The sequence below is a fragment of the Neopsephotus bourkii genome, unplaced genomic scaffold (assembly GCF_033783945.1).
Source record: "Neopsephotus bourkii isolate Nb327-2 ecotype Australia unplaced genomic scaffold, CSIRO-AGI_Nbou_v1 NB_479, whole genome shotgun sequence".
Taxonomy (NCBI): Eukaryota; Metazoa; Chordata; class Aves; order Psittaciformes; family Psittacidae; genus Neopsephotus; species Neopsephotus bourkii.
The window spans coordinates 1,158,303-1,302,481 of record NW_026900980.1 but is presented as its reverse complement, the minus strand read 5'-3'; the positions used below and the strand labels follow the sequence as shown (position 1 = coordinate 1,302,481).

The 144,179-nt window shown below is 39.5% G+C and overlaps 3 protein-coding genes and 1 non-coding gene across 11 annotated transcripts; 2 read left to right on the top strand and 2 right to left on the bottom strand.

Annotated features, from left to right (window-relative positions):
• Window positions 1-30,441: 30,441 nt before the first annotated feature.
• COL1A2 (collagen type I alpha 2 chain) lies at window positions 30,442-69,050 on the top strand. The gene is made up of 52 exons (XM_061350076.1): window positions 30,442-30,651; window positions 32,804-32,814; window positions 33,456-33,473; window positions 34,136-34,171; window positions 35,766-35,849; window positions 37,204-37,260; window positions 39,306-39,350; window positions 39,454-39,507; window positions 39,811-39,864; window positions 40,257-40,310; window positions 40,819-40,872; window positions 41,156-41,209; window positions 42,872-42,916; window positions 43,064-43,117; window positions 43,224-43,268; window positions 45,695-45,748; window positions 47,271-47,369; window positions 47,455-47,499; window positions 47,608-47,706; window positions 48,235-48,288; window positions 48,387-48,494; window positions 49,339-49,392; window positions 49,497-49,595; window positions 50,449-50,502; window positions 50,879-50,977; window positions 51,744-51,797; window positions 52,459-52,512; window positions 52,639-52,692; window positions 52,787-52,840; window positions 53,653-53,697; window positions 54,764-54,862; window positions 55,553-55,660; window positions 56,981-57,034; window positions 57,377-57,430; window positions 57,996-58,049; window positions 58,158-58,211; window positions 58,304-58,411; window positions 59,378-59,431; window positions 59,526-59,579; window positions 59,724-59,885; window positions 61,198-61,305; window positions 61,722-61,829; window positions 63,485-63,538; window positions 63,641-63,748; window positions 63,944-63,997; window positions 64,336-64,443; window positions 65,069-65,122; window positions 65,257-65,364; window positions 65,815-66,061; window positions 66,487-66,677; window positions 67,790-68,032; window positions 68,626-69,050. Exons 1-52 carry the CDS (start codon window positions 30,582-30,584, stop codon window positions 68,770-68,772), a joined length of 4,092 nt encoding a protein of 1,363 aa, XP_061206060.1. The 5' UTR covers window positions 30,442-30,581; the 3' UTR covers window positions 68,773-69,050.
• A 4,981-nt stretch (window positions 69,051-74,031) lies between these two features.
• TRNAN-GUU (transfer RNA asparagine (anticodon GUU)) lies at window positions 74,032-74,105 on the bottom strand. Its single transcript has one exon. It is a non-coding gene; the product is annotated as a tRNA-Asn (tRNA).
• An 8,715-nt stretch (window positions 74,106-82,820) lies between these two features.
• CASD1 (CAS1 domain containing 1) lies at window positions 82,821-120,164 on the top strand. Of its 2 annotated transcripts, XR_009724968.1 has the most exons (19): window positions 82,821-83,124; window positions 91,269-91,365; window positions 92,047-92,167; window positions 93,650-93,694; window positions 95,597-95,659; window positions 96,620-96,664; window positions 97,577-97,700; window positions 99,197-99,411; window positions 100,399-100,824; window positions 101,243-101,332; window positions 101,926-102,045; window positions 103,001-103,157; window positions 104,652-104,731; window positions 105,606-105,707; window positions 107,097-107,237; window positions 107,821-107,898; window positions 108,856-108,948; window positions 109,992-110,532; window positions 120,154-120,164. XR_009724968.1 is itself a non-coding variant. In XM_061350067.1 (18 exons), the coding sequence occupies exons 1-18, from the start codon at window positions 82,992-82,994 to the stop codon at window positions 110,256-110,258; spliced, it is 2,397 nt and encodes a 798-aa protein (XP_061206051.1). In that variant the 5' UTR covers window positions 82,821-82,991; the 3' UTR covers window positions 110,259-110,861. The 2 variants fall into 2 exon arrangements, 1 of the variants encoding a protein (XP_061206051.1); XM_061350067.1 differs by lacking the exon at window positions 120,154-120,164 and having other exon boundaries at window positions 109,992-110,861.
• Window positions 115,320-143,086, bottom strand: SGCE (sarcoglycan epsilon). Of its 7 annotated transcripts, XM_061350068.1 has the most exons (13): window positions 142,923-143,086; window positions 135,818-135,922; window positions 131,656-131,778; window positions 129,073-129,230; window positions 126,193-126,265; window positions 125,327-125,525; window positions 124,509-124,671; window positions 121,880-122,091; window positions 121,102-121,128; window positions 120,204-120,392; window positions 118,549-118,592; window positions 117,680-117,714; window positions 115,320-116,013 (listed from the first exon to the last, which is right to left on the bottom strand). In XM_061350068.1, exons 1-13 carry the CDS (start codon window positions 143,035-143,037, stop codon window positions 115,963-115,965), a joined length of 1,494 nt encoding a protein of 497 aa, XP_061206052.1. In that variant the 5' UTR covers window positions 143,038-143,086; the 3' UTR covers window positions 115,320-115,962. The 7 variants fall into 7 exon arrangements, with proteins under 7 accessions (XP_061206052.1, XP_061206054.1, XP_061206053.1 ...); XM_061350070.1 differs by lacking the exon at window positions 117,680-117,714 and having other exon boundaries at window positions 142,923-143,085; XM_061350069.1 differs by lacking the exon at window positions 121,102-121,128 and having other exon boundaries at window positions 142,923-143,085.
• Window positions 143,087-144,179: the final 1,093 nt, after the last annotated feature.

Genomic DNA, 144,179 nt, shown 5'->3' with positions numbered 1-144,179 from the left:
CCCTTGTTTTCTGGGTTGGTTTTGTGTGTGTGTGTGTGTGTGTGTGTGTGTGTGTGTGTGTGCTGTGTGGCTCTTAATTTGGAATTGTTGACTTTCTTCTTGTCCTGACCCTCACCAGGGATATACAGCATGCATACCGTATAATTGGGAAGCGGTTCAGGAAGCTGCCACGTCTGTAGGGCTGCAGCATACAAAAGGAGGCGGAGGTAACAAGAATACCTTCTCCTTGACAAACTTGGAAATTCTGGTGCCACATCAGCAGGAGCATAGCCCAGCACGGCACTTTCCAGTCACTGCAGGAGTGAAATGCACCACAGAAGTCACTTAAGGCACAAAGTTCTTCCCAAATGCCTGCTAATTTCTGCCCTTCTGCCCCTCGCATCTCAGCTAGACTTGATAGGTGATATTACACACTTCAAACTTCTCTATTTACCTCATTGTTCGAAACAAATTATGTAATTCCATTTAGGAAACTAGGAATTCTTTATTTCCATATCCAAAAGCCTTGCAATCTGCTTCTCTGTGAATTGGGGAAGAAATGAGGCACAGAGAGACTGAGGGTATATCAACACCATGTAGAACAACTCCGCATACAAATACCTGAGCTGAGTCAGAAGTCAAAGCCTAACAGACACACAGCAACCAGTGTTGCTCCTGCCCTAATGTGAAGCTTTAGGTTCCCATGGCTTCTGGTACTAGAACTAATTCAGGCACATCTGGATGATGTTGCAATTCTCATGTAGACATAAATGTCATTCTTAGCTGACTTTGGTAGCACTATGCTCCCATTCTGAGCACCCACCATATGAAAACTCAAGGTTTTTTTGTCTAGAGGTTTGGAGGGGGACTTTGAGCCACCCATATGAGATACCTTGCCTGGGTTTGGGCCCATTCGGTAGTTTTTCAGTGGAATAAACCCCTAAATGCCTGCATTTATAAACACTGAATTGTATTTCCAGTTCTATGAACTAAGAAAAGTTGTTGCAGGAACTGCACTGGCAAGGCCAAACAGTGACTATCTGTACGGATGCTCTCCTGTAGCAAACCCAGCACAAACATGGGCACTCAATTTGCTTGCTCATCTCTGAAAAGTAGCAAAGTATTAATTAGATAAAACCTTTTATTCATGTGCCTTCTTACATGTATTTAACTTACAGCTGGAACAAAATTGGTGCAGTGCTCTAATGTGGTGTAACTGTACTGTGAGAAACACCTCTGGTTTAGGTTACTTGATACATAGCTAAAGCCATACCGTATTTTCTACTAATACAGCTTGTGTTTGGCACATAGTTTGGTCAAATGTTAACCATTAGGATTGCTATTAGGGCAGCTGTGTGCCTGCCTTAAAAGCCTTTCTGGAAGAGTTTAGTTAAGGTTTTTTCAGTTGTTCCTTCGTTGGAGCCCAGCATGCCTGTTTTGAGCTCCCACATAGCACTTTGCTTCAGGTGTTCTCAGAAAATAACACAGTGGGTGTTCATGGCTCTGTCTATTTCAGACACGATGAGTCTGAGGACAGAAGAACCCACTGAAGTGCCTGCTGTAAAAAATATTCCTTGCTTTATCAGAGCTGGCATCATTTGCTTGATAATTAAGAACGATGAAGATCCGTACTTGTTCTGAGATGTCAAAACATGCAGAAAAGAACAGGGATATACCGAGAGTTGAAAGTGATCATAAAAAGCGTATGTTGGGAGCAATAAGGAAAGATTAATACCAGAATCCAGAGAAAATGAAATAAATAAGTGAGGTTTTTCCAAAAACCATGTTTTATGTAGACAGGAGTAAGTTGATATGGACATTTTAAAGTCGGGCATTAACATATCCAAGTACTATTTTTCAGATAGTTTGGAAAAGTTCAAAGAAATCCTGCAGACAACCACACAGATGAGTCTTAGATCACCTAGAAAGTAAATGCAATTATGGACTTTCCTCAGCTAGTTACTGATGTTCAGTCATCTCTTTTGCCTGACCTCAGTGCCTTATTGAACAATTTGAACATGCCTGGTTCCTGGTGTGGGGAACAGAGGCAGTATCTCATTTTCCAGGATGGAGGGAACTGAATAATTTACACATTATTTACTATATAAATTATGTGATTGTGTGAAATCTGAAATTAAATGTGTGCACAAGTCCCTCTGATGTTTAACCCCTCTGTACAGACATCCCTGTGTATGTGATGAACACTGATATGAACTTCACACCTGTACTCCTAACGTCTATATTACAGTAAAAATCAAAGTGGCATGAAGTGGCTGAAATGTCATGGAAGGACAGCAGCTGGTTGCCATCCAACTCTATTACATTAATACCCCCCTCTGAAAGAGAAATTCAGGATTTAGATGCCATGCTGGAGGAAGTATTTATTTTTCTGCAACAACATCTGTCTCTTTAATGAACTCCACAGGTTGCTATGTTGGTGGTTTCTAGTCTCTTATGTGGTTAGAGCTCTGTGTAGATAGCTTAAAAAGCCCATCATGTCAATGACTGGTTCATTCAGCCTGAAGTATTTTCGTTGGACTCGGTGATACTGTGGGATCTGTATGACCCCACTAAAGCCTCTCCTGAAGTAGGTGCTTAAAAGCACCTACAGTTCAGACCGGAAAAAGGGATGGTATGTTTGTGTACATAAAGTTTAGCACATGTAAACCACCATCTGACCAGTCTTTCTGAAACAGTTTAACCAAATGATAACATTTTTGTCCTTAATAAGGAAATAAAACATACTATGAATAAAATATTATACACCTAAATTAGAAGATCATTTTAAGGCTACAGAGTCAAGAACCCAAATACAAAAAAAAAAAAAAAAGGAAAAAAAAAAAAGAAGAAAGAATTAAAACTGGGGGGGGGGGGGAAATGTTCAGATTCAAGCTGGTTAAAAGTATATATTATTTTTTTCTCATCAGAAATTTATTTGGATAATTGACACATTTCTTAGGCAGATTGTTTTAGACTAGCTGTAATTTCCTATAGGTAACTGAAATTTTGATTCATTACTGCAATATCTCTTCAGACCATTTTCAGTGTTCCCCTCATAATAGCCCATTGTTAGCAATGCATTTGTTCACACTTCCTGCTTTTCACTAGAGGTTTAAAAACATTGGGATACAAAAAACTCATCGCTTTTTACTGCTTTCCAGCTTCTTACCTACACAGCAAGGAAGATAAAGGCCATTAATAATTGCACTGAGATAGGTGAGATCAAAGAACCAGGTTTTTGCTCCGTTTCTGGGTCAATTTTGGCCAGCCAAATTGGTGAAAAAGGTCAGAGAGGCAGCCACTGGGAGATGTCATGCTGAAAGTAATGCTGTGAATTAGAAGTTATGGAGCTGGTTCAAGCCTATGCCAGATTCTGGCCTCCTAAGGGCAGCCTTAATTTGCAGGTCAGGTGACTGAAGGAAATAAAAGGAAAAAAAGTAAAGGAAAGACAAAAATGAGAATTAAAACCAAGCAACTTCATGAGCAGCAAAAGAAATGAAACCTGGTTTTCTCTGCCTCTGCTAAATTACCTGGTGTCCAGTAGCATGACTGTGGTATCAAGTGCTGCTTTTCCAGAGGAGAGTGAAGCAGCTCTAACTCAGGTCCCTCTCTTCCACTCAGCGTCCCATTGCATGAAATGTGTAAAAGTGTGACATTTCCAAGGCCTCTAACCCTCTCTCATATGTAGTTAAAAATGGTCAGAAAATTGAAGTATTATTAGGATGGGAGCAGAAAGACACTACAATTGCTTAAGCCTTGTTAGTTTGAGAAATTGGATCAAAGAATTAGTGTTGAAGACGCAGTCTGTCCTACATCCACCTGGTAGGTACACTGCTATGGCAGCATACAGAGAATTTTTTACATAAGCAGAAAAGCCTTTGCTCTCCCTTCTGCTGATGCTCAGGGAATTTACTCTCCAGCACTGTACCCTGTTAGCAGAGAGGGTCCAAGCTGGAAGAGGCTGGGTTCAGCTATATTTAGGGTAAACAACTGGCTTCACTAGGGCCCAGAATTTCAGTCCAGAAGCTTTACCATGGGCATGTAATAGAGTCCATGGAGTCCTCAGACTCCATAATCAAATAAGGATCAAAATGCCATGTTATCACTGAAGTCATCTTTCAAAGAAAGTTAAAGTGTATCATGAGTTTCACAGAAATTGTTCATAGCCTGAAGAGACTTGTGAGGAATGGTGGAATGAACTCTGCTACCTTGAGTCCTGAATGACAGCACTGGGTAATTCTATTACAGATGTTTAAATTCTTTTACTCATAGCATGCCACAAAATCTAGGGTTTGACTTTCACCTGTAGTGCTTAACTTTATATCAGTTGAGGAACCAGCTGCTATTAGCAAGGAGAAAACACAGCTGATGGATTTATTTAAGTTGGTCCTGTAAAGGCATACCATGGAAAGCATTGATCCACCTGTACTTGACAAGGACACACTTTGATAACTTTCCCTGTTAGTTGTTTCTTTCCACTTCCATACAAAATAATTCCCAATTTCCAATTTCAGCAGAACTTCTACTCACCCAATATTCTAACTTATCTGCATATTTTGAACCTTCTGCACAATTTGTATGTAGATTACCTGCCTCAAATATTACATCAATTAGATGTAAAGGTATATGTTCCACTAAGCATAAGGATTACTAATGCATTAAAATAGCTTCTCATGTTCTGAAGAACATATCTGGCAGCATGGCACACAACAGAAACGCAGTGATAATCTGTGCCTGTAATGAATACAAAAGTAATGGAAATTAGTATGATGCAGGTTATACAAAATCCTGAAAGCTGAGTGTAGGGATGCTGTCTTGGAGTGTTCCTGTGTCTTTGAGGCCAAATTATCCTCCCGCTTCACTGGAGCAGTGTTGTACCCAGACTTTTGAATACTCACTGCTGAATCAGATAGACTAGACACAAGCCATGTCCCAGTACAGGGTGAAAACTTATCTATCTATTCATCCATTTTATTTTATCTGCTCCAAAATATCCATACCACAAACTTCTTTTAGATATTTTTTTAATAATAATCAAAGAAAGTTGGAAATCAGATTTCAAATTATGCGAAAACCTATTTTTTTTAGCTTAATTAAGTTGAAGACTAAACTAATGGCTTAACAGTACAACAGGTTTCATAATTACAGCTGGTTCATATAACTGCACAGTTGCAGTCTACACACAGAAATATTTTACTCAATCACAGTGTAAATTTTTATCAGAGGTCTTTGTGACAGAAGTCCTAAATAGGACTGTGTTCAATAAATTACGACAGTACTGCAGATATACATGCCTAAATCACTAGGGACTTTGGCTAACTGGGGGACACATGTTCACATGAAATGCACAGAAGAGGAACATGGTCATGGGTCCTACTTAATACAGTGAGTATCACCTGGCTGAATAAGGGGTTGGCAGCAACCATGATCCTACAGGAAGCCTCCAGCAGCAGGTAGTTTGACTCCAGCCAACTCCTTCGAAGACCCATTTTTTCCTATAAGAAGCCTATGACCATTCCAGGACTTGAAAAACCAACCCCTTAGAGCTATGAATCACTTACTTCTTCAGTTCTGAGAGGTCAGCTACGGAATACATACTTAATAGGGAGGAGAAAATGTTGTATCTCTGTTCTGACAGAGGTTTAGAATCTCTCTCGAGATGCATCGTACCCTAAATAACGACAGTTGGGTTGGTAATGTGTGATACAGTCCTAATATAATTTATGCTGCTTTTTGGATAAAGGCTTTTACAGTGGGTTTATCACTTGGTGACTTCAGTAAATGAGTTTTAAAACAAAACCCACAAAATCTCATGTGAGATCCATAGGGTTTAATTTCTCTGCCATGTGCCAAACCTGTTCTGCATTCTGTGTGCATGAGAAGGTGACAGCATTTTCTAAAGAAAGGGCTGGAGTCAGGTGTAAAAGCCTTCTAGGCCCAAAGTACCACTTCAATGCATATCCATCTTTTGGAACCGTGCAGCTGAGAAAAGCCTTGGACAGCTTCAGCTTCTATACTTGCCCGCTGAGTTACATCTGCCATAGAGCTGTCTACTATGGAATCCAGTACATGGCAACCTCTTCATGCAAAGAAAGACACATAGGCAGATTTCAGCAAAAATTCACAGTGGGCCAGCCCTGAAAGCTCTTATTCTCTCTGAATAAGAGCCGCCAATCTAGACCTGCCTTTTAGAGTGTAAAATCTGCTTCAGTCCATGTTAATTCAGACCTTTCCATCCAGGGTCAAGAGCACTGTTGTCCTCTCAGCACCTCCTCCTCTGGGCACAGCCCTAATGTGCCGAGGGGGGAAGCCCCTTCACTGCTGGTGCCTGGGTTATTACTGGAGCTGGAGCTGGGACTCAGTGATTTTCGTGTTTGATAAAAATACCAGCCCCAGACTGGAGACAAAGTAGGCTCAGAACTCTTGGAGGGAGGCAGAGTGGTCGCACTTGCTCTGCTTTCCTGCAGACACAGTTTGTCTAAGGAGGCCTGAACTTGGCTACTGCTGATATCATAGTTCAACCTTAAGCTGCCAGGCTAAAACGTTTTTGTATGGTCTTTTTCCCTATAGGGCAAACTAGTAATAACAACAATAAAAGCAGCTTACATATTTTTCTTTCACTCTATCTAAGGTAGAGAAGTTAATAGTAGCATGAGGACTTGCAAATGAGAATGAAATCTTTTTGTTTAAATAAAAAAAACCACTAAGCTAGACTAAGGCAGACTGCAACATGCACATTCTTTCCATAGTGTTTTGTTTATACATTGAGGCATCTCTCAGGCTGTAGCATTCAGTTGGCTACAATTTCTAGGTTAATGAGAAAGGCCTTGACCAAACTCCATCTCTAACATGTGACTGCTGCTCTTACAGCTACAAAAAGTAGGTGAGGAGGGTTCCATGTTTGTATTTATTTTTCACAGCTGGGAGCTATACAATGCCATGAATTCATAATGTGAAGCTGCTTGTGATTGGGTAGCCAGGTGTACTGTGAAGCATCGTGAATTTTTATTTCAGTATGCATGAGATTTGCCTGGAGTGACTCCTCACCAGTGAATGGGATTCTTCATTCCAGAGTCTTTAGTTCTGCTCTGAAGGTGGAGTGCTTTAGAGGTTGTGAAGGGCTCAGCTGATACAGCTGTACTTAGCTGTAAGCATTGAACTGCATTACCTGAGGACTTGTCAGTTCAATTCTAGTAGCTCATGCTTAACAACTTTTCATGCACGTTTCCTCTTGTCATCCAGGCACAATGAAGTCTTCAATGATCAGCTGCAAGTTGGTAAGCAAATTTAAGTCACCCGAAAACCATCTTCTTTAACTTATTTTTCATGTCCAACAACTGATGACCAGGGAGAATGTGTGCTAAGAAAACGAATTGTTACCTTTCTCACTGTCAAAAAAAAAAAAAAAAAAATCTTGCATTTCTGACTTTTTCCAATGATTTCAAAATAGTCTCATAATCAGAAGGATGTTAAGTAGATTTAACGATGTTCTTCTGAAGTACTGGACTTCGTTAGGACTTTCTGTACTTCTCACTGAAGTAGGATACTGAAGTTAACTGCTCAAAACACAGGGATAAATGTAACAGGATGACACAGGTTCCATAATGAGCAGGAATACAGTGCATTTTAACTAATGAGAATACAGTTAGTCAGTGCTGAATTTCACCAGAACACAAACGATGGTTTCTTTCCAGTGCAGGGTACCACAGGAGCCTTGTGTGTGTGTGTGTGTGCTTGTTTCTAGATCCCATCTGAGATGCAATATGTCAGCAAATTAATTTTTCTTTCCCTAAATAAGTTCTGACCACTTTTTCTGCTTACAGAATCCTCCTCTCTCCCTTAGCCAATTAAAGTACAATATTTTGAGATAACATAACATGACAAGTCTCCTGGGTTCAAGCCCGAAATCTCTCACAAATCTGTCACTCTGGCTTTTCCTATTCTTTTTCTCACACATTCAAATAAAAATTAGAAATCTTTTAAAGTTTGTTTAATAACACTTTCCAGAATGGTAGAAGTGGCTGACTGCAAAACAGCAGGCAGAGTCAAGTGCTGGTAACAGGGTCACTCACATGCACAGAATGGGGTCTGGGTTCCTTATGGGGTGTCCACTTATAAGCAGCAGGAGACAGGCCAGAGGCAAGGCTACACTGTGGGTCCAAATCCATGCAAGACACAAGTTACTGATGGCCCCAAGCTGATCTGAAATGGGGCTCCTGGACCCATGGGTCAGGGTGGAAGCCCCAGGGTGAGGTTAGTCCCAGTAAGGCTTATTAGTGGCCTCAGAGTCATGACAAACACCTTTCTTATGGGTGGCATCTTCTGAATTGGGGAGAATAGCATAGATAATGCTACTATTCAGTACCATTCCTATTTAATACTCACGTTCTAGAGATCTCCAGATGCATAACAGTGTAGAGTGCTTCTCCTCACTTCATCTGCAAAGTTCCATTACCTGAAAGAGTTTTCATCATTTTGATGAATTAGACATTCCTACTATTGAAGTGCAGTAGGGAAGAATACCCAGTCTCTCTCATTAGCTACTGCTTTGAGCAGGGGAATGCAGAAATATCTCAGCCTTCCTACAACACTCACTTTACATGCTATCTCTACAGGACAGTACATTCTTTAACTGATTTTTCTGAAACTCAGAGGCATTCCCCTTTTCTTTTGCAATTAACATGGAGAGATGAATGCTTTTTTCTCATACAAAACCAAACTGTCAATGACACTGTTACACTCCCACAAGCACAGGGAGCCAACACAGCTTCTTCACATTCCTGTGATCCACAGAGATGCGACATACGTGGCAAGATGGGCCCTTTGCTGGTATCCTGCCCAGGAAGTGACTTTTAACTTAAAGGATCAGTTGGTAACTTCAGAGGCTGGAAATCTCAGTTGCAAGCTTTGTCCACGGACATCCAATCAGAACTCTTCTGTAATAATGAGGAGAAATGGAATGAGTATGCCTCTCAAGATTTTAGAATGAAAGCTGCAGAAGCCACTGTGGACTGTGAGGACTTAGTCAGCTGGAAATGTATCCATGGAAATTCTTGCAGCGGGAAAACTGGACTCTCTTTCTCCAACTTCATTTCAGACTGCATAAACATCACAGGGAAAAAAAAATAGACCTCTGAATCTTCCTAAACATTCTTCTCACTCCTGCAATTCACAGGGTAAATGATGCAACTGTGACACCTTCTTATTAAAGATAGATTCTTTCTTTTGAAAAAACACAGCAAATATGATAGTACATTCATAAACAAGCTGCACACACAATCAGGTCTCAGAGTTAAGTCAAGAAAATAGACAGTGACCTAGTCTTGATTTTTAAGTGAACAACAGGAGTGAACCTTTCATAAAAAAGAATTAAATCACATCCAAAAGTAGCCACCATTTTAGCTTTGGAGTAGCCTATTTTTTGCACAACCAATGAATCCCCAGCAATCTGTTTATTCCTATTGTGTTTTTTGTTTGATGTTAAGACAAAGTTCCTGGGGTGGGAGGTTGGAAAAGAAAACACAGTCTCTTGCTACAAACTGTTAAAGGACTTTAGCTTTGCTTTGCTTTGCTCTGCTCACTCTAAGTATTTTGCTTGGTTTGGCGCATTACTCTGTTTTCTCTGGAAGCCTCATTTCTCTCCTGCTCTGCTATCCAAAACCACAGTGCACTGAGAAAGAATTTTTACTATGGCGCGTCCCTGCTTCAAGGAACGCTCATTTTATGCACTCCTTTATACCTGCACCCTACGTTTTTAGGACTGAATTTACACAAACAAAAAACATATACCCCACCATGGGTTTATTTTCTGAAAAGCAAAGGGCAGAAGTTTCAGCCAGTTAAGGGGGGACGATCCAGCTGGCGACTCTAATGGAAATGATTACCACAGAAACATTTGCAATCACTTAAGCCTGGGCTCCCATGATGCTCAGCAGAAAAGGCTGAAAACAATTCAAACTAAATGTAGTGTGATCTACACAGGGAGGGCAGAACTGAAAGATAATTTGCAGCAAACAAAGCAGAAACCCTTGTCACCATTCAGAGTCCATTACCTGCAAGATTTTAAAGTTATTTCAGCAACCCTGTTGCAAATACATGGAAAACTAACACGTATGGAGCCTGTACATATTCTACAGCTCGGCTACAGTCACCCACATCTGTTTCTGGTTTAAGTTATACCTTGCTCTGGCATGGATTCAAAGAGCAGCAGTGAAGTGAGTCTGGGTCTGGGACCTGACTGGGGTAAATGAATGCAGTTCCACTGACAGAACTGCAGCTAAGTCAGCTAGTGCTGTGGCACTGCATTTCTAGAGACATGTATTTCTAGTTTTCTTCCTTTTCACTGTAACTGATCAACTCTTCTGCATAGAAAAATAAGCTTATACCTTAGCCATAGGCTTCAGTCCTATAATTGTATGTGAACTTCTTTGTAATGCCAAAAAAGAGACCTTAGACATGGTTATATTCAGAAAACAGTTCATGTTGCTAACAGATTGCATTTAAGAGCATTATTCACATATTTATAAAAGCTGAGGACACTATGTGATGTGTTTATGTGTGTGCTTGCATATGCATATGTCAGTGCGGTATGCATTTATGCATGTGAGAAAAGCATTTCATATAAAAATTAACAAGCGGCAAACTCCCTAGTAAACAATTTACTGTACCAGAACAAACTACACTTTCCCATGTAAGTAGGTAAACTCTCATGGTACAGCATCTATACAAAGAAAATAGAGAAAATCATCCCTTAGGTTGCTTCAGAATTTTATCTCACAGGAATTAAGTGAGTTTGTAGATTTTTATCGCCATTCCTTGGGTTTTAGTGGTGCACTGCCTCCATTTGACATAATTTTATTCAGTTAAACTAAACATTTTTTATATTAAAACTTCTTTTTGAGGGACCTTGGATTTCATATGAAAAGGATTTTTCAAACTAAGAATTCGTGGGAAGAAGGCCAGCACAAGTATACAGCCTAAATATACAGCCTAACTTCTGCATATTTGTATGTTTTATATAGTCTGAAATATGGAAAATATAGCATTCTATGTAACTTCCATGAAGTAATTTCTACTAGAAAAATGTTCTCTAATTTTCAAAGTTTCTCAGTGCTTCACAGCAATTGCATTGAATTTATTTTCACACTATGGTTATAGACAAAGACCTGCTGCTGTTCACAATTAATCCTTGAGGAACTGAGGCATAGGGAAATGAAACGTGAGATCTACCAAAACTCTTAAAAGTCAAACTAAGCACTGATATCCTAGAGATCCAGAATAAAGAAAAACATGCCAAGGTGAATAAGCACAAGAGCATCCTCATGTTGCCAGGTTTTCTCCAAATAAAACTAATTTAGGAGCCAGAGGTGCAGCTACTGGACCTCCTACACACTCAGCTGAAGTAAGAGACTCAGTACTCACATGCTTGAAGGGTTTCATTAACATGCATATTTGTGCCTAAATGCCAGATAGGCACCAATTTAAAAGGTTACATTAAGATCACCTTGTCTCCACCACTTAAGTAATACTAGCTCCGTTCAAGCTACATAAGTCACAGTCTTCACTTAAAAATGCAGTACAGAACTCCAGCTGTGATCTGGGATCATCAGTCAATTCCTGGCTTCTGGTATCTGCTTCAGCAATCAATCATATATTTTGCATGCAAGAATGACAAAATTATACTAGAGATGACCAAAGTGCCATCATATAGAGAGCAGCTTTGGCCTGGAAATCCCAGTTTCACACAGGCTTCTAATTAAAGCAGAATGCAATATGCTTACTTTTAGAAGAGGGGCAAGATTTATGCCGTATTCCTATGCCTAGTGTTTCCTACCAGTTGTCTGTAGCAACATCTATACTAGTAGATAAAATGAGCAAGGTCTGTTGTCTGGGCCTGTGGATAAGAGGCACAACAGAGCTCATACCTATATGGCTAAGCTCTCTGCACCTAAACGAAACCCTTTATTTTATTTGGGACAGTATGGGGTAAAGTGAAAAGCAGAAATAAAAAAAAAATAAATAAAAAAAAGGAATTGTTCCATTGTTTCTGCTGTTCTGATGGAATTCTGCCAGCTTTTGCAGCTAATTTAGATAAATGTGTGAAAGGAGCATTTTCTTAACCCAAACGGGGTGGGATTTATCTGAGCAAATGAAGACCAAATGTAGCTGAGTTTACCATTCCCACAGTGACTCCCCCCTACCATGTTCCCTTTACAGTCAGGAACAAAGAAAGATGAATACTTTCATACTTTTCATCTCACCCAAAACTAAGACTCTAAAGTACATCAGGTGAGTTATATCCTTAGATCACCTATTTTCTCCATCTAAATGCAGCTTTTAGGACTACTTCTAATGTAAATATCTATATGGTAGATTTCCAAAGCTGGGCAGTGTGAAGCTCTGACTTTGTGCTTGCCTTATATCCTCAGCAGGATGGATACCTGCAAATATACAAAGCACAGTCCTATCTAGTAGAGCATATATTCTATGATGATGCAATTCACGTAGATACCTAATTGCATAAGGAGTTCAGGAAAGTTTTGAAACAGAAGTTGACCTATACTGCAGAGTAACAACAGAGTTCTATTTAATCAGCATAGTCTAAAGGCCCCAGGAATAAGAAGGAATGGCTAGGGTCAGTCTGCACATTCATCAGCAGCTCCCATGTCAGAAAAGGACAAGTAAACTACTCAATTCCAAGGAGACAGTCGTAGGAGATGAAGTCCAGGATGTGATTTCAGCCAATGAATTTCACTACCACATGGGAGAGGAAAAAAAATAATCAGGCTTTTTTCTAGCCTTTCTCCTGTGAGCCAGAGCAGGAAACCCCCACTTGTCATGTTGTGAGCTGTGAATCTTCCTCAGAACGCAGCTCCCCCCAGGCCCTAAGGGAACTTCACTTCCCAGGTCAAACACCCACAGAGCTGGCTACGTGCCTTCTAGGTACTGCATACACAGCTTCATAGTGCTTACGGTCTATTCTGGGGATGGGCAGTGGCTGCTTTGTGCTTAATTCAAAGCAACAGTCTCCTGCCTACTCAATGGGAACTGTGTGGCTACTGCAAATATTTCATGTTCAGACTACAAGGGGGCAGGGCAGAAGAAGGCTTTTCTCCTTTTTTTCTTAGACCTCATAATTTTCAGCATAGATTCTTAGAGCTGAACTGCCTGTGGAGCCCAAAAGAAGAAACGTAATGATGAAGGAATCTTCCTGCAGCAACAGCAGCGCTGCCACATGGCTAACTAGCTGAAACAAACACTATTGCTCTCCAGCTCTCTCCTTAAGCAAACGTGGCTCAGCAGTAAGTTCTGCAAATCAGGGCTCCGGTTCACAGATGGAGGAATTTCAAGTAAATTTTGCTCCAATCCTTTTAGGATTGGTAGGCTTTCTTATGAAAGTATTTCCTCATGTTCTTTTCTCCCCCATCTTTGTATTTCCAAGCCCCTTTTCTAATGGGCTATCTGCCAAAGCACTCCAAGATCATGCTGGCAGGAATCAGAACAATCTTTTCAAGGCTTATTTCTCTTCAGCATCCATACCACTAGGTGCATGGGCCACAGACAAACGTTTCTGACCATGCTCTTTTTTTAGAAGTTGACGCACTCTTAGGAAGTTTTTCAACCTGTTTTGTGGTAATTCCAATCAAACTGTATTTACTCCAGACTAATAAGGAGCGAAAAGGAAACAGTATTATCTGATATGCATTTAAAAGAGGACACCCATTCAAGCAGTTTTCCAAAGCGTTTTCCAACTACTTACATCTCATCAATAAACCCTCAGCTGTATTACAAGCCAGTCTTTGTGAAATAAAGCTATGTCCAGCCTTATCAAAGTGCTGAACCAGTTCTTCTGGAGAATTAAGCATTTCTGATATTTTACTATATAAAATACATGCTGGGTTTTTTCACATGTACAAGATGATTGAGGTGGTCATCTGGGCTATATCCAACTGGCACATAGAGGTTAGACCTTTCCAGTAACAGCAAAGCATGGAAGTTAAAAGGGTTAAAGTCTAGGAGTGACTCTACCCCAAATTCACTGCCAAGGAGTTTCAGTCAGACTGATGGCTGTCAGAAAACATAAACCAAAGCACTTCACAATTTCATAATTTAATCCTAATTTTAAAGACACTTTGTATACTTCTTTAGTTGCAGGTACTGGAATCAGACAATTAAACATCCAAGAAGTGCAGTGCACATAATGCAATTATGCTGAACAAGTTGCCACTGAAGGCTGAAATGACAGCTTCACTGGCCATCGTGTTTAAGTAAGAGATGCCACAGCCACATAGAGACTACGGTTGAACCAGTCCTTCCCAGCTGCCTTTCATATCTATCTCAGGGCAATAGATATATTTAGTTCTTTCATGTGTCTGGCTAAAAAACTATGAGTCATGTGGATTTTGTGAAAGATAAATGGTCATTATGCTGACCAAAGGGTGTGCCCTTCACTGAGCTTTTAACTTTGGGGTCTGTGCTTATATGCTGCAAGCTAACTGCCTGTGAAATGCTGTACAGTACTAATGAGCATTAGAGGAGGAAGAAAATGGAAAGGCTTTATTGTCAAAAGTGGGTTCTAACAAATCAGGTAACTTATCTCTGTCTTACTTTAAGCCCCCTACTTTTCAGATAAGCCCAAGCATACTGCTGACCAGGTCTGCTCAGGCTTTCTCTAACACACATTCTCTTCTTCTGAAGGGCTGTATGAATGAAAAGAGTGGTTTACATACAATTAGTTGCAGTCAGTGATTACTTATTTTGCATAGCACCAAGAGGTTAATAGTAGCTTTTCTCCCTCTCCTCTCTTAGTACACTTCAGCATAAGAATACTTAGCATGAACTTGCTCTGCCTGCATCCTGAAATCACAGAATTGGAGGCAGTTTTAGAAAGAGGAAGGAGGAGGGGAAAGGCTGTAGCTATAAAGAGCATTTTGAGGGCTGGAGAGATACTGTACTTCCCAACAGCTGCACTGCATCAAGGCAAACCACGGAATAGTTTTGCAGCAGCTCCCTAGAGCATAATGGAAACAAAAGCCAGACAAGGCTGTTTTGGGTAAGCTTTTTTAATGGTGGGGGATAGGAGGAAGAAGGGGACAGAAAGCCAAAAAAAGAAACTCAAAACTGTGCCAATATACCACTGTGTATACACTGCTGTAAATATGTAAGTAGCTGGCAGGAGTACATATCATCAGATGCTACCTATTTGCTGTGATTTACATGCTGAGTTTTCAGCGCAGAATTCATGGAGTAGTACAGTATTAACCTACTAATATGTACAGCATCAAATGTAAAGGAATATCTAAAGATGTAGCTAATTCTGATTCTCAAACTAGTAACACTGAAGAAATTTCGTATAACTTACTAGTTACACCAGACTCAAACTACTGCAAATGAAGGAAGCTTTTCTGTTCCTTTCTAGAAAACTGATATCAGTTATTCTGTCTTTATTCTCCTCCTGTTACTGTCCACAAAAATGTAGACTTTTTTGCTGTAGTAAGCAAAAGATGCACTGATTGTGGCACTGCCTGTAGCTATTCAGATACTTAACTTTTAATGAGAGGGTTAAGAAAAATAACTCCTCCCCGGACCCAAGAAACTTCAGCTGAAATCATAAGAATGTCTGAGCTGAAGTCCCGTCTTCCTCCCTGCCCCCATTCTTCAGACTGCACTTTACTTAAATAAACTATTTGGGCTGGAAAACATTCCTTAGGTCTATTCTGACTCATGATGTCTCTGCCTCTTTAGAATCCTTAAAACACCAGGCAACTTGTCAAAAGTTTCACTCTACCTAATCTGCTGGGGCAAAAAGGCAGCTCCTCGGTTCCTTAAGCACAGGGAGCTCAGTTCAAAGTCACCACTTTGGGTGATGGCTGTTGTATGACACATGAGGGGGGAACATGGGCTCTTTCCTAGATTTCCTTATTACACTCTCAGAGGGACATGGAATGATGCAGTACTGGCTGTGAAGGACCCCTTCTTTTGCATTCCTGATTTTTCTTTTTTTTTCCTTTTTTTTTTTTTTTAAACAGATTTTGGGAACAATCCATCAAAAAGTAGCCTTCAACCATAAAAAAAAGGGCTGACCACGCCATATAAACATCAACAGAAAACTTACAGTGTAACAGGGAGAGTTTTCTGGTTATTGATACCAAAGCAAAACCCTAAATTCATTAAAATTAACATGTTTTTACTTACCAAACATTTCCATGAAGTACAGATTCAGATGCTCCGTCTTATAAGGAGCACAACAAACTTCCACAATTACAGTATTTTAGAAGTAAACAGGTATAGTCAAATTAGTGCTTCAATATATGTTTACATATCAACTCTTTGTGTTATTGTCTATATGCACACACTCAGTTCATGGAAACTTGCAGTAATCTGCAAGCTAATACAATTTACCTTATCCCTTAAGGAAACAGAGATAAAGTAATCCCATTTTCTCGTTTGTCATAGATTTCTTCATCGTGCTCAGAGACACTGATCACAGCTCAGCTGGTGTCAGGTCATTTGCTAAACCATCTGTATACAGCAGTTCACATCTTTGTGCTTACAGTGTGTACAAAGACTTGTGAAGACTGACAGGGCTCTGTGTTACTTTTGCCAATTAGTGCAACTACAGAGTATTATATTCCAAGAAATTGTGTATGCTTCATCTGTCATCAAAGGGCACAAAACACAGTAAAACTATTCTAATACCTCATACCAGTGAAACACAAGATCCTATAGACAACAAAGTAAAGAATCTTCTGTATGGGCTGGAGCAAGTCAGCCCACTTCACCTCCAGGACCTGCAGCTCTATTATTAGTTGTTTAGACCTAGCTGCGTTAAGTAACTCTTAGAGAACAACCCAGAAATGAATGGTAAAATGATGCCCATTTCACTACAATGTTTGCACCCACTCCCTGCAAAGCCAGCCCTGTCTTCTGGCATAGCTCCTCTCATGCCCACTGCAGTCTTTCCCACACAGCACACTGCTCCTGCTTTTCTCAAAGCTCCCAGCCCATCAGGGCAGAGGCAGATGTTTGATATCAGATGAACAGCAGCCATTTCTTAAACCTCCTCTCCTTCTGCTTCTTTTCCTGAGTGCCACCTGGGTAAGACTAGCTGCTCTCCCCACTGTGCAGACCCCAGCTTATTATACATTCAGGCACAATGCAGAAAACATACCTAGGTCAGCTAATTATGGGACAAGTCCTAGAACATTTGTTTATTGTGGGGCAAGCCCAGGAACTATGGACACTTCTAAAGTTCTGCTTTCTTTGAAAGGAACTATGGACACTTCTAAAGTGCAGCTTTCTTTGAAAGGTGGTAATGTGAGTAGGACAGAACCTTCAGAACAGGTTATATCACATATACATAGAGGCATACTTGGAAGACAGAAAGATGACCTTAAGCCATCTCCCGACCTTGGCTGCAACCACTCTTGGTCCCTCTCTGCATCTTTTTCGTATGCTTTGTCTTCTATCCCTGTGTTGAAATGCAAGATGTGTTTACATTCTGCCTACCCAAGAGACTTCTGCAAATCCCTGACCAGCATGATCATATAGCGAAATAGTTGTTAGCTGGCTCTCTGTAAACACACATATTGTTTAAATTACAGCTTGAAGACAAGGGCTTCCTGTTTGCTCTGGTTCTTTTACACCCTTACTTGATGGACAAAGTTTCTGCAAGCAATATATAATCTGTTTCTGGCAAACTCATTAAGAAGTGTATATGTAAGAGAATGGCTAAAGCACAACCAGCTTGCTGTGGTTCAAAGCTAGTGTCTCAGGCCCTCAGAACCATAATCATCCACAAATTTTCTTCCAAAATTTCTTTAGAACAGACTAACATAGAGTTGGTCACCAAGACAGCATCCTCCAAGTGGCATTTTAATGGCCAGACAGCCTCTGCAGTCGCCTTCCTAGTGTGAAAAAGACTGACAAGCTGAATTATATCCACTATTGAATTCATGTAGCGAGAATGTCATTTCCCAACCTTACTTATCATTAAAACACTGTAAAAAACAAGGCCTGACATTTTCCTTGGTGGAAGTATAAATATTCAAGGATCACATCCCACAGTGGTAAGCAGTCTAATAGAATTGTACAGATAATGACTGAAAGATAGCTCTTGAAGTATTAATTACTTGGAGATGTGTAATGCCCAGGTGTAGCTAGAGCTGAGTGAATAGATACAACACAAAAAAAGATTCAAACTAGCATTAGAACTCAGCCACAGGGCCTCTTTGTGCCAAAACACTAACATTTCTGTGTCAGTTGAAATTAAGGCAGGGCTGACTAAAAGAGTATTTAGCACCATCATTGAACTTTGTATCTTCAAAGACCTGTGCCAGCATGAAACTATTAGCACACATCACACATCTGTAAGTAATGTAAATGAAGGTTCTTATGCAGGGGGAGAAACAAGGACTCAGGGGGTAAATTGTCAGAAGTTAATTAGTAAATCAGTGGCTTCAGGTGATGATAAATGCTTGACTGCTGGTTCTGTGGCAAACACCATCATGCTGCCTTTTTATATAACTTGTATACAAATGTTCCATTTGTTGCAGAAAATAAAGAAATTATCTGGAATCTTAACGGCCTCTTGAAATTATGAGATTCTGAGTTCTGTTAAATTGGCAAATAGGGGCTCTAACCAACCTGTTTGAGTCTGATGACTATATTAATGACCCTAAAACTGAATATTGGTGCATGCAACATGTTTAGCTTGAATGAAATGTGATTTAACTTTTAAGCCTGATCATGGGAGATAAAACAGCCAAATTGGTTAAAAAAACAGAGAATAAAACTATGAAACTTATACTTCAGGGAGTGAATATGAAGGCAGTCTTCACTTTTCTCAGTCTGATTTTGGCAAGGATATAGAGAATGAGGCCAAAGTTCTCCCATTTTCAGTGGTCTGAGCTTTGCACCAGTGAAATTCTCTCGTGTGCTGTGACAGTTTCCCCCAGGTGTAAATGCAATCATTATTTAGTTCTGGACCTCTAATAAGTGAGCCCTGCTCCTGCTCTGACCTTACTTTAGAAGCAATTGTTACTTTGGTGGAATAAGAACTGAGAGCCTGAAATCCATGTAAAAAATAGGATGGTTTTATTTTTAACAAACAACTTTGTAAATGTCAAATGCAGTTCTGTATACAAGCAAATAACCTAGAAGCTAGAAGTTTAGGTTTGCTTTGTTGGGTTTTTTACTCAAAGAAAACAGAACTGTGGAAATAATATTGGTAGAAAGAGGATTGTAGGTGTCAGAAAAGAGGTCAATTGTGAGGAAACGAAGATATTAGGGGTAAGGACTATTATGTAAAAATACTTTTCAGTCATCAGTCTAGAGAAGCAAATTAAGACTAGGATGTAGTTGATGGTTGTTTATTCTCACATGTTCCTGTTTTTACCACAGATACTTGCTACCTCCTTTTACTGTCCTGATAGTTTTCATAGGCAGGCTAATGCTTGTCTGGCATCTTCACTGCCCATCCTGGGAAAGAGGGTTTCCCACTTCACTGTCTTTGAGATATTCCCATCAATAAGCCCAGGAACAAAGGCTGGCAATTACAAGACAGAATTGCACCCACTGAATATGGGATATCCCTTGAAAAGTGCTCTTCTTTCTGGCAACCTTTTAATGGTAAGAAGTTTGCTTTGAAGCTTGCAACACAAAACTCATCAGAAACTGGAATGTTTGAGGTCAAAGTATACTTTTGACCTGTTCTTGAGCTACTATTCTTGATAAAAAACTTACTCGGAAGAAAGAGATCACACTTAGACTTTCAGAACTGAAGTGTTAACAGTGTAGGAATGAATTTACAAAAGGTTGTCTTCTTGACCAAATGAAGCCCTAGAATCTTAATACTTCCCAGGCATTACCCAAGTACTTTAGGTTAGAAAGAAAAAAACTATTGCTTAAATTATAATGTCCACTCTTCCATGTTAGCTACTGAGCAAGGTTTCCTGGTAAAAGCCTAAAGCATTGCCCTCAAATCTCTTTTCTCTTCATTGCCTTAGCTGTTGGAAAAAGTCAATACAATGCATGAAGGCTGCAGAGACAGAGGCTCACAAGGGAAAAAGACTCTAGCTTACATTTTTTAGCCCTGATTCCCTTGAATGCACTAGCAGATCAGATACCTGATACAGGATGGATTTATTACCCATTTATTACATAAAATCATTCTATAATTCAGCATATCTCCAATGGTAGATGAGAAATATTTTTGTTCCATCCCTGGCAGTGTTCAAGGCCAGGTTGGACGAGGCCTTGGGTGACATGGTTTAGTGTGAGGTGTCCCTGCCCATGGCAGGGGGGTTGGAACTTGATGATCTTAAGGTCCTTTCCAACCCTAACTATTCTATGACTCTGTGATCAGCAAATGCAAATCAAACACCTTCTAGGATGAAATGATAATATTTCTTTTAACTAAAAAAGTTGAGGTTATTTCTAATTGTGAGTCTTCTCTTCCTGTTGAACTCTTTCTTCCGTATTTCCTCAAATGGGGATGAAAGGAAACTTTACACTATTCTTTAGGTTACCAAGTTTCTTTAAGCCAAATTTGTGAATCATGAGAATTTTTCATGAGCCAAGTTAACCCATGAGCAAATTAACTTGTGCTCATCAGGCAGAGTAGTTCAGTTTCCACACACTTTCTCTGATGACTTGAAATAGAAGCAAGCCCACTGCTTCCCTATTGCTGTTTAAGAAAATCCTAAGATACTATGAGTTGTATGACAAAATTCACTGTTCAAACACAGTCTTTGCAGTTGATACTGCATAAACATGAAGAATGTAATTCCTTTTATTCCAAACTCATATTTGTGCATAAAAAGGGGACAGCAAGCTTGTGTGCTCCCCTTCAGTAGAGCTTTTTCCTGCAATAGGGGCAGCAGTTTCAGCAACTTGGAAAGAGCTGAGAAAAATGAGAGTCTGGAAACAAAGCAATAAAAGTTCAGCTGGGCAACTCTGGTCAGAAATCATCTGGAATGTGGCAACACTGAGTTGCTGGGTAAGTTATGGATTTGGAAGCAGCTCTGGAAAGAAAAAAGGAGAACCCCTGTACAAGCTAAGATACACATTCTCTGCTGCATTTTGCTTTTCCCTTTGTTACCACGCAGACTCCTGGGAAGTATCTGTAGCGTAAGGTTGGAGTCTGCATGTAAACAAGCAAATCTTGTCCTGAGACAATAATGCAGAGTATATGGTAAGGCTTGAATTTTGAACCATGCATCTACCTAAGCCATAAGCACTAAATTCTTAGAGTTCTGAATATTAGAACTTGTGATGTGCCTGTATATGCACAAAGATTTCAAAGGTCTTGGGAGCTTTGACACAGCTGATGCTGAGAGTGAAGAACTAGAGTCTGAATACCAGTGGGAGCACAAAGTGTCTCAAAGCACAAACACTGAAAATTAAGAGATAAAAGCATGAGTATTTATTACAGAAAATAATGAACTAGGGCTTATGTAGCACTTTCATATTCTCTATTTGAATGCAAATAGCTTCAAGCAATAATTCCTATGAGAATTTAAACTGAGATGAAAAAACCAATTCTGGAGGAGACACAGACTGTATCACCAGAAGCACTTTCTCTGAGACCCATAAGTATACCTGTAAAGTACATTAGTTTTCCGTTTAATGTTTTGGCAGCAGATTAAGGCGTAATCTAAACTACACACTTTTCCCAAGAAAGATCAAGAAGACAAGAGTAAACTTTTTGAATCTACTGATACCAGTTATAGAAAGCAAATGGATACAACTGACCTATCTGTTTAAAGAACCTAGCTTCCACCCAGTATTGTGGCTTTTTCTTTCACAAGTACTTTGGATTCTGAGAGTTGCCCTATCAGGTCAGGGCACAGTACATCTAATGCAGGGCTTTGTCTCTGACTGTGACCATAGAAGGCATTTTAAAAAATAAGAGGTGAATTTTATTAATATATTCTGACTGCCAGTAGCTTCTTACGGTGCAGCACCTACAAGCCTCAACTCTCACCTGCCGATTTGCCCTGGGCAGGGTTTCAAAGAGTCCACTTATTTATTGCTCAATGCTTCAAATCCATCTTTAAAATTTGATATGTGAAAGCATCACCCTGTGAAAAAGTGGAGTACAGTATCACAACAAGGGTGCTTATCCTCTCACAGGACTGTACAGGAATATACCAAGTCAAAGGATCAGTGACCATTTTCAAAGACTGGAAAACTCTGTAGGAGTGAGAATGGAGAGCTACCACTCTGTATCCATTAGCAGCATCTACTAACAAGGAAAATTAATACTGAGAAGTTACTTTGTGCTGAAGAGTGCCAACAACATTCAGCAAAACATATTTTGCTCTGAAGGCATGGAAGACCTCAGCAGGGGACACTTGCATTTTCTCTGTTTGCCTGCCCATTGCAGCCCCTCATAACTCCTAACCTTGCAGCCCACTTCAGTGGAACTGGTGGAAGAACCCACATAGATTCTAAGATTCTTCCAGTTTCATTAAATTGGCAGGCAGGTAGAGGGGAAAAGACTCAAATCAGCAACTCTGAGGGGAAAGGCTGCACTGGGAGTCAGAGCCTGTCCTGTTTAGCTTACCAGGAGATGAATCAGTACAGATATGCTGACCTGCTTGGGACTAGCCCTACCATGGACTGTTTTTTTCCCAGCGAATATTTGCACAGGAGGGAGCTGATCCTAGTGAGAGGGAGCAGATAATACAGGGTATGAGAGGAGGAGCTGAGTGTTTTAGGATGATGTCACACCTACCTGTAAGGTCTATTGGTTTCACTACTCATGGAAACACCTGGGGTTTTTTACAAAACTACATGCTATTGCAATGAATAATGACCTATTAAACTGTTTTAAATGCTTTTAAGTCAGCTTTTAAAATGCTTGTAGGGAGAAACCACATCATACTGCAAACCATTCATTTATTCTACCTGTGATAAATGGGAACACTGTGGTCTACAAGTAACTCAGGGACACAGCAAGATACTGCACTCAGCTAAGCCTCACATGAGTGAGTGCATCTGTGGAGATTTCACATTTGCCTCTGTGTGACATGAGCATATGCTGTGAGTCCTTGTACTCAGATGTGCTAAGATTTTTTCCTAGTCTTCAGCAGGAAATCTTGTTTGTCTTTTTGGTGAATGGGGAGTAGAAAGTTGTCGGAAGGACATCCGAAAGTAATCAGCACGCAGATGATTTCCTCTGCATCCTCCCTCCAGAATGAAGGGTTATAACTAAACATGAAGCAGAACAGACGGCCATCCATAGCTGCTGTAGATGAAAGCATTTCAGGCCTGTACAGAAGGGTTTTTGAATCTGCAGGATGACAAGGAGTAAAAAGTTTCAAAGCCATGGAAAAGCCTGAACTGACAAGGCAATGTTGTTTCTGAGTCTTACATCTGCATGCTGCCTCATTTTTCAAAGTAGGATTTAAATGCATTTGAAAACTACACCCACTGCCTGTGGGAATTTAGCTGCTTCAGAAGCTAACTTTAGTGATGTGCACTGTCTGAAACAAGCCTTCACTTGCACTCCTGCTTTCTTTTGACTGTGTATGCATTGAAGGACCAGGTTGAAGGTGCTTCCTTCATTGAGAGAGATTTATTTCCATTAAATCATCAATTATGTACTCTTTGTTGTAGGTGGAAATTATTGCTTGATATGGAAAACTACCATTCGTTATTATGCTCTTGAAACTCACAACCCTAAGGTAAAAGAGGACTGATTATTTTCCCACCTGCTGTAAATAGGTCCATTGTGAGTTCCTCTGGTGGGTTTTTATTATTCTAACTGTGCAGCAAACTTTTTCAGTACTTAATTTCAAGGCAAGGTACCAGTGATTTGGCAGTCTCCTCTAATATCTCCTGTGTGATTTTAATTGCTATAATAATCGTATCAAGTAATAACTAAAGCTCTATATGGTACCTTCCACAACCTTCTGTGCAAATACATTTGCACACAAAACAAATACAACCCATGGTCACGTTTGCTTATTTTCAGTAATCCCATTAATCCCTACCTCTTACATTTTCCTGGGTTTATTTGATTCATGTACTTCTGAGTCCTTAACCTTACCACTCCCAAGCCTGTTGAGAATGTGAAGGAATGGATTTATACAGACCTGCTACACGTGATGTTCACTGCATTTTCATTTTTTTTTCTTTTCTCATAAGAAGAATTCTGAACATCCCCAGAAGCTGAGTCTCTGTTGCTGTCACTTCACAGTGCTGTGCCATAAAGATGCAATGGAACCTTTTCAATACTATTAGTGGATCTTCATTTCAGCAATATGCTGATAAACAGTGGTACACATTTGGTATACCAGACTTCACTGCCGCATCCGAGAATTACCAGCTTATTTAAAGCCTACACACATCCACTAATTTTTGTGTTTGTAAAGAGAAAGTCTTCTCACCAGCATTATTTTAATTTGCTTTTAGTAGAATTTACTGAGATTGATGATCATTTTTAAAGGACACCTGCCTTAGTTTTATCTTGCCTTTTGTTTTGTTGAGAGTCTTGTATGCCTTAAGTCAAAATTTTAAGGTTGGCAAAAGAATGGGACAAAAAAAAAACTAACTAGAGGTTAAAAATTCTGTGATATTACTGAAATACTTATGAGATATACAATTATTGTGAATATTGGCCTGGCTCTGCTACTACTGAACTTGATGTGAGTTTCTGTTCTACTGAGTGAAAACAAATCAGAGCCAGTGCAGAGTGTTACTTACAACAGCCATGCAGACTTAACAGCTTTACCAAAGGGAACAGAAGTGAAGTGCAATTGCTCTTAAAAAAATAGTTTTAAAATAAGCTTTCGGATGTAAAGTGAGGTAGCATCTTAATAATTACATTATTTCACTGGGTGATTTTCAGTGTCACAGAGAATCAGATTGAGTTGATAATGATCTGAAAAGTAGCCTATGTGTCCTGAATTTACTTAAGCTTGATAAGCTGGTTGGGCTCCAGTAACAACCACCTGAACCTTCTAAATATGTGAACTAAACCTCTGTTTTGACCTCCTCAATTCCTAAATATGTAACCTTTAAGGAGCAAAAAAAGAAAAAAAAAAAAGGGGGTGGTGGTGGAGATGAAAAACAGTACTTTGAATATGTAAACACCACCCAGAAAGCTAACTGCCACTGCAGAAGGTTACCACTTTTGAGAAGGACAACTAGACACCCCAGTTTCAATGAAGCAGCTTGAGCCATCCTCTTTTTTGTCTTTACTTATGTATAATTGAGAAAAAAATTCTGTTAAATTTGCCTGCTGTTTCCTTCAACAACAATTCCCTGTGGGCTGCTGAGCCTATCAGTGGCTCTTTTTTGAGAATCCATGACCATTACACCTGTTGAGAATAATGAACGATGATTTATTTCAAGTGTAGAGAGCCACTGGGGAACAGAAACTAAAGGAAGCAGCTGCCATGGTTGTTCACATAGAACCTGTTTGTTTCTCTTTAAAAGTCAATTTGCTGGACTACTTCTTAGAAGCCACTTTAATTGATTCTGAAAAAAAAGTCTTAAAATACAAAAGAAGTATTAAAAGCCAATGGTTATGAGCTATTTGCAGAAAGAAAATATTCCTGCTTCCATACCATTTACTGGCACTCTAGAGACTCCCTCTGATGATCCATGGACCAGCCAAGTCATGACTCTTTACATACCTGTACCATTCTCTTGGATCTCTGTATACCTTTAGTCCTACATGGGAACAGTGTCCTGACCACAGGAGCTTAGCATAAATGGCCCTTCAACCCCGTGTGCAGAGCAGTGGTAGAAGTTCCTTGCAGTGACTTGTCCATCTTTCCTCAAGGTTTTCCTATAAGAGCATTGCACAGCAACCACAGAAGCCAGCAAATATGAAACACTGAATTGTGGTGAGGAGCATACACTGTCCTGTTTCTGTATTTTCTCCACTGACAAGGTACTTGTCTCCTTGTTACTCAGAGCAAGATACTGTCTATAACCAAGCAAAGATAAGAAGTGCAGAATCATAAGCAGTTTTATCAAAGGTAGCTCAAATGAAGCTGATATGTCTACAAAACAGTCACCTACTATAATCTATCCAAGTGCTAGTGCTTTATTGAATTATGCTGTATAGACCCTCATATATCCATATATTCTACAAAAGAAAGACCAAAGCCAGACTGTGTCTCTTAGCCATCTCCAGTACTCAAAGGAGTCCCACTAGGAAATTATTTCCCTCATGCAGTTTTGCTGCTCATCCTTTACTGCTATACGGCTAGGCATGCATTCATTATCTGAACAAACGTGTGAAGCTTTGTGTTGGAATAGGTGTAGAGAAATCAATGACTATTTGCTCCAACCACAAATACTGTGGCTTTCCCATTCCTACCAGCCTGAGAAGAACTAGGATCTGAGCACACACCATACTCAGTTATCCACCATGGGGCATGAGATTTACAGACAGCCTAAAAAGATGCAGATCTTTCTCCAGACTCTGGCATTGCTCTGTGTTTTCTTGCAATATGGTACTGGCCAGACAGTATTAAATTGTTTGGATGGATAATGAATGGCTCAATGGCTGGTGGGTAAGCTTTGAAGGAGTAGGCAGGGCAAATGCTTCCCAGTGTTATGTATTATAAAACCTGTCTGCATTCAAACAAATTGTTCAAAATAACGAGAAGTAAATCTGCTTCAACATCACCTGGAAGCTCATCTCTTTCAAAGCTTGCCCTAACAGCAAATTTTCTAGAGGTTATTTTTTATCATCATCGGTTTAAGTTTAAATTGTGCCACAGGCATTATTGGCTTCAGTGTGAAATAGTTCCTTTAAATAGATATGATCCAAAGGGAAAATGAGTTCTTAGATGTTTCCTTGTTAAAGCTGTCTGATCAAATCACTTCTGGCATACTAATGGCTCCAAAAGCTGTCAAGTTACTTCTGTTAAATTAGGAGTCCCTGTACTAGTAAAGATATTTGCCTAATAGCAACCATTTGCACTGATTGTTTTTTTGAGGAAAGAAAAAAGTCTGAGGTCACCCCATAGAACCAAATTCACCAAGCGTTCCCTTGTTTTGGAAATACTTTTACTTTTTTCCCCAGTTTCTAAGATTACTTCTGTATGCTTAGGTAGATCATATGAGCAATGTAGCTTACCTTCACAACAGAAGCTGTGACAGTATCTGTATGATACAGATACTTTGCAGGAAAATCAACTTAATAGGCCTTTGTCACTTAACCTAAAATCATTTAGTGTTGCTTGAACTAGTGCTGGTGCTAGAGGGAAAAGAGATTCCTCTTTCTCCTTCCTCATCTTTCCTTAAACTATGAAGACCAAGGATGAATGTTAGTGAAGAAAATGGCCAGGGGCTCCATAGGTCCCAAAGGTCTAAGACTGTTTGTTAAAGCCGATGGTCCTAGAGAACTTCAGTTATGCTTCTTTCAAGATGGTTTGTTGAAAAAAGACCCATAGACATGGGAGAAGACCCAGGACAATGAATTATTATTCTGTAACTCTTTCTTTTTTTTTCTGCCATAGGCACCAATCCTGTATCTCTTGAAGCCTAGGAGCTGTAGTTTTGTGTCATCTCAATACTTTTTGTGTGTTGCTCAGCTTCTGGCTATGTGTTTCTCTCAGCCCCTTGCTTTATGGTACATGTGATAAATGAAAATCCTCATCTTTTGGGAGAGAGGGCATCCTTCTCTGGGGGATTTCCTTATCTTTCCTATCTGAAAATTTATGGGGAGGGTGGAGGGGAATGGTGATTGAGTTTGGTTTGGTCAGGATACACGTGTCCACATTCTTGCACCATCAAAGTACTCTGTTAGTAGAAAACGACCATCTTTTCTTGAAAATGTGCATAAAAGTAGGCAAGCAATGGTTTTCTGACATTGTATGTATTCAATTAGAGAAGACTAAAAAGAGTCTAGTTACTATTATTACCAATCAATAAATGTTCTGCTGAGGCAGCAGAGTCAAAATTCATTTGACAAAACGAGGAAAAACTCTGGCTATAGAGTCAAATGATTAATTTCAAGGGAAGAGGTGTAAAAAAACCCCAAAACAACCCACACTACTCACTGGAAGTGGAGCTGTCAGGAAACACTCGAACTTCAGTGCTTTGGATCTAAGTTTAATTATTATTTCAACTTGTTTGAAGGTTACTGAGCTATTTTAGGTTTATGGTGGTATAAATTTTAAAGCAGTTAACTTTGCTGTCCAGATTAATTTTAAATCCCCCTTTATTTAAATTGATACCATTCACATGAAAGAGAATCTGAGAGAGTACTTTTGTACTGTTTATGCTGTATACTTCTATTACCATGTTTCAATGTGTCATCATCCACTGCAGTCCTGTTTTTTGGTCAGACATTTCGTTGGACCACCTTTCCATAGAATCATGGAACACTTTGGTTTGGAACAGACCTTAAAGCTCATCCAGTTCCAAACCCCTGCCCCAGGCAGGGACACCTTCCACTAGATCAGGTAGCTCAAAGCCCCATCCAAACTGGTCTTTTCATAATGCTGGGGGTTATCTTATCCAAAGTGCAGATTTAGTTCCACATGCAGTTTAATTCCGTGTGTTGTCATGCACATTACCCATTTCATGTGCACTCTTGACAGTGAAGGAAGATCCCGTACAGCGAGGTGGCTTCAGGCAGGCTGTTCAGGCTAGTAGGCTGGCTCTCCCCGCCACGCGTGAAAGCGTGGCACAGGGCTGCTGCATTCAGCAGTGCCTGATGCTGGCAGTGCTCTTGGGACACCACCTCCGTGGGGTCTCCCCTCAGATGGACACCCCTGTCCCACCTTTTCCATTCTTCCTGTGCACGTACCCCCCGGGGGCAGCTTATAAGTGAGGGCTGGACACACCCTCCGCACCTCCCCAAAGACAGGCTGCGGCAGAGAGGACCCCCTTCACCCAGGGGTGGGCAGCGATCGGCTGTACCCTGGCCCCACTGCCGGGAGCCCTCCCGCTGCCTCCGCCGCGGCTCCCCCGCCGGCGCAGCGGAGGCTCGCAGGGGCTCGCTGCTGTGTCCGCGCAGGACCCACCTGCCCGGCGACCCACACCCTGCTGCTGAGGGAGGGAAGGGGGGCGAGCCCCGCTTTCCGCGGAGCCCTCCTCGCCGCTTCCGCCCCGGGGAGGGGAGCCCGCTTTGAGGCGGGGCTCCCATTTGTCTTCTTTACCTCTGCCCGGGACTCCCTTCAGCGAGCACAGGGGGCCCGGGAGGGGGCCTCCCGCCTGGCCGGGAGGAGCCCCTGGGCGGGGATGCGGGTTGGCCGCGGCCGCCGCTTGGCCCGGACTGCGGGACCACGTCAGCTCCGCTCAGCCGCCGCGGGCCAGAAGCCGGCGGGGCTGAGATGGGCGACCCCAAGTGACTGCAGCCCCCGACCCCCGTCCCTGCAACAGAGGCGCCCGAGGGCTAAGGATGGGGCCCCGCAGCACACCGCAAGGGGCGGCCAGGCAGGGGCACGGTGTGGGCAGCTGCTTGCATCGTCCCTCGGCCTCCCTGACTGTCGTGGGGCGGCCGGCGCCTGGCCCACACCCCCTGCCCCCGCCCGAGACGGGGAAGCCGGTTGCCAGACAGACGTGGCAAGCAACCCCTCCAGCTTTCCCCTTGGCGGGGTGCGCGGGTGGCAGGAGGGACAGGGAGTTGCCATGAGGGCCCTTCCTCCTCCCTGCGCCGGAGAGGGGCTCTGCTGAAAGGGCCGGCAGCAACTGGGACAGCCGGCTGAAGGGACTCCCCGGGCTGCCCCTCACATGTTCACGCTACCCCAGCGGCCGCGAAGTAGGGGGGGAAACACTCGCTGCTCCGGCCGGAAAGACCTCCCTGGGGAGAGAGAACCTCCGGGCTGCGAGCAGCCGATGAGGGGGCTCTGGTGCTCCCCACGGGCTGCTGTCCCCACCGGGAAATGCGAGGGGCCGGGGTGACGGGCTGCACGTCCCCCGTGCTGGAGGCGCCTCGGCACCTCTGGGGACGGCGAGGGTGTCTTTTTGCCTTCGGTTCAGGGGAGAGCCTGAGCAGAGGACCCAGCTCCCTCCCGGCTCCCCAGGGCGCTTCGCCGCCGCCATCGCGGTTGGGTCCGCAGGCCCTGGACAGCTCCTGCTTTGAAAGCCGTCGGAGCGGCCTCCCGGCCGCTGCCAACCGGCTGCCCGGCGAGGCTCGGGGCTGCGCAGCCCTGAAAACCCCGGCGAGGGGCGGGGGAACGCTGGAAAAAAAAAAATCCCTTAAATAAAAAAACGGGACGAGGAGTCAGATTTTCCTCCCGAAAGCCTCAAAGTGTCCACGTCCTCAAAGCATGGAACCAATTTACGGTCGCCGCCTCTCTCCCCCCCCACCATCCTCCCCTCCGCCCCATCCCCTCCGCTGCCAAGGCTGCCGCGCCGGGCCGGAGACACGGGGCACGTGACGGCCTGGGAGCCGCGCAGGCCCCTCGCTCCCATTGGCTGCGCGGGCGCCGGTGACTCGCGGGCCCGGGACCCTCCTGCGGTATAAATAGGGCGGAGCGGGTCTTGATTAATTTAGCATCCCGGGCAGCAGGTTTCCGCTAGGGTTGGAGTTACTCAAGACTGTATGCCTGCGCCCCATAGGTAATAGCTAACCACCGACCCGGGGGCTCTGCACCACAAGGAGTCTGCATGTCTTGCAACTAGACATGCTCAGCTTTGTGGATACGCGGATTGTGTTGCTGCTTGCAGTAACTTCATACCTAGCAACAGGCCAACGTAAGTGCTTTCAGCTTGCTCGTGGCATGGGGGGTGTCAGGGGATGGCTGTCCCTGACAGGGGGGTCAGGAGGGGCTGACCCTCTGCGCTCTGTCCAGACCTCTTTCTCCACGGATGGTAGCCTGCGGGGAGCTGCTGCTTCCCAAGCTGTAAAGACCAGCTCTTACAACTGCCACCACCTCTGTCCCGGATCAGAATCCAGCTGTTTTCCCCTCAGAAATAGAAAACGGTGGCAAACGGCCAACGAGGACCCCCCTCCTCACCCAAACCCAAAAAAGACAGATGGGCTTGTATCCAAAGCAGAATCCTAGCCCTAATCCAAGCGCAGCTGCTTAAGGGCTAAGAGGAGAGTGTGCGGCGAGCGGAAGAACCCAGGCTGCATCCAGACTACGCTTTTGTGAGACTTGAGGCACGGCTCCGGAAGCGGGGAACCGGGTGGAGAGGGAAAGCAGTGCCTTGCCGTTCCCCTCCGAGGGGAGGCCGGGAGGCTCTGTGCGGGACCCGCGCCCACCGCTGCCGCCGCGGCCCCGCCGCTGTCCGCTGGTCACAGCGGCGCCGCCTGGCGGCCTAACGGGATCCGTGCTTGCGCGCTCTCCGGCTCGGCCGGGGAAAGCCGTCGGGGGCTCCCCTGGTGGCTCAGAAACATTGAGCACGGCCTCCCGGGGGTATCTGGAGAGGGAAAGACTGTACGAGGCAGGAGGAGGGAGGCAGGGATGGAATAGTGCAGGGAAGAGGATTTAGTCCCCGTTCGTCCATGAGGGGGAATCGCAGCTCTCCACACACGTAACGCGGAGGGGGAGAACCGCGCCCCGCCCGCTTGACTGGTGAACCGAAGCGTGCCCCGTCTTCCCTGCCGGCAGCATCCCGTGCAGACCCCTCGCCGCTGTTCCTCCGCGAGACTAGCTTTGACCTGGGGTTTAGCTGCGTTACTGGGCGGGGGAGGGAGGGCGCAGCCGCCCGCTGCCCTCTCCTGGGGGCTCCTGGGAAGATGCCCCCCGTGCCCCGCCGGCCGTGTTGGGGCCGTTCTGAAGGGGCGGGGGAATGAGGCCTGTCCCGGCACCCCGGGGACATCCATCCCCCCCCGGGCAACGGGCAGCGGCAGCAGCGGCTGAGGAGACGGAGCTGTTCGCGTGGGCATTCCCCCCGCACCCACAAACCCCGGTTTTCCCGAAATAAGACCTTGTAGTCATCAGTGTCACTATCACCTGGGGGCAGTAGTGGTTTTAAAGTGGAGCTGGTAGAGGCGATCGGTGTTCTGCCGCGGTATTTTAGTGCTTTGTGGTGTTCAGCACTTCAGGTGTTGTTACCTGTCTGCTGGACTGCATGAAATCATCTGAATTTAATGTGATCATACATCGCCAAAGTGACACTTTGTGGAAAAACACCCCAAAACCTGTTAGCTGCGAGTCGAATTGCTGGCATTAAGTGTGGTGTGAGATATTCGTAGCATGGTAAGTTTCAGCCCAAAGCTAGAATTTTAGTTTAAATTTAATTCAAGCAACGGATTGCTTGAAACTTTGAAAACAGATTTTTGAAAATTAGAACCTCCAACTGATTAACAAGAGCATACTTAATAGTAAATAGCATGCAGAATGAAAGTTATTTCCTATTTGGTGTTTAATGGCTTCAAAGAGCTCTGTTACACATGCTGACGTTTTACAGGAAATTGTGGAAATAGGTGTGTTTGGATAGGACCATGCCCCATAAAAAGTGAGATGGGGCCATTTACATTCAAATTTAAGATTACTTCTACAATTTAATGTCTTCACGTGTCAGCCTGTCTGGGTTCATTCACTGGTTGCATGCAGACACATGTGAAAATATGTATGTGCATTTTTTTTCCATGGAGATACATTCAAGCATATTTAGAGCAGGCTTATAGAAGGTATCTGGCTTTTTACTATTTCATACATATTACTTGTTCTAATTTCATTAACAAGACAGTTTTGAGTTTGACAATCTCACTTGCGAGTCTTTGCAGTTTAAGATAATCACCTTAAAAATGAGAAATTACATTAAGAATATGTTCCTTGCATTAAGAAATGTAAATTTGCCATTTGACTTAAAAGCACTGAAATGTAGAACTTGCAAAAATAACTGAGTCCATGCTCTAATTATACCTTTTTCTTTTTTCTTTCCCTTCTTTTTCCAGATGTGAGTGAGGTCAGTATAACTATTTTTTTTTTTCTCTCATATGTGCACTCATCTTCAACTAACAGCCTAGACTTCTCTTTCGTGGCAGTGTTATTCATTAAGGGTAATGCCCAAGATGGTCATGGAAAGATACCAATTAAATCCTGAAGGGACTGCCTGGAAAGGTACCCACCCCAATTTCTCAAGTGGGATGGCCTTTTTAAGAGACTGCCTTCATAGGTGTAAAGACCATGAGGAGAAAGTAGCAGACCAGTGGTGTTTGGACATTATACCTGGCGGTTTGGATTGGAGATGGCTCTACTTTAAAGCCAGTCTTACAGTCTAAATTTCATTGCACAGAAGGATTATGGAAGAACTCAGGTGTGACTTTTTTTTTTAATGCCAGTTTTGTAGGCTGTAATACATATAAAATTGTCAGTCTTCAACAAAATGTTCTAACATAGTTACATGGATCTTTGCTAGATAATAAACTCCTAGCTAAATTGCTCCTAAATTATTATAAGAAGTAATTTAAAACCATAGGGTGTACTGAAATATACTGTACAGAGAAAAAATATGTAAGAAGATGAGTGCAAGTTTATATTTTATTTTAGTTTAAAATATTGAGAGAAACTGTATCCTTTTTAAAATCATCTTCGTTATTTTTCCAGGGAACTGCAGGGCGGAAGGTAAGCGTATTTATTTTTCTTGCTTGGGAATGGAGATGATATGGGATATTCTTAGGCAGATTAGTATTTGGTTGAATATAGGATAAAAGGAAAACTGACTACATTCATTATTTTCAGTGTTAGCTGTAGCAGAAGAACTGAAATGAGTATGAAGTAAAAAGGAGGGAACAGTAGGTGCAGCATCTTAATACCAGAGTAAATTCAAATATTGGATTTAAGCTGCTTTACCCAAGAGCAGAACTAAGCCTACCAAGAACTAAACTGTGTCAAAGTGACATTCTTGTTCAACCAGAGTTCCTTTGGAAAGATTTACATTAATGGAACACAAGCAATATCCATACAGGTCTAAAAATCTAAGTAAATTCTATTTTATATCTGAAATTTGCTGTTAAATGAGAGCAAATTACTCATTAGAGACTAAAACCAACTTTGCAAGTACTTCCGTGGACTGTGCAGTGATACTTTTAACTGATGTAGTAATGACAGTGATTTACATATTTCCAGTATCTTACTGTGGAAAAAGAATATACTGCCTGTGGAAAGTAGCAATTGGACCTGTATGTGCAGTCTGCTTTCCTTTTTCTGTGTACACTAATTATTTTCCCTGTGTTGTCCTGGAAAATTTCTGCAGTAACTCATTAAGTTTTATTTTCTTCTGGCAGGGCCCTAGAGGAGACAAAGGGCCACAGGGAGAAAGGGTAAGGAATTAGATTGACGTTCATTTGTTTGTGATCTTTGAACAGCCGTTGTTGGAAGACCAGAAGGGAAAAACTAAGTTTAGGCATTGATGTGAGAGTAAATTAATATACCCATAGAAGCTTTCCTGTACAATTTCATTACAAAGAAAGTTACCTATGTACCAAATTCTGTCCTGGCAATACGTCACCAAACGGTTGTGGTCATTGTGGCTGAGCAGATGTGGTTGAATTCAGACAGCAGCCTAGAACTCCAAGTAGGGGTTTGAAAAACTTTTTTTCACTGCCCACAGTGGAAATAGTGCATGAAAATGCAGAAAGGAAAGATGCAGCCTTTGAACAGTATGGTATGTGGATAAGCTCTCTACATCAAACCTGAATAGACAAAGCTAGCTTCAAGGATCATTCATTTTCTGTGCTTCCAAAGATGGCTTGAAAAAAGCTCTTGGCAGTTAGGTGTTTGTCATCTACCTTCTATTAGTCAAAGCAGACACTGGACTGTTAAAGGCTACTGTAAAGTAATCATAAATAAGGACAGTTGAATAATTTAATTGTAATGTTCATTCATTTTGCTGATGGCTGCTTTTCTGATTTGCTTCTGCATTATTGCTGCTTTTTTTTAAGTGGTATTCTGAAATTCACATCCTTATCTGGGCAGTGTATCATTATCATGTGTCCTTTTTGTATCTTGAAAATGAAAATGCCATAGTAGTGACAGGTAGCTCTTAAAGATTTGTTAGGTCATAATATGCTGACAAACATAATGGGAACTATTAGGAAGAGTGTATCTGTGTGGTCAACTGGGTATTTGCTTTAGTCTACCGCTACCTAAATTTATTTCATGAAATGAGATACATGCTTTGTCCTGAAGGCAGCAAGGCTGATCTTGCTCCTTTAGAAATCCGTAACTGGATCCAAAATACAGACCAAATAAAATACTTTGCCTCCATTGTCATGATGGCAAAACTTGAATATCTTTGTGCATCAAGGATGAAAGAATATACAGGAAAATGTTGCTGAATGCATATAATTTCAGGTTGTTGTAAAAGAAATTCCAGCAGTGGTAGCAGAGTGATAGCATCAAAAATACATAGAAGAGCACTGCTTTATTGTCATTGAATTTGCAATTGTAGCAGCAAATATTATATACTGATTAGAAAATGGTGCTCGACTTACTTTGGATCTATGTTAGTTCATACCAGTAGGGCTGACTTCTGCCAGTCCTTTCGGTCACATTTTAGGCTCTTGCTAGCAGAATCTGACAGGCTGTTTGGGTCCACGTGGGTTACTTGGGGTTTATGGGTCCAAGATTTGATTGCTTAAAGTGAAATTTCCCAATTTGGAGATTACGCTTTGGTAGCATAGATTCAGTATTGCCCCCATAAATCCCAAAGATGAAACTACAATTAATATCTGATTTGAGATGTGACAAGACAATGTAAATTCAGGCTATGCTCATTTTCTCATTGTTGAAAGTGCATATGTAGTACTGCTATATTATGTGCTGTAGGTGCCTGGCTGTTAATGAATTTCTCACTTCAGATATTTCTTTAGCTACTTCTAATATTCATTTTATAATCCTTTTTTTTGACTCTAGGGTCCACCAGGTCCCCCAGGCAGAGATGGTGAAGATGGTCTACCAGGTCCTCCAGGCCCCCCTGGTCCTCCAGGTCTTGGCGGAGTAAGGCATCCACACTTTCTATTACTGAAACCAATAATCTGTGCTTTGTGATTAAGACTAAGTGTACATCTGCTGGAAAACACTGACATTGCATTGGAGGAAAGTAGAGGAAACATTCTCTCGTGATCGGCAAAAAATTGATGGTCCCAGTTCCAGTGAAACTCTCCTTGGGATGTATATTTGCCGTGGCAAATTTGGATTCTGTATTCATCAAGGACTTATGCACAGGAGCAAATCAACCATGTTAATTATCATTAAATTTATACAGCCATAATGTGTATGGATTAGAAATCAAGTAAGTGAAACCTGTGCTGTTAAGCAGATAGAGAAAAGAAACAACACTTTGCGAGTTCAAGAGACAGTAACTGTATTGGAACAGGCTGAGGACTACCCTTAAGCTGAAAGTTCATACTTGAAAGTCCTTCAGGTTACTAGTGTATTTTCCTTTAGAATTTTTCATTTCTATCTGTATTCATGCTTCAAAACCTAAGTGGACTGTGTTGCATACACCCTTTTTGCAGAAGTGTCTATCATATATTCTCTGTAGAATGCTGGCTTTAACTCTTTGCTTGCCAGTAGCTCACACAGGGAGCGTGAAGACATAGTGTCTTATTGTTCAAGCTTAGTAAATCCTCCTGCATGGAAGAAAACTTTCTTGCCTTCAATATGTATAACAATATTTTTTTTCTATTAGCAAACCCCAAACTACTTTCACTGATTTCTAGTTTTAATATGCTAATAAAACAAGAAAAGAATTTTTGACTGTTTTGTATAGAACTTTTTTCCATTTTAGTGGAGAGAGAAAATGTACTAGATGCATATTTGCCTACAAAACTTATATGGATAGAAGATGAAAAATCCAGTGCAGAGTTTGTGAGGCTGCGTGCTTCTCAGATCTTTTTGAAGGTGGAAGCCCCACCTCATCGGGTAGCCCATCAGGGCTGGTACAAGGATTTTACTTAAGCAATGCAGTGAAAAAATATACACAACTTTCCTCATTGGAAATTAGGTAGAATGATTTGAGAGTTTCAAGAAAGTTTTCAGTTTTAAATGAGTACTGAGTTTACATTCTTAATTTTCAGTTCACACTATTGCAATGCCTCTCTGTCAGTAGTGCATAGATATTTGAGGCCACTGCATGGAAGGGCCTTCCTAGTAAAATCAATTTTTTTCTGGACACTTGAAAGTGAGTAGAAATGTATTTATGATAGGACCATGCTTGCTGAGTTTTACATATGCTACTTCAACGTATTATATAGCAAGTCTGATGGTAGTTACATGTAGCATGATAATTATCAACATTTTTAAAGTAAAAGTTGTAGTATGTTAATTTCAAACTTTTTATCACCTACAGAACTTCGCTGCTCAATATGATCCATCTAAAGCAGCTGATTTTGGCCCTGGACCTATGGTAGGTATATGATTTAGCACTTGATAACTTGCATAGGTAACACATTTGATATTTTCCTTTGAGTCTAATCCAGCTGTAATAATGCAAAGCATAGTGTTAAAATTAGTGTTTTGATCATATATTGAGCCAAACTACATTGATTCTTTGATGTAGGACAATGTAAAGTGTTTGAAATATAGCCCTAGGATTTGAAATGTGGTCTTGGGACTGCATATTTAATTTGAATATAGCACTTATGGGCCTTGTGCTTTAATTCTGTCTGTTGACCACACTTTCATGAATAAGTGAATCTTATAATCTGATGTCAGATAACATGTACATTGATACAGTATTACTTTACCCATAATGAGACAGATTGTGTTTTATGAATGAGATAAATTACAAAGCTGCTGTCTAAAGCAGACATCAGTCTAGAAAATAACTCAGTAGCTCAGCTCCAGTTGATGACCATTTTTCTCACATGGCTGTTAAACCCCCTTGATATCTTTGGATTGGACAGGCTCGATAGGAAATTGGCCACCACATTCATTTCTCCAAAACTGAATGTTAGTACTTGCTACAAAGCTATTTCTCAGGAGAGATCTGTATCTGTTACTGCATGCTATGTTCACATGGACATTTAAGAAGTCTATTGCCTCTCTACATGGATTTCTAACCCTTCCTGATGTTAGCAGATATTTTCAGTGTGCATAGACGGCAGAATATGGGTTAAATTCACCACACTTGCCAACATCACAGTCAATGCATCTGATGGGGGAGCAGCAAGATAAAGGCTGCTCAGGTTTATTCTGGGGCAAGTGCTTGTTTCCCTTCTCAAAAATATTGTAGTATTAAATGAATTTTTGAGAATATTTTGGCATCCACTTAGATACTAAATATAGGAAAATAGGAGTATCTTTAATCAAGTTCTGCCCTCAGTGTCTGACAATATGAAAATGTAGATGAAGATTTATTTGTGACAATTTGTCACAATTTCTAAGTTTCAATTTTTGAATCAGTTAGGGTTCACCTGGTAGGAACAGCAATAGAATCTACCTACCGTGAGGAATTTTTAAATTTCGTAAAGAAAATGTGAGAGATTGGGAATTTAGAAAAGGAGGAGAAAACCATTACGGAATATAATTTGTGAAGAGATTCACAGGGCTTATGCAGCACATGTGATTCAGACTGTTCAGAATTAGTTATCTTTCCTAGAATTACTGCATATTTTTACAGCAATTTCTGTTGTCACATCTCATAAAACGTTCATTTGGACAATAGGAGCCTAAATTAAATTTCACTAAAAGTTGCTTGCTTAGTAAAGCTTAAGACAACTATTAAGAAAGTGCAGTAATCCATGGAAATTTCCTTTTTAAGAGAGATTTTTGATCCTTTTTTCAAGATGTATGTAAATTCTGAATTCAGTCAAGAAGAGTATGTTAGTGACTGATTTTTGTAGGTGAAATGAAGAGAATTTAATAGAAAATAGAAGATAATGAAATATTTAAGTAGAAGTGGATCATTATTTGAAATAGACACAATATGTCCAAGAGTTGTTTGATTTCTTTCCAAAGTTGTGTGTGAACCTGCCAATTCATGGTAATACTGCCATTTATATATCTTTATTTTTCCCTTTTACGTCTCTAAAATTTTAATGATCTTTTTCTCTAACATCGTGTCTTGAAAATTATGATAAAATTGACAGGCCTCAAAATATAGTCTTTTTTAATCTGTTGTTATGACCCTCATCTTTAAACTCTGCATTTAGCTTACGGGAAGGGAGAAGGCACATAGAATAATGAACCAGTGCGCTTACTGACAAGCTAGAATAGATCACAGGGTTCCCAGCCATAATGGTATGTTCCTAATCACCTCTGTGCTAATTCATCCATTAGAAGATCTATTTGTACTTGGACTGCCTGTACAAATTCATGCAGAGCTCTTAACTTCCTCTAACTTGGTTTGGATGTTGCACACTGAAAACTGTAAAGCTTACCAATATTATAGATGAGTTTATATAATGGTGATTTAAAAAAACAATATGTTTTGTAATTTTTCTCCCCTAGGGTTTAATGGGACCTAGAGGCCCACCTGGAGCATCTGGACCCCCTGTAAGTACATTTTCAGCTCTCCTACAGATTGATAAACATTGACAGATCTGGAAAATCACAAATACCTTGTTCAAACACTAACAAAATCTCCCTTCTTCTGTAGGGTCCTCCTGGTTTTCAAGGTGTTCCTGGTGAGCCTGGTGAACCTGGTCAAACAGTAAGTACAGGTTTCACATACAGACACTGTTGGAATCAGAAATAGGACAACAAAGTAGGCTTCCAATGCTCAGGCCCCTTTCTCCTATCCATATGCACGTCCTTGAATGTTTCAATTGGATATTCCTGACTGGTCCTGTTACAGAAGCAGAGCTGAACACTCAGATTCAGACTCCTTCAGACTAGAATCATAAAGTGCAAAGTCAATTATGCTCTACCTGTGCCCCAGCTCAAGTCAGAAACCAGTGAAAAAACTTATCTGAGAAACTGATGCTTGAAGTAATCCTCAGTCTATTTTTAACAGGGTCCCCAGGGTCCTCGTGGTCCCCCTGGTCCTCCAGGAAAGGCTGGTGAAGATGTAAGTGGTTACTGAATGTTTCTCATTTCTTTTGGGGGTGTGATTCAACTCTACTACTAAGTCATTGTTAATCAAAACATTCAGTTGGCCATAATTTTTTACATTGTTCTCTAATACTGAATAGAATAAATAACTCCTTGAAATAATTATTTTACAATACAAGAGATGCTGTATGTTGGAGATGTACAGAAAAATGGATAACTTTAAAACTTCTTCAAATAAACTGTTTAACTTCCTGAGTACAGGGAGAAGGAAGCATGAAAGCTAACAAGCTGTCTGTAATTATTGAAAATGTGAGAAACTTAGACAATGTCTTTTCTTTTTAAGAGTGGTTTATGTTATTATTTTATTAAATAAGCTTTCCTTAGTGCATTTTTACTGCCTTTTTATAGGGCCACCCTGGCAAACCTGGAAGACCTGGTGAGAGAGGTGTTGCTGGCCCTCAGGTATGTAGCAGTCTGCTGTAGACAATGCAAAACAGTTCCATCAGTGAAACCTAACAGCATTCCTGAATTGCACCATTAACTATCTAGTAATATTTCTTATATAGATTAATCAAAATTCAGTTTGTACCTTTGGGGATATAATACAGTTATGTATTTGTTTTGTGTTCCCCCTCCCCAAGCAAAGCTAGTGTAATTAGGAACAGAATTGACATAGTGATGAGTTACATAGGCACAGATGAGGAAGCATCTTGGTATAGAAAGCTAAAACAGCTGTGCTATCACATGTTAATACATGAAATTTCTGAGAGTCAGAACTGGAAAATCAAGTTGATTACTGTTAGTCTTGGAACAAGTCTGGTCCTGGGAATTAGGGAATGGACTGTGTTCCTCACTTGAAGTATCACAGCCCAGATCTACCAATTAATTTTATTGAGACGTAGTCTTTTTCTTTCTTTTTAACTGCATTATATAATATGAGAAACAATCATTCATGCATGCGTGTTTTTAGGGTGCTCGTGGTTTCCCTGGAACTCCTGGTCTGCCCGGCTTTAAGGGAATTAGGGTGAGTATGTGCATAATTTCCCTGATTAGTTATGATTGACAGCACTTAAGTATGCTGAAAACCCCTGGAAATACCCTCAAAGTTAAGAGTGTGTGAACCTCTTTGAAGTTTTTACTATCTCCTGAAATGAAAGACTGATTTGTTTTGGTTTTTTTAAAATCTTAAGATTATATTAGAAAATAATCTTGTATGGAAAGAAGGCTTCGCCTTACAAGACTAGGAGTTTATGTGTAGCCATTTGTGGGAAAATATATATTAATATCTATTTTTCTACTTAATATAGGGACACAATGGTCTGGATGGTCAAAAGGGACAACCTGGTACTCCTGGCAACAAGGTAAAGATGACATCTGAAAATGTAGGATGCGTTTGTAGCTTTTCCTAGCAAAAGACATGAAGTCCCCTCCAATCAGTCTTCCATGTTGTCATTAAATATTGCCCAGCTTCAATAAACTAAATGTCAGTGGGTGTGCCTGTAGCAAATATGGGCACCTTAACATGAGAAATCATTCCTGGGGCCTTATTCTTGAGTCCTTATTAAAGTTTGTACTTCCTGTTGAGTAAGAGCATCAGAACTGAGCTCCTAATGGTTGACTACCCAGCAGCGCTTAAGATTGATTTTGCAGTCTCTTTTTATGGATTGTGTTTTGCATTTTGGTGGTGTTTTAAGGCACACTAAAATGAAAATATCTTAAGTTTTCTACAAAATTCTGCCATGTGAGGGACCTTCTCCAGTCTGCTAAAAATTTGGATAGATGCAGTGCTCTTCTGAGTTAAAGCTATTTGATCTTTACAGTCTTTTTCCCATTTTATCTTCTTTGGATTAGTGCACATTTGAAGTCTATCCTTAAAAAAAAATGTTTCTAATTATGGTCCAGAAACATCTCTATCACACTCTTCCTCTCTTGGTTTCTTCTATTCTGCCTCAGTGACTAATGGCAGTTTTCTTAAACACTACCACAATACTGGGTTGTAGGAAATTTTAATGCTGCTGACTTATTCACAGGAGGTTTATATTCAAGAGCTTTTCATATAACAATGAGAAGCTCAAATACTAATCCTCCCTCTTGCTTGTTTCTAAAAGCTTCACACTACTTGCTTATAGCGTTATTAATTGTAACATAGCATTCTGCAATATCACTGCAAGTTGTTAACCTTCAGAAAAAGTTTGGTCAAGAGACAGCAAATGCTCAGCCTGCCAGTGTTGGAGACTAAGGGCAGATAAAGCAATTAAGTAAAGAACCATTATTAGTAAGAGCACTAATCAGACTGCAAAACACAAGCATAATCAATGGTCACTTATGATGTAACTATGCTGAAAGCAGTGATGAAGGCAAACACGTGTTCTGTTTGCAGCATTTAAGACTACATGTATTCAGACATGTTCAGGATTCAAGGGCCTTAAGACTAATCTTGTCACTATAGACCAGCCTAGATCAACTGCAGCCTTGTTCAGAGCACTTAGTACTAAAGGGACAGGAGTTGTGTTTTAATGGCTGTCAGTCATACTTCAGTATTCTTAGTCCTATGTTAAAAATACCTGAGGCAGATCCTAATTTCCAGCCATTTAATAGGAACTTTGTCACCTTAACCTAAGGCAAAGTAAAGCACTATTCTGCTTCTGCTCTAGTTAAAAAAAAGCTGCTGATTGGTCCGAATTGGTAGTTGACTATCCAGGCCCTATCTCTTAAGTGCGTGCTACAGAGTAAATATCAGAATAAAGAAAGGGGGTGAACGAAGCTAAGATGGGTAGGTGAAGTGACTTGCTCTGGCCCTCCTCTTCTAAGAAGATTCCAGCTGGTCACATTCCAGTATGTGCAGGGACAGTCACAGTCTCTGCATCCTCCAGATTTGATATGCAGTTATTTTATACTGTGGTTCAGGTGCTACAGAAAACAAAGATAGTATCCAGCAGTTGAATATGTCTCTAGATGGTGCTGTGTTGTCTGTCCTAATCATCCTTTAAGAAATTCAAGCCTGCCAACTTTCTTTTTGATAGGGAGAACCTGGTGCCCCTGGTGAAAATGGTACCCCAGGACAACCTGTAAGTATTTACTGCTGCTGCAGAAAATGATAATCTAGCTAGCTAGATACTCTAATGTGAATATTTACGACAGAATTGCCTGGCTGCAGATCTGTATATCTTTGTTCAGTGAATGGATTAAATGAGTCAATTTAATTTGTCTTTTAGGGTGCTCGTGGTCTCCCTGGAGAGAGAGGAAGAATAGGAGCCCCTGGACCAGCTGTAAGTAGCTTCCCATCTGCCTGTCATCATGACCAGCCACTTGCTGTGGCATTCTCTTATCTTTGAATCTCTCTTCAAACTCTTTTATCATGTTCTCTCCTCACAGGGTGCTCGTGGAAGTGATGGCAGCGCTGGCCCCACTGGACCTGCTGTAAGTTTCATTCTTGATCTTTGACAGTCTGGTTCCATTAGGCCTCATGTCTCTTTCTGTTGATAAGAGTATTTCTCAGGCTTCTGAGAAGTTGACCATGTGGACATTCTTAACACAGTTCTTTGTTGCTTCATCCAAAAAGAACTGATAAAACATAAACCTTTTGCAGACAATATCCTGAGGGCAGATTTATAAAAAATGCATCTGTATCAAAGAAACCAAATATTCTGTCATTTGCACTGGTGAGTTCATAAGGGAACAGTGATCAGAATTCTGATTTCCAACAGTCTAACAGAACAGTTCTCATCCCAAAACTAAAGAGACTTTATGCCTTTTAGCAGATATATACCATGCACATGTTGCAGATGACTATAATGATATACACCCTTAAACTATTATATGCAGTCCAGGACTCAGCTTTGCACCTGCAGCATTGTCCTGTCTGACTAACAGGAGCTAACCTGCTTCATTCACCACCTGATACCTGAATTAGGTGAGCTAGGGTGGAAGGCCAGTAAGAGCCAACTGTCCTGATCTGAGTGGTAAACAGTAACTATACGAATAAGTGCTAACCCAATGCAGATTTGTCCCTTTAATAGGAATTACTGTCACCATAGCATACCACTGACTTCAGTAAATCTCATTTTTTTAGTGAAATAAATGTGTGTACAAGGGTATATTTTTGAAGCTTAAAAAAAAAAAAAGTCAGGAATAGTCCAGAATAGTTTTTCCTTCCTGATTTCAAAATTTAAATGAGTGATAAAGCTGTACTTGGTTTTGTTAACTTTGCTAACTCCTTGTCATTTGAAACATCTGTTACACTTTACTGTAGTAGAATGTTAGCATAGGTACTAATTTCACTTCATTTCTCCCATATGGGATAGTTCAAAAATACGTGGTTGGGCATTTAAATTGCAGGCAAACAGAGACCTTATAGCTGAGAGCTGATGTTACAGTTTGTAGTAGAACCAAAGCCTTTTAGCTATCTTGAAGGCAGTTGAGTTACTATAGGAAAATTATTCAGGAACTGCTGATTGCGGAGGTGTTGCTGGGAATGGGCAGGAGCAGGGAGTTGCATTGGGTCCCAGTGCCTATGCCAGGCTAAAGTTATTTTACACATACTTAGGTTATGATGCTGTAAACATTCTGCATAGCACTTACTATTGCTCTTTTTTTAAAAAACAAATAATGTTTTATTCTCCTTGCCACTGGGAATTTAAAACATAAAAAGGGTCACTGCAGTGGAAATTCTAGTAGTATATATTTACATACATATCTTAAAAGGCATTCAATCTTTTTTTTCTCTGTTTATGCAAAACCAGTGAGAATTCCAGGTACTCAGTTCATAAGAGTAGATTATAGAATGTTGGAAGCCAATTCCTCTTTGCTGTAGCAGCTGACCCATTAAATACTCTTGGATTTGCAAAGCAGTTTTATAATAATATTTATAATTGAAGTTAGCTTACAAAGAAGTAGATATCAATCCCCAATGGCTGTGAATGAGTTGAATAATTCATTAATAATTGAGTAAAAACCATCTCTTTGTATGCATTAAAAAATAATAAAGGCTATGAATCCACCAGTGTATCTTCTCTTGTGATGTCTGGGTTCTGTACATTAGGAAGCTTGTCCCATCATAATTACATATCTCACAGCAATAGCTAGATATAGCAGGATCAGTAGAAGTCCTTGTTCAAGCTGACATGCCCTTCATTCCCTTTGACATTAAACAAAACTGAACTTCACACAATATAACGAACTGGCATTGGAGTTGCATGTGTTCGCTGCCTCAAAATGTATGATCTAGGCATGAATCAAGATTTCTAATCCATTTGTGTGTTAGAATCGGTTCGTGCCCTAAGTTGCTGTTAAGCCTAATCCAGTTCCTAGTACTGACCTAAATACAAGTTATGCAAAGCACTGGCTTGTAAAGTGGTGCGGAGATCTTACCAACCCTCTGCCCACGGGTGAAGGACAACGTTTGTCATCAGTCCAGGGCTCTTGTGTGTGGCCAGTAGTCCAGAAGGACTACAGTCTGAAAGCTTACACAGTTACTCCTGCACAGTAAATGTGCTGGAAACAGCCACCTAAGATTTATATTTGGAGGATGCAGGTCTCCCCTTCATTCATTGTGGGACTGTGCAGCAAGACACCTTGTCTGCCTCTGCCCTTTCTCTGTTTATTCTTATTCAGGTGTTTGGCCTCAAGGCAAAGTTTTACAAATTGTTGTTTAAGTCACACTTTTTTAAAACTGCTATTAACTGTTTGTAGTGAACCACATTTGTCAGTTTGGAGTTGCAAAAGGCAACTGATATCCTGTGAGGGTAATGTGTGAAAATGTATTTTTTTAATGCTTACTTCAGCAAGCAAGATGTTTCTGTCATCACTGAATACCTTTACCTAACTGCTTCCCTTTAATTTCCTAGGGTCCTATTGGTGCTGCTGGTCCTCCAGGCTTCCCAGGTGCTCCTGGTGCTAAGGTATGAACATCTGATTCTACTGGTACATTTGGTAGTGAAGATGAAATATAGTGACTAGTAATGCCAGGTAGCAAAAAACACACCCTCTCTGTAAGGGGAGTGCTTCCTTATTAGTTGCAGATCAGGATGAGGATGAATCCCTGCAGTATTTGGAGAAGACCTGCTATGAACTCTAATTTACAATACAGCAGTTATTTCACAGATGAAAATTATCTTTAGGCAGGCTCAGGAAGACACATAACCTCTTCTTTTTTCTTACTGCTTCCTATGTGGTGCAGTTGTACACACCTTCGAAGGGTGATATGGATCATAATAAAGAAGCAAAGTAGCAGCTTACATCACTTCAGAGAAGCTGCAGCTGAGTATCAGGCTCCTTCCAACCCAGGTTCTTGAAATTGCAAGTGAAGAAATTGCATTGAAACTTTTCATGTTTAGGCAGCCCTGTATTTGCTCTTACAGAATGTGACTTAGATAATTCAGTTTATTGCCCGGATCTTAGCATTTTTACCTGGGTAAGAGTCTCATTATTTTGAATTTTTCTTTGTCCGGGGAAGGACAGAGGATTTGGGGCAAGAGTATTCCATATACTGCATTTACAAATTTCACTGACCATTTTCCAAGAAGCTCAGAGCTGGATGCATGTAGAGATAGTGTGATACAGTTTTTCAGCCTCATACAGGTACATGAATTCCATGTCACAGCAGATGAAACTCTCGCCTTGATCCACCTGTAGAAGAAAACAGAACGTTGTTTGCTAGGTCTCTTAATATTAACTGCAGGGAAGATGAGAAATTGAGATCCCATTCTGGTTATTCTTGTCAAAAGGCAAGACTTTTGGAAAGCATGATGTCTTCTCTGATGCAGATGTGAGTGTTGTTACAGCATGTAATTTCAAGAGAAGGCTGCCTACATGTCTAGGGTGAATTCTGACTACATAAGAATAGCAGAAGAGAAGTTCTTATAATATTCAGGGGTTTTATAGTAGACATAGTGAATACAAGCTTCTGAGAGTAAAATCAAGAGCCTTTTCCTGTAATTTATTCCACTGTGAACACCATCCTATAGCTGTCTGATCAGGCACCATATTTTGCATTAGTGGAATGCATCTAAGGTGCAAGATCAGTTAGGTCTCCTACACTGAGGCATCTCAGGCCAATGCTGGAGGCACATGGCTGCAGATAAGACCAGAATCTTAATTCTGATGTTCTAGATCAACCTTCTTTGTAAACCTTCCAATAGTGAAGCTTTTCAGATACGGTGAGCATCTGTTGTTCCTGTGTTAGCCATCAGCCTTGAAGGAGCCTAGCTAGACATCCCAGCTTCGGTGATGGAGCCTAGCTAGACATCCCAGCTTTCAATAAAGCTCTTAGCCTCTTGATTTCCTGGCCTCTGAAGCGGGAATATATATAAATATACATGATTATCTTCTTAACCTCAGGATAATACAGGATTGCTCCACTATTGCCCTAACACTGCTAATATTGTGTGCACTGACAGAGGGCTCTGTCCTTCTTGCAAACAGGGTGAAATCGGACCTGCTGGTCATGTTGGTCCTAGTGGTCCTGCTGGCCCAAGAGGAGAGATTGGACTTCCTGGCTCTAGTGGTCCTGTTGGCCCTCCAGTGAGTAACTTGCCAGACTTCATCTATTGGCAAGTGGGTGCACTTGAGACTCTGAAATAACCATTACTGTTATCTTTCTTAATAGGGGAACCCGGGTGCTAATGGTCTTCCAGGGGCTAAAGGTGCAGCTGTAAGTACAGCCATACTCACACCTGTTTGCTCTAAAAAAACCCAATTCAATTAATGCAACAGAAAAGATAATGGGCTCATAATAACTTTTTTCCCCTCTGCTGGACAGGGTCTTCCTGGTGTTGCTGGAGCTCCTGGTCTGCCTGGTCCCCGTGGTATTCCTGGTCCTCCTGGTCCCGCTGGTCCTAGTGGTGCTAGAGGACTTGTGGTAAGTTACTTTGTGTATTATATGCCTTCATTTGAAAATTGGTCACAGTGTCCTCTATTGTAAAAGATTTCCTCTGGATATATTTTTCTCTTAAATGCAGGCAATTTTCTTGCTCCACTATAATTAAACTTTGCAGTTCATTTCTGTGCCTCGCTGCTTGCTTCAAATGCTGAGACTTAAGAGGTTCACTTTGCATTCACTTCGACTGCAAGGTCGTTGAGCTGTGTCCGTGTTGGTAGTATCAAGACAGATGTGGCAGCAGTCTCACAAACAGGCTCTCGATGGGTATCCTCAGTATAGGGACCAACCCTGAATGTGTAAATTACTGTCATTTCTAAGCATCTTTTAACATGCCTTTTTTCATGCCTGTTAAGCCAAAAGCAGTTTATGTTCACTGGCCATGTATGACAGTAGAGGAAGACATGGCATTAGGTGATTAAGAAGTGGTTGGATTCATGAAAAGCTGTTGAGGTAGAAATTTTTGAAATAGTGCTTAATTCTATGATCTCTTTTTGTTTTGGACTCTAGGGTGAACCAGGCCCTGCTGGTCCCAAGGGAGAAAGTGGTAACAAGGGTGAGCCTGTAAGTATGGCAACATGTGAAGTGTTTTTCAGTGAAAAAGCCTGATAATATCCGTAACAAAGCATCCTATTTTTTTTTTTTCTCTTTGCCTGAAATAGGGTGCTGCTGGACCTGCTGGCCCTCCTGGTCCTAGTGGTGAGGAAGGCAAGAGAGGCAGCAATGGTGAACCTGGCTCTGCTGGTCCCCCGGGCCCTGCTGGTCTAAGAGTAGGTTTTCTTTTTCTGTTCCAGAAGTAGAAGCAAAAAGGAAATAAAGCTACAATCACAAAGGCAAATTATAAGTAATTAAATTTACATTAGTGCTATTAAGCAGAGATCGTTTGCAGTTTTGAGCATTTTGATTAGTTGGGACCAAACCTACTTTTGCTTTGTATTAATGGTGTTTACTATCTTATCCTTGAAGTAATTAGAGGTTGCTTTGATTTATCCACTGTATAATAGTGAATTATCTTTGATTACTCTTAAAGCTTTGTGATGGGTTTAACGGCTTAAAATAGAAAATTGCCTCACACATAATGTGAGGCAAAACATTTCAATTCGAGTGTGCTGGTAACCTTTTCAGTCGGTGGGGAAACCACTCCATGAACTTCAGGAGGTGTCTGGTTTCATACATGGAAAGAATTCACAGGAAAATAATAGGGAAAATGGCAGTGTTTCCACCAGATATTTCTTTTTGGTAGAGATAAAGATTCAGTGTTGCACCTTCGGTAGGTTTTACAGAGTCAGAGAGAAGCCAGTAACTCTCTACAGAGAAGTGAACATGAGACTGTGTGGGCCAGGTTGTGGGATCCTAGCTGCTCGCTAGGGCCATTATTAGATTACAGTGAACAGTGAAAATACTCTGATACAAGCAGATTAGAACTTGCAGAAATCTAAAGGAAGTGTATTTTTTCACAATATACGTTTACACTGAGGTGTGTGTGCTTAGGCCTGCACTTAGCTCAAATTCAGTGGACCTGCTTGGAAGGCTGAAATTTAGTAAGCACTATACACTCCACAAGAACAGATCTATTTCGTTCCCTTTCTAGATGTGTTTTGTGTTCCCTTGCAGGGTGTGCCTGGATCTCGTGGTCTCCCTGGAGCTGATGGCAGAGCTGGTGTTATGGTAAGATTTTTGTCTGGGCACTATTTCTAAATCATCTTCTTTTATACACAGATGTGTGATGCTTTTTGCTACCCCTGCCTAATTTCATGTATTTATTTTGGTAGGGACCTGCTGGTAACCGTGGTGCTACTGGTCCTGTTGGTGCTAAGGGTCCTAATGGTGATGCTGGCCGTCCTGGTGAGCCTGGTCTTATGGGTCCAAGAGTAAGTTTGAACTATGTGATGTAAGTTTGAACTGTGCAAAAATAAAATTACTTACAATTTAGGGGCAAAATTATTCAGAAATCCAACTGCAAAAATTCAGTCTGTGCTAACAACAGGGCACTTCCACCACTCTATTGAAAAAGCATCCATGAGGAAATGATTAAGAGGCATCAAAATGTTTCTTGAAATAAGATTTTTGTGTGTGGTGGCGTTTGATTGCCTTGTCTTGGAGCAGTGGTCCCTTGTACTGGATACTGCATTGACATCTGAGAGGGGTTCCACTTATGATTATTTACAAGGTATGATCATTGAGATCGCAGCTGAAGCATGTGTGTCCTCTTTAACTAATTACAAGAAAAGCAAACCCTACTAAAATGATGTGAGATGGCTGTTCTCAATTATTTCAATTTTGCTAATTATTTCACTGAAAACAACCATCCAATTTTAGTGGTGCTGACTGCAATCAGATTATGTCCATGCCATTGTCCTTTATGCTCTTTAATCTACTCTTTCTGTTCTACCCCACTTCATGAAGTGGAAGTTTTCAATGCACATGTGAACTATTAGGCATCTACAAACATTTAAGCACATTCTCTGCTAAAGTACAGCCTAAATTACTTTATCGGAGTGAAAAAGGCATTTACCTACACTGGTTTTCAACTGGCATGGGAGAGCATACTACCAAATTAAACTTGTTTAGATGTAAACTTGATGAGGCGTACAGCCCTGTTTCCACAGCATATGTTGATAACTTGGTGTCTGCGTGCGTATGAAGAAATGCAGAAAAAAAAATTTGGTTAATTGTTGAGTGAGTTGCTTTCCTTCTGAAAACATGAAACCTTTTCTTTCTCAGGGTCTCCCAGGTCAGCCTGGAAGCCCAGGCCCTGCTGGCAAGGAAGGTCCTGTTGTAAGTACTTTGGTTTTCATTCTGTTTCCCCATTGCATGTAAAACATCGACATAAAGTGAGATTTTAAAAAGCAGAGATCTCAGCAATGAGCTCTAACACAACCCTTTGTAAAACCAGCAAGGTTTTACCACCATATTACTCACAACATCAGTGAGAAACTTTCCATTCAATTCTGTGGTCTCAGATCAAGCCTATGTCCTGGAAGAAGAAATACACAGTTCTACAAAAAAGGACAAAAATGGAGAAATGCATGAGGATGCAATGTATAAATTGTTTAAAAGTTAAATGGCATTTGCTTCCTGTCAGTGCACATTTCTCCTTAGTCTGAACTCTAATTAGAATACCCCAGCCATTTAATAGTATTTCTTTTCCTAGGGTTTCCCTGGAGCAGATGGTAGGGTTGGACCAATTGGTCCAGCTGGTAATAGAGGTGAGCCTGGCAACATTGGATTCCCTGGACCAAAAGGCCCCACTGTAAGTACAATACAAAAACTTTCTATTACTATTTCTATTACTTTCAATTACTATTTCCAGACTAATCTGTAGGTCCCCCACTGTAACAATCAAACACATCCCCCTGTGTCCTCCTGTACTGCTTACTGGATGGCATCCAAGAGTTCTGTTTTACATTATTTTCCAGTTTTCTAAAATATTATTAACAATGAAACAACAAATGACAATCAATTTAATTAATTTAGGAATATTTGGACATTGAAATTATTAGAATAATATATATATGTATTTTCTGCATGTTTGTTTTATCATTTCTGTATAAACACTTCAGTAAAAATTCTGTAAAACTTGGCCACCAAGCTTAAGTTTCAGTTCCAGAGCATTGTTATGTGTGGAGCACAATCCAAAGCTCACTTAATTTAGAAGAAGAGCTACCTGTGCAGTGGGGCTCTTGACATGTCACACAGAAGACACATATAACAATAATAATCTAATGGATTTGTGTTGTTGCTATACGTATACACATATATAGACACATACATATAGTGTACTACACGGTGTACTGTGCAGAGTGTCATCAGTTATGATCTCAAAAAATAAAGGAATGGAGTTTTGAAAACTGAGCTGTTCCAAAAGGCAGATGGAACTTGCAGGTGTTTTAATTAGGGTTAAAGAAATATTACAATAAATGCCCTGTCAAGGAGTGGATCAGTGTCTCTTTAGTAGCTTAAACTGAATCTAACATGAAGTCTTGGTTAACTTTTGTATCTCTTGCTTTCAACTTCAGGGTGAACCTGGCAAACCTGGTGAAAAAGGCAATGTTGGTCTTGCTGGCCCACGGGTATGTGGATATGTTTCCTCTATCAACCTCCAGAGTTAAAAAAGTAGATTTTCAAAACCTCTGTAATAATATAGCATTGTCTTCTGTGAGCATGAATAGAGAATGAAATAGAAAAGCACTTGGGAATGCATTTGTCTAGCTTCCTGTGAGTTGGAACAATTACATAAGGGATAAATGAAAACTACCCTTCTTAGGTATTAATTGGGTAATAAATTATGGGGTATTAGCTTCCTATGAAGAGGAAAAAATAGCGCTCCCTGTCCAGATTCTTAAGGACAGTGTATAGTTTCTAAGTCACCCTTCAGTTTCCAACTGAAATTTCCTACTTCTTACTCACAGTTCAAAGTTAACCATTTTTTCCATTTACGGGATCAAATAATTGGTCTGTTGTAGGAATAACACTATCAGCAAGGTTCCCAAAATCTGTAATTCCAAAAGAAGTTCCCTTAAGGATGAACATGCTGCAATAACTAAAAGAATCACCAGAATTTAAAATTAAAGCATCCTGAGTACCCTTCGACAGTGAAGCTCTTACAATTAAATGGTTATGCTCAAAATATAAAGCCAAAAACCTTTTATTTCAGCACAGAATCACTTTAGGGAGATGTTATTCATAACAAATCAAAGCTTTGATAACATCTTTCTACTTGAACACATTTAGGGTGCTCCTGGTCCAGAGGGAAATAACGGTGCTCAAGGTCCTCCTGGAGTCACTGTAAGTAACAGCTTCTGCACAGATCCAGTCTGTGAGTTACTTTTCATTAATTAGACTTACAATTTTTGAATCTGTTTTCCTGTGTTTTTCCTTCCAAGTTAATACCTTGGTTTTCATTCCATCCAGGGCAACCAAGGTGGAAAGGGTGAACAAGGTCCTGCTGGCCCTCCTGGCTTCCAGGTAAGTAACTATGTGCTCTGCTCAATCTTATCTATGGTTTACCAAGCATCTTAAGAGCTTCTGCTTTATTTTATTCTTGTTTCTTTACACTTAGGGTCTGCCAGGTCCCTCAGGTCCAGCGGGTGAAGCTGGTAAACCAGGCGAAAGGGTGAGTGACAGATACAGTGTTCCACAAGTAGGGGCAGGCATTGCATAAGCATTATGTTTACAATTGCATATGTGCCTGTTGTATCCATTTGCCAAAGCTAAGCAATCCATGTTGCATGCAAAATTTAATACTCCCTTTTGTTAAAGCTAGCCAGAAATGATTAAGGTCCATTGGAATTTGCAACATACTTTTTTCAAAGTTCTGGTATGAAACTGAGCAAAGCCGGTCCTTTGCTTTTCAGGTCTAAAACATGCCTCCTTCTCTGAAAGGGAAGGTAGTACATGAAAAATGTTTTACTTCAAATTTCTTTTGAAATCCTCAAGGTTCAATTTAACTGTGTCACTCCAGTCATATGCTTTTGCACCTCAGTTGATTTCAGTGAATTGACAATGGTGTACAACTGAGGTAGTTCTGTGGCAAGTTAGGCTCAAGGTTCTGCTCAGAGTGTGTGATGTAATCTGCAAATTGTGAATCCTATGTGTCATAACCACCTTTAACCTTTATAGTTAGATCTCTCTATGTCCCTGTAGAAGAGTTTACATTGCATGAACCTGAAAAATGAGCTTGAAATTTAATAGCTAACTCTTTCTTCAGATGATAAATTATTATCTCATGTGTGCTTTGGAATATTGTGCAGCTATATGAAAGGTTTTTATTTCTGTATCTAAATGACTGGGTTTAGTCAGAAGATTTTTCAATATGCTACTGCAATTTGAGAAGTATTTCTGTTTACTGCTAGGAAACAAAGCACAATTTAAGCTGATAAGTTTGCTTTAGAAATAAGTTTTATCAGTATGTCTGCTCTCTTATAGGGTCTTCATGGTGAATTTGGTGTCCCTGGTCCTGCTGGCCCAAGAGTGAGTAACTCATTTAAAATCTAGTACAGACTTTCTTAATGTGTTCTATGATAATAGTAGCTATGTACTTTCCCATGTTTCTGAAGATAAACAAATATGCCAACCCTTCTTCCTGATAAGAGCTTCCACCTTTGTGATAATCTGCATATTTCATGATCATTTCTCCCTTTTCTGCCTCTCTCATTAACAGAATGTATGTAAAAATAATTGAAAGATCTATTAATTGGGGAGCATCACTACATTTTAAATTAGCCTTCTGCATCATTGGTGCTTTCTAGCAGTGTGCTATCCCTTTTTGAGTTAGTTCTTTGACTACATTTTAGATTCTCAAACAAATTCCCAGATTCTTCATCATAACTAAAAATATGCATTATGCCTTAGCAGATTATTCACTGTTGTCCAGCTTTATCACACTGGGATAATCTGGTATGTCTTTAGTTAAGGAAGAAAATTAACTCTATCCTAGCCCAAACAAGGACAGCTAAACTGATATTTCTGTCTTTGATAGATCCATTGTGCTTTTAAGCCCATTTCTGGCTACTTCCTGTGTCTACAGATGGCCTCTGTTTCAGAATTTGTCCTTATACCTGTTATAATATACAGGTCACATTAGCAGGCTTTAGCTGTCACCTTTATTCTCCAATATCCATCAGGCATTTGCCACTGTAAAAATAATTATTTGCCAATTACTATGGCTCTAATTTCACTAAAATCTGTTATCTGCCTTCTAACTGGTATCAGAAGCTCCATTTGACAATAGAATGCAAGACAGTGTTACTAGAATGAGCACAGCAGCCAAAATCCATGTTCAGGAAGTACTTGTACTTTAATTGTCAGGTGTTATCATCCTGCAAGACTTTAATTCTTCACTTTGCTATGTTTGTGTCAAAAGCTAGAGCCAGTTCTCATAACCAGTTCAGTTATTATCTGCACAATTCTAATACAGTTCTTAATGGTTTGTTCAAATAAAAATGCATTCCATTGTTATTGCTACTAGTCAATGCTTTTAAACCTCTAAGCCTCAGAACAGTTCAAGGCAGAACTCAAATTAGACTGTCTCCTGCAGGGTGAACGTGGTCCTCCTGGTGAAAGTGGTGCTGTTGGTCCTGCGGGTCCCATTGGAAGCCGTGGTCCAGCTGGCCCACCAGGCCCTGATGGTAACAAGGTATGCCTTTTCCAGCTGCCATTGCCTTATTATTGAATTCCTAAGAGCATAAATGATTACTGGTAATCAGTAGCTACCTATATACCATAGCTCCTGGGTTGTTTCTTCAAGTGGTAAAGCCCCATCCCAGCTAATCCACACTAGTACTAAAGGTTCTTATGCTTAACACTGTAGATGGTAGAAGGGGAATTCCAATTTGGACTCAGTTTGAATACAGCTTGTCAGCTGGGTGTACTATTCTGTTTTGAGATAGGGTCCGAGATTTTGGCAAAAATTCGTGCTGACTTCTGTGTGTATCCACCTCTACTTATACACAGGAAGTTCTTGTGTCTTGTAAGCAATATTTCCCAAATAATATTAGCTCAATAATGAGCAGTCATCTAACAAAATAACATTGGCTGATGCTAGGTGAATTAGTCTTAGTTTTCAAGATTTTCATGGGTAGTCCTACAGAAGTTTGGTTTGGATTATGGGACACCCTAAAACCTCAGGAGCCCACAGAATCAGAGAGAGTGTTCACGCATAGCATCTTCATCAGCTGAGAAAATAAGTACAATAGCTTAAGACAAAATACTGCTTCTCTCACTGTTTACAGGCAAGCAGAATGATGAGCAAAGTAGTAATCACAGAATTTTGTTCCAAATTATGTGGATGATTTGACTGATTTACATAATATGCTGTTGCTGCTAGGGTGAGCCTGGCAATGTTGGTGCTGCTGGTGGTCCTGGTCCTGCTGGCCCTGGTGGAATCCCTGGAGAGAGAGGTGTTGCTGGTGTTCCAGGAGGCAAGGGTGAAAAGGTAAAGTGGACAACCTGATTTGTTACTGCAGGCACAGGTTTGGGAGATGCTTGAATTTCATTAACTTAAAAACCCTGCAGGTTACCCCAATGCAACTTTTATTTACTGTGAAATTGTATTACTTAGTACTCGGTAAGTAGAGGGTTTGTTGGTCTAACAGACTGACAGTCTTTTCTAAGATTGTATTTTGATCTTTGCTCAGCATTTGGAGTTGGTTTAAGTGGCAGCTAGTTCTTTACAGGACTGGTTAACAATGAGCTTATCTTTATCAAAGAAATGCTAAAGCTGTCTTTGAGTGCAGGCTTTATAGTAGGCATGGGCCTGCTGATCACGAAGGACTGAGTCTCTGATCAGATCTGTGACTGCACTAGGTGCAGTGACTATGATACAAGTAAACAAGTATAAAACATGAATATGAAACAAGTAAATGCAAGTTACAAAATTTTGATTATTATATCAGTTTTCTATCATTTTAGTCAATGTAAACCCTTATATAAAGCTGTGAAGTCTGTTTGCAAGTCCTGTTGCCACCTCTGCTTAATCCATTATCTATAAAATTGATTTTTGTCTTGGTATGTACATCTCACCCCATATTCTCTTCTGCTCATTGTTTAAACTGAGATTTCTAGAACTGCTTTATTTGTGTTGACTGAAAAAATCCATGGCATATATGGAGTTGTAAGGAAATTAAGATGAAAATTGCTTGCAACTTTTTATAAAACACTATTTTACTGACATGCAGATAAATGCAGAAGAGTAAGATGTGTTAAAAAAAGAGATAGAACAGAGTGCTGGTCTGATTTCTTGACACTAGTCATAGCCTGGATATAATTTTATGTGACCACTTGTATGACATCATTTTTAACAGTGGTTTTCCTGCTTCAAATAGAAAGTGTAACATGAATACTCAGAAGGATTTCTGCTTATGGTTATTTCTTGACCGAAAGAAAAGGGATTTTAAGAGGGAATTTACATTCATAATTTGGAACATGCATCATCTTGGTTTCGAGTGTTTCTTTTTATTACATTCAAAATGCTTGCCACCTGGGGGAAACTAAGTAGGTTTCCCATGAAGGAAGCAGGCTTATAATTCTGGAAAGCAGGTCAGGCCGCTTTGTTTGCAAGTTCTCATTTTGCAAGTCAGTATATGCTCAGCAATAAGAATGAAACAGTGAAATCCATTCTCAAAAAAAACCCTAGCATGATAAGCATCTCATGTTATATGCAAGTGATACATGGGTACTCAACAAAACAGTTCAAGACTTCTTTCAGGCAAACTTTTGTGTTTTTTACTATAAGGCTGTCCTCTGTGTACTCTAGGGTCCCCCAGGTCTGAGAGGTGATACCGGTGCAACTGGAAGAGATGGTGCCCGTGTAAGTATCTTGGTTCTGCTTGAGTTTACCTTGCTACACCTCCAAACTTAAGTGACTGAAAGGGACGTTCAGGACTTCAATTTCCCATTGTATTGCATTTCTCTTTATATCTGCTCACTTTTGATACAATGCAATATGATTTTGTTTCTCCTTGTCCAGGGATGTTTGAATGTGGGGAAAGAGGGAGAAAAGTGATTACTTTTCATTAACACAGAGAAACGACAGTTGTTCACTGTGACATTGTCGTCAGCCCAGACAGCTAATTCTAAAGGCAGTCAGCAAAGCAACACAAAATTATAATTACATGTTGTTAGACATGGTGTCCTGTCTCTTGATCTATAGGGTCTCCCTGGCGCTATTGGTGCTCCTGGACCTGCTGGTGGTGCTGGTGAACGGGTAAGTCTACTCTTCAAATGAAAAAGTATCTTGTCTTTATGCAGTCTATCCACACATGTATATTTAAGATGAGAAGTTCCAGAAAAGTAATTCCATCTTTTTAGCATGCAGGCATTCTACAAGCTTTTCAGATTTTGGATGCAAGAATTATTGGGACTGTAGAATTATTCAGTGAAGTTTGCCACCTGAAAAGACAGGGTTATCTGAAAGGGCAGGGAAGGGGGGCACATCTATGTGGGAGTAGGTCATATGGGGAGAAGATGCTGATTTAGGTTTTGTCTGAATCCCTCCCAATTGAGGCTAATTTGCACAGTCCTTAAACTGCGAGAAGTAGTTTTGATACGGTTACGTACAACCACACATTAGCTCAGAATGATTCTTCATTCTGTCCAAGTATCATTAGAAATTATTAATACAGGGTGGGTCAAATCAGAAGCATCTTCAGTAACATCCTCTCCATTAGGAGAAACTTGCTATATGTGTCTGTACCACAAGACCACTACTGTCCTGACTGCAGTGAGGACTTCTTCCACAGTGTCATAATATTTTCTTCCATCTCTTTTAGGGTGAAGGAGGTCCTGCTGGTCCAGCTGGTCCTGCTGGTGCCCGTGGTATCCCTGTAAGTCACAGTTCCTACAGCTATTCCTGTGTCAAAGACATGGTGTTCAGAAAAATGCCTTTTTAAAGCCCTTTCCAACCAGTCCTCTCATCATTGTCCTCTCTTTAGGGTGAACGTGGTGAGCCTGGTCCCGTAGGACCTAATGGATTTGCTGGACCTCCTGTGAGTATTGTTTGCACTTTACTCTTACTGATGCCAGGCCATTCCTCTATTTCCTCTGCAACTTCTCATTCTGTGTGTTATTCTGCCCATAGGGTGCAGCTGGTCAGCCTGGTGCTAAAGGCGAGCGTGGGCCTAAAGGACCTAAGGGTGAAACCGGACCAACAGGTGCTATTGGCCCAATTGGTGCCTCTGGACCACCAGTAAGTGAACTGTGTCTTTATGAAATGCATAGTTCTTAACTGTGCTATGCAAGCAATATGCTAGCCTGAAGGCCTTGAATTTTGAAAAGGTAATTAAAAGAAACAAAAACTGGTCTGTGAGGAAAGTCAACATGCTGACTTTTACACATTGTATAAACTTTGTCAGTCTATTTGTGTGGGCCCAGATCATGAGTCAGGAACTGAAATGAAGAGAAAAATAGTTATTTTCAACTTGCCCTGAAGATCAGCAAAATCCGTCTGTCTTGGACCATTCAGGGGATGGTTGTGGGTGAATTTTGAGCTGAGGATGTTGATACCTTCCTCTCAAAGACATGACATGCTGTCACAGTCTGATTTTCAGACCCAGTCATCCTCAAATATATGTGCAGATTTTTCTGTGCACCCACTTGCACACAGGCTCTTCATGTGCTAACACCTTTGTAGAACAAAGCTTCTACTTCATATGCATGCAGCTTGTTACTGGGGAGCTAGTTGAAATGATGCAGAAAGTCAGGCACTGGTATTTCAAATAGTTCAAATTGTTTCAGGATAACATGGCTTGGGGTTCTTATTGTATGATTCCCATAGAGGGTAAAAGCCCTTGCACTACATGGCTGTATTAGTCCTGCAGTGCAGAGGACTTGCTGCTCTTTGCCTTCCTATGTCTTTTGCATTTTGACTTTCAGACTTATTTAGATATATGTAACATCTGCAAGGCAAATTCACTTGAATCATAAATGCCTTATGCAGCTTTTGTCAGACATTAGAATACTGATACAAAATGTCAGTGAGAATTTACTACAGTAATATCAGGACAGGAATTGTGGTTTTGGTCCCCGTCCTCCTGTTAAAGTAAAATGCAAAATTACCTTTAACTTTCATGAGAGTGAGTCTGAGCCCTTATTCTAAATAGGTGACATTAACACTAGGCCTGGTTCATCTGTCTTTCCAATCCTTCATACATAGGGTCCCGCTGGAGCTGCTGGTCCTGCTGGCCCTCGTGGTGATGCTGGTCCTCCTGTAAGTATTCAGGCTTTTGTCACGGATTATTGTTGCTTTTCATGAGGTCATTGTTTCCTTTAAACCAAATCTTCCTTTTAACTGTTATTTTTAGGGTATGACTGGTTTCCCTGGTGCTGCTGGAAGAGTTGGTCCTCCTGGCCCTGCTGTAAGTAACTGATAAAGATGTTCTAACAGGAGATAAGTCACAAGTTGCATGGTTAGGGATAATATGATAATAAACATAAAAAAATTGTTCTCCCCAGTTAATGGGTCTATATTGTAGTGATATCATATCCATGCTCAATCCTAGGGCATCACTGGTCCTCCTGGTCCTCCTGGCCCAGCTGGCAAAGATGGTGCTAGAGGTCTACGTGGTGATGTTGGTCCAGTCGGCCGTACTGGTGAACAAGGTATTGCTGGCCCGCCTGGTTTTGCTGGTGAGAAAGGTCCATCTGGAGAGGCTGGTGCTGCTGTAAGTTGCTGAGTATCACACCTTGTTAAAAATGTGTCTCCTCTTATAAGTGTTATGGTTTCTAAGGTGCTTCTGGTATTCATGAGTTCTCTTTTATCCACAAATGTAGCAAAGCTTTTAAATAGAAGCTCCACTTGATGCTCAAAAAATTGTTTATAGACATGTTTGACAAACATGCCATAAAAAATGAACCTGATCTATGGGTCAGGTTTTAATCTGTTGCATCTTTCCCAGCAAGTAGCCCAAATGAAAGCATCAAGGCTAACTACAGAAGAAATTACTACTTAGACTGTGAAAGGGAAGCAGAATCTCCAGCTCTGAATTTAGCAAAACAAAAAACATGTGAACATTCATTTAGAGCAGTCTCAAGTCATTCCTTCATCAGAAGCTTTAATTTGTGGAAATCACAAAGTTAAAGTTGTCTGGCCCCAGTTTTCTGGCTTATAATCATGCAAATAATTAATTAGTTTGCACATCCAGAAGTGCTGGCATTTGAAAAGTCAGACACATTCCTGTTTTACGGAAGTATGGACTTGTGTGAATTACCACTCTATTAATTCCAAATAAAAAAAAATAGAAAGTTCCTGTGGGATCTGCAGAAGTTACAGCTAAGAATGAACTCTTCAGTGTCATTGTCATACACAGATGTTAAAATACTGTAGGTGACAACTGAAAATTTGCCCTTGAATATCCAGCATAAAGTAATTCACTTTCTATTTTTTGACACTCTAATTCAGTTTGAATTATGAAAACTTACAGTCAATAGGTCTGAAAGTTAGGATAATAATTTAGGGCAATCTGTTAGGCTGCTTACTCGACCTGATTACATTTGGCACTCAAATTGCAAGGAAAAGAAAAAAGTCACTTAAACTTTACTTTTCAAATTGTCATTAGGGAGCTCTAAGGGTTGTTTGGAGATGTCAGATACCAGCTAGATATCTTATAAGGCTGCCTCATGATCAGTCTCAGATAATCAGTCTCTATGAGATTCCCTCACATAGTCATCTTCTCTTGCTGAATATTCCAATTTTCATGCATTGCCCCTTGTTACTGAATGGGAAAGGAAAACCCATGTGTACAGTTTTGTTCAGAAACAGTGTTTCCACTGGAAATAGTTGTGAGGGAGGAAGAACCACCATTACCTTGTTACAGACCTTTAGCCTTGGAGTTTAAAGTCTTATGGCTTGGTATCAACTTCTTCCATGCAGGAACTATCACTGACACATATTGAGAGTCTTGGAAATAAGAAATATGCAGAGTAATAAAAATTTTTTTTTCTATTAACATAAATAATATTCTTTTCATGTCATAGGGTCCTCCTGGTACCCCAGGTCCTCAGGGTATTCTTGGTGCTCCTGGTATCCTTGGTCTGCCAGGCTCTCGAGGAGAACGTGGTCTTCCAGGCATCGCTGGAGCAGCAGTGAGTATACGACTAGTTAACTGCTTTAAACAGATATGTGTGAAGATAAAAGTTGAGGTGTCCTCTTATGGGACGCCAGAGAAAAGGAAATGTAGATTCTGCTGTTTCCATTGCTGCTGCAGACAGAGGATATGTACTTAATAAGGCAGTGGAAGAAATTATTGCTTGCTGAAGACAGACAAGATTTGTGTCAGCAGATAAGCATATGTTTGAATGGCATCAGAGGTTTCTGAAAGAAAAGGTAGAAAATTGAGAAAGAAGATAATATTTGGTGTAGTTAGGTGTCTTGTATCCTGGTTCTTTTTCACTTCAGAATTGATTGCAGATAAATGTTTCTCTTAGAGGCCAAAAGTTCTGTAAGACTGATTTGTGCTGTGTTACACTGTCACATTTTTTTTCCACTGTTTTTGTATTAGGGTGAACCTGGTCCCCTGGGTGTTTCTGGTCCTCCTGGAGCTCGTGGTCCCTCTGGTCCTGTGGGTTCTCCTGGTCCAAATGGCGCTCCTGGTGAAGCTGGTCGTGATGTAAGCAATGTCTTATTTCCTTTTCAGGATTGCTTTTGTTTTATTCTGAGCCAAAGACAAATACACACTAAAAATGGATGCAACTGAAGGTTGTTCTGCTAGCAAACCTGTACCTTGTGGTGTCTTCAAGGAAAGTTATAGCAGGATTATTACAGAGATGGGTTCCCCTCCTTGTCCTCAGCTACCAGAAAAATTCTTCAAGGAACAAATTGTGTCTGAAATACTTCCTGGAGTCACTATCAGAATCTTTTGAATTTTTGCTTAATTGCCAATAAGGATGGAGTGGGGGAAAGATTAACTCATTGTTGGAGCTGGAGGAAAAAAAAGTACATCCTAGAGGGTGAGGTTTAGGCTATAGAGAATAATAATTCAGGAAAGCTTGTTTCTAGCAAATTTTCTTAAACATCATGTTAGATGCAACATACATGTCTTTCAGGTAAATATAAAAAATGTCACATTTACTCGAGGGATCTAGTGAATTGTGGTATTGAAAACAAAATGGTTTTTAATTTAAGGCCCACTCAAAGGGCAGATAAAGATTACACAAAATGTTTCAATTTGGTTACTGAATTTGTGCAACACTTACCACTGTTTTGGAGAGCTAACAAAACAGATGCTGTTTAACATTGTGGATGAGCTACACAGTGTTTCCCAATGTGCATTCCCTCACCACAGGATGTAAAGTATGTCTTCAGGCTAAAAACATGCCTCTGTGGCAGGCAGTGCTGAACTGCAGAGATCCTTGCAGGTTAAGACACAGTGGAAGACCTGTGTTCTGCTGAAGGGGGAATGTGGGAACACTGGAGCGAAACAAATTGCTCCATCTAATGCCCTGCCTCATGGCTGACTACTTGGAGGACATGGCCCTCCCTGCTCTTAGCTGTTCATAGAGCAGGAAATAAATTTATCTATCCGATTGAACCATACAAGTAGTTCACCTTGAATAAGGGCATCCAAATAGTGGTTATACATGACTTGACACACTGTCTTGTCTCCTGTTAGGATAACTGTATCAGGCTTTCTCTGAGCCTTATCAAGGAAGCCTATTTGATAACCTGAAGCACTCCTGATGGAGGACTCCTGCAAGTCCTGGGACTTACAGGATTTCAAAGATCAGAAATAGTAATTAAAAAGAAACAAACTTTCTGTTCTGTGGGAATTTTCTGGAGGAAGACGTTTGATAGTGTACACAGTGAAATGGTTGAAGTGAAATTAACATTCACAAAGGATGCCATTTAAGTTTGTGAAGTACCACAACAAAGTAGTTTGGCTGTGACTACTGTTTAAATCCTTTTCTCACCAGTGGCATTTTTCACCTAAAAAGTATGTCTCAGTTTTACAAGAGTGCAAGCTAGATGAAGATCATTATTGTCCTGACCTTTTCTTTTAGAGAAATATAGCAAAAGACAGTAATTTTCTTCTGTACTAAACTTGTAAAACCTGAGATACTTGAATACATCATATTTTTCTAAGAACATTAATATTATTTAAGGGATTTGAGACTGGTATCTATAAGGGGGAGCTGGCTATCTTCAAGATTTATGCTATCCCACCTCAATATCATCTTACTCTCACTGGGACAGTTAGACTGACACACAGTTCTCTGTGAGATGAAGGTTGATTGACTTCAGTATTTTTTCATGGTATTTTAATAGGGCAACCCTGGAAGCGATGGTCCTCCAGGCCGTGATGGTGCTCCTGGTTTCAAGGTAACTTGGTCTTTTCTTTATTTGATAATCACGGAAGAAATATTCCAATGTGTCAATCAGTAGTAACACCCTGTCTCTCCTTTTCCATTCCTTTGTTCCCAGGGTGAGCGTGGTGCTGCTGGTAACCCTGGTCCCAGTGGCGCTGTGGGTGCTCCTGGTCCTCATGGCCAAGTTGGTCCTTCTGGAAAGCCTGGCAACCGTGGTGAACCTGTAAGTTGATGTGACCTTGTTTGGTTTTTTGATTGACCCAGGACTAACCGTTGTCTATCATATATATTATACACTATACATCAAACCTCTGCAATATGTGGGTAATTACTTTGCTTTCTGCAGAGATGTGTTTAGCATGGAACCTTTATTAGGTATAGTATAGAGCAGTGACATAATTCTCTATTTCTGTTTCAGGGTCCTGCTGGCGCTGTCGGTCCTGCTGGTGCTTTTGGTCCAAGAGGTCTTGCTGTAAGTCTGATTTCTAAATCCATTACCACACTGATGCAAGAAAACATGCTTTATTAATATGGACTCACAACTATGCTCAAGATATGGGCCCAAAAAGTAGTGCTTAAAGGAGCTGTAAATATTTACAGACCTAGAATCTCAATCAGCATTCATTTATGGGACTTTTCCCAAAGCTTTTGGGATTGACACTCTTCCTGGGTGTGTTAACAGGCTGTACATATATGTATGAGGGGAAGCCCTAGGCATAACATTGAACGCTCATCCTTAATCCTTGCTTTGACAGTAATATGTGCTTGAAGCCTCTGTTTTATTCCTCTGACACCTATATTTTTTCCTAGGGCCCACAAGGTCCACGTGGTGAGAAAGGTGAACCTGGTGATAAGGGGCATAGAGGTCTGCCTGGCTTGAAGGGACACAATGGATTGCAGGGTCTTCCTGGTCTTGCTGTAAGTAAATGCTTTTAAAGATTTTTAATATAAAGAGAAAAAAAAAAGTAAATATGCACAACCCAGCAGTTTGATACCGCTTACTCCACTCAGCATCATGTTTCGAAGGCCGTAAGATTCCCTTTAAACCCTCTTTCATATGAAATTTTGATATTGCCATTGATAGTCTGATTTACCATCCATTAGTTGCCCTGAAGATCAACTACATTTGGCTAGCACAGAATTCAAAAAGCCCTGCCTTTCTTTTAATATTATTTCTTATTTTGCCAGAAATTGTAAAGCCTGTGCATCACAGAGAAGTAATTTGTAGATTTTCTTCCCCTTAAATTCTGGTATCTCCTTTAGGAATTCTGACTTCTGTTTTAAAGCTTTCTCTGAAAATCTGAAGAAACAGTACAAGGAGTTGTATACGTTATCACCTTAAATACCTCTTTATGTTCTCTCTCCTCCCCTCCCCAAACAGGCCTTTTATACCTCAACTCCACTATAATGCCATTAGCCCTAGATTCCCATTCTCTGACCACAAATACACATGCAAACTACAGCTCCTTCTTGAATCATGCAAAAACAAATGTGTGCCACTGCATTTTTTTTTTAATGACTATGCTTGTGTCTTTCCCAATAGGGCCAACATGGTGATCAAGGTCCTCCTGGTAACAATGGCCCAGCTGGCCCAAGGGTAGGTGAATTTAAGAGCATATTCAAATAACTCTCCCATTCCTTTTGTGCAGCTCTATATGTGCACTGCCATTTTTATGAAGCTCTATTTGTAGGGTTTTCTACTGCCATTAAACTGTTCAAGTTTCCTTTCAGGGTCCACCTGGTCCTTCTGGTCCTCCTGGTAAAGATGGTCGCAATGGTCTCCCTGGACCTATTGGCCCTGCTGGTGCACGTGGCTCTCATGGTAGCCAAGGTCCTGCTGTAAGTATAATGTATTTTTTATTGATTTAACACATTTATGTCACAGTTACAAGAAAATCACTTCAAAAGCTTAGCAGTTTAGGATAAGATGTGGGTTTATTTATTTAAAAACAAAATTATTACTAAAAATTAAAAAAACCCAAACAATCAAACCACCAAGTTCCAAATGTCTTGTTTTTTAGCATCAAACTTTTCCTTAATAGGCCTAAACCTTGTATGTTTGTTATGGCCAGAGAGCAAATACACAAATAAGATGTCGTAGTCCTACACTGTGCATCTTTCACTGCTTGAGCCCACTGTAGTCACCACGGGGCAAGTCCATATGTGCTCGGATTAGACCCTAATGGTCCTAGGAGTTAAGTAGGACTATTCAGGTGTGGAAGCATTTAATTGAGAGAAACATATGTCTGATAGAATGCTTCTTGGCTTTTGCTTTTAAAAAAAATTTAGGGTCCTCCTGGTCCTCCTGGTCCCCCTGGTCCTCCTGGTCCCAATGGTGGTGGATATGAGGTTGGCTTTGATGCAGAATACTACCGGGCTGATCAGCCTGCTCTCAGACCCAAGGATTATGAAGTTGATGCCACTCTGAAAACATTGAACAATCAAATTGAGACCCTGCTGACCCCAGAAGGCTCCAGAAAGAACCCAGCTCGCACCTGCCGTGACCTAAGGCTCAGCCACCCAGAATGGAGCAGCGGTATGTTCTTGCCAGATGTTTGTCCATTCTGGCTCAGGGAGTCCTTCCAGCTGACCAGCTCTCTTTGGTGAATGATATCCTTGGCCACCCAGTGAAAATACAAAATGACCCACAAAGAAGGTTTTCTTTGCCTCCACTGAAAATAGACACAAGGACATTCTGAAAAGCTCTTTATAGCTATTGTTGCATGATTATTGCAATATTTTTTCAAAATAATACAAAAATATTTAACCTGAGCTTTCAAATCCAGTTTCTTAGACATTAACAATCTGAAATATGCATTTATCCCAGTTATCACCTTAATATTGTATCTAGTTGTGATATTTGTGACCTCTCTGGATTACTATAGCAAACAAGTGAATATCAACTGAATGCAAACACTAAGCTGAGCAAACTATTGTTTGCATTTCTTTCCTCCATGGCAGGCTTCTACTGGATTGATCCTAACCAAGGCTGCTCTGCGGATGCCATTAGAGCATACTGTGACTTTGCCACTGGCGAGACTTGTATCCATGCCAACCCTGACAATATTCCTGCCAAGAACTGGTACATCAACAAGAATCCCAAGGACAAGAGACATGTATGGTTTGGTGAAACTATCAATGGTGGCAGCCAAGTAAGTGATGGATGGGAGGATGGTTGTTTCCTACAGTGCTGTCTGAAGAATTCCCAGTTCACTGACTCTCAGAAAGCAAACATATAAATTAAACTTTTAATATATAAACATATAAATATATAAACCTATAAATTAAACTTTTTTTATCCCAAGGGCGCAGAGTTCCAGTTCCGGTTTGGGTCACAGTTTGTTAAAAAGATTTCTCAGTATCTATTTTTTCCTTGTTGCCTGCAAATGATCAATTTGGCATGACTAATGGCTATTGCTATGGGAATCCTGGACTTGGAATATGGTACATTAGTATAAAGACAGCACAGAAACTGTCTGAAGAAGTAAGAAAAACCATTTTGCTTATTCTTTTAGTTGAGATTTTTTTTTATATATGACACTGTTCCTGAAAAGATAATTACATTACACATCACAGATCCTGAGTGTATGCCACCGTATCATACAGAATTGCCAGTGTAATTAAAAACAAGAAATACATTTACTTGCACATTAGATAAATTAGACACACCAGCCAATCGCAACTGAATAACTTCTTTAAAGCTAAAGAGATCTAATAACAGAATTCTTAAATTAAATTGAGTTGATCTTCTGATGAAATCAGTGTCCAAGATCTTTTGCAGAAGAACATAAGATTGATCTCACTGGCTCAAAAAATCTAGGGTCCTGTTTCTTACAGTGGCTAAAAGTAGATGCTGTACAAGAATACAAGAATGAAGCAAACTTTTGTAATACCCATAGACACTATTCTATTTGACTAGAAACAGAAATTCAGTTTTTTCTTGAGACAGGCATTGTCTGTACATCTATGGAAACGGTATTTTGTCTTCCTCGAACTTGTCTGATCTTATCTTTGAATGCACACAAACTGTTAACATCCTATCTTGGAACAGAGTTCTACAGTAATGTCCACTCATGTCTGGCTTTCAGCCTGTTCCTGCTAGTTTTACTTGATGCACTTTAGCTCTTGGAGTGGCAACAGACAAGCAATTGCAGACTTACATGATTATTTTTTGATGTTCCTAGAGCAGTTATCAAATACTTCCATTACAGACATCCACCGTTCCACAGCAGTACCACTGACTGGGTTCCTTTCTGTTTTTCAGTTTGAATATAATGATGAAGGAGTGACCTCAAAGGACATGGCCACACAACTTGCCTTCATGCGTCTGCTGGCCAACCATGCCTCCCAGAACATCACCTACCACTGCAAGAACAGCATTGCTTATATGGATGAGGAAACTGGCAACCTTAAAAAGGCTGTCATACTGCAGGGATCCAATGATGTTGAACTACGAGCTGAAGGCAACAGCAGATTCACTTTCAGTGTTCTTGAGGATGGCTGCTCTGTAAGTAACGTAGAAACCATGGGCACTATGATTGCCCACGCTTAAGCACATAGCTGGGGACAGAGTTGGGCTTTGATTTATTTGAATTAGAGCATCAGTCAGACCAGCAAAATCTTTACCCAGTGAAGATAAATAGCTCAAAAAACAGCTATGCCAGATAGTTAAAAAGTGGGAAGGACTGGGGTACAAACAACTCCTGCCTTGTGCTGTGCAGTGTGGCAAAAGAGAAAAGGCTTTTCAGAGAGACTAGACCCAAATTCTGTGTAAGCTGAAGATTGATAAGAAAATAGTGCACAAGCTGAAGGAGGGGCAGGATCTTTAAGTCTTGAAAAATTCAGGCAGGTTTTTCTGGGGATTTAACACTAACGGATAATATGGTAGTTCATGTAGACCATCACAAATCTGACTTCAGAAGATTAAAGTAAACATTTTCTCTGTAGCAGTGCTCTAAATACTTGGATATGGGTATCTAATTTGCAAAAAAATGGCAGCAAAACTAGTATGAAGTTCTTTTAGAAATTATCCATTCAGGTGAAGCAATTCTCAGTACTATGAACAATACAGTAACAATTGCAATGAATTTTCTCTTGCAGAGAAAGAACAACCAATGGGGCAAAACAATCATTGAATACAGAACAAATAAGCCATCCCGCTTGCCCATCCTTGACATTGCACCTTTGGATATTGGCGGCGCTGACCAAGAATTCGGTTTGGACATTGGCCCAGTCTGTTTCAAATGAATGAACTAAAATTAACTTAAAGCCTCTTCCAAATTATTCTCTTGTCATTTCTTTTTATAATGAAAGCTGACTCCTTCCATTTCTTCTGTTCATCTACTTGCTTAAACTCTGGGCGAAAGAGAAGGAGAAGAATTGATTGGAGCATTGTGCAATGAAATTTAATACAGCCCCAAAAGGACTTGGAAGTCTTTCAAGATTTAACACCTTGCTGTGGGAAATGTCAACCTTTGTAAATTAAAAAAAAAACCAAAATAAAAAAATCATGAAAGTTTGCACCACTTGTGGCCTTTGAATATCTTCCATGGAGGAAGTTTAAAACCATGACTTCCAAAGGTTTAAACTACCTCATATACTAAATCAAGTGTGATCTATATCTTTTGTAGGTACTTCTCCGTATGATCTGAGGTACTTTCAGTTCCACTCAAAATAGAGTGGTGCTAATTGTGTTATTACAGACTATCTTTCCAATACTTGAACTTTGATGGTGCTAGTAGCATTTGAAGTATCACTTCTCTGGTTTTTTTGAAGTCTGTCGCAAAGCTCAGAATGTCCTGTCTCACCCACAGCTTAAGCATGTGGATAATTTTTCCTCAACTTTGTCCTCTTCCTCCAAAATCAGGTGTTCCCATTTTTGAATCTCATTTCCATCTCTTACAATGGGTTAAAAAAAAATCATCATTTCTCAAGAAAAGAAAGAAAATGTATTTTGTATATGTGAGATGTTTAAATAAATTGTGGAAAAAAAAAAAAAAAGGAAAGAAATAAAGCATGTCCGGTGTTCCAAAAGAAACTATTTAATGAGTTAAGTTACTTGCTTAGATGCAGATATTTATTTATACCCAGAATTTACAATACATTTGAATTACTGCAGCTATCTTAGCCCACGGCTGTAAAACATTTGCTTAGAGTATTCAAAGACTGCCTACAACTGTCTTAAGGGTGTGATTGTCTATTTGACTCTTTGTTCCAAAACCACCTTTTGACAAGTCCATGAGGAACGTCCATGAGGAACTGAATAACTCCATGCCTCATAGCATGAGAAGTTCAGGAGCAGAAATAATCCCTTCCTTTTTTTCAAAATGCTAAGCAGGATTAATGGCTGAAAGAAGGATCATCTCACTTAAGCGTAGAAAGAAAATTAAGCTTCTTTGAAGACAAGAAGCTGCTGGTTGTTGACAGAGCTGTGCTAGCTGTGCTGTAATGAGCAGAACTGTGCCTGTGTGCTCTGGAAATGATGTGCAGAGGTATATGCAAGGTATCTCTAAATCTAGTTGCCTTGTCAGGAAGATCAGGATTTGTTAGGCCATTGCAGTTCCATCAGTTCTGTGTGAGACACAGAACTATCCGCTGTTGCTAACCTTAATAATTTATGACCACAGAAACACCATGAGAAGGAAAGACTGTTCTTAATCTGAGGCCTTTTAAGAGACTGGTGTAACACAGTGCATTTCTGAAAACCCTGAATGAACTGCAGTTCCAACAGCCATGTTTCTGGAATCAATGAAGGTGCTTGGAGAACACATGGAGGACCATGAAGACAACAGCAAAAGCAGGTAAGGGAAGAAGTGAGGCAGGCTTAGTCAGCAGGATCCCCCAAAGGGAAGCATGAGGAAAATATCCAGGAGTTCCCTGTAACCTGAAGAAAGCACCACTCCAAAGGTTACATCAAAGGTTAGCAGCTGAGACTCTAAAGGCAGCTCCAAATGGTGCATGAAGGTATAAGCACTAAAAGCTGTTTCCAAAGACAGGCTCATGCTTGCAATGAACTGTATAAAGAAAAAAAGGGCAAACATAAAACCATGGCCCTGCATGCAGCTGCTCTGTGCCCACAACTGTGTGCTGAATTAGTAAAAGGGAAATTGCCATGATAAAATAAAACCCATTTTTTCTTGAGTAGAATATACTGCAGGTAAATACCTGCATTTAGTCAGTGGACCATGGTGATTCTTAAAGCGTTAATATTTTTATCATTGTCTTAGTATTTCAAAATATAATTTTTGATGTTGTTCTAAAAAGAAAATAATATGTTAAGATGTTAAAAGTTTATTTTCTTATATAGATTATTTACAAGCCAGGAAGTTCTTACATGACTGAAAATATAAAACTACATCCCTCAGACTGTGTTATCAACTATGACATATGAAGGTTATTGCTAGGACTGGGAGGAGGACTATTGCTGCTTGGGAATGAAAAAATAAAACACAGTTAAAGTAACACGTGAAGTTTAGAAAGGAAACTACAAAGGGCAAATGCTCTCTCTTTTGTCATCTTCTGATTTCTCCTTTGCTCTCTGTGATCTGTTCCACAGCATGTCCTGCCAGGCAGAGAATGCTTGCTTTCTACCAGGCCATTGGTAACTTCCAAATTCTTCTCTGTTTCATGCCTTCACCACAGAAGTGGACTCATTTGGAAACAAAGTCACAAAAAATATATAGCACCTACCTCACAACTTCTAAACTTATTAGCACTAAGAAGATACTGAGTGTGGTTTGCAGGCTTGAAGCACATCAGAACTTACTGCACAATCGAGTATTTTGCTTATGTTATGTACAATATTGAAGAAACTGTCTTTTCTCTCCAAGATTGTAGCTGAAAATAACTGAGATGAATAGCAGACAGGGCAAAGAGCCTTCATATCATCTAATTTCAGGAATATAAAATGTTGAATAAACTTCTGGTAAAGTGAGCTTAATTATCCTCGGGAGTAGTCTGCCCCCTTAAAAGGATTATCTCTGGAGAATTTAATTATGATCAGGTATTTATTAGCAGTAATGCAACCAGTTTATATTAACATAAATTAGTTTAAACAACAGGGTTAAAAATAGATTAAAGTTTGCATTCAGAACAAGAAGAAATCTGGAAGGCATTTCAAACATTGAGATAATAGCAAGTTCAGATAAAGCAATATGTGGTGCATAAACTAAGATCTTCCACAGAAATGACTGTGTGTCTGTATTCTTAGGCTAGAAGAAATTTGTCCTTTCCTGGAAGATGGGTGACTGACTACAGGCATTACATGAGCAAAATTCCAAACGTGATTCCATGTTTGAGTGCACTCTCCAACTAATCATCAAACGATGGTTCTCATTAAGCCAAATATAAGTATCAAAACAAATGCAACATTTGAATGCCATTTTAAACACAAGCATTTTAAATACATGTCATTAATTCCAGTACTTACCAACACCGTCTTAAAAACACGTTTTATTTTCTCTTACTGCTTTCAAGCTACTGAAACTGGTTGGTTGGGTGAAATGAAACAAGTTTTCTAGAACGCAAATCCTCAAGGCCCTTAGGGGACCAGCAAAAGCAGCTCTCCACGCGCATAGTGCACCACCTATTGACTTAACCGCTCATTACCGGCTCCTGCAGAGAGTTTTTCTTGTTTTGGTTGTTTTTTTCCCGAATTCACTGTCATGGTTACTAGCCAAATCTTCTGACCTGCTGACCAAGGATCAGTATTACAGCTCATCCTGAAAACATACTAGTTTAGCAGAAGAGCACCCTTCCAAACCAGGAAAGCTCCTGGCAACAAACTGCAGTCTCACTCAGAGTAGAAAAGACAATAATGATTTAGGCTTTGAGGTGTCAGGTTCTATGAATCAGAAATAGCAGATGCAAATTCATCTGATTAAGAGCTTGTAAATATTTTTTAACATACAGTCCTTAACCCACCTGCCAGGCCGCTGCAACCACCTCTGTGCAAAGATACCACTGTTAGATGGACTTTTGTCACTTTAGGTATGCAGTACTATTTAGTACTTTTTACTATCTGAATCTCTGAAGCTCATTATAGCATTATCTTGCCCGGAGAAGCTGTGGCCGCTTCATCCCTAGCAGTGTTCAAGGCTAGGTTGGACAGGGCTTTGAGAAACCTGGGCCCATGGCGGGGGAATGTAACCAGATGATGTTTAAGGTGCCTTCCAACCCAAATCGTTCTTTGATTCTGTGATACTAAAAATAACAAATTTAAATTGATTATCTGATGTGATCTACTGTGTTGAAAAACGGCCGGGATTTCTCTTCCCTTTTCAAGTTGCTTTGCACTCTTCTGCCACCTTGAGGGCGTAGAGCCGTCTTCTGAAAAACAGGAGGCGTTTTTAAGGCTTATTTGCAGAATGGAAGCGCTCTGTCAAATCCAACAGACAAGAGTAAAGCTCTCTTCTGGTTGTATTAGGTCCATTTTTTCCCTTAGATCAAGGCCATATATATATATATATTATATGTATATATATTTTGTTCTTGTCTTACCTCTTTATCAGCTAATTCTCTGCTTCCTGCTTCAATGTCGACAGTATGCTAGGGTTTTTGCTTTCAGCTTTGAAAACAGCATTTTGGTTGCCTCTATCCTAGTATTTATATCCTTATGCTCCAGCACTATAGAAAGGAAGACATTTCAAAAAGATTAAATTCTTAGACACACACCATGAAAACTGGCAGATGGGCAGTGGATAGAGAGTTATATCTGTTTTCCCTGTGAGACTGTGGGCTTAAAGTATGACAGAGAAGGGCTGACTTATAAACTGATAACAAGAGACAACTGCTGAAGGATATGGGCTTCAGTGGTTTCACTGCACATAGTTTTGTTCTGGTTTTAAGCTCTAGAGAAAGTCATATTCTTTTAGTTAAGCCTTTCAGTGCAAGTGGTTTTAAAGCATAAGCAGAACATCACATCAAAGAATTAGATCCATATGCCTGTCATTAGAAGCAATTATTCAAGTGTGCCATACACAGGAAATTTAAAGCTAGAAACAAACAATAACAGCTGTCCTGCAGATTCCAACTCACCAGGCTCATAACACAACATTTCTGCAAATGGCACAACTACTCAGCTGTTAATTCCTAAATTACAAATCTTTGCTAAGCCTGAGGTGCACAGTAGCCCATGCTGGCATTTTGCATATCTATGTTTACATTCCAACATCATAGAATGTTCATGTTCTCATTAGAGCTCACAGAAACACAACAGAGCACCATATAGACAAAAATAAAGGTCAGAACAGTGTGAACCCTAAGAACACTCTGTGATAGTCTTCTTAAATTGAACTATCTCTATGCAATTTCATCTTTAAATAATGATGCATGGAAATATTTCAGTCTGTTAACCCACTGCTGATACTTCAGCAAAGATGTTTCAGTGAGCCTGAGGCTAACAGAAAATTTGTTTTCCAAGGTTCCATAGAATCATTTGGGTTGGAAGTGACTTTAAAGACCATCTAGTTCCAACCCCCCTGCCATGCACAGAGGAAAGGGAACAATCGTCTCCAGGTGGGCTCGAACCACCAGCCTTTTGGTTAACAGCCAAACGCGCTAACCGATTGCGCCACAGAGACTCCCTACTCCCAACTAGTTTGTAATAAAAACAATTTTCCTCCCTAAGATAAAATTACCTTCCTAAAGACATCATTTCTGAGTACCTGAGATACTCTGCACTAAATCCTACCTTATCTTTCAAGCTGAAAAAAACATAAAATGCAATGTTTCTTTGTAGTTGGTCATGTCATATGAGATCTAAATAATTCAGTGCTCAAATGCAAGAAATACTCAACAGCACCCTGTAAATTCCAGTAAGAAATTACAATAGAAAATAAATAATGTTGTCATTATTGGAGAAATGGTGGCAGGTTTTCCCTATTTAGTATGGAGAAAAAAAAGCCCTTTTCCAAAGGCTTGATCTCTCACTATCGAAATCAACAGATACGGATATTTTCTGAAATCAACAGATAGGGATATTTTCCTTGCTCAGTCAAGCATGCCCAGTTCCACCTAATTTCAAACTCATTTAAACAAAGTTGGGAAATAAGCATAACTCAAAAGGGACAGAGTTATATTAAGTTCAGTGAGAAATGACCTTCTGGGGATATCTTTATAAAACCTGTCTTATTCCATTTCTAATATAGCTGTGGTTTCACTCCTGAAACAGTATTATACAATGAGGTATATAAATATCATTTGCCTGAAAAAATCAGAGTTGACATTTACTAATTTCCAAAAATCATATTTTTGCACAGGCACCCCTAACAGTCACCTACAATTTTTCATGCACAAATAAAGTTTCCCATGTTTTGACTCTTCCATTTTAGCTTTTGTCTCATAAATTATTCACACTTTCCCATTTTTATATTTGCTTTTAAGTTTTAAATTCCATAGCTTGTTCATAGCTGGTCCCACAGTGAAATATGTGCTTCTTTTACAATCACCCAGTTTCCCTGCCTGAAATACTGCTGGATAAGCAACAGCAGCTGAGAAAATGAAGGGAAGGCTGCTGAATTGAGGACAGCTTAAAAATTGCTCTGCAAAGCTGGGGTATTCTCAGTGGCCAGATGAAGGAATTGCAGTGCATCCTCCCCCCAGCAGCATTAAACAGCCTAGTCAAGTATTTGCCAATTCACATAGGTATATTTAATATTTCATTTTCTATTTTGGAGAGGTTCTGAAGCACTAAAATGCACAAAAACATGGTGTCAATCACACATAAGTGTAAAAATGCCAGTCAGCTTTGGGGTCTGAAACAGAGTGGAACATTCTTCCAGTTTCTCATAGGCAGTAGATGTTATTTCATTCATCATTCATACTTACATTGTGCTTATTTTTTATTTAGCCAAATGTCCATCGTGACATTGACGTTTGCGTCTGTCTGGTCTAAAGGACTAACCCATCCCACTGTTCCAGTCATTACTGCAGGGAATAATGGCTGCTTCACTTCTCACCTTCCTTTCTAACAGAAAAGCTATGCCTTCTTGTTCTAATTTTTTACCTACCTTCAACTCTCAAAACGTCACTCCTTCCTTATACTGCTTTTATTCTTGTGAACAGTGTTTTGCAAGGAAATACAACTTTCCTCATTATCTGAGACTCTTTGTGATGTTCTTTTGATCACACTGAGGGTTCTGCCTCTTTTCCTTTACTTTTTTCTTTGCTGTGTTTCCCTCTATGTTTATTGCTGACCCCATTACAGACTTCAGGCTTTGAAAACTGAACAGCATCAACACGCACCAAGTCATGAACAAAGCTGAAAGAGTAGGTGCTATGCAAGCACAGAACGAAAAGATTCCTCCTAGAGTTGAAACAAGAGTGAAGCCTGCCCAAGCAGGGCTAGCAGGCAAGTAGGTTTGTGAAAAGACTTTTAAAAGCTTTTAATAGGAGTTCTATTATCTTATAAATCATGTTTTTAAAACTATATATTTGGGCATAAACTGTTTCCAGATGGTATCACAGGAAAAAGCATGCTTGTTTCAGTAGCACAAAGTATAAAAATTAGACTAAAGACTGGACCTAGTTGGCCTATAGACAGGATGAAAATTTGGTTATATTTTCATGTTACATTTGTAGTAATGGAGCTTTATATTAGTGATTTGATATTAACCCCTAGAAATGATGTGCACTCAGGCATTGCTCCTCTGGAATGAATCCCATGCTTGTTTGGGTGGTTGCACTGCAAGATGCACTGAATCCTTCCTGAGCAGTTGGATCATCTACCTGTGGGGTTTTTTTAACATTTCTTTAGCTAATGTTCTCTAACATTTTTAAATATAGAAAGAATCAGTACTAAGTTGTTTTTTTTTGTTCTATTACATCTATGAAAACTATTCTGCCTATGTCTTTCATTCAATCTTCTATTACACTGTTTTAGTTCATTTGCTATATTCCCTAACCTCCCATATGAAGATCGGCTGAGAAAGTTGGGGCTGTTCAGCCTGAAGAAGAGAAGGCTGCATGGAGACCTCATAGCAGCCTTCCAGTATCTGAAGGGGGCCTCTAAGGATGCTGGGAAGGGACTTTTCACTAAGGACTGTAGTGATAGGTCAAGGGGTAATGGGTTAAAACTTAAACAGGGGAAGTTTAGATTGGCTATAAGGAGGAAATTCTTTACCGTAAGGGTGGTGAGGCACTGGAATGGGTTGCCAAAGGAAGTTGTGAATGCTCCATCCCTGGCAGTGTTCAAGGCCAGGTTGGACAAGGCCTTGGGTGGTATGGTTTAGTGTGAGGTGTCCCTGCCCATGCAGGGGGGTTGGAACTTGATGATCTTAAGGTCCTTTCCAACCCTAACTATTCTATGATTCTATGATTCTATGATTCTAATTAGTGTTTTCTGTAAAGTTCTTCCTGTAATTTCCTTGCTTCTTAGCTTCAGGTCAGGGTAATTAATAAATTAAAATAGGGTTATGAATAAATGAAAAGAAACTCTTACACAGGTACCTGGCTTTTTTATCAGAGTACACCTACCTAACATCATCAGTGGAAAAAGGTGACCATTGATGCAGGATATGTTTTAGCTACGCACTAAACATAAGTTGCCTGAGATGTTGATGTAGAACTTTCCGAACTCAGGTCTAAGTATTTTTTAATGGACCAGTATCAGACTGGATTTTCATCAGGATGAAATACGTATTAGAGAAGACTTCTAATGATCTTAAGGCCCTTTCCAACCATAACTATTCTATGATTCTATGACACAGCTTGGACAGTGGTTGTGTAGGCTTTCAAAGACTGTCCCATAAAGTATTCTGAATTTTAAAGAGAGACATGGGAGCATAATGGGGAACCAGGAAGAGGAACAATGTGAAAACAAATGTTGATAAAATAAGAGTAACTCAGTTTAACAATGAGCTAACAGTGACTGCCATTTTCTCTCAACCAAGACTAAAAGAAAGAGAGGTGGGAAATAGAAAGAAACATAGTACCTGCAAACTAAGAAACTCACCTAAATGGAGCATTCTTAACCCTTTACATTGACGAATAGGAAACTTTGAGGATAAGAATCTAAGCAAAGCCAATAGATTTTCATCAATGAACTGTGCAGAGACCCAGTCTGGACTGAAGACTGCATTAACTGCACCATGTTGACTATACCCCATGATGCAGAAAGATGCAACCTAACCTTTCCACTGTCCTTAATGGAAGAGGACAGATGACTTAAACATTTGCAATCTGGCTATTTCCCTTCCCTGTCTCTGGTCCTTCAATCCACCTCTATTTTAGATCCACAGAAACCTGAAATGGAAACACTATTAAGACTCATGTTATAGAATTACAGATGTATTTATCTACTACTGATAAAGCTAAATATAGCCTTTGTAGTTGTGATTTCAAAACTACTTCACTTAATATGAGCTTGATTTTAGTACAGACTATTGAGGAACCATTTTTATAACTGTTACAAAATCAGAAATCTACAAAATCAGTAATTTGTGTCAGAATTCCTAAGATCTTACAGGTTTGGTGGTATTTTAGTTTCATTACTTGACTGAGATGGTACTCAGGGTATGTTGTTTGATTGAATAGGTCCACTGAGAATAAATCTTCTTACTCTCTGTACAACCTCTTCATTAATGCAATCAAGTATTTGCAATAGGCAGCTACCATGCATGCACACATCACATGGAAACTTCATGCTTATGGGTTGATTGTCCCTATAAAGCTGAAAACTCAGCAATTAAAAAGCCTGATGCCAACATTTGGCAAGTACACAAAAAGCTGCTGAAGCAAAAGCTGCAGTATTGAGAATATTACCCTTCTCAGGAATCTGCTGGAGACACAGCTTTATTTCTGGAATTAGAATATGACCAGAGCAATCTGACAATGCTGCACAAATTAAATTAGGATGTGATATGGTTTGGGATATGGCTGTTGCTACTGATTAACTGTTTAACACTTAACCTCTAAGGTAAAGTAGGGGATATTCCAGTTAGTATATAATAAGCACTATGTTCCTTATAAACATATGAACATTTTCCTTACTGAATTTACAGATTAGAAGTAAGCCATCATTTTAACTCCAGCTCTTTTCTAAAAAAAAAAGGAGTATTTGCCTACATTCCTTGCTAGATATACTTTTACAAAAATAATTCCACTCATACAGATATAAAAATTCTAAAGGGAAAACATTACATGAGAATGCCTTAGTATTCCTTTGACTGAGACTGTTTAGATATAATTTCTCTGACTTTATACTGTAGTAGTCACTTTATCTGTTCCTACATCTTCAGTCCTTGAGATTGCTGTGCGCCTTTGACCGAAGACATTAAATCTAACTAAATCTAAGCTACACGTGACTGTAATGCTGAAAGCAGGAAAACCAAGAGAAGGGGGTCTACTGTGAACTAAGCTGATCAGCAATCTCATACGTGTAAGCCAGGTTTGATCCACAGCACAAAGCTCACCTTCTGTTTACACTGAGCCTGACAAGCAAAGTGAAGAAGCAGCAGAGGAAGAATTATCTCACCTAAATTAGACCTGTGTAAGTAGCATCTGTTCAGTTTAAAGTTAATATCTAAATTCAACAGAGTCACCATTTTTGATGGTAAGTCATCCACCTTAATTCTAACTCAATGAGTACATTACTGGCACCTTACTTGCACCAGTTCTACAGAGGCAGATCAATGACAAGTTTAAAATGGATTGGTTCCCTCTAAGTGGTGGAATTATGTGAGATGAATCCCACCTTTCCTGACTGCTTTATTACATTGACACATAGGGGAAGTAGTGCAGCCAAAACCCACCATAATCTTTCTAGCTTCTGTCATTACAGACCATAACATAACACCACACTCTTATGAAAATAGTGAATTCAGTTAAACCAAGGCTATGTCTGTAGAAAATAGAAACATGAAATGCCTCCTGATGCTTTTCATTCTTAATATTCACAGACGTTAATATTCATGGATGTTATCCCATGTATGCAGTAGTATTATATCTCCTCTGCCTCCCAAAGGAACTGCTTCTCTTTTTGCTGGATCTTCTCTCTGCGGCTGCTGTAGGTATTCTCTTCCCACTGACAGCCTTCGGTGCTTCCAGCAGTGCAAGGGAAAAGCCAGTGTGAAGCTTTCGCATTTGCAAAACAAAAGCTGAGGTTTGACAGATCAGTAGAGCTGGCAGACTTCTGGTTTACTTCCAGCACTCTTGAGTTTATCAGCAGACAGGAAAATAGGTTAGGCACATAATTTACAGAGCTACTTCTAGCTAACAGTAATTCATGTCTGTAGTTGGTTCCATAGGGTACTTTGCAATCCCTAATTAGCCTTTTATATCAGCTCTGTTATATATAGTGGCTTTGGTGTGAGTTAGTTATATCATGCCAAATTCAATTAGCCTGTGAAAAACAAGGAAGTACCTGTAAGAAGCAAGACTGCATGCATGCAAAATAATCCCTAACTCATGCACTTCAGCCAAAAGCTTCTGACTGAACTGAGAGAGATCTCTCTTGCTGAACACCTGATCAATGTCTCCAAAGGAGCGATGAAGCAAAAGCAGATGCGTTACATCCACGTAAATATTTAATATACACTGATGGATTTTTCTTATTAAGATATTCAACCTGCAACAAGATCAGTATGCTTTTGAACAGTCCTACAATAACAGACGTGTGATCCACACATCATTTTCAAGCATCACTGAAGGCAAATGTTAGTGCTTCATGACAAATGAGGATTCCCCAGGGACTTCCAGCGGTAAGCAGCAGATTTAAAAGAGCCTTCTGAAGGCTGTGAGATGGAGTGAGTATTTCTGGATGTTGTCATTTTCTGAAATATCTGTAATATGGTTGTTTTAGTAACTTCTTAATTTCTGCTGTTCTTTCACTGGAAGAAGCTGATTCAAATGATGACCCCTGAAATTATCCAGAGAGACCTTGCACTAGAGAGCTGAATTCTTTTTTAGAGGAAAAGTTATATTTCTCTGTTCAAACATTGAACCTAACTGAGAAGCTGAGTCAACACTCTCGGAGCTCCAGCTGAACTCCATCCTTTCTGCATCTACACAGCTTACAGTAACAGCATTAATTAGGGTAAGTTTTAAAGTGCTAGACTCATAAATTCACCTTGTGAACTTGCAACACAGCCTGCAATCTTAACACAGTTATATTGCAGAATGAGCCAGGATGAAGTAAATATGTTTTGGTCAGATGAAAAGTCTTATTCATGTATACATGTTATAAAACCAAATAAAGAAGAGTGTCTGTGGTTTCCAACGACTGCAGGAAATTCACATTTCATAAGACTGTTCAGAATCATGAATGAGCAACAGTGCAAAAAAGCTATAAAATATATTGCCATTAATACTTTCAGTTAGAGAAGCTGTTAATATTTAAGTTGCATCAGAAGGACTGTGACGAGCAGGTCGAAGGAGGTGATCCTGCACCTCTACTCTGCTCTCGTGAGACCTCACTTGGAGTATTGTGTGCAGTTCTGGTGTCCTCAACAGAAAAAGGACATGGAACTGTTGGAACAAGTCCAGAGGAGGGCCACGAGGATGATCAGGGGACTGGGGCACCTCTCATATGAAGATAGCTGCTGAGAAAGTTGGGGCTGTTCAGCCTGGAGAAGAGAAGGCTGCATGGAGACCTCATAGCAGCCTTCCAGTATCTGAAGGGGGCCTCTAGGGATGCTGGGGAGGGACACTTCATTAGGGACTGTTGTGACAGGACAAGGGGTAATGGGTTAAAACTTAAACAGGGGAAGTTTAGATTGGATATAAGGAGGAAGTTCTTTACCGTAAGGGTGGTGAGGCACTGGAATGGGTTGCCGAAGGAAGTAGTGAATGCTCCATCCCTGGCAGTGTTCAAGACAAGGTTGGAAGGAGCCTTGGGTGACATGGTTTAGTGTGAGGTGTCCCTGCCCATGGCAGGGGGGTTGGAACTAGATGATCTTATGGTCCTTTCCAACCCTAACTATTCTATGATTCTACGATTCTAAGTTGCTTCTTAAAGTGTAAAAACTTGCAGCTGTCACTTGAACACATGTGAAATGAGGACAAAGCAAGCTAAGCACTAACAGGAATATTTTATCAAATAATAAAGTTTGTTCACAGTAAGAAGGCTTTGAAAATTCCTGTCTTTTTGAATGATGTGTGACCAAAAAATAAGACATGAATGGGAATTTTTCATTTTGGGGTAAAAGAATCCATACTAGGACCAGGGGGAGGGGAAGGGGGTGGTGTTCTGTTGGTTTTGTTGTTTTGGTTTGATGGAAGGGGGGGGGGGGGATTTGGAAAAAAAACGACCCAGTAACTACAAATCTGTGCACTTGGGAGTTTACCTGGTACCTTTTTTCCTTCTCTCCCTGAAAGAATAAACCTGAACACTTTAAAATTGCAGAGTGTTTTATTATTTAGAAACATTGCTGAGAAAGTGAATTAATTAAAAGACTAAATTGAATAGAAAAAAATACAGATTGTATGTCGGATGATAGTAAAAACACTGGTTGGGTGGAAATGGGATATACATGGAATATTTAGTAACCGCACACAATAGAAGAACCCAGATTTTGTGCATACATTACATTGCTTGCATACCTTAAGTTCTTATGGGCTTCAGATACTTGAAAATAAAACTTTGCTTGTAGTGTTTAAACTTCGTTTTCTTTCAAAAGTTTCACTTTTTCCCCCCGTGTTTATATTTTCATGTATTATTCAGTGAATAATCCAATTCAGTGATTTGCAGAACATTCAGAACAGTTTTTTCTGGACGACAGGGAAATTAAAGGATGGTGAAATAAAAACCAGAGAGGACTGCTCGCTGCTTGTTTCCTATGTTTATGCAAATACACACTGAACACCTTTTTTGAGTTTTATGTCTGTGTATATACGGTTTATATACGGTCACCTTACTTTATGGCAGTGTGGTTACTGCGGCCACCTGCCCTGTTCCGGGCCCGCCGGGTCAGATGGGCAGCTTCTCACCATGACCACCACGAGGAGCAGGTTTTAGAAAGCAGATTTGCTGCTCTGCACTTTTCCCCAGTTACGACTCGAGTCCTGTGGAGAAACAGGATTTCCCTTCGGTAAGATTTCAGTATCGCTTGGAGAAAAGCCAGCACTGCCCAGTGCCAGCATTCATGTACCGGGTCAGGAACAACCCCTCACCCCGATACTCCTTATGGAGCCCAGTCCAATGGCCCCTTGGCGAGAAGACAAGTGCGGAGGGGCCGGCAAGATGCCCGCATCACCTCCGCCCCTCAACCGCTGGCCCGGGGCGCTCCGCCGCGGGGCGGGAAGCTGAGCGCTAGGGCCGCCCGCTGGAGGGCGAGGGGAAGAAGCGGCACCAGGAGGGGGGCGGCGGCTCCGCCCCGGCAGCGGGGCGTCCGGCTGCAGTCAGCCGCTCCGGTGGGGACGGTGGCAGCCGGCAGTAGCGGTGGGGTCTGCCTTTGCCGCCAGCGGGGACCCAGTGCTGCCCCGCAGCGCCCGCCCGTTCCATCGCACACTGTTGTCATGGAGGAACCAAGATGGCGGCGCTGGCCTGCACCGGGGGCAAGCGGGAGATCAACTACTATTTCAGCGTGAGGAGCGCCAAGGTGCTGGCGCTGGGCGCCGTCCTGCTCCTCACCGCCTGCCACGCTGCCTCGCGCCGCTACCGAGGTGAGGGGGCGGCCGCGGGCGCTCCGCGGGGGGCCGCGGCTGGCGGGCAGCGGGAGGCGGAGCCCCGGTGGAGCCCGGGGACTGCGGCCGTGCAGGCAGGACGGCGGTCCCTCGCCCGCCCGGGGTGACCTCAGCGGAGCCGAGGGGCGGTGGGGCGGACGCTCGTACCCCTGCCCCTGCGGGCTCCTGCGGGGGGTGCAGCTTGGTGCGGCTGCTGCGGGAGGCGAGCCTGGGAACGGTGGCGGCGGGGAACCGACGGCAGGAGGGGAGCGGTGCCCCCACCGCGGGGCCCAGCCTGCGGAGCTTCCCGCCGGCCGGGCTAGGCTCCGCGCCTCGGGCGTGCGTGACTGGCGGGGTCGGTGGTGGCGGGGAGCTCTGGCTGTGAGCGTAGCCCTATACCTGGGGCCTTGCCGGCGGCCAGGGGGTGACTTCTTCCCTGTCACTTGTTTCCCTACAGGATCGTTAACGGCCTTGACATGGCAATCAATGATTAAAATTGGTGTAAGGCTCGGTATATCTTATTTTGCTGTTTGAACCGTTCATAACGAAATCCAGACTCTTTGGTATATGAAGCAAAATAGAGTTGCTTGGTTTCACGTGTTACTAGTGGTTGCGGGCAAGCCAGTAACCACGATCTGGTGACCGCAGCTGGAGAACGTGACAGGGCTGCATATGGGTGCATGTCAGTAACAGGCGTGCTGGGAGCTTTGCTATGGCTCTGCATTCGGGTTGTTTTGTCCCTGAAGCTGTGAACCTTGCTATGATCTGTAAATGCAGTGGAACTGCTTAAAGGAAATACTTTCTTGCTTTGTTCTGATTCACGCTAAGAAATGCGGTATGTCTTTTTGGGTAAATCAGAAAGTTGGTCCAAAGACAGATCACTGGAGATGTGTTTACTGTAGGACAACTGGTGTTCTAACACTTGCTGCCAGAGTTCACAGAAAACAAGGCTGCAGAGATTTATTGTGGAAATGGGAAAGGGGGTAGGGATCTTATGGATACAGTTCTCTTCATTCACCCCTGGCTGGCATGTCAGTAAGTGATAAAGCGACTGGTGCTGTTGCAAGATATGGAAGCATTTACTGAATTCTAGAGGAGCTCAAGCATGAAGTAACTGAATTTGCCTGTTGTGCTGTATTCCTCAAGGTACAAACAGTGGCAAAACTAGATGGAAGAAGGGTGGCAAATGTGATTCTTTTTAAAGAGGGATTGCAACACTGGTGTAAGAAAGTAGCGACTGCCACATCAAGCAGATTACAAGGAAGCCATAATATGCGTAAATGCTATATATTATGGGAGATTTAATAAGAGGGGTGAGTCACAAATTGCAAAACTGAGAATCTGCAGGCCTTTATGCAAGATGATATGGTATATATGGATTTTCACAAAGCTTTCAACAAGTTCCTTTGCCTAAGGCTTTTAGTTTCTATAAGCTATTACAGAGTAACAGTGAGGCTTTCCTGTAACCCTTTAAAGGATAGGACATAGAGTGGGAGTGAACATAGTTACCGTCTTCGGCTACTTTGAATAACATTCAAAAGACAAATGGTTTAGAAAAGGAGGGTGGGGCATTTATAGCAGGCAAAAGTTTTCAGGAAACAAGCAGAGGTGCTTGAGAGATCATTCTACAACCCTTCAGTGACCTCAAACATCTGAAATTCAGTAAATGTCAGTGTATTTTTTTGGCAATTACACAAAAAAAAAAAAAACCAGAAGATTTCAAATATTATGAATTATTGGGGGAAGGTAAATTTATGATGATTGTGTCATAACACAGAAAGTATCAACTGAAAATTAAATTAGCATGCAATACGTTTAAAATGATCAGAAGAAACCACTGTTTACCCCCTCTCCCCCCACTCCTCATGCAAGGCATTTTGAAACATGTTGCCAAGATTCTATACCAAAAATACCATGAAAAGGGTTATTCTGATTTGCAGAGTGTGGATGAGGTGGGGATGTAAATGTGCTGCACTTGTGGCTCAAAGATGCCAGGCTATGAAAGCCCGGCCATTCTAGGGAATGAATTGCTCTCTATTTGTCATGCTTTTGTGCTTTGTCTTTGAATGTCCTCAGCTGCTGTCAGGAATAGGAGAGCAGACAAGACAGACTCTCTCACCTGAACATATGTTCTGCCACAGTGGGGCAAACGAGAAATTTAACAATGAATTAACCACCCATGTGGGTACTGTCTCTCCTTCACAGATGTCCAGGAATCTGGACAAAATGAAAGAGAGCTGCAGATGAACAAAAAGGGCTGAAATCTGTTCTGTGGGATGTGTGGGGTTTTCCCCTCCCACCTAAAACTGGATCTTTAAACCTGATAACTGAAATTTTTCATTAGTTGAAACAGCAACTGCTTGAATAATGGAGAAAATGGGATTGAAAATGGACATGTCATTCATAGAGTTAGGCATGTCTTAATGACACATACAGGATCCTGGTGTCCAATAAGGCATATAAAGGGTGGCAAAGACCACAGCTGTCTTTGTAGAAAAATGATGTATTAAGTCAAAATACTCTGTTATTTCATATTCTTTATTATTTACAAAATCAGGCTTACACCACAGAAGCACATTGATGATGTTCTGGCCTGTCTTACTGCAGTTTTTCCCTTGGACAATTTAGCCAGAAATAAAACACCACAGAGAACGTATATAACCAGACAGAGAATGGTACATGTGAAGAAGGTTCATCAGTGAATCCTTCTTTCTGTGGGACAAGCATGGGTATGCAAAGACTACATGAGTGAGAGCAGTTACTTTTAACATTTTTGTGAGGTTTGGGTTTTGTTTGATTGGTTTTCTGTTTGGTTTCAGGGTGTTGTTTTTTCTTTGCTTTGTTGTTTTGGGGTTTGTTTTTTTGCGAGGAAGACATTCTGAAATGCTAAAGGCACATAGAGGCTGCTGCTTTCATACCTTTTCTTTTTTCTTACTATCCCTGGTTAAGAGTATTAATATATAGATGTTCTGTGTTTTCAGAGTATCTGTACTTACAAGGTTTCAAACGAGTGGCAATTGGATGATTTAACTTTTTGGTAGTTAGCCTAGTTTATCTCACTCAGTTTAGAATTCCAGATTGCCATCTATTTTTCTTCTCCAAATGCAATATTGAAAAGTTCAAAAGGCATCAATTAATGTTTAGAATATGCATATGTTTTATAAAGTGATTGGTTTTGTCTTGGCTTCCTTTGGGAGCTTTTGGATGATTGAGACTTTAATTAGAACTCCTTTGTTTTGTCTGATTGTCTTCACATATAAAAGTTTCAGCTAATTTTTGCCTCAGTCATGCAAATATATATTGTGGATGGGAATGGATTAGTGCACTTCCCAATAAAACTTGCGTGTATAAAAGTTACTTGTATGAAGAAATCTTGAACTGGGGTTGTGGAAGGTCAAATTCATGTTCAGGGAGACTCATATTTAAGGGTCTCCTACATGCTTTGCAAAACTTAAAATTAATTAGGAGATGTTAAAGACTGCCTTTAAACTGCATACTCAGTGGAGAGTTAAGTGGACTAAATGTTTATAATCTATTCAGTAAAGTTAGTGCTGTGCGTCTTTCAGTTTTTCATATTTCAAAAGTAAAGTCTTAAACCCTGCTGGAAATAAGTTTTTATTTAAAATTTTATGTTCTTAAAATCAGCACTCATAGATTCTGTTTAAAACTACATTTCTATTTTGAAAAATAGAGAACAACTGAACCCCCATTTCTTCGAAATAGTGTGTGCCTTTTAGAGGAAGCATTGTGAAGCATAGCCTGTTCTCCCATTGAATGGAGAGACTGAGATTTCAGAATTTCAGTGGAGACCCATGATTTTCAAGAATGATAAATTAGAATAATAAGCATAATAAAATTAGAGGAAATATGGTCTTTGTATAACTATATCATAGTCTATCTAAGTGTAAAGTGATGAAAATAAGTAGTATGTTGTTAGGTTATTTACACAAAGCATGAAGAGAGAACTTAAAAAGAATGTTCTGAGTTTTGTGTATAGAATAGCACTTATGTATAAAATAGATTTCCTCAGGTATTGGGTTGTGTTTTGTTGTGGTAGTTTGGCTTTTTTCCTTTTTTCTTCTTTTAAGATCTCATTAAGGGTTAAGAAGAAGGAGTGGTATATTAAAATGAGAGTGGTTCTTTGGCTGCTGTGTATTTCATCTCCTGTGTGATATTTGGAATGTTATTTCCTTAAACATATTGTAGAATGGAGGATTGTTTTATTTGTTGGTAATCACGATGGGAGTGCCACAGAGTGCAGAGCTGCCAAGCCTGGGTTATGAACTCAAGATATGGAACCTGCTGTCCTATAAAGAATTAGTAAACTAAGATTCTTCAGTCTTGAAAACTTGATTGAGGAAGGATTGATAGTGATCTAAAAATGATAGATGTCAGTGTGAACTGTCTTTTTGTACGGAAGAGCTAGGGTGTACCAAGTAAATCTAGGAGAAACCATACTTAAAATAAAGGCAAGTGATTCTTCAAGCAGCAGCTGTGGGTATGAAAACCTCTTGTAGAAGAATGCTGCAGATGCTAAAAAATCGAAAAGAAGACTGCATGACTTTGTCAGAAAAAATCTCTGGAAGGTTCTGCAAAATATGAGAAACCACATCCTGCTCAGGAAGTCTCTGGACTGAACATGGGAGAATATTAGACAAGAACTTAATGTTTACTTGCCCTCTTCTTACTAGTCCTGAGGCATCTGCTTTTGGCCCCTGTTGAAGGCAGAATATCAGGCTAGAATGACCTAGGTCATGGTCTGACCATGCATGACTGTTCTTGCTTTGTTATGCGTCTTCCTCAGCAAATTAATGGATTTCAGAGTTATTCTGGTTAGTAGAGGATTTTATTTTACATAGTTCACTCTTACATTACTTTTCATCATCTGCATGGTGGAGGGCTTTGTAGCAGTAGCTGTAATCATTGTAAGTCACTTATTCTCGTAATCTGATCACAAACAAAATGAGTTTGATGCTTTTTATTATTTCTGACAATTTGATTTTTATGCAACTTACTCAGAATGATACTTGACATAAGTGTGTATGTTTGAGAATTGAGGAAATTATGTTGCTTGAAAGCCAGAGTATAGAAAAAGGATTTTATTTGAAATTAAGAATAAAGGAAAATATGGTAATTTTGAATTTATTATTTCTACTAGAAAGATGCCTGTCCAGCATATCTGAGCAATGCCAACATATTTAAAAAGTAGATAAAGAGTCTGCTTTCCATGTCATCTGCTGTGTTCTGCATTATTTCTGCAGAAATCTTGGCAGCAGTATCAGCAGCTTTCTTGTAAGTAGCAGTAGTTGCAAGAAGTGCAGAAAGGAATTGAAAGACTCTTCTGGAAGATCTGTAATCTCTTCAGAAATGGTACTTAACTGAATAATGAAACAGGCACAGACTGGAAAAAGAAAGATGATGTTGCTGACCTGGAGTGACCTATGCTGGTTGAAAAACAGGAGAGTTACAGAGACTACCTTTCTGGAAACCCCTGGAGTTCACCCTTTGTCTGGTCTCAGCATACTTCCATGAGAGCTTCTTTAAATGTTCAGAACCAAGCGGCCTTCTGCATCTGGCCATTTGCCACATCCCATTGCTGCTGTGTAGCAATTAATCAGTTTGACGTGGACAGTACATATGCATTGCAGTTAGGCAGGAAGTGTTGATCTGATTGGTGGTATCTCAAGCGTTTGCTTGAGAGGTTACCAGCCAATTTGAGAGAATTCCTGAACTACCCTGGGGTGATTAGTAGACTCTTACTGATGATAAAATAGGAGTTTATCACTATGTATATATTTTATTTAAATTTTTTACAGATTTTCCTTCCATGCATCAAAATCTGCCTTCAAAAACAGAGGTAGGAGTAAAGGATGACAATTTTAATAAAAAACAGTTTATCTTCCATATTAGGAGTATGTCATGTGGGTTGCTCACAGACAGCCAACCCAAGCCCAGAGATACGACCTTTTTCAAGGCTGTTGTAATACTTAATGTTATTCCAGCTCTTTTAGAAGTCACAGTGCAACAGCAGTGAAAAGTAATTGAAGTTCCAGGAGAGAAAGCAAATTTGGTTGTTAAAGTTGCATTTTGGAATGAGTACCGTTAGAACATTGTAAATAATAACTTGATCGTGTTACTACTGCTGGGTTTGGGTGCAAAATGAGACAAGGAGTGACAGTTACAGTCTGTTCTACATTGCCTTTTTCAGATTTTCATGAAAACAGGTAGGAGGAGTTTCAGAGAGGAAGGCAGGGATAGACGTTGTCTTCAGCTGCCACTTCTTTCCTCCACGCTAATTTTATATTGTTTTTCAAGCAGCATATGTGAGCTGCATTGTCTGCACTTCTATGTCATAGAATGGGTTGGGTTGGAGGGGTCCTTAAAGCTCTTCTAGTTCCAGACCTATTGCCATGGGCAGGGCCACTTTGGAAAACTACAGAAATAGGTAATTTTCCCAATTATCTTATGTCCAACTCAAAAAATCTGAAAACCAAGCAACCAAAAAGAGTTGCTTCAGTGCCTGTAATAATTAATTAGCTTTCACTGTGATCTTAGAACCATAGCTTGGGATATATTTTATTATCAGAATGTTACACGAAGTCTTTCTTTACCTGATGCAATTTTAATTTCTTTATTTATTGATAGATTTGGCTGTGGTCTTGTGGAAGCCTTTGTTTCAGCACAAGGGAAGTGATACCATGGCTCTGTCTCTTTTTACTAAAAGCTTTTTACAGTTGTACTGATCTTTGAGGATCTTTGAGGACTATGAGCCTGGGTCTTGGTAGAGGCAGTGGTACCTTGTAAATTCCCATTCCTACAGACCTCAGGGTACTTGCGTCTCATTCTGTTCACCTCGTCTAATTTACAGTTCTAGATAATGCTTCAGATTTCCTCATAGTAGTTGAAGCAGATAGTCCGTCTCATTACAATATGTGGCTTTCAGCAGTCCTGAAAAAAGCAGGTGGAAAACGCCCTGTTCTTTAGGATTATTAGAAGTTTTGGCGGAGTAAAAGTGTGGTTCTTAGTTGAGTTTAAGGAAGTCAAGAGTTTACAGAAAGCATTAAGTGTGGGCTGTGGTACATTGTTTCTGAACAAGCTAGCACAGGTACCTGCCATTTCATTCACAACCGTTCCTCTGTTTGTCTGAAATGACAAGTATGACAAAAATGTTGGTGGGCAACTTCTCTTGCAGTGATCCGTGTTCAGCTGTGTTCAGTTATAAGGCAATAGAATCTGACAGGGAGTTTGCTGGGAGATAACACTCCCTGATATCATAACTGGAGTATTTTACTTATATGAACTTAAAATGACCTGGAACATCACCACCTGTAAGGTGATTCATCCTAATGAGTGTAAAACTTCTTGACTAGGAAAGGTACATGCAGTTGAGACTGATCAGCAAATTCTGGTATAAATGGGTTTTGTTTTGCATATCAACCCAGCATGTAATGTGACCTCTTTTGATGTGACTGCCATGTCTTGAACAAGGAGATAGAATAGACTTTCTTGCAAATCTCATGTTGACATTCATGTTCTGTAAAAGATGCTGCATATGGTGATTCTGTGTAGAAGATTAGGATATTGAACTATTGTATTCTTCGATTTGGTGTATTCTTTGTTCTGGTGACAGAACACTGGAACAGGCTGCCCAGGGAGGTTGTGGAGTCTCCTTCTCTGGAGACATTTAAAACCCGCCTGGACACGTTCCTGTGTAACCTTATCTAGGTGTTCCTACTCCGGCAGGGGATTGGACTAGATGATCTTTTGAGGTCCCTTCCAATCTCTAACATACTGTCATACTGTGATTTCATATTAGTGTATTCTGGATAGTAGATAGCACAGTGGATTGGCACCTGTTGTTGGAAATGCCGTTCTAGGTCACCACATCCTTCTGACAACAGAAATGGGATCACTAACCTTTTGTGGATAGAAACGTGACTTACAGAGAAGTGTGGTATGATAAGTGAGAAGGCAATTTGCAGAAACTTGTGCAAGACGTTTTTACAATGAGTTTGGTTTTATTACTGCTATTGATTGTTTCAAGTCCTGTGGTTCAAATATTGACAAATTATGATTGCTTTTAATGGCAATGGGGCTATGTTTTAACTTTCATGTGTCTGAAATCTGATCTTAACTTTTTAAAGGTGGCGATACGTGTGAGTATCTTCTGTCCAGTGGGAGATTTCTTGGAGAAAAAGTATGGCAACCCCACAGTTGTATGATGCATAAGTATAAAAATAGGTAAGAAAACTCATGTCTTCAGGTTTTCTGCTTGGAAAGAAGAGTCACTGTCTGACTGCATCTGTAGAGATCGCAGTGGCATATATTTTTCTCTTTATAGCTGATTTTCTAGGCTTTCAAAAATGCGCAGCATTTGTCAGAAGGAGGTCTTTTTCCTTGTAGATTACCTCTGTGTCTACAGTGTTTACCATAGTTAAATTTTTATATAAGAATACAAGTAAATGTTGGTGATATTAGTACTGATACATGTTATGGAGAGCCTGCATAGCTTCATGTGTTGCTTTCAGATTGCTGAAAGGGAAAATGCTGATCTTATGTGTAGAATCACGAGTGAAAAAATCCTAAATAAAATTACCATTCACTTTTTTTCACCTACTAGTAAGAGACTTCTATTTTTTAGAATGATGCTTTTATTACCATTTGGAAACTACTGTGTTTGTAGCACCACAGAATAGAAAAGCCTGCTTTATTTTTTGCCTATTAGCAGGAGAGTTCATTTTCATTTCTATGCAAATTATGCTAAACTTTTTATTAATTCAGCATGCTTTAAAAAAAGATTTACTATTCCTTAGAGCTGGATATAATGCTTAGAATTATCTGTATTGCTCTGTAGATTTTCTAAAGACTTTTTCCTAAAACATAAATTTCCTGTAACCTGAATGTTGCTATTTTGTTTTACAGTGAAGCAAAAAATTGCCTTGTAGACAAACACGTTGTGTTTATAGGAGATTCTAGAATTCGACAACTGTTCTATTCATTTATAAAACTCATAAATCCTCAAGTCAAAGAAGAAGGAAATAAGGTGCGGCAATAGTTTGTTTTGATGATGTCTTTGTTTCTGTCTTCCTAAATAACCTCTGAATAAAAAAAAACCACAAAAACAAACAGGAATTTATACCATTTGCTGGCCTAGCCATCAGAAAGAAGAACCTCAAAAAGGCCTTTTGAAGGAGAACAAGATTAGACCAAGATAATTGTTTGGGTACAGATGATAAGTGAACTAGGAAGCTTGAGTGAAAATTTGTGGCACTGTAGGAATAAATTAGTGAAGCCAACTTGTCCCATAGCAACTTATGCTTCATATTTGGCTTCTTGATGAAAAAAAACATTGCTCCTTTGTGTGTTTTTAAATAGTAATAATTCATGGGTTATCATTTGTCATTTTAAATGTGAATTGCTGATCTAATCTGTTCATAAAAATCCTTAGGGCAATGACAGATTTCCAGATCTGACTTGAAGCTGAAACTAAAAAAAATTCTGATCTTACCTTCCTTTTAATCACTGCTGAAGAGCTGTCTGAATTTTATAAGGTGAAGAATGTAAGTTTGTTTGGTGGGAACAGTAAGAAAGGATTCAGCTTGAACAGAAATTGATTTCTGTTGCTGTATCATGCTTAGGCATATGCCTTCATGGATCTAAGTACATATGTGAGGGAAAAGACACAGTTCACTTTTAACTGCACATCAGATTTGTCATTTAGTAATTCTGTCATTTAGATGTGCAAGCTGGTGCCTTGTCCAGCAAACATCATGCAGTCACTTATTGTCAGAACAGGATATTTGATTGACTGAGTAATTTCAGTCTTCCTCATCTCTTGGTCACAGCTGCTGCCCAAAAGTGATGGTGAGATGATGGAGTGCTATAATGGATTTTGAGTTGAGGCATATCTTTTGTCAAGTATTTAGGAAATCAAGATCTCAGTTTGTGGAAGAGAAATGCACTTGTTCTTTGGATCAGGACTGAAACTAGTATTGTATTTTAGTAATATGTTAAAGGACAAATGTATATGCAGCATCTGACCGCTTCCTTTCTGATTTCTTACAATAACAGCAAATTTAATAATGCATCCCAGAGTTTATTTCTGCCTGAAATTATTTTATTTTTTAATTAAAACTCTGTTGATTGTTTTGTGTAAAGAAGTTGGGCAGTTGAAAAGGAAGGCTAGAGGACAGGCAGTGTAAGAAAAGAAAGAGAAAAAAAAAGTCTTCTCATTTTGGGAGGCTAAATATAGATAAATATTTCATGCCTTTTTAACAAAGTGAATAGAAAATCTTTCAGACTTTGTTGGATAGATTTCTTACAGGAAGAATAACCCTTCACTCGAGTACCTTGTTTTATCAAGAAAGTAACATAAATATTTTTTATGAGTAGTATACTGACAAGTTTCTGCCGAGGATAAATAAACCTCCGGGTGAGAGCAATTTAACATACAAATGTAAATATTTTTGTTTTCGTTCCAAGAGTTTGTCTCACTTTGCTTTTATTGTTTGGGGTTTTTTGACAGCATGGAAATATCCCGTTTGAAGATAAGGCTGCTTCAATTAAAGTGGTAAGTTTTTATCTAGTGTGAAATTGCAAGTCGTCATCGTATTATTATTTCATAGAGTGTATTCCAAGTTACAGTCAGAGCTGGATCTTTCAAATTTCTACAAGTGCTGTAAAAGTCAAAAGAAGCTTTAGACCATCAACACTATGAATTTTCCACAAAATAGAGAGTATCTTAACATACTATATTTTGAATAGGGTGGTTCGAGAGACATTGGCTTTCAGTACTTCTATATTGTGTTAGCTTTGGGCGTAAGCCTTGGAAGCATTTATAATTTTTCTTTTTGTCAGATATTATAATTTGGCCTTCCCAAGAATAGCTTTTGCTAGGAAGTTTACTCTTCCACTGCTGTAAGAATATGTATCTGGGTCTAACTTACTTGGAGTGTTAATTGTTGTAACTGCTGTTGAGTTCTCTGTGCTATCCCAACAAGTATTCCTTCCGCTGTTTTTACATGGAGAAATAACCACAATGTTTATTATAATGTGGATATTTTAAAACAGAAAACAAACAGAGTACTTGAGGGTAGGTTTTATGAAGGATTCTCTTCTCTGCCTTGGCAATGAAAGCAGTGTCCTCAGTAGCTTTCTTTGCTTCCCATGACAGCTGTCAGCCGCGCTGGGATTCTGCTGGTCGTGTTGTTTGTTTATGCCCTGGAGACAACTCATTCTCTGTTCATGAAAACCAAAGAAGCAGTGTATTTGCTGAGTTGCCTGCAAGTGAGCTTTCAGTACCTGTTTGTGTATGTGGTTAAGATTTAGCGTACAGAATAACATTTTACGGTGTGAGTTCGTTGCAATTTAGGCCTCTGCTGTCCCACTGCTGCCCTTCAGAGCATGCTCCTGTGCTCGTGAGGTGACTAGCCCTGGTACAGGTGTGGAGTCTGCTGGTTTAGGAAGCGATTCAGCCAAAAACTTACCTAATAGGTTTCCTTTTAGGTCGGGTCTGATGTGTCTCATCATATGGTTATCTGAATGCTAGAAAAGAGGGAGCAGAACACAAACCAGGACAAAGGGGATGATGCAATGGGATTTATGTTGGCTTAGGCTGACACATAACTACATCTAACCACCAAGATTTGAGTTTGTCAGGCTTGGGCTTTTGGGAGTTAAGTTTTGGATAGTTAAGAATATATTCCTAGTTTGCTGCTTCCTTCTTTTGATACTGTATTGCTGTTGACATTATTGTCAAGCTGAATTTTCACAATCCCAGTGGCTGTGACCCGGTAATCTACATGTGGAAAATACTTGACCAAGAAAAGAGAAAATCACTGGGAACAAGCGGAGAGTTCAGTTTTGCCTGTCCTTCTAGGTAGAAGGTTGGGTGCTACTCCTGATGTCAGCTGATAATTTCTGAAGTGTAAAATAAATTGTTAGGTTTCCTTTCTGTTCAAAAACTATTATTTCATGCTGTCAATTATAGTAAGTTCTGGAACAAAGAAAACCTGTTAGTAAAAACTGTGTGAAATTGAGCAGAAGGCAAGTTCTAACAAGTAAGTTATAGTTGTGAGCTTGGTTTTATCCCTGATCATGTTGGAAGTCCAAGGACATCCTGTTTGGCAGAAACTGAAAAATAATTTTCTTGGTGAAGTCCCAACTCTTGAACTATCAATGAAAATTTCTTCTTTTTTCATGGGAGCAAAGTTTTGTGGTTTGTGGGGGTTTTTGGCATCATCCCATTCCTTGCCTCCCCTCCCCCCCTTTTTTTTTCCTTTGCTTTCTGTTTTGCGTGCTAGAGGGGGATGTCTGACTTTTCGTGCTAACTATACAGGGAATCTGACTAGGCCGAAGGATTTTTCCTTCGCAGTTGAATTGATGGTAATTACTTTGGTTTTTTTATATTTTTTTCCAATTGTTCTACTGCTTGTCTTTAAGCTTACAGAGTACACCTGCATTTGTTTTACAGGATTTCCTGTGGTATCCAGAAGTTAATGGCTCTATGAGACAACGTATCAAATCTTGGACTGAGGTTTGTCTTAAAGAACTGTGGTTCAGGAAAATACAGCAACTGTCTGAGGACTACTACCTTCTCGTTTTTTGGGGTTTTTTTTACATACATAGCTATAATTACCAGCAGCTGTAGCATATCGCATACATTCAGTCAGTTATGTCCCAGATATCTGAAATTTGACATCGAAATAGTGAAAGGGGGATGTTTACTAGTCTGTATGTTTCTGGGCGTGTCCTAGTCTCCCAAGATGGCTTCACTTGGCCTCAGAAAAACACAAACCAAACCAGTAAAACCCTACTTCCCTGGAGCAAGTGGATTCATAGAATCATAGAATCAACCAGGTTGGAAAACACCTTTAAGATCACCAAGTCCAACCTTTATCCCAGGACCAGATTTCTTCACTTTTACACATTTTCTGTGATGAGATGGTGATGCAGTGATGGCAGAGGCTGTCATCACACAGGTGTCCTCCTGTTGCTTTTGGAAGAGGAATGACTTTTGAAAAGCATCATCTCAGACCACCTTGACAAGGGTCTCGCTGTGATTCCCCAGCGTTGCTCACCTACAACCTAGAACACATGACAGCATTGCCCTGGTTTCAGATTGAGCTGGTAACTCTGTTAATCCAACCCTCCCATTAATAGCTGAAAGAATTTTGTTCAGATCTATGATCTACAGTTTACTTGACAGTAGGAGATATTGTTTAGATAGCTTTTGAAGTGAATTTATGCTGCTAAATTGGTAATGATTGTGAGTGCTTATTGGTCCTTTGCACTTTTGTATATTTTATGTGAAAATTCTAGTGTATCACAATTTGATGTTCTCTGCCATATATCTGTAATCTATTTTTTTTATAACCATCAACTGATGGACAAGTTGAGTCACAGCTGATTAAGAGATGAGTCTTAATTAACCTGCTGAGTATTATAATAATTTGTGACTATTTTAAACCTAATTTGTTTTTACTTTGTGTCTTAGAGTTCTGTGGCAAAACCTCATATAATTGTAGCAGGAGCTGCCACGGTAAGTTACACATATATGAGGAATTTTAGTCAAGAAGAAAGTCCTATTAGGATGACTTTAATGCTGTCAAATTGGTTACCTAATAAAGTTTTTAAACTCATTTTGTAATAAAAATATACTCTCAGTGAATTTGCTGTTACAACAAGTAGTTCTAAAATATCAGGTGTATTTTATTATAGCTGTGCAATGTACAGTACTTGCTTTTTGGCAGCAATACTGGTTGATAACATTGATTAGCTTGAACCTAGCTAATAAGCTAGCATTGTTCATTTTAAAAAAGTTAAATGCAAATACTTGCTTACTAACTGAGAATAATCTTTAATAAACACTTTTCAGTCACAGAATAGTGCTTTGGAGCATGGTCCAATTGGGAATGCTCTTTTTGAGCATTCATAATTCCTTTAGGCTTATATGGGCTGCAGCATCACAAAAAACAAGGCTGGCATGGACTTTAAGAGGTCTCCTAACCCATCTGTGTGACACAAGGCAGGATCACTTATACCTGTGTTGCCCTTGATAAGAGTCAACCAGTTCTTTAAAGCTTCCAGGGGCAGATCTCAACAGCTCCCCTAAGTCATCTATTCTAGTAGTTGGCTGGTACTGGGAGTCAAGAGTTGAATGACTGCTCATTTGATTTTTGAAAAATCAAATTTTTTTTTTAATTTTTGAAAAACCAAATATACATTAAGTTGACTATTATATACTCTGCATTTGAATGGTCTCTTTAAATGTAATTATCTATCTAAACAGCTGCTTAGTCCAAAAGAAATATTTAGCACTTTAAAAGTGAATACTAAGAAAAATAATCTAGCTTTATAAAAATAATGAAAAGTAGCTACTAAAGAGCAAAGGAATAGTTAATTAAGAGTCCTCAGACATACAGGTACTGAATCTCTTTCTTTATTTCTCCAGTGGTCTATCAAGATTCATAATGGCAGCAATGAAGCCCTCGCACAGTATAAAATCAATATCACTTCAATTGCACCTCTTTTGGAAAAATTAGCGAAAACTAGTGATGTTTACTGGGTCTTACAAGGTAAAGTAACGAACAGTAGGTAATAATTTGTACTGTCACCTCTGTTGAATCATTGTTTTGTAGGCTATGGGAGACTTAGCCCATATGGCTTACTTGCAGGGTAAAAAGGGCGTTGGTTGAAGTCCAGTCTGGCCTTTCTTGTAGCCCTAACTAGCAGGAGCCTAAGTAGCTCTTCATAGTGATGGAGATTTAAAACTCACCCAGGAAAATGTTTTGCCTTCTGAACTCTTTAATTCTTTGTTAGCATACTCTCAGGTTCAGTATGGTAGGTCTGTCCTCCCTGTGCTGTGCTCCATACCTGCCTCCTGGGAGTCAAGAACACAGTGCATAAACCAGCTGTATTCCTGTGTTTGTGTTCTATTAAATTTTCAGATTACATAAATAGTAAGAGAGGTTCAGCAAGTGCATTTCTGTGTGTGCCCGGAATGGACATACTCTTGAGAACAGGGACAATTCAAGTCTCTAGCATGAAACTTGCTTCTGAGCACTGATGAGTTAAGATTAAGGGCCAGAAATCATGGTTCACAATGAGTTTGTGAATTTTTTATTATGGGCACCAAGGTTACATTCTTCTGCTTTTTTTCAGTAAAACCATAATACATCCCTGATTTTGAACAGTGAGCTCATAGATAGAATGTGCTCCTGGTTTATCTGCCATAAAACATAGCATTTTAGATTATCATAATCTCAGAATTCTCGCATTCCTTTCAAAACTGTGTTTATTTATAATAGAAGCAATTAGCTGTCAGGCATGGCCCACCATTCTGTTGATAAAGATGCAGTCCCTTTAAGTCATCTCCGAGCTCTTTAATGGAACAAGAAGAGGTGTCTGTACAGAGAGTTGTCTAGACATTGATTGTCCAAAAGTAGGCATGAGGTAGCTGAAGTAAATCACCTTACAGTTCATAGAGTGTGTTTCACCAGAGTAAGAACATCAGCAGCTTTTTGTAGCAACTTACTGATCTCCAGCTGACCTTTTTGATCCACAACCCTGTATAGTTTTATGTTAAGCTCTACATAACTTCTGAAGCCTGCAGCCAGTTAAGTGGTGTTCTGTTTTTTGAAAGGAGAAGCTGGCTTCTTCTGCGGTAATTAATGGGTTTGAGGGGTTTCTTTCTTTTTTCCATGTGTCTATTCTGCTGCCTGTCTTCTGTTCTCTTGGCTTTGGAGTCTGCTTATGCTTTCTCCAAAAGCATAAGCAGCTCTGTACTCCAGCATTATATGCTTTTCATGGATTTGGGAAAATTAAACAGGCATTCATGTCTGGCCAAAGCTTTCTAATCTATAAGTACATATGCATGACTAGGGACTGGCAATAAGAACATTTCATCGTAAACAACTCTAGTTACTGTAACTGTCTCTCATTCTTCGCTGTACATTTTTTTCTGTGCCATTAAACAGTTGTGACTATCTAAATGCCTGTGGAACTTGAGCTAAGCAAATGTCTCTGTCAAGTAGAAGGCTAATGTGCTCATTCTTTGTCCTTTCGCATTCAGATCCTGTTTATGAAGATATGCTGAGCGAAAGTCGGAAAATGATCACTAATGAGAAAATAGATGCTTATAATGAAGCAGCTGTTCATATTCTGAACAGCAGCTCCAGAAATTCCAAAGCTAAAGTTAAAGTGTTCAGTGTATCAAAATTGATAGCACAAGAAACTATCATGAAGTCTACAGATGGTCTGCATCTCCCTGAATCAAGCAGAGATACAGTAAGTGCTTTTATCACCAGTCAACATTGAAAAGTAGTAAAGGTAAAGCAAGATTTTAAGTGAATTTTCTGAAATAGCAGACAATATGAACAGAATGAGGACCACATTCTTCAGGAAATTTTGGTCAGAATTTCTCGGGAGGTGTGAGGGCAGTCAGTTACAGACAATGTTAAAAAAAGCCACAATAGCAAAGATGTTAGTGTGTAGCTATTTCAAAATAGCTGTTAATTGGCTAGATCCTGCATGCAAACTTCATGCCTTCATCTGCATGTATCAGTTAGGGTGAGAATTATTTGTAAAGCAGTACTAAGAAATAAGTCTTAATTTTTCACCTATGTGCCCACATAATTTTGTTCAGTAAGAAGTATATATAAAAATGATACGAAAACAAAACATACGTTTTCCTGATTGTGTGGACTGCAACTGACTTTATTTCTTATTTTATCTTTAACTTGCGAATGTCTGTATGCACATAGTGAGCATGTCTGGGCCTTGTCAGTGTGTTCTTGTGAAAGCGTTCTCTCACTGGGTCACTTCTAGTTCCAGTCCTTCACAGATTTCCGTTTGTTTAAAGTATTGGATGAACTACATACCATCTCACCATAGGTTTCAGTCTCATTGCCATATTTTAGAGTTCCATTACTGTGCCCCTTTAGTGCCCAAGTTTGTGAGCTGTTTTTCATTTGTACTCCATTTAGTTCTTTATAGCTTTACACCCAGTAGAGAGAACCCTGTTATTGTACAAATTAGGATTAGATATTCTTGCTTCCCTGAAGTAGCTCAAGGGTTTCCTGTTTGGAAGAGGTGTTTTGACTGCACTGTTGAATGCAACTAGGTATATGGGGTACAGTGAAATTTTACGTGTGTAATGATAGGGGAGAATTGCATATGTTTTATGCCAGTGCATGGTCTCGAAGACTTATTACAATGAAAATGTTAATGCTTTTATTAGTGATTAATTGACAAAACTGCTTATTTCTTTGACAGAATGCGATGATTCTTATGAATGTCTACTGCAATAAGATAATGAAGCCCATTGATGGCTCCTGCTGCCAGCCTCAGCCTCCTCTCACTCTGATACAGAAGTTAGCTTTCTGTTTCTTTACTTTGTCCATTATTGGATATTTAATTATCAGTTTAATTCATCGGAATAATTATCGGAAGAGCAAATCATGCACTGATTTGGAAAGTGGAGAGGAGAAGAAACCTGCCGTCAGCACTCCTAATGTTTCTACTTTAGAGATGCTCTTACACTCCTTCTGCAAACTTGGTCTAATCATGACCTATTTTTATCTATGTGACAGAGCAAATCTTTTCATGAAGGAAAATAAATTTTATACTCATTCATCTTTCTTCATACCAATCGTCTATATCTTGGTTTTGGGGGTATTTTATACTGAAAATACTAAAGAGGTAATGATCATGTTGACATTTGGCTTACAACATTGTTTCCGTGTTTGAGTGTAAATAACTAAATGCTAAATACTGGAAGTTAAATTTTCAAAGTCAGTGTAACTCATCTGCAAAAAAATGCATTCGCAAGCAGTGTAATGGTTGCATGGAATTACATGCAAAAGCTTTTTGAAAGCAAATGGATATGAGTGCTTTTAGCCATTGTCACTGAGTTAAACTGGGACTGAACATAGCTCAGATACAAGAGAGTATATATCACATTAAAATCTGATAGACCCTTATTCGCTAGACAGAAGACTTTTAAGTTGAGACCTATTTACCCATAAAGTGGTTTATTGTTTTGAACTTTCTCTCCTCATTTTGTAGATGTTCCTTGTACTTTTTGGAATAGCAACACTCTTGTTTTGTTTTGCATTAGACTAAAGTGTTAAATAGAGAGCAGACTGATGAATGGAAGGGCTGGATGCAACTTGTTATTTTGATTTATCATATCTCTGGAGCAAGCACTGTAAGTGATTTGAATTTATCTTTTTCTTTTTTTTAATGGGAGGGCAATTTGTATATGTTACTTCAAAAGAAAGACAGTGGAAATGTGTATTAAAATTGAATAGAATGAATAACTAATGCTGCTGTTCCTGTAGTTTTTAAAACACTATCGGCAGGATTTGATTTCTTTGTATGTAAGTGTGGATTTCATTGATATGAGCACTTCGTGCATTGCTTGACCAGAGAAAAAGTATACCCTAAATAAGGTAGAATATTATGTTGATTTATTTTTAATTGCTGGCAACACTTCCTTTTTATGTTGTGAACTTGAACCTGCTGAAGGCAAGCTTTCAGAGAGTCCCTCTTAAGTCTATCTTAGCTGGTCATAAAATGTGGAAAGTGTAGAGCAATAAATGAACAGATTCATTTTAACGTTGAAGAGGTTTAGGGCACCAACAGAGCCTAGTAAGAAACAGGGAATTGTAGGATAATGTTTCTTTTCTTAGTTAAACCCGATTTACTGCAATGTAGAAAAAGCATTAAATAGAGGGGGAAAATGGAAAGCTAAAAGTATTTATGTGAACATTTATAAAAGTTATCTATTTTTCTCAACAGTTTTTGCCTGTGTACATGCACATTCGAGTTTTGGTTGCTGCATATCTGTTCCAAACAGGTTATGGACACTTCTCATATTTTTGGATAAAAGGGGACTTTGGTGTATACAGAGTTTGTCAGGTAAGAACATCTGTTTACTGCTTTCATAAAGAAATTTGTTCAGATAGCACAATATCCATAGTGTATCTTTACTCCCTAAGTAATTTGATATCAGAATACTTAACCAAGGTTTTCACATTTAAAGTGACTATTGTTTCTATGTAAACTGGCCTGTTTAATTGGTAATGTTTATCTCATACTAACATGTAGTATATAAATGATACTTAAAATCTAAGTATGTAAGCTTTAAAATATCAAGACAAATATTTCCCAGTATACAGCAATGGATTTTTCATTGCAGTAGCAATTTGCAATAGATTACAATATATAAGCAATGATCCAGGCATGCTTCCAGCGACTGTGTTGGAGCTTACATTTGTTAATAAAGGAAATGAATATCCATACCATAATGATGCTGGAGAAACTAACCTACTTTTGAAGTTTCCTTCCCAGTGTGTGATGTAGCAGTTTAAAATTATTTAAAAAAATATTTATTTCTTTTATTTCTGTTAAGTTTTATATTGTCATGTAACTTGGGTCATCGTGCTCATTAAAAATATGTCTGTAGCCTAATTGCAGCACTGGTAATGGCATTACACAAGTGTTAGCAGATCTAGCTGGGTAGCTGTGGGAGTGAAAGCACGGAGGCTTTAAACACATCCAGCAACTGGAATACTCAGTCCCCAGCCTGGGGAATAATCGGTTCTGGTTTACCTTGTTTTCAGTGCTCTCTCTACCCAAGTAGGCCAGTATAGAACAGGAGGTCCACTACTACATAATCAGCCTGCAGTCTTACATTGCATTGTTGGTATTCCCTGAGATATTTATCCATGTTTCAGCTGAAATATAATCAGCATGTGAGATGTAAAATACATAAATATTTTCATACAGTGCTAAAAAAACATGTCCCCCATCTCCCTCAGCTGTGCCTCCCAGTTTATATATCCTATGTCTTCTCTCCTCTGACACTCTTCAGGTTTTATTTCGTCTCAATTTCTTGGTTGTGGTATTGTGCATAGTGATGGACCGACCTTATCAGTTCTACTACTTTGTGCCATTAGTCACTGTCTGGTTTATGATCATTTATGCCACCTTAGCTATATGGCCTCAGATAGTCCAGAAAAAAGCAAATGGTAAGATTATTTTTTTATTTATTTCTGCTATAAAACATTTGCATGTTATTAACGATAGCCATAGAGAAAATGGTATTGTTGGATCTCAATCTCTTTGTAACATAGTCAAAATATGCTAATCCATCTATTCACAGAAATACAGTTTGTCATAGATGAGCTATGTGTCAGTTAGAAAATGTAACAGCTGATAAATAAAGTCTGACTCTGGCTACAGTCATATTAGAATACTTTTTAATAGGTTTTGAACATCAGAAATGTGTTTGATTAAAAGTTGTAATACTACTGAATGCAAACTAAAAGCATAGGTTACCCTGTCCATGCTAGCTGAGCTGTCCATTATTGCTGTAATGTACTAATGGGTACAGCATGAGCAGTGAGCATTTAGATTTTCCCACTCTGCATCACCAATATGTCTCATCCATCTTGAGCACCAATTCTTGCCACATCCTGCCAAATAAGGATGGGGGGTGTGTTATCTTAGATTAAGTGAACTATCAGCAGTATGACTGGTGATATGGGTATTTTGAGTAAAAATCAAAGTGAATCCTGGTTTATCTTATGCATTGCAGTTCATTGAAAAGCTGTCATCAAGTGGTAAATGCTTATTTAATTCACCTAAATTAGAACTAAAACCTTTAGAGGCCTAGGTCCTCCTTCCGTGTTGGTGGAGTAATATCCAAATTTTATAGTCTGCAGGTGCGACAATAAAATATAACAAATGCATGCTAGGAATAGATGTAAAAATATAATTAGAGAGTAGTTTTGCAAGATACTTCAAAGGCAAATAGCTCTAGTGTTTTCTGGTTTTTCCTGCGAAGGCGCTTCTGTTCCAGATACAGACAAATTACTGTTCTGTACTGCAGATTAAGTGTCTCCTGAAACTAGAAAATCTTTCAGTGACTACGTTCACTTGTTTATGTCCCAGTTTACAGCTGCCAATTTATATGGTGAGAGAGTGAGAGATGATCCCTATTGCAATGTTGAGGCTTCATAGAGCTTAATATCAGTTAATAGCTTTGAGGAGCAGATTTCAGGCTTCCTTTCACAAGGTACTTGTCCCTAATGACCTGCAGTTGAGCTTTGGAATACAGCTGGTACCTCAGAGTTTAATAATGTATGCTCTATTCACCTAACATTACAAAAGCTGTTGGGCATTTTCGTTTATTTATTTATTTACATTCTCCTGGAACAAGGACTGCTGTTCAGTGTTTGGGCAATCATGCTTTAAAATAGTGTTTCTGGTTGAACACCCAAGTTCTCTTCTTTCTGTTTGTATGTTGTCCCTGTTTGAGACACGAGACTTAATTTAGGATTTAATAGGTTTTTAATTGCTATGAATGTTTCATTTAATTGCTTAAAGCAAAATTTAATATGTAAATGAGGTTAGTGCTGAAATATCGCTGGTAATATTTGAACATTGATTATTTAATGTGTCCTAGGGTTTGCCATTGAAAAATTGCTGACTATATACTGATTAGTTTATTTCTTCATCAGGAAACTGCTTGTGGCACTTTGGTTTACTGCTGAAACTGATTTGCTTACTGACATGTATATATTTTCTGTCATATTCTCAGGTTTGTAAAGTTTTACTATTTTTATCCTTAATAACCTTAGAGTATATTGCCTATCCCTACTCTTTAATGTGCTCATAGCTGATACATTTGTTCCTATATCATAAAGATAGAAGAAGAAAAATGGAACCTGTCTGTTTCTTTTCGTATTTGAATCGGTGCGGATGCTGGAAAAACTACAATTCTGTATCTATCTTACTCATTTGTAATGCTTGACATGTTTTCAGTATACTACTACAAACGTAATAAATACAAAAGTCTATGCTTTGGGTTTCAGGTGGGGTTATTTCTTTTATGTGCTTAAAGTTACTGGCATTTGCTAGCATACGGTGAAACACATGGTGATCTGGTGGTATGAAGATCTGTGTCTCTTAGAGACTGGGTTTTGGCTTTAATACCTTATCAAAAGACTGCTTCTCATGCTAAATTAATTTAGTGACTTACTGCATGCCGCAAGTGTAGCTGACAGAAATAAAGACAGAGTTTGGCACGCCGGGATGTTACAGGGGGGGTTGTGTGGTTTTAATCCCCCATTTTTTTTAAGCCTGTTGAACTGTAGTCTTTGGCAGAGTATGCATTTGTTATTCCAACACATCAGTCGATCTCTCCCTTTAAGCCTGCAAGCACAAAATGGGAAGACCTTTATAGAAAGCAAAACTGAAACTCTCTCATCTGAAGAAGTATTTCTGGTTTTGTTCAATTGGTTCGTTTTTTTCTTTTTCGGGGGGAGTGCCTTCTAAGAAGCCTGTTACTTAGGTAAGGTCAGCCAGCTAGTGAAGCACATAAGTGGTAATACTAAAAGAAAGCATATTGTTTTAAATGTAGTAAATATAGTTGACATCAGTGTTAACGCTTTTGCCCTGTTTGTTTTTTACAGGGTGCATTTGAGAAGATATTTTCCTTTTGGCCACTGTCCAAGTGTTTTGAACTGAATGGGAATGTCTATGAATGGTGGTTTAGGTGGAAGTTGGATCGATATGTATGTAACATTTGTATAAAGTTAGACTGCTGTTTTACATGTATTTTTTAATCTAGGGGGACAGGGTGGTGAGGGAAAGCAGGAGTTTGTCCCAGTGGGTTGTTTAATAGAAGACTAAGTTGCATCCATCTTCTGCAAATGTCTGTCAAAGCCTTGCTTAAAAGAGGGGTGTTGATTTGTTTGCTGTTGGATCCTGCTTTTAAAAAAGTCATAAAGTGACCTAGATTTGGCTTTTCTCAAAAAATTTGAATGCGAAAATGTAACACCTGTAGCACTTTGGGGTATTGGAATACAAGGCAGATTATCATGGTGACTTTCCTAACAGTATTTTTTGAAAGTTGTATCAATTAAGGATTTTTTTGTTGGTTTTTTTTTTTAAGATAACCTTCAAAACACTTTTAAAATCAGGGTCTTGATGCCCAAACCAGACTATTCTTGTGCAGTGAAAGATGTCCAGCCCATGGCAGGGGGGTTGGAACTATGTGATCTTTAAGATCCCTACCAAGCCAAACCCTTCTGTGATTCTATGATATTTTAAAATGGTTTTCCAGTGGAAAAGTACTTTAAAGTTACTGACCCTAAAATATGGGGGCACAGAACAGGGAGACACTGGTCTTCTTTTTTGCCTTCTTGGTAAGGTAAGTGAAGTTCCTAATATGGGAGCATTTATCTGCTAGCCTTATCCTTACCGGGATTGCTTGCACACTTCTCCCTCTGGCATTCTTCATTTGTGGAGCACACACTATTGTCAAGTCCCAGGTTGCTCCCATCAGCAGCGCACACTGCGTTAAGATGTTTCAGCCTTGGAGCTTTGCTGTTGTGAACAGTGTGTATTCTGTGATGCAGCAGCATCAAGAGGAAGTCTCAAAAACGAAATAGTGAAGACAAGCACCACATGGGCCTGAAACAGTGTTGTGTAGCTAGCTAATGAGAACTTGGCATGAGATCGGAAAACACTCTGAAGAGCTGCGTCTGTGAGACAGGGAAGCACTTGTAATGCTTCTTGGATGTTTTCACCTGCCAACTTGGGAGAAGGCCAGAGACTTGTGGTTTTCCCCAGAGAAAGCTCTTTTCAATGCTAGCATAGATTGCAGAGGACATAGTAGGTACTTGAAAGCTTCTTGAAATTTCATTGTCATGTCTTTAATGCTCTGTGAAGCATTAGTAACTACTTCTATTTGTAGTTTTTTGAGTTAAAACTTAAGCTTATGATGACCTATTTTAGAAAGCCCGTTTTTGGTTGCTTCAGTAGATCTGGCACAGGATCATTTGAAACCTAAGCTTTGGTATTACAAATAATTTATCCTGTAGCATTTCTATTAGGAGTTTGTACCTAAAGTCCTTGTAAAACCCGTGAAATGTTCACTGCAGTCTGTTTGTCTTTTACAGGTGGTTTTTCATGGGATGCTGTTCGCTTTTATTTATCTGGCATTACAGAAACGTCAGATGATATCAGAAGGAAAAGGAGATCCTCTTTTCTCCAACAGAGTTTCAAATGTTTTATTATTTATTTCAGTTGTATCCTTTTTGGTATGTACCCAGTATAACTAGTATGATTAGGTTTATAAACCTCTAAACAACAAGTTTTCGAAGTTCTTCTTTAGAAAATACATTGATTTAAAAAGTCAAATCTTGATGTGTATTTTTGCACAGCCTGACCTATTTACTCACTGAAATAGTTTTCCTTTCAGTCAACTGTAGATGAAAACATCATAACTCTTTTCAATTCACTGCAAAGGTTACAAGAAAATTGGTCCATGAAAGTGATATGGTAGATAATGCAGCTCTTACCTCTGCTCTTGATTGCTTGTCTTATTTGTGATAAAAAATTTGTCAACAGTATGCCTGTATCTTAGGGTATGACCAAGTTCAGTATTTGTCACTTGCAAAGAACAATTTGAGAGAAACACAAAATGATTTTTTCTATTAAAATATTTTCTAATATTACTATTTCACTTTTTCCTACTAAGCAAAACATAGTTTTTTATATTACTGTCTCACGTATTAGTGAACCAACTACTTAGGGCTGAAACACTTCAAAATAGCATACCTCTTGTTTAATTTTTAAACATTACATATAATTGCTACACAGACTGATGTTTGTGTCTTTTAGGCCTACTCTATTTGGGCTAGTAGCTGTAAAAACAAGACAGAGTGCAACGAGCTACATCCTTCTGTTTCTGTGGTGCAGGTAATTAAAATTATGGTCCTTTTCCTTACAGTGATAGAATCTACTCTGTTACTGTTTGAGCTCTTTTAGAAATTGTTTTTAAGTATATTTTTGCTTTAGCATGCAATGTCAGCTTCATTCAAATGTCTGAAAGTGAAAAAGGGTTTAACTGTGTTGCTTGCTGGTTTTCATTGCCTCTAAGCACTGAAATCACAGACTGTGATTATGCTTTTGATTAACCATGACGTCCTTAGTGTAGGTTTTATAGGCACTGTTTAAGTCCAGACCAAACTTCTGAGTAATTGCATAGCAGTGGAAAAGTAGACAGCTGTGGAGAAGAAAAAGTGTTTGTGAGGTATTAGTGTAGGAAGCACCTATGGGACTCTTCAGTCACTTTTAGGGAGGGAAGAGGTTGGCCACAGAGGCATGAGTGTGGTTTTCTGAAACTTAGATATTCCTCTTACTGTGTCTCCTGCCCCTCTATACCACAGCTGTCTGGCTCTGTTGCCGCTGTTTCCTTTGCTTAGCAGTGTGTCCTGCCCTCTTGAGGGGGCAGCATGTATGACTTAATTTTTTAATATGAATTTGTCCATCTTGGCACCCTCTCTTTAAAAATTGAGGGTTAAGTCAGATTCGTGACCACCTTAATTTTGGGCTGTCATGGTATGACATGTTTTGTGACCATACCTTGTAGGTGTATAGTGGTACCTATCAACATCAAGACTGTGATTGTACTGAAGATGTAAATATGATTTGCTATGCTATAAGAATGCATGTGTGGGATTTGCAGTTTCAAGACTGACTTTAAGTGTAAACTGCATGGATTTTTGTTTTGTTTATATACTTACCAGATTTTAAAGACAATTTAATGCATGATGCACTTCACTTTACACAGTGAAAAGGAATAAACATTTTGTGTGTGTGTAACCTGCTTGTCATCCACAGTCACTTTTTCTTCTTTTAATTCTTTCAAAATAGATTTTAGCTTTCATCCTCATCAGGAACATTCCTGGCTACATCCGATCTGTGTATAGCTCATTCTTTGCCTGGTTTGGCAAAATTTCTCTAGAGGTGAGTAGAGCAATCAGAACTACGGTGAATTGAAATGTAAGGTGGTTTTATGAATTGTGGTATAACACGTAAATAGTGAAAACATTTATTGCCTTATTTAATACCATGCTGCTGTGTTTGACCTCTTTCAGCATTGTAGCTTCTGTCTACATTTAAAAATCATAGCTGAAATATCTCACAGTAGCAAAGCTATTTCTTATGTTGTTTGTGGGGGGGAGTTTAGAGTTGTGAGAATGGGGATTTAATGCTGGAGTAAGGTGTGGTGGGTATGCAGTTGGTAGATAAAAGTTTAAGCCAGTTGAAGAATCATCATGAATCTGACTAATGCAAGTACACTTACGTATTTGCCCTAGAAAGCTTTCCTGCATTAATAAACAAACGAAACATTACAAGCAAAACCCTTCTTAGTGCAGATGTTATCTTGTTCCATTGAGTGTGTATTCTGAAACAGTAGGAATTACCTTGCTTTCCATTTGATCTGCTGCCTAATAATATTAAATGTTTCATTTTATTATATTTACTAAAATGCATTTTAAAAAGGGAAACAAACTCACAGGACAAACTCATTTTGGTACTATACTTATGCAGTACAACTTTGAATTGTTTTTTAAAGGATGACATTTTCACTGTTGTGATTCCTGGTGACCTTGAAGGTGCTGATCATGACCAACTCTAGGAGCTATTGCATTCATCAGCAGTTGCAGTATTGTCTTCTGTTTGCAAGCATATTAGTTCAGTTCCTTGCCACAGAGCAGCTGAGCAGAGTTGTATTCCCCATCTCTCCTGACGTAGTGTAGATGATGCTGCCCTGTGCTGTATTTGGTTAAGGACTAGGCAAACCCATTTTGCAATGTACTGTGACAGATTAATAGTTTTGTCTTAAGAGCAAAGAAAGGCATGTGGAAAACAGCTTCTCAAAGTATGTTTAATCTGACTTAAGCAGAAGTGTAGTGTGTCAGTTGATGCAACAGTAATAGTCATGGTTTTATGTAAGAAAACATATCTATATAAGCATTATTAAGCGCACTCTCTTTTTCTTTCAGCTTTTCATTTGTCAATACCATATTTGGCTGGCAGCAGACACAAAGGGGATCTTGGTGCTCATTCCTGGATATCCGATGTTTAATGTTCTTGTCAGCACTTTCATCTTTGTGTGTGTGGCACATGAAATTTCTCAGATCACCAATGATCTGGCACAGATTGTGGTTCCTAAAGACAACTCAACTCTGCTGAAGAGGTTGCTGTGTGTAGCTGGATTTTTCTCTGGACTACACCTCTTCTCAGCAATGCAAGATCAGTCAAGACATTGACTTGAACAGATTCTTGGAAACTTTCTTCAGGTTTATTTTGTGTCTGCCTGAACAAAAATTCTCAACTGGAGATACAAGAAGACATTTAAGTGTGTGGAAAACAAATGTATATAGTGCGAATGTACATATTTTGTGTGGAAACAGCCTTCTCAAACGATCTGAGAGCCAAGAATGCACTGTACAGAATTGCATGTGAAAATGAGTCTTTTCTACTGAATATATGTTCCTGTTTACATACATGTTTAAACATGACATGAAGAAGTGAAGTTAAATGGTTGAGCAATACCATGGGCATATCATGGAATTACCTTTAACATGGGTCAGCTGAACAAAGAGTGGATGTTAGTGGAGAACTGCCCTCACGTGACACATGCCGAAATCATTCTCATCAAGGAATAAAGAAGAGCAAACGTGTGATGCTTCGGTAACAGTCACCTTTAGCTGATGTGAAACACGAAGTTACTGGTAAACCAGGGCATTTTTCTGAACGAAATGGTAATGTAGAAATGAGTATCTTGAGTGGAGATAGTGTATATTATGTGAAACCCTTTATACGCAGGAATAAAAAGTCATCACCAATTCAGCAATTTAAGATTATACAGGTTTACATAACAGTTTGTGGGGTTTTCTTTTTGTGTTTTTTTTTTTTTTTTTGAGATGTTTTCAGCAATTACGGTGAATTCTGAGGTGATATTTTTTTTCCCTACAAATTGTTTGCTTTTTCATACGTTTTCCACTAACTCCTTTAACTCTGTGCAATTCTTTGTAAAATCTCAGTGAACAAACAGATAGTTTTCAGAGACTTGGTTCAAGATGGAGAATTTCTTCCAACCTTTTCTGGTCAGAGGGAATGCCGTCGTAACCATTCCATCAGATCTTAAGGGAGAACAGGGGAATGATGATCTTTGAACCTCTGAGTTGTGGGTGACCTCGAATGAGGTCTCATTGGGGAACTGGTGCCATATTTTATCCTGTAATAATATTTTAACTTTCAAGAAGGCAAGTCAGTCTGTTGATATCACAAGGAAGAGGGACTGTGGTCGTCTTGTTGTGTGCAGATGGCTGAGTCTCTGAATTACAAATGAAATGAGATTAGAGATATTTGGAGGAACCTTTTCCCCTACCCATTTTAAGAGTGCCCATCTTTCTTACAGACTCTTTGCTTTATCATAAAAACTAAAACTGAAAGAATGGCCCTTCAGTGTGGCAGTGACAAGCTGCAATTTATGTTCCACTTAGTGAAGTTATGCTCATTTCTTTAGTGTTTGTGGTTTTGGTTCATGTCACAGCTTGACCTCTGGTTGCTTTTTCATTTTATTCTTCTGCTGATCACTTGTTATCAGTCAAAAACACAAACACAATATTATGTTCTAAGCATTTGTGCAATTATGTATGATTATAAACAATATGAACCCTAATTTGTACTATCATAGAACAGGTTTGGGGTGGAAAGGATCACCTAGTTCCAACCCCTGCCACGGGCAGGGACACCTTCCACTAGACCGGGTTGCTCCAAGCCCTGTCCAACCTGGCCTTGAACACTGCCAGGAACAGGGCAGCCACAGCTTCTCTGGGCAACCTGTACCAGTGTTTCACCATGTCACATACATGGCTTTGATCTTATACTCGTTTAAAAACTGAATTCAAACTTGCAGCCACCAATGTGTGTGAAAAATTAAACAACAAAAAAAAATATTGTGATAAGAATGGCTTCAAATTTTTCGGTTGGAAACAGTTTCTTTTAAAAATTGACCAGCTCATCATAAGAAATCATTCACTTCCCCCAGTTTCAGCAGTTTTACTGCCAGCCGTTTTGAAGCTATGGGAAAGAGACTCAGCCATTTGTTCTTTGCATGCATAAATTCCAACACTTGGAAAGTCAACCTACTTAACTGGCTGCAAGAAATGGTGCTGGCAAACGCTGCAGTGGGGGCAGGATGCGTAACCTCCATCTCTGCCAGTATTAGGAGCAACGGGGAAATTGTGAGTTTGAGAGAGACTTTCTGTTTTGTTCTTCACAACCTAAGTATTGTAGATATAATTTTATTTATCTTCTGTACAGACTTGGTTAAAAGATTTATTTTTAATGTTTGAAATAATGCACTTGTTTACTATTACTGTATGTGAGGTAAATATATTTTCTTTTCAGGTCATGTAAAAATATGAAGTAATTTAAACATTAAATAAATGTGCTGTGGATGCTTATTTTTGTAATGGGAACAGCATCAATTAAGTACAAACTCTTCATTGCTTGACTCCAGCTGGGCTACAGTTCACTGTCCTGCCTGCCTTAAATTACAGATTAGTACTGTGGTTTCCCCAGAGTGGTATTTTGGATTCAATTACTTCAACTGAAGGGTAGATACTTGCTTATACCACAGATTACTTCAGAGAACACAGTGCAGGAAGAAAGATTCTCCTGTAGGACATCAGTGTCCCGGGTCTGATGAAGTTCCAGCTCTAGTAGCCAAAACTACCCTGGAGCTCAGAGGACAGTAGCAGAATTCTGGAGTGGAGGGGTCAGGTACTTTTTCGTACTGGGTTACAAGCTGGAAGCTGCTGCAGAGCTCTGCATGAAAGCAGAGGAATGGACTTGGCTTTTCTTCAGTCTGGCAATGTAAAGAAACCCATCCTTAAGATTTATCTTAAAAAAATTTATCTTTTAATTTAGCTACTTGGGTCCCACAGTACATAGAAGGGGCTCCTTAAGCAAAGGATACAGCTCCTTGTATGATCAGGAAAATAACAACTAACATGGGCACCAGAGCCAAGTGGTGCAAATACTCTCTGTGCTTTCAACATCTCCCCAGTTGGCTCTTGGACACTTACCACCACTATCACTGTCCGGGCTTTTAACAACTGTGCCACAAAGTTGTTCAGGCATCATCATGTATAATAATGAGGCAGCAACAACATCACTACTTCATGTTTTTCTATTTATTAGATTTTACATTTCACGTATTTACAAAGACATCTGTAGTGCTTTCTATCTGATTTGGTTGCAACTGTCACTTCATCAACACAATATCAGTTTCATACAGTCATCGTACATCATTAAGAGGATGGGAATGTACTGTTTTAACTATCACCACTTTCAACTGTTACTAATTCTTTAACCATTAAGTGTCTTTAGCCAGCTTTATAAATCTATGCTTCCCTAGTAATTGTTTTAAAAAGTAAAAATAAATATTTTGTTATTAAACTTACCTCAAATAAATGAACCTTTCTATCATGAAATAGTTCAGGTGTGCTTAATACTCAAGTCACCTACACCAGGAGATTCTTTTCAGAACAGGTGGAGCCCCCCCCAGCACATACTGATTCCTCATACATGTACATAACAGCTTCAGAAATTTCCTTAAATATATTGGCACTGTTACATATTAATACAGGTAAGATGGGAGCAGCTTAACTGGTAGGTAATTGATTGTCACATCGGCCTCAAGTTATCAGAAATTGTTATGATCTAGACCCAATACTATTTACAAAGTTTCATCTTACATTGCATTAAAAATCATTATTTAAAATCCATTCCATTCATTTCTGTTGGAAAGCACTGAGCCCATGGTTTGAAAACAGTCATAGAAACTAATCGAACCAAGGGAAAAAACAAATGTTTACTGGACTCGGATTGCTCAGAACAGGGATAAAAGCTGTATATTTGTAATTTCCTATATGTCTCAGTGTGCAGGTCCCCAGTTCACTTTTCACTGATACAAGCTGCTGGAAAGGGCTTTCTTAGGAGGCTGGCTGGCTGACTGATGAAACCCCTTTCCCTGGTCCCTTTTGGATGAGGTAGGTGGGCATGATGCATGCTGCTTTGAAGCCGAGTACGAATGGCTCTTTGTTCCGACTGTTTCAACAACTAACTTGGTTTTCAACTTCTGCAGCTGTAGCTGAGCTACGTCTTCTAGCAGAACAACCACCAGCATTATGCCTGTGGCTAGGGGCATTTGTTAACACATTCTGTAGGTCATGCTTGGCATTTAGGGCAGCCTTGTAAACTCTTGATGTTTAAGGCTTGACAATATACAAGTGCCTACAATGTATGGGGTGCTGACTGTACACCTTGCTGCAAGAGTCATACTCATTGCATAAAATGTGTCTAAAAAGCAGCCCAGGACTTGTTCTAACTATCCACTGAGGTGTTGCAGTCAGGTCTAAGCCTGTTAACACCATTGTTTGCTTAAAAATTGACATAAATAAGTTTTTGTGTTTTGAATAAACAGGGTCATAACCATAAAACATTAAAGAAAAAAAACCAGGGACTACTTTGTAAAAACACCAAACACTTACAATCTTATTTTCCAGTTTCTTTTTAGTCTCAGTCTTAAATTCCTGTGTTACTCCCAATTTATCTTAGCAGAGACCTCAGAAACCTCAGCTAAGGCAATGCAGCCAGCATTTAGCAATTAGAAAGCAGATGCAGCTTTCTGCTTACATGGCAATGTCCTGATGAACATACAGCTTCTGAAAGAGAGAACACTGCAGAGAAAAGGCAAAGTGTGTCAGCTCAAACCAGTACAGTGCTGCTAGTTCAAACCCCAAGTGCTGTTGGTGTGAGCTGGAGACAGTGAAGTCCTGTGTTACATTGTATTTGACGATTTAAAGAAGCATCAGAAAAATAAAATACACAGAAAAGCGTCAGGAGATAAATTATCACCAGCTACTGACAAATGAGGCAACCTCAGTTCAGCTCCTTTTAACAAAGTTGGGATTATTAAGCTTTTGGCTGCACAAACACCTCTCAAAGTCAGCACCTCCAGAAAGGTGTGTGTTTAATCAATTCCTTTTTAAGATGCTAAAAAATAACCCCTGGTTTATTTGATAACTCATTCTCCCACAACTCTGTTTGCTCCAGAAAGAATAAAGAATGTGGAAAATGTTATAAGAAATAAACTGCATCGGGGCATCAGCAACATCACACAGACAAAAATGTAAAGGGTATGTTTAAAGAGTTGAAAGTCCGTAACAAAAGTTTCTCTTGCTTATCTGCAGTCACTAATTTCTGCCTGCAGTAGTTTGTAACAGTCTTTTCTAACATAACCAGATGAATGAATGGACAGATTTTAAATGTTTTATTGCTTTCAAATAGGGTAAAGATCTGGTAAAGGAACAGAAATCCAATTTTCAACAGGAATAGTTTTAGGGTTTTGTTTGGGGTTTTTTGTTAGTTTTTTTTTTTTTTTCCTTCCAAAAATAACTTTGCTCATTAAATTTTGATAATCTCTAGAAAACTAAAGCCTAATAAACCTGGAATACTATTCTGAGCCTCAGGATAACGCACAAGTTTTCATGCTTACACACAAGTGCTTTTTGTGTGCAGACGTAAGGCAGTTGTATCATCCCATCCAACAGAATCCGCAAGCAATCCTTCAGACCTGGTGCTTATTTTGAAGCTTTGCTTTCCCTGTTAAATCTTTCAGGAGAGCTCACAAGACAGAATAAAGTCTGATATTTATTAATACATATATTTGAAAGATTCTTTTCTGAGTGTAACAAATATAAAAAGTTATCAGTGTTTACAAATTGTCAAAAACGTCCAAAGTACAAAAGGATACAGTACATTAGTTGCGTGGAAGTGATTGTACTCTCTGGCACTGAAATCATCTCAATACTGTGGGCATGCACAATGTATACCAGAAAAAACTCATGCATCAATCAGAACAAATAAGGAAGTAAGACAATTTGCTGCGTTCTCCAATTACAAATTCATTGCTTCTGTTAGTTTTCTTTCCTCAGGAATACCATTTACCTGCAAGTAGATAAGATTTTTATGTAGTAGCAGATGATGCTTCAACAATACTGAACGGCTCACTGGTCCCACAGTACATAAATCGTATTTATTAGTCCCTTATCAACAACCACATTGGAGAAACACAAATACAACCTGGACCAAAAGACAACACGGACATGAAAAAGCTTCGCTTGTACTCTTCTGGGAAGGGAGAGATCTGGGAAAAACGTTTAGCTTGGAAGTTTTCTTTCTATTTGGCATCTAACAGACTTCTCAACAGACTGTGTAGCTCCAAATGGAAAATGCAGTGCAGTGTACATGCACTCTTTAGTCTTTTGCATTGTAGGAATATGCTATGAATTTTTTCATTTAATTCCCTTAAAATAGTCCTCATGAATTTTGCCAGTCGACAGAAAGACAATTATAAAACTTAATGTACCTGTTCGTACTGGAGACCGGCAGCAATATTCAGCAGTGCAATAGAAACGTTAGGTGTGAGTCATCATCTCTCATACAATCATTTCCCAATTCAGTTTTAACTTTGTGAGGTTATGTCAGCTATTAAGTCTACAGTTTTATATAAGGTGAACAAAAAGTGTTTCTTATTGGGGATTCAGATAGTTCCTGAAGACGACAGTGGTTATTAGAGATGGTTTCCTCTGCAAATGACTAAATATGGTCTACTGAACCTTTAAGATGGAAATACCTTCTTATTCATACTGGTGACTATTAGTATGTTAATAATCCTGGGTATATTATTGGCAATTTTCTGTAGGAAAGGAAGAAAATTAAACAATGAACTTCTAGTTCTATAGGGGGTTTTTGGCCTGAAGTGTTTCAGTTTTGTAAGTTTCTTATTTGAACAGATCAGTAAAACTATTTGCTATGTTTGTACTGATGCTGCTTTAAAAAAAAAATAATAATCTTAGGAGCACCTGAATTTTGTTTTAAATCATAACTTTCTAAAACTCTAACTTGCTGACACACTAGTCATAGATACCCTGTAGAAGACAAACTGCAAGCGGAACATGCCATCATGGCATGGAAGTGCTCATTTGCACCTGAGTTACAAAGGAAGGTATCGTTGTGAACATTGTGTGTCTGTCCAAATACATTCCCCGTCTGCCCCAATTTCTGAGAGCTTGTCCCAGGCACCAGCTGTGATGAATGTGGAAGAACAGCTGGATTCTACCAAAATAATGTACTACAGAAAATACAGACACAGCAGGGCTTTGAAGACCTACTTTTATAGCAGTTCTTCAGTGCAAATTGCAAGCGATAACCCCATGCTAGCTTGTACTTCACACCCCCTAAAAGATCTCGCTGCTGTCAGCATAAACAGCACTACCTGATGATTTCGCACCTTTCCCACTGCAAGACAGAATGGAACTCTTGTACAAACCCAGTTGTAACATTAGAGCTGAACTGTGCGACATTCTTATTCTGCCTTCTCAATGCCTGCAGTAGTGAGTGTTAAGAGCTGTGCTAAATGTCAACCCAAACCAGCACTGGAGGCTTTGACTGCCAGCGTCATCCACCATTTCCAGCACATGTAATACTAAAGCATACAAACAGCAAAGCTAGCAGAACTGCAGTCAGGTTTGGTTGTTATAAATGTGTTTCTAATTTCCAGAAAACCACAGAATAAACCCCACATGGGCAGACGCATCTATTATATACTTGCCTCAAATCTTTGAAATGTTGTCATACGAAATTCTCCTTTAATCCCCGAAAGCAGTAATGAAGAAGAAGGATTTTGAATGAAAGGAAAGAGTTGTTTATGTAACTCCTAAGTTAAAACAAGTCTTCCTCTTGGGGCTGTAGTTCCTGTATTATGCTCAGTATGTACATATTGCTCGAGTTTTGCCTAAATACCTCTTTCAATACTCAAAACTTACACTTTGGCCTCTATATTTTCCTTGTATGATCCTTATCCCCTTTACATGGCTTTGGCTTTGCTTTTTCTCATACCTGATACACCAGCTACAAAGAGCAATCAGCCCTAGTCAATACTGTGATAGGACCATTCACAATCTCAGTCATCAGGATTTGGGAAAATGATGTAAAAGCGATGACTAAGACAGTGAAACCTCCAGCATGGAGATATGCCTCACCACAGGTTCCCCAGTGTCAACTCTTTATGCTTAATAACAGAAATAAAGATCTCCTTCTTCAGAGCTTAACTAGTATTGGCATGGATTAGAGTTTTTGACTTCCTATCAAGTTTTAGAGAATCTGAGCAGTGTAACTTCATTTGGGAACCTGGTTGTAGCTTCATGTTTTGATAGAAAATTATTTATAAGAGGAGTTTTCTAACTTAAGTGTATTACATTCCAGGGTCTCATGTTGAGCGCTAATGTACCATTTCTCCTACTTGTTCATCAATCACATCCCAAAATTATTCCTGATGTATCAAAAAAAACCCACCCTGGAATGACAATGCTGTTACACTTTACTGTATTTGAAAATGGTTTCCACTGTCAATATACTGTATGCATTTGTGATTCTTTCATACCAGACACTTAATAGTTACAGTATTTTCTCAGTACTGACCTGCACTCTGCTGCTGTGGAATCTGAGTCTGATGTGGCAGGTTCCTGCAAAAAAACAATTGAATACCTTTAATGCTTCCGCACAAAGTCAGAAGTATATTATACATGAAAGTTTAGTATTTAAACTTCATTTTTTTGTTTATGAAGCAATAACCCGTTTTCACTATGTAAAGAGAGTTGTCAAAAGGCCAGCCAGCTCAATGACAGAAAAAGAATTAGTGTTATGGTGTAGTTCCTATTACTCCACTTGACAACTAGGTTCAAAGGCTCAGACTTGGTGAAACACAGGTAACGAGTCACTGCAGGTTTCTGATGTTATGCAAAGTTTGTTTTGTGTAAGTGATGGTTACAGAAAAGGTGAGAGTATTTGCAACTTAATTACTACCTGTGGAATGAATGGCCAGCTAGTTTTACACACTGGACCGCTTCACTAATCAAGGCAAAGTTACATTTTTGTGTCCTGCTGAAGTGTCTATTTTAACAGCTACCAGATATTAATGTTGTTTGTACAGAAAGGAATTAGGGGTAGGAATGTGGGTGAAGCAGATAAATACTCAAGAAAGCCTTTGGAACCCCAGTCATAAAAAATTGCCATTCTGAATAGAGAGGAAACTGTAAAAGACAGGGTAGAGCACTTCACAACAGTGGTACAAAGGATCATTTACTCATCTGTACTTCCTGTAGCATTTAGCTTTGGGACAGGGAGAGGAAAATACTCTTCTAGCACACACTTATACCATGAAGAGAATTCAAGGCAAGCATGTGTGAACTAGCACTAAGTGCTGGCACTGGACAAGTATCACTGGGGCTGTGCAGGCCTGCCAGCTGAGGAGCTACCGACCAGAGCTGGTGCCGTAGCACAGCACTGAAAAGCAATGCCAACTACATCTGAGACCATTGCCTCACATCTGTTCAACCCAGACACCAAACATTTCCTTTCCAAACCAATCCTTTCTAGAAATGCCCTTTTTTTTTTTACAGCACCACCAGCCTGTCTGGATTAGAGCACATGCAGAGCTCTAGGTGGGTCTGTCTCAATAGTTCTCTTCAGTTGCTGATAAATGGACTTTAAGGAATTGAAATTTCGGTGTTTCTGGTTTCTCTCTTGGAGAAAGGCTGGCAACAATGGAAACAGCTGAGAGCTCTGAGCGTTTTCACTGGCAAGTCTTGTATTTATTATCTGTGTAATGGAATATGCTCTTCTGTTCAATGCTAACATTGCAAACATAAATCCTGGGTGACAGGTACATGACTAACTACTTACAAAGTCCGGATCTATTTTCAGGTATTAAGCTACCACCGACCCAGGGGTAGTTTTATACCAGGACTCCAGAGACATGGGTTAAGAAGCAGAGTGTCTAAAATAAAACAGTTTTAATTGATTCTTCTGTCAAAAGTTGTTTTCCTCCAAAATATGCAGAAATGTAACTGTTCCACGCAAAGCTTCTTGCCAAGTCTGCAGACTGAAACCCAGCTGTTTAATTTTATAACAGAAGGCCTTTCTTTCTGCTTGAAATGCAACTATCAGAGCAATCTTGAACTACAGAGTCATTACTGATACTTTCATAATAAACACATTTCAGAAGACAAGCACTGGAATCCATAGTTATATCATGGAACATAGTAATAAGGAATAAAATAATCCTAAACACTTACTGCTGCGTTTGCATCAGTGGCATACTGGTGTTATCGTAGGTGTCTGTGTGAAGGGGAGGTACAATCTCACCAGTAACTGGGTGGAACACTGGAAGCGTGGAAAGAGGCCATGCTATCTCTCTGTTTTTAGACATGTCACGAAGCTCTTTGGTTGATTTCTGTATAGCACTGTGGTGGACCAGCTGGATGCTACGTCAAAAGGAAATAAAACATTAAATACATATTGTAAGTGCTCTATCAAAATGGACAGACTTTTACAATTATTATTTCTCTTTAAAATACAAGGACTTTGATGCATGCTACAGACTCTCTAGTGCAGCAATTACAGTAAATTATTATGCAGTTAATTTAATCAATATTGGATTTATTTAATTTTTAAAGCAGTAATTATTCCATTAGATTTCACTGCCTGGATAAGTTTTTTTTATAGAATCCAAGACTATGCAATTTATGGCTAATATTCCATTTATTTGCTGCAGTTAAAATAAAAGTTTTTGGTTAACTCCTGACTATCGTGGTAGATTCGTAACTCATAGATTAGTTTTAAAACACTTCATAGTATAGGCACTGGGTACCTTCCAGGCTATTTGTCCTCCTGTCCACTGCCTTTAAGATATAGACTAGGAAGTCCAATGACCAGAAGTATAAATTACATATTATCATATTTATTCTAACAGCACTATTTACTTTTGAATTGACAGTTAATTTCAAACCCTTTTTATTCTGGTCTTCTACCCTTGCCAAGACTCTGATTTAAAAGCAGCTTTCACATTTATGAATTAAATCATGGGTTAGAGAGAATGGAAGAAGATTATGACACACATGTATGAAGCATGACAAGCTACTGAGAATGGAAATTAAATGGTAAAAGAAAAATAACAGGAAAGAAGACACTTACTCTGGTGTTTGCATGTTTCTCTTTTCCCTAAAAACAAAACAAAATTTATGAATTAAATAATAGCATTGATAGTTGGAACATTAAATCTGTCTGATGATGAAAATAGTACATGATGTAGAAATGCTGACAAGGTTATTGCTAAATGCAACTTGGCAGCATTTGCAGCTGGGTTTATGGTGAGGCCTTGATGAACGTACATAGAGAGATGTGATACTGGTGACAGACACAGACACACACACAGACGTATACACAGAGAAATGAAAATGCAAGTTAAAGAACAAGCTTCTGGCTAAAATAAATTCTGCGACAAAATGGAATTGTAGTTTGTGTAAGAGATGGCAGAAATTACGTTACTTGCTGCTTTCCTTTTATGTGTTTTTCTTTTAGAATATGTCTAAATTCAGTTCATTTCCTCAACCAAATCTATTTTATAGAAGCTAGCATTTTAGAAATTACTTAATATTGTCCTGAACCAACAATCCTTTATTAGTATTTTATTTGTTTGGGGCATTTTGGAGAGTTGTGCACGATTTTGTGGAGTTTTGTGTGTATGTTGAAGTTTTTAACCCTTTCAACTGAACAGCTAAAGGCCCTATATCCACTCTCGTGGAAATTACTGTATGTGTTTAGATGAGAAATAGTACAGTATTTCAGGCAGGTATCTCTTGGACTGTTCTAAATGTTTTTAATGAACTGAATGGAATTCTTCTAACACACTTCTGTGAATTATAATCTTACAAAAATCCATAATTACTTATTAGTCTGTTAAAGTACTCACACTCCTTCCCGTCGGCAGCACATGATATAGGCCAGTATTAGGAAAAGCACGAGTGCTATTGCCGAGGGCACTGCCAGTGTAATTAGGAAATCCGAGTAATAGTCTCTGCTTTTCAGTGTATCAGAAGGTGGCTTGTATTCTCCACCATCAGGCAATATCCCTTCTCCACGAATCACTTCCTGAAAGGTGGAAACTTGCTTTGTATTGTCAACCTGATAACCAGGAGAAAAAAAAAAGGAAGAAAAAAAAAAATGCAATTATGTAACAAAGTAAGAGAAGGTAAAACGAGACAGTATTTAACCAACCGTTCAATAGAAAAGAATCTGTATTACACACTGGGCAAATTCTATGCAACTTAATCCAACAATTTCTTTTTAAACAATAAAAGCTTACATTTTGCTGAAAGCTTCTCACCAATGCAGTAACACTGTACTATTACTACTTTATTTTTTGCCTACCAAATATGCTGGTTTTAAAGATTAACTAACTTAAAATTCAATAAACACTTTTATTGTAAACTGATTATCTGATACGGATTTCTTTTTGATTACTTCATCCATTCTGACTAGTCTTCCTTAATAACAATACTGCCCTCTTTTGTATGAGGGTGGTAGAGATGAAGAGTGGAGTATCTACGATTTTCTTCCTTCTTCTTCCCTCACATCCAGTGCTCAAAAGAAGCAAGAGGCCTGAACTAACTGCTGAGGACTGAGCAGCTCCACTGCCTCACCCGCCCACCTGATGTAGGAAGCACCACAACAGGAGAGCCAGAGTTCCAAGTTTTTTCGACTTCCTAATTCAACTAACTTACAGAGGAAGCTGCATTTGGGGTCACAAGTAATTTTGAATTTATTTTTTATATCGAATGTTCCTAGAAATACAACCCTTTTTTTTTGCTACTGAATTTCCCATATTCAGGCATTTAATTTACTGCCTTTCATACATGACTTTTCAATTTTCTACCTTCATTTTCTTGTTATCTTCATGTCATCATGACATGGCATCTAAACAAGTAACAAGTTCAAGAAGGATGGGTTACAGGCTGCTGCAGAAAACGATGCTTCTCTGAGAGCCTGTTCCTGTTATCTATGGCTGTTTCTCCAATTTCTGAGGACCTTTCTGAATTCTGTCCTGTCCTTTAATGCACCTGAAAATCCTTTCAGTTTCATGGGGGCTACAAATTTAGTAAGTGCATCCCGTCTAATAAGTGCATTCCATACTAATGAAGAATAGCAAGGAATTCTTAATAATTCTACTATGATTATGGCTATGCAACCAGCTCTCCACTAGATCCTAGCATGAAGCTAGGCCATGTTCCTGAGTTTGCTTATGAGACAGTATCAAAAAAATTCATCAAAAAGAAATTACATCTGCTGCTGCGCCTCTGTCCTACTTCTCTCTGGTAGAAGGAAATCAGAGGCTTCACATAGTTTGTTCTTGACAAAGGCTGACTGCCTTCTATTACTTTTCAGGTGCTGGGAAGTACTGCTGAGTATACAGGTACCTTTTGCAATTTCTCAACAGAAAACCAGTAAACAGTAAAAAAAAATTGATTTTATTTTTTTTTAACAACTTTCTATCAGCTTTCTTATTTAAAAGTGAATAGAAAGAAAGGGCTGCAAGTTATTTAATTGATTTTATGTAGAAATACTTTTTCTCATACTCAGTATGTTTTTTCAGTTGTACAAAAGCCTCCCTTTCAGGTTCCTCTTGGGTAAGGTCTAAAGCAGCTCAACAGTCAACTAAGTCTTATCTAGGTGTTCCTGCTCCGGCAGGGGGATTGGACTAGATGATCTTCTGAGGTCCCTTCCAATCTCTAACATACTGTGATACTGCGTGTGAAGTCTACTTTATGTACTTTCCCCATCTTTCTTCAAACTTACCTGCAATGTTCTCTTCCACTACTGTAAAATTTCTTGATCTTCCTCACCAGAACTAATGGAAAATAACCTTAAAAAGCCTCTCTGGGTATTATACTTCTCCCATAGCAAATAGTCTAGTGTTCCGTTATTATTTTTCTTGTATTTGACCCAGAAGAATGTCACCATTTATTTTGATTTCATTAGTCAACAGTATTTTCTTTCCTTTTCCTGCTTCATTTTTAACATTAAATACATTTTAGACAATTTTCAGAGAGATTTTTTTTTTTTAACAACATAGAAAAACTATTGAAGTGGTCAGTGCTGTAGACTCAATATTTGAGAAAACAATATATATATGCATATAAGAAACACACTTTTTAGCAATGCAAGAGTAACCAGCAGTATTAGCACACTGAATTAATTAACTACACCTACCTAAATGATTTTTTTCTTATTACTCTTATTACTATTATTACTTATTACTTCTGTAAACTCTAGAGTTCTCTGGCCATTTATATAAACCACTGTTAGCGAAAACTAATATGGCAGTTGCATTGGTGCTCAAGTCTAACAGAATTTAGCCTACATAGCAGAATCCTATCATGATCTTAAGAGTGTCTGCTACATGGAAAATAATGTGCATCAGTCATAATGAAGAATAATTTGGCAGGGTTGTCTGGCCTGGCTGGCAAAACTCTCACCTGAATTATAGCTACCATAAAATATTGCACTCCTACAAATACTATTTTTATGCAATAGTAACTCACCAGAGAGATTTTACACCAGTCAATATGGAACTGAGTACGAAATTTTTTATCACAGGTTATTACAGGCTCCATTTCTTGACTGCATCTCAGCTGATTTTGCGGGTTTTCCACTTCTCGTAAGCATGAGGAGAATGGAACATCTGCCCCAACCATAACATACACACTGCAGAGAGAGATGAAAGGACAAGCTGTCAGGATACCTCTCACAACTCCCCAAAGGAGTTGTCAGTTGTTACAAATCACAACTGGAAACAGTGCATTCTTGCAATTTATACTCAGCGACCAAAACTCCCCCAATACCTCAGCTTATCACTTTCAGATGAAAGTCCACAGTGCTCCTGAAACACATAACTAAATTTCACTAGGTAAGAGCACAGCTACAAATGGCACTGCTACATGTTAAATGCTTTTAGAAATCTTTGTAATTTATGCTCTATCACACCTTTGTTTTGAAAAGCATGCCAAACAACTGCTCAGAAATAAGACTGGAATTAGAAATAAGCGTATTTCCTACCAACTGTTTCATAATTAATGGAATTTATTAGTATTCCTTGGATTGTAAAATCAATATATAAGAACTGTTGAAATGGTATCTAACACAATAAACCCATGATATAACAGGGGCTCAGAACATCAGTACACTTTTCATATCTAATCCTGAAGCATAAAACAGAAATTGCAAAGTTTCTAGAAAACCTGAAAGAAATATTAAGATTTTCAGTAAGAAAAACCAACCAACCAAACAAAAACAAAGAAAAACAAACAAAGAAAAAAAAAGAAGGGTAAAGCAAAAGCATTAGACTGACACATGTGCTTACCCCTCTTTCATGTCATTAATAGGAAGTGGAACTCTCCCTCCTCTGTCAAGGGCTGAAGTAATGTTTATGGCATTCAAACGTTCTGGCTGCCATACATTTTTCACTGCTCCAAGAAAGTCACCAAGAACTTCACTTGCTAACATTTCTTCTACGTTCATATTCCGTATGAAGAACTCCGCTTGGTACGGTAAAGGAAAATCTAGTTGTGATGAAAAAGGAAGAGTTTTGCCTTAAACAAAGGCTCCATAACAAAGAATTTGAAATCATGATTAACATAATACCATCTTAAGATTGATTAACCTTTCCAAAAATCTTCTATTTGAACTAACTCATTTTGAGCCTGATGTGATTATAGTTAAACACTACCATCAGCTATCACATAAGCTGAAAACTATTGGTTATTTATAAAACACCTGCGAGATGAAGGAGCAGGCTTCAGGAGTTGTCTCAGCTGGTAAATCTTTATTAAACAGGTAAAATTACTATTTTTAATAAAATTAATATTATTACTGATGCTAATTTGGGGGTCAAAATTGATCTGCAGCAACAATGGATTCCAACCTGCAATACTCCAGACTGTAAATACATAAACATGATGAAAGGGGGAGAATCAAATTAATAAAAAAAAGGCAAACAGACGTCAGTACTGACTGAGGAATAACAGTCCTACATGACAGAAATAATCTGGATAAAAGTAATAAATTGAATCAAACCAGGGAAAACTCTTTACTCCCTTTTTGTGCCCCACATTTGGCTTGAACACAAGACAACTATTTCACAGGACTTTTTATCTTAAAAGAACATGACCCTATGAGATGGACTCACTTATTCAGTTCAAAACACAACAAGCTGTTTTCTGTACATACCTTCTGCTGACATTATATTAATGATCAAATTATGTCTTGCTGTCTCAAAGGTACGCCTGTTATATGCAGTGATCTAGAATGAAAAAGATACAATTACAAAACAACAATGCAAATATGAAAATCGAGTAAATGAAACATCAATGAAAATTACATTGATAATTTAGAAATACCACCTTTTAAATGCTTTGCCTCCTTATACTGAAATGTATGAGCATTCATTCACTAATATAGAATTTGAAAGGTAAAATCGATTTATTTGATGCAGTGCTACCTTCAAGTCAGGATACTAGAATTTTCTCAGTCTATAGCGAAATACAGTTATGCAAGGCATAAATGTGAAGATAATGTATTTTGATAAAAGTGTTCTGATATACGTATGTATTCTTTCTTTTCTGCTATCTTTAAAAGCAACCATAAACAGCAACGTTGGAACTAGATGATCTTAAAAGTCCTTTCCAACCCCAACTATTCTATGATTTCCCTGAAAGGTGGTAAACCCTTCACAAAACAAATTGAAAGAGACTTAACTTTTTGCCTTATTTTAGACTTTATTCATTTCAAGGACAAATGAGAGGCAGAGAAGTGGCCACAGTGACAGAACTATGTTGCTTCTCAGCAAACAGAGCTACAAAGCATTGTGACATTGATCATTAAACAACAATAGACGTTGCGATTCTTTTAAGAGATTTAAATGAAAAGAAAAAATGCCGTGGAATATCTTCTGCAGATTCATTTTAAGTGTAGAAAGAAAAGCTTACCTGACACAATTACATCTTAGAATCATAGAATCATAGAATAGTTAGGGTTGGAAAGGACCTTAAGATCATCAAGTTCCAACCCTCCTGCCATGGGCAGGGACACCTTGCTCTAAACCACATCACCCAAGGCCTCGTCCAAGCTCGTCTTGAACACTGCCAGGGATGGAGCATTCACAACCTCCTTGGGCAACCTATTCCATCTTATATAATGTAACATTTTTATTATAAAACTAATAGAAAATAAATTTGGAAAATTATTTTTTTTTCCAATCTTGGATTCTATTAATTTTTCAAAAGGTTGTTTCAACAGAAGTTTAAACATTAATACTCAGAAAATCTAACTCTCTGGTTGTACAAGCTCTATACAGAAATGCAGCAGTACGCACTTGGCAGCTGCACTCCAACAGTTGCCGCTGTGGACCATTCACCCGTACCTAGTGACAGTGGTGGAGACTGAGCAGACACAAACCATCTTTGTGCAGCTCTCAAGAAAACCTGTGCTCGAGAACGTTACCTGCTCTACTGCTGTGATATGCATCACCTTAGGCTTTCTAATAATGAGGCTTCCTCCAATTAACTGAACTACCCATAACATCACCTTAGGAATTACAGCACAATCAAAGTTATATTGAGGCTAGTAATACGCAACCACTCCTATAAGAAAGCGGATCAAATGCAATCTGCCCTCCTCACATACTATACAATTAATTAAAAAAATTCAAAAGCCACATCCAAGAGTGGGACCACAAAAAATTAATTTATATGCTAGGCAAAATTTAGTTCAAATATAGACTTTGGGTCATGCTTGAAATGGAGTTCTAAAGATCTTAGAATCTGAAAGCACATGCCATTTTAAAAAGGGCAATTTTAAGTAACGGTTTTCTCTAAGCAGAGTCTGCAAGTATTTCTGCACACAATTAATTATACAGATGTGGTTAGCCCTGCTGAAATCAAAACTGAATCATGTATATAAAATTGAGCATAGGTGACATTATCTACAGTATAACTCAACATTTACAGATGTCATTCTTGAGGAAGAAAAAAATGTATCAAATGCCATTTAGGAAAAAATCCGACAAACTCATGAAGGGTTTAAGACAAATGTACTGCTGAAGCAGCAAATGGCTAAAGAAAGTTAATGAGGAGGTTTCTCCTTAACACTATGAACCACACAGTGTCCGATTCGTCTGCTATGACATACATGGCAGAAAATGCAGTCCTTTAATCCTTGCAATTGCTGCTCAGTTAATAACTAGTGCTTTTAAATACATGGATAGCTAATTGTAAAAACTAAAGTAGCAGGTTTTGTTATTGTTGTGATTTTAAGAATATAAGTACATACGTGTAAGTGCTAATTAAAATTTGTCAGTAAATATGAAAAATGAACCAGGGAATATTTGATTAAAAAATAATTTAATGGAAGAACAAACAAACACAAGTTATAAACACTTCATTTTTCCCTGGGAAAAGTCTGAACAATATTTAGGGTAGAATGTTAACAAAGTTCAGAATTCAAGCACAGTGGTTTACAAAGTTTTTTGCCCTGTATTTTGTATAAAACTTTAATATATTCATAATTTACTGAAATGAAATGCCTCTTAGAAAGATGAAGGGCAAGAATCAAGGGTAGATTTAGATTAGATATAAGGAAGAAGTCCTTTACTGTGAGGGTGGTGAACAACAGGTTGCCCAGAGAAGCTGTGTCTGCCCCATTCCTGGCAGCGCTCAAGGCCAGGTTGGTCAGGTCTTCTGAGAAACCTGGTCTAGTGGAAGGTGCCGCTGCCCATGGCAGGAGGCTACAACCAGGTGCTCTTTAAAGGCCCTTCCTACCCAAACCATTCTATGAATCAAAATGTATTGCATTTAGGAATATTAAGCTTAACTGGTTATTGCTATTTATTAGTTATACCTTAAAACATGAAATGTCATGCAACTTGGCCTCCTCTCAGTAATGGTACCTACCGGTACCTACCAATAATGGTATTTAAAAGAAAATGTCAATGTCACAAGTCCCTGCCCTACATTTTTTCCATTACTGTAATTAGCTTATCAAAAATAAGACAGTTCTGAACCTTACATTCTAAATCAAAATACATCTTTATAAATTTTTGAAAGAAAATACCTCAATGATGGTTGGTTTGCCCACATTTTCTACAGTTGGTGAGCCATACAGCACTCCATCACTGTATGGTGTCCTTTGTATATAGCGTAGCCATCCAGGTCTGTCAGGGTAACCCATTAAATTGGTATTAAATGTTATAGGATCATTACTTATTTCACCTAGATAAGAAAAGGTGTATTAGAATATTGAATAGAAAGTACAATATGCTTTGGTTTTGATGTTTCCACTAGAAAGTCTTATCCTATGTTTTCTAAACCTTTCCAAAATGAAAAAAAACAAAAAGAAAAAATAAAGTTACTAACATTTACCATGGCAGAAATTTGTGAACTCCTACTTAGCACTTGCAAGTAGTAAGAAATTCATATCTGAAAAGTGTAACCAACTGCAGAGATGAATGTACTGGTACTACTAATGCTCATGGCTAACTGAATGCTCATGTTCATTAACTAGTAGGTCTGATTTTCAGAGTTCAGTTCTCACCTAGAACTGAAGCATCTAACTTCCTTACTGGCAAAAGCACAAAGGTCTCAGTACTTTAATTGCCCAAACTTTCTTTTATTTATGTTTTTGATGATGGCTCCAGGGACCCAACGTAGCTGGGAGGGCTTAATGCAGTTGTGTAATCATCAGTGCCCAAAAGCTTCTGTTAGCATCAGGACACACACACAGGTCTTCAGCACTAACAGTCTGGCAGCAGTTTTTCTTTAGAGAAGAAATAAATTCAAAAAAGGACCTGCAGAATGGATCCACTGATGGCTACTAAATACAATGGTCCAGATGCAACCTGTAAAAGCCCCTCGGATCAAACTAGTACGACAGGTCTTGTGGTCCTTAACGATACTCTTACAAATGTCTGACTACGTGTTCAGTTTATTTTAGCTTTCGGAAGTGAAGTCAAACATGCCTAAGCACTACCAGATCCTCACCACTGAGGCATAATCACTGTCCAGCTGAGGCATAGAATTCAGCAAATCCTTCTGAGCCTGCACAGTGCAAGTGTCTGTGCTCCTCCAACTTAGCTTAGAAACGGCAACAGCAGCCATCATAGGCCAACTGACAAGAGAAGGCAACAGGCAGGCTGGCACAGAAGGCAGAAACGGAGCCCAATGAAGAAAGGAATGTCTGTCACCTCTGGAGAGGAGCAAAGCGACTGAGACCTGCTGCCAAAAGGTAACTAGCTTTCAGGTACATATTTACACATTGGGCTGTGGGTAAGAGGGACCAGAACCACACCAAACCATCACAAGGGTGCCATGCAACTTCCCTTGCAGTTCTACTGGGACATCCCAGTAACTTAACCTATTTCATTCATAATTAAAATTTCCAGCAGTTCAAATGATTTGGGGAAAACTGTGAAAAGCACCTGGGACATATTCTGGTTTACCCTTCACCAAGGCAGGCCATGCTAATGATCCAGCACAGCCAACAAAAATAAGAGAACCATGGCAACATTTGGCCTTATAGTGAATTTCTGATATGATCACCTTCTTCTATGGGTACAGCAAATTCAGTAGTATCTGAAATCAGATTCATACCGCTTTTGAATCACACGGATGTTGAGACAGGCTGGGGCTCTAAAGATTCAAAAGACAATCTATCAGTAAAACTTCCAGGTTCCTTACATCTACGTGCCAAAACTGCGAGAAAACTGGGACAGAGGCAAACTTCAATCTGACAGTTGCTGTCACATGAACTCCAGAATAAGTGTCAGGAAAAACTTCCAGTTTTCAAGGAGATGAAATTTTTTAAAGGATTTGGGTTTACCCATAACAAAATTTAACTAATGCTAACAGAAGCTTTTTTTTTTCCTTAACGTTGAGTTTTGAAAATAGTACTCACAAACAAATTTAAAAGCTTATTAAAGAATTTCATTTTTATTATTCCTTTTCATTGTTGACAAGCATGTGAGGCAGAATGCTGTTCCAACCCCCGAGAATGCTTATACATATTCTAACCTGCCAATGATCAATCCTGTAGCTTTACCTTAGTATATATTAAAACACCATACCTAGGAAATCACACTGCTTACTAACATTAAACTGTTCCTAAATATAAGAAGGCAGCTAAATCCAAAGATGTATTTATTTTAAATGAAAGAAAACATCACTGCATAATCTCATACTTGATTTAATCTTCTATTTTGTCTCAAATTTACTATATACTTGCAAAGTGCTGCTTCCTATAGCCTGATACACACTAAGTCTCAAATAGTGATCAAATAAATAACATTTTTAAGAGACATAATTATTAAACTTCTACAATTTCATATATAACGCAAAAGTGAAGGAAAGGTATACTCCCTAATCTTAGATATATAATGTTATTCTGCTTTCCCAAATTAAGTACATTTTTCACTATACACATTATATGCATTTTTTCACAAATGACAATCACAAACCAGAACATTTTAAACTTGTGGGACCACTTTCATTTTAATGTATTTCAATAGAAACTAAAAACTGGGTTTTTTGTACATTATATGCTGAACCATAAGGTATGTTAAATAGATTTGAAATTTTTTAAAACTTAACCCCAAACACCACTACATTTTTATATAATATGGAAGATCTTAGCATCCCATACCAGGCTTTGGGTAAGGAGGAAATTCCCCCTTAAAGTACTCTCTCTCCAAAACATGAACAAAAAGAACTCCAGCAGAAGGGTATACATTCCGATCAGAGTGCACCTTAGACAGAATCGTGTACACTGAAAAGCAGAAGGAAAGATAAGAGACAGAAAAAAGCAAAATGAGACATGCTCAAGATAATACAGCATGCATTTCAACAGCAATGCAGGTATCTGGGAGAAGGAAAGCAACAAATATTAGACACCTGTTAATAAGATTTTTAAAAGGTTGCATAGATTTAAGAACAGAATGCAGAGCAAGCCCTCTCTTTGCCAACAGGACTACAATAAACAGAATTGGCTATGTTAGGATTTCAGAAGTTTTTATCTTTATGGCAAATAAAAAAAAAACACCAATGAAAGCTATTGTAATGTTATAGTTGGTTTATTTGTAATATTACATGACTAAATATACATTAAGTGAAGGATACAATCGTGTTTTCTTGATATTTTACACAAAAATAAGGAACATGAAGAATACAGAGGAACCTCACCAATCAATGCTACTGATTCCTCACTGAACAAAAATGGCAGATTTTTCAATCCCTGTGCAGCGAAAGACAAAGCAATTTACTTCAGTTGAGGACTTCTAGTTCTTAAAGCTAGACTTTCTTAGCCCAGCATTCAGGTAACATGCACCTAAAAATCTGGTTAGAAAGGTCATTACTGAAGATGTTGTGCTTGTATTGAAGGATAAAACAGAAGGACATGGGTAATTATAGTCCAGCCAGTTGTCACTGATGCCAAATAGAAAAATGAAGCCACATTTTATAAGACTCAGAATTATAAAATTCAAAGCAATCTAATTCGGAACAACCAGCATATGTAAAAGCAATATGCTGTTCTTTATGTAGGTACAAATTTAGTTCGTAAAGGCAAATCTTATTTAGCTATAACACATTTGACAAGTACTATATACACATCTAATGAATTAGAAGAATTAAATAAAAAATCATTAGGATATATTAAATGGATAAGAAACTATCAACTAGTTTCAAATTTTAAATGTAAATGGCAAATACTGATCTAATAGGTATTTCTCATCATGTCTTAACAGGACTGATTGTAGGTGATATTACTATTCCATATTCCTATTGCATTTTAAGCTAATGCCCTGAAAGAATCAATCATTGCTGATAAATTTCGTCAGTGAGATGAGGATTATACAAGCAGTAAATAAAGAGACACACAGTGACCTGCCTTGATCGCTAAACTGAAAGAAACTTGATGATAAATCGTATCTCCAAAGATTACAGGCCATAAAATACAGGGATACTGTCCTAGAGAAGAGCAACTCTAAGAAAGACCTCAGAGTCATTATAAGAAACTCACAGGAACAAACTCTTGCCTCCTAGAAGTTAAAAGGGCTAATTTCAATAAGCAAGATACATTTGAAATCTTGCGTGGTGCGAGGGATGGAATGTCTGTGATTAATGCCTAATTAGCAGTGGCTTTTTAAGCGGATCATGAATATGAAGGTTGGTATAATAAGGCTGGAGAAATTATACCAGGATTGGATGAGGTTGATCCACATTTCACAGAATCATAGAAAAAGCATATAGAATCATAGCCACTGCTAATTAGGCATTAATCACAGACATTCCATCCCTCGCACCACGCACTCTGTGTGGAATCTATCTCACCTAATTTTAGATGCCTACAGAAACAACATCCACTGCTGAGTTAGTCAGGCTCCTTTTATAGTCAATGGAGAAGAAACAGACACTTCAAGGGCTTGATTAATTTAATTTCTCCTGTAAATGAGATGAGTCATATCCTAGATTCATGACTACACTGACTAGATCTTCACTGACTGCAGAGGCAGCTGAGAGGGGATGCAGACATCTGTAATGTAGACCTCCACATTTAGTTACATACTTCCCAGTCTTCAAGCCTGGTATTGCAGAATGAATAATCTCAAGTTCTGAATATATTATTGATCGGATTCCACAGCAGTTGCTTTTTCCCACTTTTGGAAACTGCTCTTAACACAGTGCTGGACAGAAAATATTTCTAATAATTTTACCTTAAAGACAAAAATTGAAATGGATCCTGAAATTTAAATAGTTTATTCCAATATCGTGTGGTTAATAACAGTTACTCTAATTTTAGTTATGTAGACTTAAGTACCGTAACGTAACTACACGATTTGTATAATTAAAATGAGTTAATTGGTGACCCAAAAAACTTTTGTACTCACTTCTGTGACTAAGCTGTAAATAGAGCATGGAAACTAATTAATTTTTTTTAAAATATTTTCACGCAAAGCTAAAAAAGTAATTTATAACAGCTCAAAGTGGAAAAGCTGACAAAAAAAAATAACATGGTGGCTGGCTGAAAATATGTCACATATCAGAAAAATCCATTTTTCCATTTCTGATGCTTTGACTCTATGACGAAAATCTATTTCAAACAGGAAGAATGGTGAAAAAAGTAATGTATATTTTCTCCATAAGCAATAGTTTTAGAAAGGATGGAAAATAAGAGAATCAACAGTTACCAAAAGAAAAAAATGTAACACATTTCTTCTGTCTGTTAGAGGAACTACTGCCACTACTAAATGCCTATTCCTGGTAATGAGATGTTCCCTGTTGCTGAAATAAGCATACAAATAAGGATTTAATGTAGATAAAAAACAGCTATCTTGGTGGAAGTCTAAAAATGCCTCTCAGGAGGAAAAACCCCACAAACCTATTTTATCTTATCATGACAAACACATTGTAATGACCCCAGCTGCAAGATTAAGAATTCAAAAGTTCTTGCCCTCCTTGTCAGAGAAGCCCTCTTCTTTTTCGCCTGTGAAGTTACTTCAAAGTCAGAAGGAAAATGACGACTCTTCAGCCCACTACAGTAATCACTGCTTTTCAATAATGAAGTGAGTGAAATGCTATTTTCCTCAAAAGCTTTTAAACCCCTCAATTATTTTCATAGCACTGCCTGAGACTGGAGATGAATGTGTAACCATCTTAGGTGATCTGGGGATGAAAATGAATATACTTACCAACTTCTAGATACTAACACAGCAGACTGCCAGATGTGACTTGCCTGGCCAAATTCCCTGCAGTATGTAAAATTCTTGGGAACTGTGAAAGGCTTCTGTAAAACTAAACGTGGTAAATTAAAAATCTTCACCATATAAGATCACAACAGATCCCTGCTAAGGAAAAAAAAATAATAATAAAAAAACCTAGTTACCAGCTACCTGACAGCACTTTCTTCTTTCTTGTTTCCAGATCACTTGGAGGACTTCCTGTAGATCATAAGATATACTGATGCAGAAAGACTGAAGTTCCAGAGACTGGGAAAGAGGTACATTAACTGGCAACTGAAGGCTGGCAAACACACATCACTCTTTTTGACACATGTACAGAAACTGTCCCAGCTGTTCTTCTTGTAGGTCTTGAATGTTGGCAGAGCCAGGAATTCGGCTAAGACTGTATCAGCCTCCAGCCCAGAACCTGTTATCAGATACAGGTGATCCCAGTTTCCAGAAATTTCAGAAGATTTGCCATGTTAGCTGAAGCCTGTATATTGATGATCTTCAGAAAAAAAATCCACCTGGAAATTTTTTCTTGTAATTTCAATGGGCTTTCTCCCCACTGAGTTTTAGCAGATGAAGCACAATCCCAGAAATAACTTCATTTGAGGGCCAATCCAGATGGCCTACCTGGATAGGCAATCAGTGCAAAGCCTTTTCTCAGCTAGTGTAACTAGCTACAATATTCTATGTGTACTTGCACAAATGACAGTAAAACAGTCTTTTTACATAGATACATTAAAAGATTTTTTTTATGGTTACAGACAAGTTATTGTATTATGCAAACTGCAGAGATATCTCCAAGCAACCAGCCATGATCAGAGAATGTGCAATATTAGGTATACACACAGCCAGTATTTCAAGCAAAGTTATAGGAACAGGAAAAGCTGGGGAAGACTCACAAAGACACGCAGGTCTGTAAATGTTTAAAAGACTGAAGAAATGTAAAAATTCCCAAATTACTTACCTTGAACTAACACCAATCTATTCCTAAAACATGGACATGACTGAAAAAGCAAGAGTAATATTAAAAGCAGATTTGACTGAACCAACATGGGATTTAAATTTGCAACCTAAACTCACCATTCTTCTCAACAGCCTTTATTCTGCTGATAATATAACTGTGGGCTTGCTTAGTCGTCCAGTTAACTGTTCCGCTATTGCCATCAGCAGAGCTTAACAAAAACGCTTTTCAGAATAAAACAAATGCAAAAATAAATTAGTCAGATCAACAGACTCCCACAAAGAAAATACCAGATGGGATCAGATGCCTTCTAAACCAGGGTTTGGTTTAAGTCAGAGTTTAGAACCTCAGATTAAAAAAAAACTGGTAGTGCTTGATTTATATATACAAACATATAATAATCTTCCTGATAGTCACCTTTTTGACACTCACTTTTCCAAATAAGCCAAGTTCACTTGAAAAGCTTAAACCTCTGCAGACACTTCTGCTGACATAATTATACTGATACTAAAGATGATGAAAAGCATTCTCTGATAAATACATTTGCATGGCAAAAATCTCATATACAGCCAAAGAGATAGCTGAAGTTACTTTCACTGGCATAGTATATTTTGGCCAAAGTAGGGAAAGTAACATAACCAAGAGCACCATTTTGCTTATATAAAGATGCTTTGTTCATCTACAGACACATGGGACGGACTGCCTTGCAGGCATAACCAATCACCAATTTTGAAAAAAGAACTAGTTAAAAATGTTTGTCTTCAACCCACACAGCCAGAACTCAGCCTGAAAACAGCTGAAGTGCAGCTGAAGGTGCAGGAAGGTTTAAATGTGGTGAGGAGCAAATGATTACAGGAGACAGAAAGTAGCTGTGGAGCTGACGGAATGACTCCATTTCACCAGTAGCAAAACTCCTTACTTCCCACTTTTTGTTCTTTTGTTCCCTTTCTTCTGTGATGACTAATATATATATATTATCTGTTTGTACAGTTAGATGCCAACTGAAAGTGCAGAGGGGGACAACTGCAGTCAGATGCTGGGAAAAGGAAAGTAGCCATAATAAATAGCCTTTCTTCTGAAATAGTTTGGGAGTGAGAACTCATGTCAAACCCCAGTTAAAAGATGTTAACAGTAGCATCTTAACTTCCTTGTAAAAACATAAACACTGAAACATCAAATAGCAGTACTTGCCTACAGATACACCAGTTTGCAGGAAGAAATAAATACTTACTGGAAACACTCAAAGTATGCAAATATTGATTATATTACAAGCTTAAACATCTGTGGAAACTTCTGCTGACATAGCTGCACTAGTCAGATACTGCATTCTCTGAACAGAATTTAGGAAGCCCAAAAGATCTGGCTTAAGCAATAGTCAAGATACACAAATAATCTATGCATGAGTGAGCCATTTATTAATGGTAATATACACAAAAAATAGAAAATTGAATTGAGGATGAAATGTAATAAAAAAAATTGTGTGCTCAAATTACCATACCAACACCATAATGCTTCTAAATTATGAATATTTGTTAAGTTCCTTTACATTTTTCAATACACACAAATGATATGATACAACAAAAAGTTCTATTCACATCCACTGGTTTATGTCTGCCTTGTAAGATGGACAACTTTCTCCCTGATTAATTGATCTACATACCTTGCAAGTCTTAATATCATACCATCCTACGGATCATCCAACTCAGTACTGCCTGTGACCATTAGTGTAAATTTTCTTTAATTCTTGGAAGACTCAAGAAATTCCAAAAAGGTAAAATAAAGTTGTTCCAATATTCCAATAGAATGAGCTGGGCAATCAGAAGGTTGTCAGCTACAAACCAGCACCAAACAAAACAATAGTACAAAAGTTGATTACTGGATTAAATGGAGAAGAGTATTACCACGTCAACAAGGATTTAATACATGTTTTCAGACACTTTTGATGAGCCCACAGTTTTTTCTAATGAAGCATGAGAGGTTACCCTTAGAAATACAGTGCATCACTTGCACTGAGAAACTAGATACAAAATCATTCTAGCATATTTAAATGGAATTTTAAAAAATGAAAAAAAAAAAAGTTCCAAAATGTATTTTTTAATATAAATTATCAGTGTCTTTGATTTGGGTTCACAAGTTGTACTAGGTTTAGCTGTGGGGATTAAACAGGTTACCTGTCCACCTCTATCCTACACTGCATTTCACAGGGGAACTGGAAGAGCAACCAGTGTGCTTGTTTTCACATCCTAGAGTTTACAGTGTAATGTTTTCATATAAATATATACCACTATCTATTTAATTTCAAATAATACATGTGAAACAAAACAATCCAGAAGCACACTGCCCATTGACTTGCAGTCTCAAGCAAGAGAACAGGACTACTGGAGAGTTAATTTATTATAGATTTCTAATGGACCTCACAAGGTTCTAGCAACGACCTTATGCAATCGAACATGTATATGTATGTGTGTATATATATATATAATTACCCAAATGTATAATATATACTGATAAAATCTGTAGGTAAAAACAAAAGCTAGGAGATTGATAAATAATGGAAATGACATGCTGCTAACATCAAACAGTCTGCATTGTTTGGTAAAAAGGTGATCAGTGATATGAACTTCAATAGAATAAAATGTAGTCACATATCCAGCAGCAAAGGGAGCGTGCCACATGCACACTACAGAGCATTCACCTCAGGGGTGCTAGACTTTGATAAAAAACTAGGGACATACATCAGGTAATAACTGGTTGAACAGAAGCTTTCAGCAGAAGACGGGTTAGAATGGCTGATATGCAAACAGCAACATCAAGGAGGAGCAGGGAGATTTTATTTTTGTGCTTGACACAGATATGATCACTGTTCAAATGCTGTCTAGTACTTACAGTGAGCCTTCAAAAAGCACAGTGACATGAAGAAAGCTCAGGGAAGATCTGTGAATATGATTAAAGAATGACAAAAAAGGCCTTATACTACAGAATACAGGGAACCAAACTATGCATTTTATCAAAGCGACAGTTTAGAATTCATTTGATCAGCCTTGTTCTCATACTGAAAAAAATGTGAATAGTGTCAGGCTCCTCAGCTTGTTACACATGTAACTGCAGCTACTGAAGCACCCACCACTGCTTATCACAGCAGGAGCAACTCACAGCTCTGTCCCAGGGACTTGAACGTGCCCAGGTGAAGTACAGCTACAGCGCTGCTGGTTGTTTGTTTTTTATTTATTTCATTATATTTTTCTTTAATTAATACATTTCTTTTCCTTGATATTTTTCTTCAATATTTTTCTTTAATCATATTTGTATTATACCTATACATCATATTTATATCATTTAATATTATTTTCCCTTTCTTTAATTGTATGGCATAGGTTTTATGTAAAAAGGTTTTAAGCATTAACATTTAACAAAATATTTAACAGAGAAGATATCTACAACAGTTTCTGCCACCTTGCAATCAAAAAAAGGACCCACAGATTATGGACCAACTTCACCTTCCCCGTTCCTTTATTGCCCTCTAACATCCATGTACCATCCTGCACCCTTAACCTATCCTCCTAATAGCTTCTTTGAAGTAGGATCTCAAGCTTATCTCTCCCACCACTAACGCAGCACACAGCTCCAGCTCCCAAAACCCAGTATTTCCCTTCTTTCTCACACCTATACTTTCACTTGGGACCTGACTTAAACACATGCTTGTTACTTTTATGCCACAAACCAGGACCTTGGGCCATTCTTCCACTACCCCTTACTCTCTTAATGTACAACCCTGCTCCAAAAAAACATCCTTGCACTCCTCTACCACATATCCCATCTGGCTCAGAGTCCTTTCTGCATCCTGAGCTGGAAGCACAGATTTCTGATGGGCTACTGAGAACTGCAGAGCAGAACTATTACAAACTGATGCCACCAAGTTGAAACAAAACATCTGTTGATGTGCATTCAAAACAAATGAAACAAAGCCATCTGCATCAATGTGCTTAGCCCACACCTGAAATCAGAGCTTGCACCCCCTCTGCTACTGAGGATCCACTAACTGGTGTCAGCACTGAGATACCTGCCCCATTGATCACATCATCAACTAGAGGTGGCAGAACTGTACCACCACCTACTCTCCCTCCTTTTCCAACCTCCATACCCCTCCCTCTTACCTAATATGCAGTACTTAAGCAACCATAACTGTAGAAATTTACTATGAATTAAAGTGGATTCTCTCAGTGAAAATTCACATAAAGATTAGGTATTTTCTAACAGATTAAATTCTTTTCAATGATAGCTACTACTTAAGAAATAATTCGTGTTAGTTCTCCATTGTGGATTGCTCAGGTTCCTCTGCACCCCATTTATTATAACCACCTAAAAGTTCAAACCAAATCAAGAAATGTTTCTATGCTCTATATTTACTCATACTTGTTCAGTAGGTAATGTTTTTGTACCTCTTTCTGTGCTCCCCATTGATTATTGTAACATCTGAATATTTCTCTGCGATCATTTAAGACAAGTAACTGAATAAGGCATTTTGTCAGTCTTACTGTGAAACTTCACCATTTGCTTTCCTGGGAACGCTGCAAATTAACTACTGGGAGAACAAAAAAACCTCATGTGTTATTAATAGCAACATTTACCCACCACCATTCTCCCTCCTACTGCAGACCTGAGAAGATCACCAAATTAGATTAGCTTCTCCATGAAAAGGTGAGGAAAACAGTGCTAGTTCCTGCAATCCAGCTCAAGCTCACCCTGTGTAACCAATGGATATGCCCAGGTCACCCTGTAAACCTGCTATTCTGTGATGTCCCCTATATTTTTGTAATCTCTTGATACAAATTATCAGAGTATCCCTGCAATTACATTCCAAATTTCTGAGGTGGCAACTGATTTCAAAGAATAAAGAATTCAGAAGTCATGTCTTTCAAGACACTGAGATTTCTGTCTGATCACTAGATTGTTCTTTCTAAAGTTTCACCTTCATGGCTTAGACTGCCACTAAAAATTAGCTGCATTTAAAAGGCATTTTGGTGGTTTGTGTTGCAATAGTAACAACATTGAGACACTGTCTGTGTTTACACACACATTTTCTTCTTGGTATTACATAACGAGCACCATAACTACACTGTTAACAAAACAATGTATACTTTTGATCTATGTAACATATTCATGCTAATTCCAACACAGAAACACTTGTCACTGAATAGTGAAATCCACACCTTCAACTCTCAGTCTGTAGTACCCTGTGTCACACTGAAAACACTACAGCAAGACAGTCATGTAAAAACTCTTCTCAGGTTAGAGCACTTCTTGGTTGATCTACTACTTCTTGCTACTGCTTGCTTGAAAAGCATTTGAACTGATTAGGAGGGAACCTAATATGTGTTCTCTGGTTTCTTGGCTCTTCTGTTTCTTTCAAATTCCTCTGGAAGTATTACAAATTAGCAACTCCCTCCTTACCCCTAGAGCTCTGCCAAAAAAAACACCAAAACTCTACAATGATAGTGTCTCCTGTAAATATATCAATACCTAATTGAGAAGAGTCCAAAATCTGTACCAAAATAGATATTCTTGTTTAGGTTTGAGGGGTTTTTTTCTTAGTTTCACTGGAAACAATCTTCTAGAGAAAGGGCTTCACTTTGGTGACTGTAACTCCTGAAGTATGCTAATGGACTTCTAACAAATCTGAAAACCTAATGAGCAAAAATAAGCCTCTCTTTACACACTGAAAGTTATGTCTAGAAGATTAATTTCTGCTTTAAAACTGATTTCTTAATGTCTGGCTTTAGGACCTCTAAGATGCCTCCATGTAAGCTATACCACCTATAAATAATGTGCTTCTGTATGCTACTCTACTAGTATGCTAATGAAAAGCACGCTAATGGAATGGCTAGCTTTTCCCTCCTATAACTATTTACACTCAAGGAAGTACTGTTGACAGTATATTTTATTTTTTAATCTGGGTCAGATTAGTACAAAGACTTGGCTGCCATAGTTCCTTCTCGGCTGCTATCCCACAACTGGTTTCAACAGACATATATAGGAGAGGGAGGCAGAATAGGCAGGAAGAATTTCCACATAAGGAGAAAGCAGTATACTGCATCTAACAAATGCAAACCTTTACCCTCACACTGAGCAATTTAACACTTAGGCGCTAACTGCGTCCTTAATATACCCAATGCCTAATGTCACTTCTAACTCAGTATCCTATTACCATATATGTAACCTATGACAAATAAGGCTATGCACTGAAGGAGTACTAGAAGTGTACCTAGACATTATTTGAGAAGATACTGAGCAAACTGTTAGCTTTTAGACACCACACCACCAAACTCTCAGACCACAAAATAACTTAAAGAAATAGATTTCTTGCTGTTAACTTGCTCTTGGGGTAGCAACAACAGTCTCAGAAAGGCATTCCTGTGGATGGACTGCTATGTAGCGTTTCCTGTTAGTAGTACTTCACTGTGAAGAGCCTTGTGGGGTGTGAAACCTGCCTATTGCATGACAGCTGTTGTTTATATGCATTAAGGAGCAGGATTTTCTTCAGTCTTAATTCAGATAGGACTGGAATAAGTGGTCAAACCGGAAAATAATCTCCGGAGCGAATATGAAAAATCCCCCCATACCCAAACCAGCCCTGCCCTCGGGAACGCGCACCAGCCCTGTCGAGAGAAAGGAGGAGAGCAGCGGATGCTGCCGCCCGGCCCCGCGCCGGGTGCGGAGCTGGCCCCGCCATCCCGCGGTTCTCAGCCAGGCTTCGCTCCGCGCTCCGCCGTCAAACCGGCTCACACACCGCGAGGCCTCCCTTGCCCCCCGCCCCGGTCGGGCTCTCTCAGCTCACGGTGCCCAGCTGGGCGCGGGGCGCTTCCCCCACCGCACCGCCCTGGGAAGGGCAACCGCAGCGGTCCCCTCCGCAGGGGCAGAGGCGAGGGGCGGGCAGGCCGACAACCCTGCACCCCCTATGGGTGCTCTCCGCCTCGCCGGGAAGCCACCGGAGCCGCAGTGGCGGAGAGGGGGATGCTGGGGCGGCTCGAACCCCGCACCGACAGCAGACGGCGTGGGGGGAAAAGGGGGCACAGCGAGCCGCAATCTGAGGGCAACGCGGGGAGGGAGCGGCACCACCGGGAGGAGACACGCAGCCTGCAGAAGAGAGGGACCCCGCGGAGCAGGCCGACGGCTGCCGGCGAGGCCCGTGGCCGCTTGCCGCGATGAAACGCCACGGTAACCGACCTGTCAGCAGGAGGGTGGTGAGCGCGCCCCCGCCGTGCGGCCAGGGCCCCGGCGAGCAGTACCGCATCGCTCCCATCTCCTCTTGCCGCTGCTGCCGCCAGCGCTGGCGCCACATCCTCCGGACCGCACGATGCCGTGCCGTGCCCTGCTATCGCCTCGCCCCGCGGCGGCCACAACATCCTCCCTGCCCCGCCCCGCCGGCGGTCTCCAGGCAGCGCCGCTGCCCCGCGGGGCATGTCGGGAGGAGTCTCCCTCCACACCCCGGTTACGGCGGCCATGTTGGGGGGAGCAGGATGGGCGCGGGGGAGCTGGGCTGCTCGGTGGGGGTGTTTTGTGGAGCGGGGTCCGTAGGACGCGTTTCCCCTGAGGGTGGGAACAGGCTGGCTTGTGGGTCTGTGGCAGGGTTCGGTGCCTTTCCTGCCTTGGCACAATCTCTGCGAAGAGGCGGGATCCCGCCGCTCTCACCTCAAGCCAGCGATGTAGATGGGGCGGGGAAGGAAGTCGCGGTGAAGCGAGGCACGGTTGACGCGCCCGGTGGGGAAGGGGAGGCAGCAGTTGTGGTACCGTGCTATTTGCTTCTTGCAGCCCTGCTCCCTCCCTTGAAGGCAGTATATAAGCGGCAGGGCAGGATACCTTGGAAGCTTGGCTGGTGCAGGCAGGTGTGGTGTGCTCTTCAGGTACATCATGGCTACAGTCCTTGCAACATCAGTTTTCTGAACATCTTACCCCTTTTTAATTCTATATCGCTATTCTTCATGTAAGTCCAGAGTGGTTTGTTTGTCAGTGTTCAGCAGCTGCATCTGTGGAGGGGATGGCCAGGGGTCCAAAGCTCCAGGTTCCAGTGAGTGTGGAGGTGTGCCACTTGTCATATTGCTGTCTTGCAGCTTTGTGTCCTCTATTAAAGGTTGTACCAAATTTCCTAAGTCAAGTCTGATTATCCTGTGCTGTCTCACTTCACACATTGTGGTTTGTGGACTAATTGCTGATTTTTAACTGCCGTTTCATGTCTGCAGCGCAGCCCAAAAGCTGACAGTATTTGCTCCCATTGTGGAAGCAAAGCTCTATGCTGGAAGGAAGAATATTGTCAAAAGCAGTTCTTGGCAAAGGTGACGTATTTTGTGGGTGGGTGAATGCGTGTCATATATAACCACTTCAGTAGGACACAGCGCTCTGTAAATACAGCAGTTTATTTCAGGGAGCTACGCCCTCTCAGTTTGTATATGTTACATACCAGAGTAATCCCTGTACTAGAACTAC

Coding starts and splice junctions, on each gene's coding strand:
- CASD1 (XM_061350067.1), top strand. CDS start 82,992: ATGGCGGCGCTGGCCTGCACCGGGGGCAAGCGGGAGATCAACTACTAT. Junction 99,412..100,398: donor CTGAATCAAGCAGAGATACA/GTAAGTGCTTTT, acceptor TTTCTTTGACAG/AATGCGATGATTCTTATGAA. Junction 104,732..105,605: donor ATTTTCTGTCATATTCTCAG/GTTTGTAAAGTT, acceptor TGTTTTTTACAG/GGTGCATTTGAGAAGATATT.
- SGCE (XM_061350068.1), bottom strand. CDS start 143,037: ATGTGGCGCCAGCGCTGGCGGCAGCAGCGGCAAGAGGAGATGGGAGCG. Junction 125,526..126,192: donor TAATATAATGTCAGCAGAAG/GTATGTACAGAA, acceptor CATCACAACTAG/ATTTTCCTTTACCGTACCAA. Junction 121,129..121,879: donor TGCTGCCGACGGGAAGGAGT/GTGAGTACTTTA, acceptor TTTTGTTTTTAG/GGAAAAGAGAAACATGCAAA.
- COL1A2 (XM_061350076.1), top strand. CDS start 30,582: ATGCTCAGCTTTGTGGATACGCGGATTGTGTTGCTGCTTGCAGTAACT. Junction 57,431..57,995: donor CTGGTGGTGCTGGTGAACGG/GTAAGTCTACTC, acceptor CATCTCTTTTAG/GGTGAAGGAGGTCCTGCTGG. Junction 63,539..63,640: donor ATGGTGCTCCTGGTTTCAAG/GTAACTTGGTCT, acceptor CTTTGTTCCCAG/GGTGAGCGTGGTGCTGCTGG.